This window comes from Euleptes europaea, chromosome 16 (assembly GCF_029931775.1).
Source record: "Euleptes europaea isolate rEulEur1 chromosome 16, rEulEur1.hap1, whole genome shotgun sequence".
Taxonomy (NCBI): Eukaryota; Metazoa; Chordata; class Lepidosauria; order Squamata; family Sphaerodactylidae; genus Euleptes; species Euleptes europaea.
In genome coordinates this window covers 41,604,321-41,734,512 of record NC_079327.1, presented here as the reverse complement: position 1 = coordinate 41,734,512, position 130,192 = coordinate 41,604,321, and the positions used below count along the sequence as shown (strand labels likewise).

Genomic DNA, 130,192 nt, shown 5'->3' with positions numbered 1-130,192 from the left:
GAGGCAGTAAACCCCTGAATTCCAGTACCAGGAGGCAATATTGGGAAAGGCCACAGCCTCTATACCCTGTTGTTGGCCCTCCAGAGAAACTTGTTGGCCACTGTGTGAGACAGGATGCTAACTAGATGGACCACTGGTCTGATCTAGCATGGTTCTTCTTATGTTCTTATACATGAAGTCGTCCATTTCCCACTGAAATAAATCCCTAATCCTCACAAACTGTCAGTGAGGAACACAGTCTGCAACCAGACTGGGCACGGGATCACATCAGTGAATTTTCACCACTAAAGAAAAGAACTCCTATATTACATAAAGTAGCATGTCAAGAGACTGCAAGGCTATAATTGTTATCCCTAATTTCTAATTTCTGTATGCAGGGATTTTTTTTTCCATATGGAGAAATAGATACCAAGGAACAAAACTTCAGAAACAAGTTTAGAATCCCAGTTTGTAGAGGCCGGTTGGCCTGGATGACCACCTTTGGACATCTGGCTCATTTGAATTTTATTGATATTTCCAAAACCAGCAAGTCTTCAGTCATGTTCAGTAAGTGAGCAAAGGAGAGAGCATGTGATAAGCCACATTCATGCATGTTATGGACAAAAAGATGTTTGTTAGGATAACTGAATGTGGCCAATGTCTTGCAATATCATTTTCAGAATATGTCGTGATAATCAAAGTATGTATTTAAATGCAATGTAGAAAAAAACCTCTGAATTTATATGATCTGAAAAGTGACCCAGCAGAAAATGTTGCTGAAATGTCAGCTGAAATGTCAACCTGACTAGAAACAACAGCAAGTTCTCTCAAGGTTGCTTTCTTTAACAAAATAATTTAATTTAATGTGGAAACATTATTTCATTGTGTATATAATTCGCTATGAGACAAAGATAGCTTAAACTCTTATCAGTAATTTAAAATCAATTACAAACTTCCCCATCAATCATTGTTAACATTAATTCTGCTAAGAGAAGGATTACTGTCAAACAAAAACATGCATCCTTTTTAAACAGACAGTTTCAGATTTTCCAAATAATGTCTGTGCTTCTTCTTCCAGACTATTTAAATGGCCTGGCTTTTTCTTTCTTTCAAGGATTACTCAAGATATATTGCTATCCTGATAAGAGGTTTTCACACCCTATTTCACTCCCATAGCACAAAGAATGTATGTTTTGCATTAGGCATTGTTCAAGACCAAAGCTTGTCATAACATGTCAAGTAACCACATTGCAATATCTATTTATTCAGATTTCTAAAACGTAACAATATAAATCCAGCATGTGGATCAACCAGTCTAGTCAGTAAAACCACTGCCATGACTCCTCAGGAACTTGGGAGTATAGGAGTTTGGCGTCTGGCTACTTCTGCTTCTTGTTCCCTTTTCTCCATTGCTCAACCAAAAAGAAAAAAGTTTGTTATTCCCAGTGAAGATTTTTTTTTTTTACTTGAATGAACCAAATGCATATTAGAATTCTTGAAAGGTTTTTTGTTGTTGAGAAAAAATGGCCACTTTCCCCCTGCTATAACTAATAGGAAAACCAGTAGGATATGGTGGATGGAACTTAGACTGGGAAAACAATACCAAAGTTACTGTGCCTCAAGCCTAGCCTACTTTAAAAAAGGTAAAGGTAAAGGTCCCTGTGCAAGCACCGGGTCGTTCCTGACCCATGGGGTGATGTCACATCCCGACGTTTCCAAGGCAGACTTTGTTTACGGGGTGGTTTGCCAGTGCCTTCCGCAGTCATCTTCCCTTTACCCCCAGCAAGCTGGGTCCTCATTTTACCGACCTCGGAAGGATGGAAGGTTGAGTCAACCTTGAGCCGGCTACCTGAAACCAACTTCCGTTGGGATCGAACTCAGGTCGTGAGCAGAGCTTAGACTGCAGTACTGCAGCTTCCCACTCTGCACCACGGGGCTCCTACTTTACATTATCACTATTTGGATAAAATCAGGCAAGGAAGAATGTTACAACAAATACAATAAAAATAAATTCATACAAATTGTGCAAATATGGGCAACGTCATGTGTGAGCTGACACATCTCTTAGGAGTTGACTTGGATGTGTGCAGACAACTGCAAAACAAACAAGTGGTGAGCAGTGTAATGTCCGAAGGTGCGTTCTTACATTACCTGAGCCGTATGGAGAGCCAGCATGATGTACTGTTCATTGTGCCAACCTAGGAACAGGGAGGCCTGGGTTTAAATCCCCGCTTGGCCGTAGAAGCTTACTAGGTGACCTTAGGCCTGTAAGGGATTGGGGTAAAGGCCCATATTGCGGTGGTGGCTGTGAGGCCGGCTGGGCTCATGTCCACTAGACCCGTCTGACCTCAGAAATGGGGTTGGGGGTAGGGTTGCCAGGTCCCTCTTTGCCACTGGCAGGAGGGTTTGGGGGCAGAGCCTGAGGAGGGGTGGGGTTTGGGGTTGGGAGGGACTTCAATGCCATAGAGTCCAGTTGCCAAAGCAGCCATTTTCTCCAGGTGAACTGATTTCTATTGGCTGGAGATCAGTTGTTAGAGCAGGAGATCTCTAGCTGGTACCTGGAGGTTGGCAACCCTAGTTGGGGGAGAAGGTTCACTCCACCCCTAACCTTCCCTGTCCCTCTGGGGTCTGCTCCACATTCCCTTTTCCTTCTCTGAGCAGTCCCATCAGCCAAGAGCATCCCTCAGCTGATCATTCTAAGCCTTGGACCCCTCTAGGTCCATCCCATCCTCACCCCCCTGATTTGCACCTGGCATGGCCCAATGACAAAGCCTTACCCTTCTCCCACCTTATCAGGGTGGGAAGGCGGGGGAAGTCTGCTGCATGCTTCAGGGATAGGGTTGCCAACCTCCAGGTAGTAGCAAAGCAAAGAACAGCACAACAAATGTATATAATAAACGTGAAAATCTATAATATAAAGGTGACAACAGGTGCAAAAGTAGATCAAACAGAAATACAAATAAACACACAATATGACAAAAAGGACAATATGTACAAATATGCACAAATATATAAAGCAATTGAAAGGAGTTTTCAGCCTGTATACAATGTAATCTGCAATGTATCCAACTTCACAACGATGTATAAGACTTCACAATAGAAATTCACCAAGTTGATCTTATGCAGTCTATGTTGGTAAAAATTTGTATTATCTCTTTTTTGCAGAAAAAAACCCCCACAGGTTTGAAAAAAATACTATAGTAGCTCCCTGCCATTAAAGTTAGATAAGAATGGGCCGCTAGAAGCTTATCCACAGGAAACACATTTGCCCTCTAGATCACGGGTGGGGAACGTCAGGCCCGGGGGCCGTTTAAGGTCCTTGAAATCATTTGGTTTGGCCCTTCGTGGGTCCTGGCAGATCTCTATTCAAGGTGGATATGAGTTTGTTTTGCTGAGAAAAGGAACCTTCCCCCCCCCCTTGCAGAAGAGTCGTTAGCTAAGGAGCTGCTAGGACCGCCCAAGAAACTGTATTAACCCTTTTCCACCCGGGCCATGGAGAAACTATTCCCTCTGTACTACAAGAGGGCTGGGGGTGGAAGTGGCGACAATGGAGGGGTTAAAGGAGGCAGGACCAGAATGCACGGGAGGGGGGCAAGTTCTTAGCCAGTGTGTCCTCATTTCATCCCTGGAGGCAGAGGTAGCAGGAGCCGGCTGTAGAATCCGGCCCCGACCATGCAGAGCAGGAGCAACTCCGGCATGAGGCTGGACGGCTATGCCCAGCTGGTGCAACAGACCATCCTGTGCCACCAGGTGGACGAGTGCGCCACTAGTTGGATGCCTGCCTGCCTGCCTGCCACTAGTTGGATGCCAGCGCAGGGGGGGGTCATCTGGGGCAGCTGCCTGCTTGGGGCTTCACCAGCTAATTTTTAAGTTGATTGTTTTGTATGGCCCGCGAATGATGTTATAAATATCCAAATGGCCATTGGCTGAAAAAAGGTTCCCCACCCCTGCTCTAGATTATGTATTATTTATTTATTTGTTACCTTTTTATCCCACCTTCCTCCCAGGAGCTCAGCATATATGGTTGTCTCCCTGTTTTATCCTCTCAACACCAAGTGAGGTGTGTTAGGCTGAGACAGACCAAGTAAATATCATGGCGGGTGGGGATTTGAATCCGGATCTGCCAGTTCTAGATAGTCCCAGTTTCATCCAGAAGCCACTACATCACAAACCAGAATAGCTACAAAATGTTCCTGCCAGACAAGATAATTCCAGTGGGCATATCTTTCTGTCAGTCATCGCCCTTTCTCAGGCATTTATGATTCTTTACACAAATTGTGTACATTTTATTACAACTGATCTCCAGCCGATAGAGATCAGTTCACCTGGGGAAAATGGCCCCTTTCGCCATTGGACTCTATGGCATTGAAGCCCCTCCCCTCCCCAAACGTCGCCCTCCTCAGGCTCCGCCCCAAAACTCTCCCGCCAGTGGCAAAGAGGGACCTGGCAAGTCTACTGATGGCCCTGGTGGGGCAGAAAGGTGAGATTCAAATTTTGTACATAGATATCCAGCCCCGTGGCATAGAGCGGTAAACTGCAGTACTGCAGTCAAAGCTCTGCTGACTACCTGAGTTCAATCTCGACGGAAGTCAGTTTCAGGTAGCTGGCTCCAGGTTAGGGTTGCCAGGTCCCTCTTCACCACCGGAGGGACGTTTTTTGGGGCGGAGCCTGAGAAGGGCGGGGTTTGAGGAAGGGAGGGACTTCAATGCCATTGAGCCCAATTGCCAAAGCGGCCGTTTTCTCCAGGTGAACTGATCTCTATCGGCTGGAGATAGGTTGTAATTCCAGGAGATCTTCTGCCACTACCTGGAGGTTGTCAAGAAAAAACCAGCACTACGCTCATATCTAAACACATATATTGTAAGGAGAGACCAAAATAACAACAGTACACGAAATTGTGTACAAAAAAATCTATGTCCAGGTTTCCCTCAGAGTCCAAAAAGACATTTCATTTGACTAAAAGTCGTTGTAGGGGCAGGTCCTCGAAGACAAGGGAAAAAATCTTCAGAGGTCTGTGACAATGAACAGATGCTTGAAACAGCAAGCCAAACGGTGGCTGCAGTGTTTTTCAAACAAGGAACCTGCTGGCATGAGCAATGGAAACATCTTCCAGGTAACTGACGCTTTCACCAATAATGGCTTCTTCAGCCTTAGCTTCTATGGCTGCATGGCAGTCTCCAACAATTACTAAACTTCTCTTGACAACCCACTTCATCGCATTAGTGAATTGTTTGCTACCTGGAGGTTGGCAACCCTACTCAAGGTTGACTCAGCCTTCCATCCTTCCGAGGTCGGTAAAACGAGTACCTGGCTTGCTGGGGGTAAAGGGTAGACAACTGGGGAAGGCAGTGGCAAACCATCCCATAAACACAGTCTGCCTAGTAAATGTCATGATGTGACATCATGGTGCTTGCAAAGGGGACTACCTTTACCTTTAAGTATTAGCTCTCTCTGATCAAAAATATCGATCCTGGATAAACAATGTGGATGTAGAACTTGTCTGTAGGCTATATGCTTTGTGTGTGTACTGAATTACATAAAGAAAATGAGATTTTAATTTCTGCAATTTATCTTTTAGATTATTCTCTCCAGTCAAATGTTCTTCCAGTGGTCTTAAAAAGTTTTATTTTACTATTCATTTATCTTACAAATAGTTACAAATGAGAAACAACTATGTAAGATCAGACTTACTCATTAACAGGTTCTCATTATGGGACATAATGAAACAATTCATGTTCTTATTTTCTGAGTGGTAAAATCTGTTTACAGTGACTACCATCTTATTTTGACGTGGAGAGAAATTTGGCAGAAAAACCCCTCGTATAAAAATATCCAGAAGTACCACATCAGAAAAAAGCCCTTCAAACTATCAGGGCTTGTGGTAATTTTAGCCTTTTATACATAGATTAGCTGCTTCATAGATACATCTCCTGATGTGAAAAAGAGGTTGTAAATCTATCACATGCTGACTTTATCACCTTAAAAAATGGTTTGACAGGGACTCAGACCTCATTCACACATGTCTGCTCTTCATCATAATCACTGCTTCAAAATGCAACTGCGTAGAGATGTTTCAAATGTAAGTCGTTCAAGTAGTTTTGGCAATAATAAAACTTTTTTTAAGGTGTATGGTTGCATGATGTAAATTGTTTCAGAGGTACCAATGAACTTCTTCAGTCACTTCTAAGGCAATGGCCAACTGGGGATCCTGTCTACCTATTTTATTTTTATCCATTTTCTAAGGAGCTGAGAATGGGGGGATTCCCTGCAATAACAATTCCCTGTGATGTAAAGCAAAGTGCTTGGTCCAAATTCCGAAGTCACCCAGTAGGGTCTATGGCTAAGCAGGGATTTGAACCTTGTTCTCCTGGTGAGAGGTATTTCTTGCACCCTTTTCAGCATGGCCATTTATGCATGGGAGGTTTTGCCTTGGACTTGCTGCTCTCTAGATGCACATTTGCCCCATCCAAATTCTCAAAACTCAAAAATATGCCCCCGTGCAGAGTTTTGAGAATTCGGATGAGGAAAATGTGCATCTGGACAGTAGCAAATCCGAGGCATAAATGGCCTACAACTTCCAACCCAGTTTTAGGATGAAAACTGCTTTGATTGTCCTGGTGGAAAACTTTTACTGCGAAATGGGCTGCACATATGAAACTCTGGTGATTCTCCTGAGCCTCTTGCCAATGGCGGTGCTGCTGTTTGACAATTCAGTCAATCAAGGATTAAGGAGTCAGCCTGTTCTAGTCACAGCTTGGGGATACTATTAGATTTGTGTCTCCTGATAGAAACCCAAGTCTTCTCTGAGGCATGCAGACCCTTCTGGTTTGTATGCCAAGTGCCCCCTTTCCTTGGGAAGCTAGATGTTGGCCACAGCACTCCATGCTCTGATCACATCCATGCTACTGTAATGTGCTCTACATGGAATTGTATTTGTTCAGAAAGTGTGGAACGTGGGAGTGAGACTGTCAAAGTTGTACAGTTATACAGATGGTAAAAGTTATACAGAACTTCCAGTATAAACCAATTGACTTTTCCTCCCATTTCATTTCTAGGTATAATTCAAGGTGATGGTCCTTAACTTTGAAGGCGTACATAGTGTGGAATCAGGGTACACAACGTACTGCTTACTTCTGTATGAGCCTGGTGCTGAAGTGGGTGTTTTCATTTTGATCTCCTATGGCGACATCTTCGCTTGCAGAATGTCCTTCCGCATTGGTTTCCCAACCTATCTACCCTATTTGGGCACAAGACAAAAAATTTTTTTTATTAATCCAAACACTGGATTGTTATGTGTTTTTAACATAACATAAAGCTATTCCCTGGCTGATTTTACTGCCCTTTTTTGGTTTTGATGCTGCTTTGGAAGTGTTTCCACTATTGTTTCATTATGTTGTTTTTATCATTCGTATTGGCTTTAAAGTAGATTCCTTTGAAATGTGGTGCTGGAGGAGAGTGTTACGGATACCCTGGACCGCCCAAAAAAAAAAAAAAAATCAGTGGGTTTTAGATCAAATCAAGCCTGAACTGACCCTAGAAGCTGAAATGACTAAACTGAGGTTGTTGTTCTTTGGACAAATGAGAAGACAAGAATCACTGGAAAATATAATCTTGCTAGGAAAAGTTGAAGGCAGCAGGAAAAGAGGAAGACCCAACAAGAGATGGATGGACTCCATAAAGGAAACCACGGCCCTCAGTTTGCAAGATGTGAGCAAGGCTGTAAAGGATAGGACCCTTTGGAGGACATTGATTCATAGGGTCGCCATGAGGCGGAAACGACTTGACGGCACTTAACACACACACACACACACACACACACACACACACACAGGCTTTAAAAATAGTTTTATGTGTTGTTCAGCCACCTTGAACCTTTTTAATGGAGATGCATAGTAGATGTTGTTATATAAATAATCCTAAATCTCCCAGCTTCAATCCCAACATTCTAACCCCTCTCTATGAATATAAATTCAGTAACAGCATTAGCAGTGAATTCTGCTTTCTGCCATCAAGAAGAGAGAAATTGTACCCTCCTTTGTGGACTCTTCCCATAGTTCTGGGTGAATATCAGTGCTGTCAGCAGGAAAACCAATTGTTTAGGCCTGGCCTTGGGATGAAGCACTCTCTCTTTGTCTTAGTGCAAAGATGGCCAACTTTGGTTTTTTTTGGGGGGTGGGGGCGCATTGTTCTGAAGACAGTGATCCAGGAGATTAACACCTGCATGAATGGCTTGGTGTCACAATAAAGTTGGTATCATCTAGTGGCGAAGTGTTTAAAGTTGTGAGGCACGTGCTCAGATATGTGACTACATAATACGTATACGTTCAATATTACATGATGTTCACTGCAAAGTCCAGAACAGAGGTACAAATTGAAGTGCAAAGTATTTCTATTTCTTGTCAGGTAGAAAAAGTTAACATGGGTAATGCTGTGTCCGATAGCTCTAGTGACAGGTTTCAATATTTGGCCGGAAGACTTCATCTGATCACAGATATGTCCAAATCAATTCTGGAATAAGAAAATATTTTCCTGCCACGTGAGATATTTTTTTATGACAGGATATACATGAATTAAATTAATACCATCTAAATTGCCTAAAGTCATTACTCTGCTGGGAATATCATTTTACTTAATGTATAACAAACTGACGTGTTTTTTTCCATTCCTTTCTTATTGCTCCACAGGGTAGGAATCATCATTTATGCTTTGTTTTTAAAAAAATACCCTACTGAACATCTGGAAATAATTTTTGTTCATAAGGAATCAAGAAGCCCCAACATGAAATTCTGTCTTTGTCAACTATACTTGCTCTTCTGCCAAAAAGCAGCTTGCTAAATAGGGATGGATTTTTAGTATAAGTAGTCGAATACATACTGTAAAAGTGACAAATCAGAAGAAATGCATGGGAAAAATATTAAAAGGATTATAGGGATCAATATTAGTTTTGTCTGGAATTGTTTCTAGAAACTGCAGGGATAAAAGCATATACAAATATCTTCTGCTGTCAGCACTTGCCAACTTGCATTACAACTTCTGATACACTGAAAAAAATCCCCTGTATCATTCTTCTTTGTCTCTTGAATTAAAATTTGAACTCATGCTCTGATCTTCTTCCCCTTTGACTACTGCACCCATCTTTGCTCTGGCCTTTCTCTTTCACAATTTACTTATCTCATGTACCAGATGCACCCAGGGACCCAATTACTATGTATGTAGATTTTAAGGAGAAACAGGGATAACGCCACACTCAATCCAAGCTAACATTTCAAGCATTGTTCAAGTATTTTGTGGTGAGGTGTTTACATCAAAGTGACAGCCAGCATGGTGTGGTGGTTCAATGGTTGGACAAGGACCTGGGACAACCAGGCTTTAATACTTGTTCTGCCAGGGCCGCTGACCCAGGGCTCCAAGGCCCATCCAATCTCTAAACCTAGTTTAGCTCACAAGGAGGTTGTTGTGGGAATAAAGCAGAGGAGGGAGCAATGTGACTTTGGGTCCCCACAAAGGAGATAATCAGGATACAAATGAAAACTAAAAGAAGCACATCCTGGAATGTAGTCATGTAAGGTTTGGGCCTGAGCATGTGAGGGAATAAAGGAAACTCTATCCAGAGGTGGCCTTAGTGATTCTGGGGTTCTGGGCAACATTTCAGTGATGGGGCCCCAGATTAACCAGGGAAACACAGCTAAAGCTGCTGCAAGGGGGGGCGCACACTCAGGGGCTGTTTCCTCCCCCCCCCTCCCCGGCCACCTAACAGCTTGGCTGCAGAGGAAAGCACATTCACTGGTTCTGTGCCCTGCCTCCTTGGCTTGGGTTGCATCTCTACAGCATTGTGCCAGTATGCAGTCCTGACTTTTGAGTACAAGCATCACGGTTGGAAAAACAGCACTGGCTGGTTTTCTGATTAATGAAATGAGCACAAAAAGATGGCCGATAGCTAGGGTTGCCAACCTTCAGGTGGTGGCTGGAGATCTCCCACTATCTCCAAGTGATAGAGATCAGTTCCCCTGGAGAAAATAGCTGCTTTGGCCATTGGATCCTATGGCAGTGAAGTCCCTCCCCTCTCCAAACTTCGCTCTCCTCAGGATCCAACCCCCAAATCTCCAGGTTGTTCCCTACCCGGAGCTGGTAACCCTACTGATAGCGCAATCTTAAGCACAGTCACACCCTTCTAAGTCCATTGACTTCAATGAAGGGGTGTAACTCCTTAGGATTTAAGTTTCAGGTTCTTAGAATTTTTGTGATCTGTATTTATGCCCCCCAACAAAAGAACTTGGATCCACACTAAGTGTGAGACATAGGCCATGTGTCATTTAAAAAAAAAAAAAAATCATTCGTTTCCTCATTGTAGTTAATATTTCAGAATTGTATTCCACTTTATTCTACTTTTTTTATTTGATTTATATCCTGTCCCTCCCGACAATGCTGGTCTCGGGATGGCTCACAACATGTTATACAATTTAAAACATACGTATTCCAGTTAAAATAATTCAACAGAATTCTAATGGTGCCCTTAATCGTTCCAGTGCCCAGGGGAGATCAAGGTTAGGGTAGGCAAAACTGATAATATAACTCGGAAAGGCAGAATAGGAGAGGAAAGGGAGGGGGAGAGATAAGTAAATTATTAGAGTTTTACCTAACTCTGACGCTAGCCAAGTGGACATGATTCCTGGAACAATATCTCAGGGAAAACATAAGTACTTGCTAATAAATATCCTTATTAGGTGCAGTTTACATACTTAAGGAGTGTTAACTGCACAGAAAAACTGGCAAATCTCTAGTAATGAATCACAGAAAACAAACAGGGTTAAAAAGCCTTCTTCTTTCTCTTCTTCCGTAGGAGAAATACATTGCTGCTTTTTCAGAAAACGTGTTTGAACACTTACATATCACATTAGTTTGTAGGCAGATTTTCTCTAATACTGGTTTAACTCGGATCCTAGCATTTGTTATTCAGTCAGTGATTGTTCAATGATACCAATATTTATACCTTTTTAATAACTATATTTAGAAGCAGACATTATCATTTATTTGATTCTCACTCCCTCTAGTGTTTCTTCCATAGCATAACATAAAATACGATAGCCCCAAAGGGAGGATTTTTCTAGTTAGTGGATGAATAAAACATTTTTATCATTTTAAAAATAACCTCTGAGTGTGTTGTTGAGTTGTGTTTGTGTTGCTGAGTAACCCATTTTCTGCATTAAAGTAGAACTGAAATTAGGATTCTTCACGGCCCTGTAGCAACAAACTGTAGCAATTCCAGACACAGGCTGTTACCGCACTGGTATTCCCAGCGATGTATTAAGAGTTTGAAAACGTTATAAAAAATACTGTTCGCACTTTGTTTGGCCCCTTTAGCTGTGAAGACATCTTCCAACCATTTATAAGCCGTGGTATCCAAAAATCCTTTTAAAGCGATGTTTTTATAACGTTTTCAAACTCTTAATACATCTTAATACATCGCTGGAAATACAAAGTGCGGTAACCCCCTAAATATCCCGTTTTGAACCAACCTCTCTACTTCCATCTTTAGGAGCCATTATCCTTTCTAAACTGCGGCTATCATATTTTGGTCACCCCATGAGACAACAAGAGTCACTGGAAAAGACAGTGATGCTAGGAAAAGTGGAGGGCAGCAGGAAAAGAGGAAGACCCAACAAGAGATGGATTGACTCAATAAACTAGGAAGCCGCAGCCTTCAATTTGCAAGATCTGAGCAGGGCTGTCCAAGATAGGCCATTTTGGAGGACTTTCATTCATAGGGTCGCCATGAGTCGGAAGTGACTTGACGGCACTTCACACACACCCTTTCTATCATGTATCAGGGTATCAGTTCCAAATAATTGGCATCTGCAGATTAGCCAGAAACACTGTAGTTATTACTGAGAATGTTTATGCCGCAGTATGGCAGGCTGCCCCGGCTGAGCCTCATGCGTGTCTCTTACTGGGTGCCTGAGGTGAGCTGGCTTTGCTCCTCACAGACTGTTATTCACAGTACCTTTACTTTTATTTCCAGGTTGTTCCCCTTATCAAGGCTGAGGTGAGATGTCTCAGGTAAGCCCTTTCTCCCAATGGAGAATGCTTTGTTTGGCATACCTCAAATAACTGCTGTGGTTATATTTTTTGTTTTGGTGTGTTTGTGTGTTTATGTTTTTGTTGAATTATTTGATACTTCCTTTTTTAAAATGTTGTTTTAGTATCTTGTCGAAGGCTTTCACGGTCAGAGTTCACTGGTTCTCGTAGGTTATCCGGGCTGTGTAAAAAAAATACCAAGACCACGGTTACACAGCCCGGATAACCTACGAGAACCAATGTTGTTTTAGTGTTGAAATCTTTTAATGTTTTGGTGTTCTTTGCCTTGGGGACATTATTTGGATGGAAAGGTGGCATAGGAATGTTTTACATGAACAAGCAAATATACTGCCATCCCTTCTGGCAGGGAAGGTAAGTAGTCCCAGGTAAGTGTCTGCCCTCCTCTGGCCCTGCCTGCTCCTCCTTCCCCCCTTCTGGCTAGCTCGGGCTTCTTTTGAGTTCCTTTGTCTTTTAGATATAGAGTTTCAATGGTTGCATCCTACTCAACCTTTTGTCTGCTCCTCAGCAATGTTGTGCCTTTTGAATAGAACAGACAGTATTCCCCATTATTTTTATAATTTGGATATACTTACTCTCCGTAGAGCTTCTCTCTTGCCAGGGTCAACGCCTTCCCATCTAGGCTACTGTATGGAAGGTTCCATCAAATCCCAATCCAAGAACGGACTTGCCCCTGTAATTCAAATTCCTTGGATACAATCGAACATATTCTATGTGATTGCCCTCTATACAAAACACCTCGTAGAAAATGGTTAAAAAACTGGTAACATCCCAAGTTTTACCTGTCTGATAAAGTTACATGTCAATTTCTAATGAATGATTCAGCTCCAGAGGTTACTGTGGATGTCGCCAATTTTTTAGAAGTGATAAATGTCCAAAGACTTACAACCTCTGATATCTGATGTTACTGGCTATGATTTTATCTTATCGGTTCCAAGATTTATGACCATTGTTCGTATCAATTGTAACAATTTATATGCCATTAAAGGTTTATGAATGAATGAATGAATGAATGAGTTCCTCTGAGTTGTGTGGATGCCTCTGAGTTGTGTGGATGTCACACCACTTCCAGCCCAGCCAAAAGAGATGACAGGCTGACACCCAAGGCTGTACCCCCACGTGCCCACAGCTTTCAAGTTCAAGGTTTTACAACAGGGACCCTCAGCTTTGTTGAGAATTTTCAAGATCTCTGCTACGATCGAAGTCTTCCTGCAAGCTGCAGTGAAGCCTCAGCCACTGCTATACCGATGGATAAGAAGCCAGGTTGCTTGAACCGTTTATGAAAGAAACAAAAAAGAAGTATTTAAGGTACACACATTTTCCTACAGCTGCAACGACTGTTAAATATGTCAAATGCTGCCCAACCAGCCTGCAGTTTTGGCAGAGGAACAGCAAAAGCTGAAATGTATGGTATGTGTAGTTTGGGATGAATTTACTCTGTCTCATAAGGCTGTGTAGGAACCTTTAGACTGCACATTGCAGGATTTGCAAAGAAACAGCAATTATGGGAGGAGTCACCGTTGTATTAACTGGGGGCTTCGGAAAACAATTCTTGTTATTCTGTGAGGAATTAAAGCTGATGAGTTACAGGCCTGCATCAAATCATCCTACATTTGGAGCAGTGTCCATAAATACTTGAGAAAAAGTATGCAGTTACAACTGTCTGGTTTCTTAATAATGCTAATTAAAATTTAAATGTGTATGTTTTACATTCTGATATTCCAGTTGATTTCTTTTAAAGTGCAGTTATTTGTTGTCAAACAAAATGTATTGAAAATGCTTGTCACTGCAGGAGAAAAATAGAACTTAATTCTGCTTTTAGTGTTAACCTGAAAGAGGTCATGGGGGCAGAGCCCCTATAAAATAATATTGCAAATGCAGCGAGCTATGGGATTGGCAAGTGGCATGAGCAGAGGCCCCCCTAGTAAATAACTAAAATGAATAAACAAATGGCACACTACTATTTTTAATAAAAATTAAAGCAGACACATTTAGACATGAGAGACTATAACAGTAAGTGAACAAAAAAGTTATTTTCCCCTTACAAATATTTATACAATTTTATTTAATACACTTACTAGAAATAACAAACATCTCAAGAGATCCTAAATGCTCATGTGTAATGTTTTTAAGAACACAGATGCATTTCATAGGATCAAACCCTTTATTTCATTATGACTATCTGTTTCAAGTACTAGATGCTTAAATTCATAGCAAGCAGGACCTCGCAAAGGAACATACTTTTCCACCTGAACTGCAACCCAGCTAAACTAAAGCTCTGTGATTTAAGGTAGTTTTAATCTCATTGGCTTCAATGGGATTCAATGACACATTTCATTTCTAGCAGTTTCCCTAGTTGTGGACAAAACTAGAATAGTCAGAACTAAACTTTGCATTTCTGTGCAATACAAGTTGCTTCTATTTATTTTTTCGCCTATCTGGTGCTTCATCTGCTGGAAGCCAAACATGGGAAGGGCTTGATCAAATTTGTTCCTAAATTTGCAGGGTCCTCTATAAACCCCCCAATCCTCCCCCCCCCCCAAAAAAAACCAAACAAACGCCAAGATGCCTTCCAAAGGTATTTCCTAGCAGTGGTATTTGTTTTGATCCCAATCTGGTTCAGTCTAGTGTAAACTTTGAATTGGACTCTGTCCCCTTTAAAAATAAGGAGCTCCCCAAATAGCCCTTAAGTCCTGGGCGTCAGAGTGTGCAACCCGCTGGTCTGGAATAGGTCCCATAGGGATCTGAAATGCCACTTCAGATTTTTTCCTTTTCCTATCCTTGCTGCTTTCACAAGAACGTTTGTAGTGGCCTGAGCTAGGAATCTTCAGGGAAGAACCGCAGCGGGAACAGAAGTCGGAGTCTTTTCCAATGGAGCTTTCAGAATCTGCTTCAGGACCCAAAGGGTGTGTTTTTTTGTGTAGCAACAAGCATTTATCACCAAGAAAAAGCAACCCACTCCCTATCTGTAAAATGCCAGAAACAAATCCAAGGTGAATTGCAGCGCCAACATGCTGGTGCTTTGGAGTAGAAGGCATATTAAACGATACTGGGAAATTAATATTCTCGTTGTTCAACACTGAAAACATATTCCAAACAACTGGAATTAAGACCACGATCCCTGACGTTAAGCTCAGAAAGCCTCCAATAGTAAAAAAAGTATAAGTAATTCCCCTTTTATTTGCATTCTTGATCATATTCCAGTAGGCAAGGAAGAAAAAAACCAATGCCACCGTCTCTACAACTGTACATAATGACATCAGGTCCTGAGCAACAAAAATTTCCTTGGGAAGGAAGAGATGCTGTGCCTCGAATGACTTACAGATTATGTCATAGTCATCAACATCAGGAGGGTTAGTGTCATAACAGACGTCCCAGATACCAATCCACATCACACCAGACTGGAATCTGGTGCTGTTTTCAATGTGCCATTGCCTCCAGTGTACAATTGATGTGGCAGAAATGCACAAACACCAGCCTATACCTGCAAGCAAAAATCCACATAACTGGACCAAAGAAGTATGGGCCAGGAAGCTCGCCAACTGGGAATCTTCACCAAATATGCCCATGTAGCCAACTGCAAGTTTACTGAAAGACAGAAAATATTTATGTAACGCACACACATACATATATGAACATCCTTTTTAAACAGAGATGGTATTGTATCGAAATAAAACTTGATTGATGGATATGAACATCCAACATAGGTTGAACAAGTAGCTTTGTTTTCATATGATGTTTGGGCTGGGTGTGGTTGGGGAGGGGAGATGGAATCTCTTTCTGAGGGACCACAAAGTCTCTCAGCTGCCCTAAGTCTCAGGGCTCAAAGCTAAAACCATATCATCAGCCTTCTTCTAGTTCATTGGCCACTGAGGAACATAATAACGGAAAGTCTGTTTTATTCCCAGTTACTAGTTCCAGGAAGAACTGGTCCTTAGCTCTGCCCAGCTTTGGAATGCCAACTCCCCTGAGGGACAGCAGCTTGGTTGCTTTCAGCAAATGTTCTCTTCAGTTGTGCAAGACCTACATTAGCGACGAGGTTCGTTTGAGTTCTCTGCTACCGTTTATTAGTATTTTTAGCATTAGTATTTTTAACATGACACAAATCATGAAAGGGAACTTAAAGACACATTAAGCATCACATGTTAAAATTCTTTTCATGAGAGAGACAGAAAGACAGAATAAACATGTGGTGCTCTTGGACAACAGCAGGACTATCCCTGTTTGTATAAACAGTGAATAAATACTGATGTTAAATATAAAGTTGGGATTTTTACAGTAAAGGGGCTGGCCACAGAATTACTATATACATTTATGGGATTACTATATATACTAGTGCCAAGAGGCGGGTTTCAGGACTTACACCCATGTTTTAAGACTTGTTAAAACGCATTTTCAGAAGGGAAGCTGTAGAAACTATTTTCAGCATCATACCCTGTATCTCTCCCCTCTGAAACAAATGTGGGGACATGCAATTGGCCTGGTTGAAACATTGCTTGCTGTGAGTCCTAATTGAGACTCCACATGGCTGAAAAATGCCTACATTGCCTTTCCAGTGGGAGTGTTGGATTGCATGGACATGTTTTTAATGGCTCGTTTTTAACATTGTGGTGCTTCTAGTTGTAAGCAGCCTCAAGCAGGACTCTGAAGCAGCAGCACAGAAATATCCTAAATAAATCAGATAAATACGCCACCTGTGCTCCATCTCCCTGAGTGCCAAGAAGACTACCTAGGGAAGTTTCCATGCCACTTGACAGATTCAGATGGCATCTAAGCATAAGGTAGTGGATCCCAAACCTTGCAGAAGGTTCAGTGTCAACCATGAGATTACCAGAATGTCTGAATTTTATTCTCCCAGCAATAGTGTGGGAGCAAGAGTGTAGTCCTGTCTTTCAAAAGATAGGGTAAATAGTTTGATAGACCTGAGAAGAGTGTCATCCTTTTTTTGAGGTCTTATCATATCCCAGGCATTGAGCTGCCCCGAAGCCTTATGCTGACTTAAAAGATTTTATCAATTCACCTTTACTATCCCTATCCTGATACTCCTTCTAGAACAGCCAAGAACCATCATGTCAATTTTTTTCTTCAAATCCCTCCTTTAAAAAAACAAAAACTCTTTCCTATGAAGTTGGCTTATTCTATAGGTCTTCATCCCCCGAAATAAAAAATGTAGGCAACTACATTTTCTTACATGCATCTCAGGCCCCACCCCAGCTACCCTATTAATTCCCCTCTCCATTTGCTACTTTTTTCCTTTTCCCCTCTTCACTGTCAAAATGTTGGGCATGATCCAGCCAAAGTTAAGCACTATCAAGTCCTATAGATTTCAATGCAAGAGTTAAGCAAGTAACAGAATTGGAGTACATGCTTATTTCCCCCCAGTGAAACTGAAAACAGTTTATCTTTGGGCCTTTAAAAGTATAAGTTTCTCAGGATAGCATCCTTTCCTTTTGCTTTATGTAATTCTTATACCATGCTACATACATACAGTAGATGGCACAATGAATGAACAAATGAACCAACTAGAAATCGGAAAGCAGAATAGTTGCACCTACACTACTGAGTTTTGCATGAGGGTTTAGGAATATCCTGGCTAAGGAAATCTGTGAAGGCATTATTGCACAAACATGTTGACTAAAACCATTTCCCCCAGGTCTGTTGCAGTCACAAAGGATCAGGCTATAGGCATAACTATAAGGGGATATAAGAACTCCAACAGAATTAGTAGCAGACTATCATCACTTGAGAATTGTCCATGATTATAACATATGAAGCCTGAGCCTGGCTTTGCCGGGGAGGGCGGGATATAAGAATGACTAATAAACAAATTAATAAGAGCCCCGTGGCGCAAAGTGGTAAGCTGCAGTACTGCAGTCCAAGCTCTGCTCACAACCTGAGTTCGATCCTGACGGAAGTTGGTTTCAGGTAGCCGGCTCAAGGTTGACTCAGCCTTCCATCCTTCCGAGGGCGATAAAATGAGTACCCAGCTTGCTGGGGGTAAAGGGAAAATGACTGGGGAAGGCACTGGCAAACCACCCCGTAGACAAAGTCTGCCTTGGAAACATCGAGATGTGACGTCACCCCATGGGTCAGGAATGACTCGGGGCTTGCACAGGGGACCTTTACCTTTAATAAATAAATAAATAAATAAATAAATATGGCTTTTACTATACTTACTTTAGCAATAACATGATGAATAAGCTCTTGCCTAATTTTTGTTCAAATGAGGCTGTTTAGCTGCAATTCAGCAGAGCTGATAAGGAAGACCCAGATTCAAGCCCCCCTCTGCCACAGAAACTCACTGGGTGTCCTTGGACATTTCACTCCTTGGGGAAACAGGGAATACTTATTAACATATACTTACACATAATAGACTATCAACCAGATTACAGCAAACAAAGGCTTCCTCAGATCTTCAAAATGTTTTGCTGATCTGAAAGAGGTCCTGTAGATGATCTGAGCTGGGTGCCATGGCAACTTCTACAGAGTTCTGAGCCAGTTAGAAACCTGCCAACAATCAAATGAAAGCGCCTAGAACCCTGTTGGGTGGATTCTACAAATTCCAGAACATTTAGATGAGATTCCATAGTAGGCACTGAAAAGAAAGTGGTAAAACGCTATCCCAGATCAGGACTGAGCCCCATTCCAGTGAAGTCAGTGCAGTGCTACTGAAAGATAATTTTGTTCGCCTAAAACGCACGTTCGCTTAACCTCCTTTATTCCCTGTTTCAGCCAGGACCGAACGCATCCATTTCGCCGAACGTGCGTTCAATCCTGGCTGAATCCTGGTTGAAATAGGGAATAAAGGAGGTTAAGCGAACATGCGTTTTAGGACTATAGTGCAAGTTGCTTTTCATTCACTCACATTGCTCCCCCCCATCTCTTATAGGGAGAGACTGTCCAGCTCAGAGACATTGAAAGCCTGTGTCTATTAGCCATGATGACAGTACATGGTTACAACCCACGCTTTGCTAGACCCTTAGCTGGTAGGTAGCAACCTGAAACTCCTTGTTTTTTTTCTGTTCCATTCAACAGCCTTTGGATTTTATGCCCAAGACTGAAGGAAGCAGATCTGTTCCAGGAATGTAATAGGTGGTCACCGTGGTGTCTTCTGGTGTCGTGTTGGAGATTACTTGGGTAATGTCTGAATACTTAGGGGATTTGTTTAAAAAAGGAAAATACAAAACAAGCTCCAAAAACACCTGAACACTAAATGCCCTCATACTGTCACAGAACTATAGCAATATGAGGGCAAAGCACACTCTAAAGAGGTCAGTATGCCAGACCGCCATTAGGATGAAGATAAAGAAAGCAGGTGATGCTTGTCTGCTATCAGCCTAGGGTCTAATAGACAAAGGGAAATTGTGATGGAGCATGCACCCTTCGACTGTGATTCCCCGCTTTCCAGGATTCCTTAATCTGGGGTTAAAATAGTTAAAATCTGTTTATATTACCTTTCCACCCAATTAAGAGTCTCCAAGGTGGTAAGCACGAAAACATTTGAACAATAAAACGGCATAATATATAAAACTATTCAACACAAACACAAACATACAACACCAAACCCTGCGAAGAGGGCCAATAACAGTTATTGGGGGTGGGGTGCCAAATGAAACAAAGTCTCTACCTATGGTGAAATACAGCAATAGAGACAGATGAATTTCTCTGGGACGGGAGTTCCAATGTTTTGGCACAATGACTAAGAAAGCCCTTTCCTGGGTTGCCACCCAAGCATGACCAGAGTGAATGCATAGGTTCATGTGGGAGAAGGCAGTTCTTAAGGTATATTGGCCTCAAGCTGTACAGGGCTTTAAAGATACCAGTACCTTGAATTGAGCCCAGAAGCAAATTGGGAGCAAGTGTAGATGGATCAAGACTGGAGTTATATGGTCCCTTTGACCACTCCAGTCAGCACTCTGGCCACAGCATTCTATACCAACTGTAGCTTCCGGATAGTCTTCAAGGGCCGCCCCACATCTAACACACTGCAGTAATCTAATCTAGATATTAGGAGCCCCGTGGCACAGAGTGGTAAGCTGCAGTACTGCAGTCCAAGCTCTGATCACGACCTGAGTTCAATCCCGACAGAAGTCGGTTTCAGGTAGCCGGCTCAAGGTTGACTCAGCCTTCCATCCTTCCGAGGTTGGTAAAATGAGTACCCAGCTTGCTGGGGGTAAAGGGAAGATGACTGGGGAAGGCACTGGCAAACCACCCCATAGTCTGCCTAGTAAACATCGGGATGTGACGTCACCCCATGGGTCAAGAATGCTTGCCCAGGGGACCTTTACCTTTTTAATCTAGATATTGCCAGGTCATCCCTTGCAATTTAGAAAGGTTCTTTCAGGAATTATTAATTGGGAGCAGAGTGAAAAGCTCTTCCTATAATCCAAATTACCCCCAAAAAAACATTTATGATGTGAAAGGCAGACCTCTCCCACCACAACAGCTAAAGGTATTATTAGATGCAGAAACCAGACAATTAGGCATGTATCAGCCAAGTTAATTTTACCGCAATTCTCCCATAGAATGTGGGGAGGGAATTAAATCCCTCTACAGCACCTCAAACGGTATGGAGAGGGTCAAGTTGTAAATCTGGAATCCTTAGCTGCATTTTTCCCAAGAATTGAGGAGAGGAGACAGGTGAGCATCAAAAACCTTTTTTTGTCTCTTGCCTTGAAAACCTTTTGGGGTCACCATACGTCGGTGGAAACTGGATGGCACTTTCTGTATGTGTGAAGTGCCGTCAAGTCGCAGCCGACTTATGGCGACCCCTTTTGGGTTTTTCATGGCAAGAGACTAACAGAGGTGGTTTGCCAGTGCCTTCCTCTGCACAACCACCCTGGTATTCCTTGGTGGTCTCCCATCCAAATACTAACCAGGGCTGACCCTGCTTAGCTTCTGAGATCTGATGAGATCAGGCTAGCCTGGGCCATCCAGGTCAGGGCTGGCACTTTCTACCACAACATAAATAATAAGATTCAAAGCTTCCACTTAGCAGAAGGACACTTTTCTAAATTTGCATCAGTTCTTCTATCATCTTGAGGGTTTTATGGCTCAGAACCTACTATTTCAAGTTTTCAGAATTTGCAAAGCAACTTCTTTTTCATTTTATAAAAGAAAATAAAAGACAGACTTACTGATGTGGATGTCTCAGTTCCCTGAAGCAGGGTCAATGGGATGAAATGGTGTTGCTGAAATCAAACATAGCCAGAAGTGTGTGTGTGGACTGCAGAATGGTTTCTGCTCATGAGGTCTGACATGTCTGACCAAGTACTTATCATTTCCTTGTTGCTGTTCCATTGAGTCAGTAGAACCATAATGAGGCAGCTAATCCCTACTATGTGTACAAAATGAGGTCACCTTTTAACAACAACTTTGGAAAACTTGCACCAATGCACATCATTGTGCAAGCATTAAAATGTGCAATATGCAATAATTAGATTTCATTCATGTAGAACTTTATGGGAGGTGATGCTCTATCTGAAGGCTGCTTCACACATTCTAGGTTAAAAGAACAACAAGATAGTCACAAAAGATGGAGGTATAACCTTGGTCATGTCCCCACTGCATGATTTGTTTTAATAGAATATATTTACGAAACCTCCCAAACGGCTTTTTACTTTTCTTGCTTTAGTCCAGCAACAAAGTTTGATAGTGAATCAAAATGTATCTGAAGAAGAAAAAGTTTTAACCTGTCACCAAAGCAGCATGCATCCCCTTTAAAAAAAGTAGATTATTCCATGTAGAGAGAAAGATTACACAGGTCATGATTTACAGATAAGTGGAAAATTAATAATCACTTGGTACACTGAAACACAATATGTATTCTTTTTATTTCCCTTGGTCAAGCAAGATAGTTTTATCAGTAGATCAGTATTTAAGCAACTAGTGAGAAGTAAATATATGCTTTTCCTCAAGGTTGCAGAGACAGATGAATCTCTCTGGGAAGGGAGGGGGGATCTGAAAATTATTTTCACTATACAAAATAAAAGTCTAAAAAACTGCAATGTCACATAAAGAAGAATTAAGAAATAAGCCATCATGTATGGATGCCAAAGGCAAGAAGTTAGCACCAGATTCTCTCTCTCACAAAGCAACAATAGAGGTATTTATAGAATTATATACAGGAAGAGGAAGAATCCATGTACTGGTCCCATCCAGTGAACCAATCGACAAATTATCTTTTTTTAAAAAGAGATAGCCAAAGAGGCAGGCAAGTCAAAGGCAGTGACTAATATCACATTATGAAAAGGATAACATGCAGTAATATATCACTCCCATATTGCTATCTTAATAAGAATTAATAGATCTTAACACAAAGCATTCTTTACACATATATTGAAATTATATTTGGAGTCCACAATCAGAACCACTAAAACAATCATTTCTTTTCTTTTTTAATGTCACAGGTAAAAGCTTACTGACAGAAATTAAAACACTTAGTTTAGCTTGGCCATATTTAAAATTAGTGAAAGAATTCCCAAACAAAATGAGCATCAGTTCAGAGAGATGTAGCAGCACCTGGTGATGGCAAGAGTCTTCTCAATAGAAAAAAACCCAGAACCGGGATATGAACAACTTTTAAAAGAATGACATTCATGTAAGCAAGTGGCGGAGGGTAGGGTGCATCACTCAACAGTGATCACTGGGGAGGAAGCCCCACTGAGGACTGCTGCTTGTGAAGTGTTTAATCAGAGAAGCCGATTATGCCAGGACTCTGCATAGCCAATAAATACCTTGTTTTTATTAGGAATGATGAGAGGAATAGAAAACAAAGCTTTGGGCCACTTTCAAGTCACAATGCAAGAGTTACAAGAAAGGGATTTCTCATTTTGCTGTAATGTTTAAATTAATCACATTTCTGGAAGAAAAGATTATGGCAGCTGGGTTCAAGAGTGAAGTTCAAAGTGAAAACAGCCCATAGGACTTCCATCTATCTAATGGAAATGTGGATAAGAGAGCAATACATACATACAGAACAGTTCGTTAGTATTTGTTATCATGTCTTCCTTATCTTCTATAAGAGAGCTGAATGGGACTTCTTACTGATGTTTGAGCACTATCCAATGGTAAGATTAGAACTATGTTCCATGTGATCCCAAGATATGAATCAAAGTCCCTTTAACAGTATAGAGGTTAGTATGAAAAATTGAAATACATCTCCCTCTCATATATTGTAATGTAAGATGCATGCAACTGTGACGTGATTAAATAAAAGATGGTATAATACGCTTATTGTGGAGGACAGAGAAAGATGGCAAAAACAGTAGCGGTGCAGCAAGTGAACTAGCCGCCCAAAATAATAATCTCTGTGAAAACAAGGGTGGGGATGAAAGAGGTGCAGCATGTTCTGGTAATAATTTAAAGTGTGTTCTGCTGATTCTCTGGCAAGCTGCACCTAGTGTGTTACAGAAGTCCTCCTACCTCATAGTTCAGATCCTGCACATGGGAAGTGGTCGGGACCCTAGTTACCACTTTCATGCAAGACAGCGAAAATGAATGACACTCTCCCCCAGCCACCCCCTCCCCATAAGCGAAGCAATTAGTGAAACAGTAATAATGTTTCCCCTCATCAGGACATTAAAAATAATAGCCACACAAATACACCATGTCTTAGCGTGTTTGACAAACTATGACAAATGGCTAAGAGGTTACTTGTAGAAATGATTCTGATAATTTCTGGAGAGACATTTTTTATGAAATATCTTTAAAATCATCAAATGTACATGAATGAAAATGTCACTACATCTTACCAATCTGAATGCAATATTATATAGCATGCAGAAAGTTATGTTCTCTGCTTGATATGGCTATATTAAAAGAAAGTCTCTTAAAACTCAACAGCCCTGAATGCTGCTTATTTTGGAGATTTGCAATGATCTGTACAGCATCTGAGGAGAACCACCCATGTGTTTCTTAGAAACAAACAAACAAAAACCAAGAACTGCTTTCATGCTGAACTGCAGCAGATTCCTCAGTGTACTGAACCTGAATTCTGGAATCTAACAGCTGCAGAATTTTCTAAAGACTGTATGACAGAAAAAGAGAGATTAACTGTGATTCCAGAGATGTAAATGCAGCCCAAACAGAAACAAACATCTGACATTATTGCTATTATGACATTTTCTTTTCGACTGCTCCCCTTAGTGGTCAGAGGTGCTGCATGCTTGGAACGCCATCCTAATTCATGTCATTTGGGCCTTTCAGGCTGGAGACTCTCGGTCAGACACTTGAGCTGCTCTTCCCCAAGCTTGATTTTGTCCTCTAGCTCTCGCTGCTCAATGATGAGGGCCGATTTCATTTTGACAAAGTGCTCATAATCTGCAAGGTTTTCATCACTCAGGTAGCTGGCCAAAATGTCAAAGACAATGCGTTCCCTTCGGTCCAGGTTCTCCTTCAGCTCCTTCGCATCTTCGTGCTGCCGTGTGAGTAGCTTCTGTTTCTCCACCAGGACTCGCTTGAGGGGAAGAAACCAAGACCATTAGTTCTGACAGGCAAGGCTACCTCTTAAGAGAAATTTTAATGTTTACATGAAAGTCAGCCTTCTCTCAAATGTGCACCCAGCAATCTGTTTGTTTCCTTTCCTTTATCCCTTAGAAGCTCCTTGGTCCATTGACCTTGAGCAGCATAGCTTTAAATCTAATGTGTGAGGGATGTAAGGACTGAGATAAATTTTGCCACTGCCAATGTAGCCTTGGGATCCCTATCACTTAATTAAAAAAGGCATTATATCAGACACAGAGGCATTGGATGTATGTATTAAAAGAGGAGAGAGAGATATCTTAGGTCCTCACAGAAATGACATTCCAAGAGCACATGAGCTAATGAGTCGATGAAGCCAGAAGAGCACAGACAAGTCCTTTCCGAGTATGGTAAATTCAAAATTCTGTCTTGCTTAACCATAGAAGGGTATATGTTTGTTTACCAAAGTTTTCTCCCCCTCCACAGTTTCCAAAGCCATGCTGTAAACCCCCCACCCAAAAGCTCCACTGCATACACACATTCCCTTATGGTTCCATCGGGGGATTCAGATCACAACTATTAATTAGACTTGATTAAGTAAACTATACTCAGTTTTAGCCTCAGTGAGCTAAAAGATAAATAATGACAGCGAAGAAAAAGCAGGAAGGGTAACAACGAACACTACCTCTCCCTCACCCTCCCCTAAAAAAAACATGGACAGAGAAAGGATGGGAAAAGGAAGGCCAGTGGATCAAACCATCCTTAAGAGAAATCCAACACGAGAAGGGGCAAGGGGACAAGTTAAGAACTCTACGGAAATGTAAGCATTTTCTAAAAAACAGACACTCTCACTGTTACACTAAAATGAATGGGCTCGGACTGGATTACACTGCAAGTCACATAGCCATTTAGCCTTCATTGTTTACAAGAAACAGTGCAGAAAAAATGTTAGAAAATCCAAGAGCACCTCAAGCAAAGACAGCAGCTTCCAGAGTCTCACGGTACTCATAATGCTGATGAAACATTAAGTCTAGGCATGATTTGTGTGTGAGCTATTCAAAAATTAGGGACCCACTGCCTGCTAGTTTTATCCCAGGGGTCTGCAACAATAACCAGTATGTGATGGGAGTAGCAGGCAAAGATTTTTATGGGACAATGGTTTCTTACACATGCTTTAAAGCAGGGGTGTCAAACATAAGGTCAGGGGCTGGATCCGGCCCCTTGAGAGCTGTTATCAGGACCGCAAGTCAGCTGAGGCAGCCACCCCCGCCAGTCCCAATCTGGACTGGCAAGGCATGGCCCAACCAAGTGTCATCCGGCCCTCGTAACAAATGAGTTCAACAACCCTGCTTTAAAGAAACAGAAATTACAAGTAGTTGACCTGCAAGTTGAGCTGTATCTCATTTTCCTCTCCCCCCCCAGTATTTCCTTTTTCCTTTCCCTGAAAGCCCCCACAGCCCCTCTCCTTCCCTTGCTTCCTTTTCTCCTTCCCACCCACCCCCAGCCAACCTATATTTATTTGCCCCCCCCATCTTCATCTTTAAAAGAAGCTTCCCTCCCCTTCCTTCCCTCTCCAGCAGCCTCTCTCCAGCAAAAGTCTGGCCCAGTTGTACGTGGGCAGCCTCTGGGATGGGCTGAGTTGCACAGTGGGAAATCTGCAAGGACTTTTAGGAGCACCTCAGTTTTTTCTGTATCCTCCTCCTCACACTGGCCTGCTGGTAGCCCCCATATCATTACCTTTCTCTGCTTCCTTATCTCCTTCCAACCCACTAACCAACCTAACTTTTATCTGCCCCCCCATCTTCAACTACATTTATTATTTACTTCATATACACCCCACCTTTCACCCCCATGGGGAACCAGAGCAGCTTACATAATTCTCCTCTCCTCAATTTCATCTTCACAACAAACCTGTGAGATAGGTTAGCCTAACAGGGTGTGATTGGCCCAAAGTTCCACAGTGAGCCTCCATGGCAGAGTGAGGACTGACTCCATGTTCTCCCTGATCCTAATTTGAAACTAACACTACACCACATTGGCTTTCATGGGGTGACTTCTATTGAGCAGTCAGGCCTGGGTAAGTCACCCAAATTGTGTGGTAGCAACTCACCCAGTGGTTACTGCCGGGCCTGACCCCAAGGAGTCCTTCTTCAAAGGTCAAGATAGCCCTGGAAAGGGTCCTGCCCCTCTCCCCTGCCTTTTACTGACAGAAACCAAGGCTTGAAGGCTGGCAGTACTGTCATGGTTGCCTAGCAATGGCCAATGAGAGCATTTGTTTCTTAAAGCTACAGGAACAGCTTCTATCATTTTGGAGGGAGTTAAACCCCCAATGTATTCTTTTAAGATTTCAGATTTTTCTGTAAACAGGGTTTTTTATTTCAAGCTCATCTGACCAAAGATCTTGAGCGCAACATACATAAGGGGTTTTTCCCCTCAGGTTTGTAGAAAGATGTGTCTTGTCTGTCCTTGCCCCCCATCTCTGGATTTAAGTATCCACATATGCACTGATAGAGGTGAACAGTTGCCAGCAATCCACATAAAAATGTATGCCAGTGCATTAAAATAAACTACCACATAGGGTGCTCTTGTGTACATTTGTTATTCACTGTGAGATCATGAGTGACACTTGCTAATAAAGTCCTTATACCAACCAGCGATTAGTCTGTGGAAGCTTTATGGATTACTAATTAACATGTCAACTATCAGTAATGTAAAGGTGTATATTTTCAGTTATTTTTTTATTTTTTAAATTTATAGCCCGCCCTCATCCCCAGCAAGTCAGGCTCAGGGCGGGTAACAGCGATTAAAAACATAAGATATATAAAATACATAAAATCATCAGCATCATTAAAACCACAATCTTAATAAATCACTTAATGTTGTCGAAGGCTTTCACTTAATGCTGATCGCTTGCTCTGAATTTTGATAGTTTGGCTCTTTAATTGTAAAAGGCTGCTCACCCCTGGTCTGGCTTTTAAGAGGTTCCCTTTATAGTTCTTGAAAACTTTTGATAACTATATTGTCGGTGATAATAAAATGAAAAGGGCATAACCCAAATAGTGGCTTTTCGAAACAGAACTACCATAGCACACTGTCTTACCCGTTCTTCAGGAGAAGCATTTTCATCCAAATTGTTCAAGGCATTTTCTACCCGGGCCAGCCGACCAGAGAGTGACAGCAGGAGGTTGACCACTTTGTCTAAGTCTCCAATGAACATCCGGAACTTGTCAAACTCATTTGATTTGCAGACCTCCTTCACAATTGCCTCCACTTCATCTCCAAGCAGATTGTTCGCTTGAATGTCTTCCAGGAGTGTCTCCCGAGCTTCTCGCAGCACCTGCAACTTTCGACTTATGCTATCTATAAGCTCTTGCTAAATTTACAAAGAAAAAAGGGGGAGGACAAATTATTATCTACAAATGATAGAACCACAACCTCGTCTGCATTTTCAAAATATTCTATAGTTTAGAAAGGAAAAGAGATAAGCATTCAGTCACTCTGAGCTGGGTATATATCCAAATATAAGTGAATATTCCACAAGAAACAGCATGTGGCGTGCCACCCCTGATTGTACAATGTGTGTGTGTGTGTTAAGTGCCGCCAAGTCGCTTCCGACACATGGCGACCCTATGAATGAAAGTCCTCCAAAATGTCCTGTCTTTGACAGCCTTGCTCAGATCTTGCAAATTGAAGGCTGTGGCTTCCTTTATTGAGTCAATCCATCTCTTGTTGGGTCTTCCTCTTTTCCTGCTGCCCTCAACTTTTCCTAGCATTGTACAATACCAGAGTATTGGTAGAATTTCACCCTTCCAAACCCATTGACTTCAATGGACCTAGAAGGGTATAATACTGCTTAAGATGACACTAAGAGGGGAGAGGGGAAATGAGGAAAGGCTGACCAGCCTGGCCTTCTGATGGGCTCTGTGCTAGGTCCAACTGATAGTGTATTTCAATGAAGACCAGAGTGGAATGCACAACAAAAGCAGAAGCTCTAGTATGCCAAGATCTAACACTGTTCTAAGGAAGAGTAAAAGCCAGAACCAGACTGAATGTATTTTCTTGTCAGTAAAGATTGCAATCTGTATTTCTCCTATTTGTGGATAAAATGTGCAGAATGAATGAACTTTTGAGTCTTTCTAAGGTGCCCTTTATATGAATGCAGCTATGCAGAAACAGCTTTTCTGAGAGGCCATCCAACTTAGCTGAATGGGTGGGTGAAGTAGCTCCAAGCCACATGGGGAAAATGGCTTCTACATGACTCCAGCACCACCAAAAAGATCACTCTTTTCACCCTGTCATCTTTGAGCAAAAATGTGCAAATATAGTTGAAACTTGCACCATATCTGCAGGTTACTCTTTAGCAGAAGTTAAAAGGGTGTAAATGCCAGCACGGGTTAGGAAGAGGACCACAGTTTTGTTTGCCAAATTTAGCTTTTGGATCTATGTACCTAAATAAACTTTAGCTTACACAAATCAGTTACTCTAGGAGAAAAATCCCTGAAGTCACTTCTGTGGCTCATTTGCCTATATGTAGAAATGCTGAATCACAGACTGAAGGGATCTGAGATTAGGACAACAAATCCTGGAAGGAAAATCAGGATTCTTCTATTAATTTCTCTAATAATTTATGATCAGGTATCACATGAGCAGAAAGCTGGGCTTAGACTGGAGTAACTCTGCATAGGATTGCACTGTAAAACATATGCAATAAGGGTACGTGGCTGAACCACCATGGTTGGCCCTCTGCATCCTGATTAAACAAACAGACTGAGATCCCCACAGCACCACTTCCAAAATGCTTAGTAAATAAACTTGGTAGTCAAAGACTACATCTCAAAATCCTGGCTAACTGTAGATTAGGTAGGGATTTTACAGAACAAGGTATAAAAGTCACCTTCAATTGACATTGTGCTGGTCTAACAACAGACAGCACTCTAAGTCGTGTCCCATCTTAGCTTTGGGCCAAGAAGAATGGGACTCTTCATTATAGTCTGATGTTTCATTGGTCAAATACTGAAGCCCTACAAAGGTCCTGGTATAACTATGTGTTGCCTACTCACATAGGCATACCTTCTATCACGAGGAATAGGTATTTTCTCCAACTCGCTCCCTCCCTCCATCCCTTACGCTGGCCCCGCTCCTGCTGGTGCGCAGTTGCGGGCCCCATCAGGGTGAGGGAGGATGGCTGCACTGGGAGAGTGGCACAGCCAAAGGTGCAGAGAGCTCAGTGCAGGCTTTTGGTATCCCCCGCCCCCAAGATCCAGCACAACCACTCAGTCATCTGTATTGTTGTGCTTGGCCTGTATATTCTCCCCTCTTGCATGTGCCAGTATGCCCACATGCTTGCACATAGTGCTGTGCCAATGCTGGCTTGGCCATATTTATGTGCAGCCAGCCTGGCGGTGAAAAAGAGAAAATGTGAAGGCAGGCTTACCTTTTTCTCAGACAAATCATGGTCTAGCTCGTCCTCGGAATCCTCTTCGCTTTGCTGCTGCTGTTGCTGCTGCTGCTGCATGTCCTTCATTTTGATCAGGAGTTCTGCTTTGGGTGCAGACGTGCTATAGTAAGTGGAATTGGTTGTCAGGGGGATGGCCAAAGGCAGAGGCTGCTCCTCTTTCCTAAGAGAAAATTTCAGAGTAAACACACCCATGTTTGATTACATTTGTGTACATGACAATAGTTAATACAATTTGTAACATGTCTGCAGTAGTTCTGAAATACTGTTTGCAGCCAGTAAATTGTAGGGTTAGGAGAGACATGCTCAACTATAGAGACTTTGCCAGCCCTGATGTCTTGAACGAAATAGCTATGCCACTCAGAACCTAGCAGTAGAGATGGGCAATTAAAAGACTCTATCCAAACACCCGTTTGAAAGTGCAGGTTTTGCCTCTTAATTGTTATTCTCTATATGTATGTTGATCACCACATGTACGTCTTGATTATACAGGTACCAGTCAAAAGGCAATGCTTAGGCTTTGGGGGGGGGGGCTTTCATCGGCTCTGACTACGTAATCCCATAAACATACCTTTGAGTGAAAAATACAGTTGTTTGGGTTTCTTCGTGTTTTAGTGCTAGTGCTTGTCAGCTCTTATTACTGAAGTCAGCCTTCTCTTAGCTTCAGGAAAAGCCATTGAACATTGAAATGTTAAGAAACGACAGGGAGGACATATAATAAAAGCAAAAGTACTAGCAATTATTTGACCATTAAGCATGACTGTGGTATTAGCTAATTTAAAGAGGTATAAAACTGGTAGCTGCCTATTGAGATGAGGTAATTTTTTTCTGCTTTTTACTAAAAGGTAAGTGTTTAAAACATATAAGGTTACTCATATAACTGCTATACCACTAGCACACTAACTGCTATGTCATGCTAACAGGCTGCACCATTATTGATATATAATTTTTATACATATACCTCCATGAGGAAAGGGTAGCACTCTTAAGGGGTGGGTATACTGTTCAACGTATGTCACAATAATGAATGAGCTCCAAGACTTCACTATCTCTAGACACACAGGTACCCAATCCTTTGTACATACAACCTGTGTGTGTGTGTGTGTGTGTTTGTAAAGTGCCTTCAAGTCGCAGCTGACTTATGGTGACCCCTTTTGGGGTTTTCATGGCAAGAGACTAACAGAGGTGGTTTGCCAGTGCCTTCCTCTGCACAGCAACCCTGGTATTCCTTGGTGGTCTCCCATCCAAATACTAACCAGGGCTGACCCTGTTTAGCTTCTGAGATCTGACGAGATCAGGCTAGCCTGGGCCATCCAGGTCAGGGCACATACAACCTAGGTAATTACAAATGAAATGGCTCAATTGCTTGTGTGCAGCAATCAATATGCTTTTAGACCATGTTATGAGTTAAAACAATATTCCAAAGCAAAATCCATGTAGCTTTGAACTATGTGTGGTTTTGTTTTCTGTTCTGTATATGTTCTCTACTATGCAATTTATAGTTAAACCAAATCACTTCTTTCTCTGCCTCCATGTACTACTAACTTAGAGAACTTAAAGTTAAAGAGTCTTGCCTTCTCTGAGATAACTTGCACATATTTTCCATGGCAATAACTTTGCATATGATCAAAGTCTCTGACATGGTTGACTATTACTCCTCATTTATATGTGTGTGTTCTGGCCTTTATAAAATAAGACAAAATTAATAGAAGCCAGGCTCCTAGTAGCCATCATAGTTAAACGGAACATCCATGTTCGGGAAGAGATATTTCTCAGTACCAGATGCTGGGCAAAGAGCCCTTCATGCTTTTGCTTAAGCTTTCTGGAGACATTTAGCTAGACAATGTTAGAAATATTATGTTGGACAGGATTGGCAACCTATCTGTATGTTCTGGTTTGTGCTTTAATTACAAGATTCTTTCAGCAGAAAAAGTTGAACATAAACAGATTTATGCATGAATAAGACAACATAAAAGGCATTACTACTGGTTTGCAGGAATGGAATCTCTACTTACTTGTCGTCTGTGGCTTTTGGTGAAGGAACTTTTAAAAGAAGCTTCCTGCGTTGCTGCGCTTCTTCCAAGAGATGTTCATCTTTTGGAAATATTCCCACCATCAGGTCCATTGTTGTTCTGATTTTCACATTAGGGTCTAAAATATCTGCTAATGATTTATCCTTGCCCACAATCTCTCTGGCTAACTCCTCTGACTTCCAATCATCAATTGTCTTTTCTTTGGCCCTCACATAGCTAACTGTATGGGCAGGAATATCACTGTCCTTCAGGTTGGTTCCAAGCGCTTCAGCAGGCTGCAAATAAGGCAATCTGGTTTTTTTCTCAGGCTCTGACTCCACACCTTGCCTTGTATAAGCACAGAAACGTGAGTAGGACTGTTCAGAAGTGCTGAGTGTCTTAATCTGATCTTTCTCCAACCCACTTGGCAAAGCAGGAGGCTCTATTGCGCTTGTGAGATTCTGCCTGCTTTCCTTCTCTGCGTGGCTCTCAGAATGTACAATCTTGATGGGAACCATTTTTACCATTGTGTTGTTATCCATCACTCTTTCGATTCTTGGAAAAAGAAAGCAACAATTAGTGCATAAGAGTGCATGAAATGTGCCAGCAAATTAGAATCCTGGTTTATGGGGGGGGGGGGGGAAGCAACTAAATGTGCCCAGGTCCCCACATTTAGACATCACAGCAAATGAGAATTAGAATGAAGTCTCGCCAAAGCTGGAAACTCTCACTCATAGTCTGCATGTCAGATAAGGATAGATGAAAGTGGGGGGGGGGGGGGGAGAGAGGCGTTACAATAAACTGCATGTGTGCCAGTTACAAACAGAGGTATCAACCACATTTTGTTCAAAGGGGCTTATAATTAAATAAGCACTCAAGGCCTTAGTAAGATTACTGTTGCCAAGAAGTTTTCAATGGAGAAAAATTATTTTAAAAGTAACCTATGTTTTCACTGCTGTTCAAAATAAGGAGAAAGTATACACAAAAAGAAGCGAAAAGGTTCATCCATAATATCTATACAGAAGGGAAAAAAGTTTTGTGTGTTTTTGTTGAGGTTTAATGAATTTGCCTTACACTCATAGAAGAGTATTCAAGAAGCCAAAGCTCTGCTACCACATGTTTCTAAGATTAGCAACCACTAAACAAAAGTAAAAAAGGAAGTATACTCCAGGGTTGCCAGACCCCTGCTGGGGGCAGAGGATCCCCTGCTTTGGGGGCCATCCCCTGGCACCATCCAGCTGGCCGGAGGGGGTCTTACTGGGCTTAAAATGAAGCCTAGACCTTGATATCGCTGGCACAATGATGTCACTTCCAGAAGTGACATCATCACGTTGGCAATGTCAAGGGAGACACTCTGGTATTTGGGCAAAACTCTATGGTAAAAACAGTATATAAGAAAGTATTTTTTATCCTAACTTGGATCCCTCTATACTTATGTATAATGACCTTAATTTGACACGTTGTTACCTGTTCATGTAACTGTTTTTAGAACTCTTCAGACAATGCTTGGATTTTTTTAAATCATTTTGAAAAATTGTCATCAACAAATGTGGCTAACTGGACTACTCACCCTCAAAGCCAGATGATTTTGGAATTAAATTAAATAGCACTCTAATCCCAGTACTTATCTGTGGGATGTTCCACTGCTTACCTCCTTCCACTGTAAAAAAAAAACCTCTTCATTTATTCCTACCCTCTACTTCCTTTTTTTTTGACTAGTTACTGATTTGTATCATAACCCATCCATGACCATTAAGTTGGTGAGGACTTTGTCAGCACCTTTTTGTTATATATCTATAAAACAACTGAGGAAATTATACTGAAAGCCGCCCTTCTCAATTTGATAAAAAGAACTAAGTTGATTGGGGAAAAAAAAGATTAACAGAGCAATCCTCAGGGGGGTTAGTTGGGGTGGGGACGGTGTAGCTGTGCCATTTCCTGGGTGGCTTACTGCCTCAGCACAGCAAGCTGAAAAAGCAATTTTCTGAAAACCCTGTTAAACTGCTCCATTCAGTTTCATGGGGCTACGCCACCCTTTCTGCAGGTGCAAGTTCGCGTCGGTAAAAGGGGGCATTCCTGGGGCGAAAGGGATCAGGGAGCTAAAGTCAGCCCTGCCCCTGAGAACTCCCCCTTTGGCATTGGCATGAGCTACTGTCGCAGCTGCACCAGCACACATGCGTGGTGCTGCTGCAGAGCTCCCTGGCGTGAGTGGCCTTGCATCGGCGTTAGTGCTAATTTAGCCAGTGCAAGTGGCACTAACGCCAGCGCAAGGGTCATGCCGGCTCCAAACCCCTTTCAGTCCCCCCCCCTCTTTTCAGGATTGTTCTGCCTGTTGTTCAGAGTTTACAGTTAGATGAATGATGTACTTATGGAATGAGAAGGCTCAATAGAACTTCCAAGTAGAATTCCAGTGTTCAGTTTTTGTTCCCCTTCATGCAAAAGCTAATTTTATACTGTTGCTATTTAATAAATTGCCCTGACCTGGATGGCCCAGGCTAGCCTGATCTCGTCAGATCTCAGAAGCTAAGCAGGGTCAGCCCTGGTTAGTATTTGGATGGGAGACCACCAAGGAAGACCAGGGTTGCTGTGCAGAGGAAGCCACTGGCAAACCACCTCTGTTAGTCTCTTGCCATGAAAACCCCAAAAAGGGGTCGCCATAAGTCGGCTGCGACTTGATGGCACTTTACACACACACACACACACATTTAATAAATTACAAGAAAAAATAAGCAAAAGGTTCTATGGAGTAATAGAATTGGCTGCAACCATCAGTGGTACTGAGTCCATATTGTAGCAGAGTAAGAAAATTATACCAGCCTATGAAATGTGCCACATCACTTCTAAATCACACTGGAAAATATTAGACAGACTGGGGGTAAGGGCAAATAATTAATCTAGCTTTAAACATATAAAGGCCTGGGGGAGCAGAACGGAAAAAATGGGGAAAACCTTTTTCTGGAGGCTTTTTGAGGACCTTTTGCTCCAAGTTTTCCAGTGGAAAAACTTGTTTTAAAAAGTCTTTCATTCATTCCAACTGTATAGCATAAAGCAATCTGAGGGAAAATTGAAAGAAATAAGAAATTTGGGGGAACACTGGGGGGAAAAAACTCCTATGATTTTTTGTTTGCTTTTGGAATTAGTGAAATGAAAGGTAAATGTGCAGTTTAATGTGCAGTATAAATGTTTTTAAGTAAGCCGGTCTACAACATTAGATAATGATGATTTCTCTGTATACTGTAGACATATACAACATTTTCAAGAATACATTTATGTTTAAATGTCAATAGCATTGGCAACAATTAATATGCTATAAGGTGTTTAATGATAATAAATTATTAAAGAGTTCAAAATTTTCAATGTTATAAAGTTTAACTTGATAACCAAAGATGCTGGTAGTCCTATGTATTGTGACCGATTGAGAGTGTTTCTGTCTAAATAATATATTTTCTTCTTTTTACTACAGAACTTGTTTTCTGCCTTCAATTTTTTCCCCCCTGCCTTCTCAGATGGCAAAAATTAAGATCCCTGTACTATGCTAGCATAAGGTGAAGCAGTTCGCAACTCTTTCTCAACTATAAGTATATTTGCAATTTTCTAATAGAAAATGAAGACATTTATACTTTTAATTTCCAAAAAATATGCCAAATAACACAACCTAATATGCTAATATGATGCATTTTAACTTGTTAAATCAGTAAAAGAAGTTTTGGTTTGATAGGAAGGTAAGTATTGCATATATTTAAATTTTCCCAATTTTTCCCTCTCCTGTGGCTTCAACATTTCCAGAAATGTTACATCTCTACTTCATATAGACAAATGTTAGTAATTTGAATGATGCCACAGTACCTTGTGGGATTCTCATCTTGGACAGCTACGGGAGGTTTGTCAGTTAACTTCTGTGGAGCAAATTGTGGTGAAGGGGACCTTGATGTTTCCATTCCAGGTTTTTGTAGGTAGCGGTATGTCGAAGACAGCAGCACAGGTTCAGATTTGAGATGTGTTTTTTCATCTAAGTGCTGACAAACATTCTCTATGGATACCAGCTGTGGAACCTCTGGCAGCTCAGTGCTTGCTAATTTTCCAGAAACCTTTGCAGTGTGAGAAGGAGAGAAGTGACTGGCAGACACACTGGAAGAAACAGGAGATACCGACTGAACTGGCCAACTGGTCGTTGTCAGTAAAGACTCTGAGGATGCAGCAACTGATGCAGAAGAATTGTCCTGCCATCTGTGTTTATTATCTCGTTTGGGTGGCGGAGGCCTCTGAGATACAGGACCATGCTTCTTATTCAGATGCCCCAGCTCTGCTTGCTGGCTTTCTTCTCCTTTGACTTGTGACTGACAGAGGTGTTTTTCATCTGTTACTTGTAGCTCAGAAACAAGTGGAGGCAGCACACTGTAATCTTTGTTTTTTTCATTCACATTTTCCTGTGAATACCTGTAATCACTGGGCAATGTCCCAGATCTACTTCGGCTCCCTTGAGGTAAAACAGAAGTCTGCCCTGTGTGCGGGGGCCTGATTGATGCCTTCCACTTAATCCCTACACCATAATCTGGTTGAGATGCTGTTCCTCCAGAAGGGCCTTCTGGATATCCTGCATCAACTGGCCTAGGAAAAGAAGGAAAATCACAGTATCATTAGGAAACGCTATCCCCGATTATATTATTCATCAAACTACGGTGGTCAGCATGAAGTACTTACACGATAGAAACAAGAAATATGCCTTGTATTTCTCAATTTGGATGAATCAAAACAGCATCAGGGTAGATTAAGATTATACAGTGCTATGTATTGTGACATTACCTTAAGCAAGGCTCCATACACAAATAAAAAACAGAACTGGCCTGTATCCTCCCACTCCAGCCTAAGGAACCTTCCTCCAACTTAAGTGGTTCTTCCATAGGAGGAAGAGCTACTTAAACTGGATGAAGGTTCCATAGGTTTAAGGAATTTCCTGCAGCCTCAGGTAGGAGGATACCACCCACTGCCTCTTGTGTGCAAATTAAGAGTGGATTGCTTGAATGAAATTCTTTACAAACTATGACGCTATAGAATATAATCAAACTATGCACAGATAATTCAAACAAATTATCCCCTTTGTCTTTCCTTAAGCACTACATAAGATCACTAAAACCTGTATTTAGGTGACAAGAAATGACTCAATAAAGGAAACCACAACCCTCAGTTTGCAAGACCCGAGCAAGGCTGTTAAGAATAGGACATTTTGGAGGTCATTAATTCATAGGGTTGCCATAAATTGGAAGCAACTTGACAGCACTTGACACACACACAAATACAGATGGCAAGATGAGGTTATATTCTGAGGTACAAGCCCACTACAGAGTAATACCAATACAAAATCTAGATTTCTTGGAGCCAAGAGAAGTGGATAGGATTAGACAAAAAAGATGTTTTGCACAAAAAAGCAAGATATGGAAACATTTTGGGTTGAGGCTGCTTTATCTCTGAACTGAATATGATTGTGGTTAACAGGAGACCAAAGCAGATCCAGAAACTCCAGAGTGTACTCTGGGCTCTAAGGCACACATCAGAGGAGGAAGAGCTATGGGAGCAAGGAAGTGGCCCACTCATGCATAGAACATTTTACTACACTGAAGTGTATGTGAAATCCCCATGGGGCTTGAGCTAGCACTGCAATTACCCTTATTTCTCCCTACTCCCAACTATTTCCTTCAGAAATTCTTACCTAGCGTTTCATGGAAACATGCAGGAAAGAGATCAAACAACTTTCCTATGAAAATCATTCTACTGTGATTTATAAGTAGGGTTAAGGGCACACTTTGTACTTAAAACAAAAATTAAGTACCACACAAATTCTATAGCATGAAAGGTAAATTTGGTGAACTGTATGCATTTTGCAAATTTTTACAGGTACCTGGTTTTGCATAATTTATTCTGGATTTGCTAGTAATAGAGAAGAGCAAGGAACTATTGGCCCAGTGCCACTGGAAAGCACATGCAGTCACACTCTAGCTTCTGAATTTCAGCGGACATTGCCACACATTCAAGAACATTACAACTGTCATGGTAAGAAATCTTAAAAATTAAAGCAGGGACAAGTGTATTATGTCCCCAGTTGGCATTTTGCATTGTCATAAAACTGCACTGGACAGTACAGCCCAACAATGGACCAAACCGTACGCTAAGCAAAACTTTCGTGACTAGTTAAAAAACTAGCTGATTGAAGATTGGGGATGGGTTGCTGGGGGGAGGGAGAGGACCTTTTCCTCTAATCCCTTTTCCATGCTTTATATAGCCCTTTTAAGCTACAGCTAGCTTTTCAGGAACAAAGTACAGGGCAAGTGTCCCAGTGTCAACACAGCACATTTGCATGTCTGTGTGGGCTCTGCCCCTGCACTCAGGAACATTAGAAAAGCAGCATTCCCAATCATGGGGACAGAGCCTGAGCGTGCACAAATACATGAAGGCGTGTAAAGTGGGGGTGGGGCAGCATTCTTGGTACTGCTTGGTACTGTTGTTAGAATCATAGAATCATAGGTCAGATGTATCATAGAGTTGGAAGGGACCACCAGGGTCATCCAGTCCAACCCCCTGCACAATGCAGGAAATTCACAACTACATCCCCCCCATAACCCTAGTGACCACAAGATGGCCAAGATGCCCTCCCTCTCATCATCTGCCTAAGGTCACAGAATCAGCATTGCTGACAGATGGCCATCTAACCTCTTCTTAAAATGCAACATCCCCCTGTACAGGGCTTATGAAAGAAACAGTAGAAAAATTAGACATATTTAAAGACATCTGGATAAGCTGATATGAATTAAACATAGGACATGCAACTGAAGAGAACACATAACTTGACAGAGCAAGAAAGAAACAGGAGTGAGAGAAACACCAAAATGGATTTGCAATTAAGAACACTGAAGGAAAGGATATAGGAACTTAAATATAGTCAACCAAGTAATTGGGAATTTTTCCATCTCTCTTTTAAAAATATTATTATTTAGTATCTATGCTTTTAAAGTATGAAAAAACTCATGCGACAGTTAACATTAAAAAGGGCTCGAGAAGGAAAAAATCCCCACAATACATAGCATGTTCAGATGGTATTTTTGTAAGAAAAGAATTAAAAGCAAGTAGAAGTACCTCTGAGACTCAGAAAGGAGGCAGGTTTGCTCTCTGCTTAGAGGAGGCTGAAGAGAAACTGTGAGCTTAGAAAAGAAGCTGAAATGGAAAAGCAAGAGTAATAGGAATTCTGCTTGATCCTTGATTACCGACAGGGCACACATAATAGATTAGACATTTTCTTAAGCTAGCTTCATTTGAGGAATTAAGCACTAGGGAGAGGATGAAGGCACCTATTTTGAAATTCCCTGTTCTCTGGTCTCTCCTGATGGTTCCCATGCACTCTTTCCTTCCTCTTTCCTTACATTTGCATTTGGGCTGGGTGGCAAAAAAATGCCCCAAATATTTGAAAAATGGCTTTTAGCAAGAAACCTGAATGGAATGACTCATCCCTTCCTTCCTGTGGGAAGGTATCCACAACAATGTCAGGAGCAGAGGACACACAGCTCCTCCTTGTTCCCAAAGCAACTGCAGCGATAAGCCAGCTGCCAGGCTGAGCAGGTTGCCAGCTTTCCAAGAACTTCCCTGTCTGGATCCCTAGTAGTGAATAGCTCCCTGGAGCCGCCTGCGAATGCTGGGAAGGGGAAAATTGGAAGGCTTCTTCCTCCTCCTCCTCCACGATCCTTGATGCTGCTTGGGTGGGTAGGAAGAAGAGAAGCAGAAAAAGGGGAAAGGATATAGGGGTGCCAAGAGAAGATGAATAGGAAATAATGTGGGGGAAATGAGGTGTCCCCCGAAAGTCTTTGCAACTAGGTCTGAGTCCAGCAGTTGGCACTGCACAAAACAGCCAATGTTTTCCCAGGGAAACTGAAGGGGGAGAGAAACTGAAGACAGGGGGCAGATAAAGGTAGTGTCCAGCTTGTATCCATCAATTACCTTAATAATTTTAATCAGCCTTAGAAGGCTTAGGCTGGCTGAAATCAATAGGCTTAAGGATGACACTGTTCATACTCAGACACAGTGCTGGTTCCAGGTTTTGGGAGGCTCTGAGCCAAGTATGCCCAGGGGCCTCCTCCTGCCCACCACCAGACCCCCTCATGCTTACCTTTCCAACCACCCACCTGCACGCCCCCCCACGACTGTGGATCCTTCCCCTGCTCACAAGCCCTCCCACCACATGTACTCACAGCTGTCAGCACCATGTCCTTTCCCCGACAGCACTGGCTGTTGTGCCCAGCTGGTAGAGTTGTAGTGCGTCTGCCATGAAGACTGCCACTCTGCAACACCTGCATGCCCTTGCCCATCAAAGTGGTGAAGCACTTGCAAATGAATGGGCAGGCAAGGGCCCAAGGATATGTGGCAGAGGAGGTGCACGAGTGGGGGGAGGGGTCAGTGATCGTAGGCCCTGGCACCTGCCCCACCTCAGGGTATGCTGGCACCAATCCTTTTACCATGCCTGCTGAAATTAATGTTGTTTTAACTTCAGATTGTGAAGACTGCCAAAATGCAAAGGGCGGTATTCCTCCAGCCTAAGAAGCCTTCCTCTTTTGTTGGAGAAAAAGCCACTTAAATTGAGAGGAAGAACCCTTCAGTTGAAGGAAGGCGTCAAATTTTCCAAGTAGACTGGGAGGACACTTTTTCTTCACGTTGTCTTTCTCAAAAACCTGCCACTAACAATAACAAAACCGAAGGACACTACGTTCTACGGATAACAGCCTGTTGGTGGTCTCAGGCCCTAGGAGTGCACGGCTGACCTCGACAAGAGCCAGGTTTTTTTGGGCCCTGGCTCCAGCCTGGCGGGATGCTCTGCCTAGCAACATCAGGGTCCTGCGGGACCTTAAAGAGTTCTGCAGGGCTAGTAAGACAGAGCTATTCCACCAGCCCTATAATTGAGGGCACCCACGGGAGTCATCAATGATGGCCTCCCTAATCCCCCCTTCTTATAATTATATTAGGGGGGGTTGACTGCCTGCTAGTTATGACGCAGCGGATACTATATTATTTTGTGTGCCATCTGTGGTTTTATTAGTTTATGAGATTGTATTTTTTATTGGTTTAAATGTTTTACATGGGTTTGTGTATATGTGATTTTACTGTTGTTACCTGCCCTGAACCTGGTCCTGGCCGTGGAGGGTGGGCTAGAAATTTAACTAATAAATAAAATATAAATTAATATTTACTAAGACTCTTCTTGAGCAGGATGCTAAACCAATATTTCTTTTGCCCCATTCTGAGTTTAATATATAATGAATTATACTCATTGTAGGGGGATCCAATCTAGCACAAGTGGAATGACACTTGGGGAAGTGAACTTCCCCTCCTCCTTCATCTCACTGTAGCCTACTACATCCCCAACCATTAGCGGACCCACGTGGGTTTCTGTGATGGGATGGGGAAAATCGGCAAGAACTGACCTCTTTTTTCCACTGGCAAGTATTTTCCATCAGTGTAAGGCATGTCTAGGAGCCACCCTTATAAAACTGAAATTTCAGAACTCTGATTATATTGTTTTTTCAGGCACTGCGAGAGCAGCACAAGTATCCAAGCAGGCAAGGCACCATTTTGCATTGCTATCAACAGCTGCAGATGTTGTTTTACAGAAAGGTATCATTTGTAGAATTAAAAACACAGATGTTATCTCTCTATCCAACCATCTGCCTCCAAGGAGCTTAGGATGGGCATATGGTTTTCCCTTCCCATTTTATTATCTGTGGTAAGTAAGGCTGAGAGAAAGGAAACGGCCCTGGGGCATCAAGTGACAGAAAGAGTAGAATGGTAGACTCAGCAGGTGTCACATTAGCATGTTGAGGATTTAGCTATGCTAGGCTAGTTTAACAAGATGCCGGGCCATGCACAGTCACATGGACAGGTTGCCAGACACTGTCACACTTAAATTAGATCACGTTGGGTAGCTGTGTTAGTCTGCCAATAGCACTAGAAAAGAGCAAGAGTCCAGTAGCACCTTAAAGACTAACAAAATTTTTGGAGAGGTACAAGCTTTCGTGAGCTACAGCTGTAGAACATGAAAGCTCACACCCTACCAGAAATTTTGTTAGTATTTCAAGAGCTACTGGACTCTTGCTCTTTTCTACACTTGAATTAGATCTCAGTCACACTATTGTGGAATGGAATGCTAGAACTGGCTATTATCACGCATCAGCTCCTGGTAGGGGAAAATCATGTCTCAGAGTTTCTTTAATATAACCAGTCATGCTAGAGACTGTGCCAAAGTTTAATACATTGGTTTACAGGAGCAAAGGCATTATGTGGTGGTATCCTGTGTACACAAACTTGGGTAACTCTCATGTACATATGATCTCCACATGCTGTTGCATCCAAGGACCAAAGGGATCATAATACTACTCATTCACACGCTCACACCCCAGTTTTAACAGAACTGAGGCCAAAACTCTTCCCGAACTTTTTTCTCTTGCGTTCAGCTTGCTGAATTAATCCCTTAATTGGGCAAACAGGCAGGTCTCAGAATAATAGTATTACAAACAAGCTTGCTCTGCTACTGCCCATGTTATTGCTTGCGTCTTAAAATGCAGTGTGAGTAGGAAGTTGAAGAATATAACAAAGGTGAGATTGGTGATAAGGGTTAACAACTCATTGTCTATGTATGCACTGATTAGTTTTTAAAAGCTGTTAACAAGCAATGTTATGCATTTCTTTAAAAGGCTCCAAGACAGGCAGATTATAACAGTCTAATGCATATCCGGATGCATGCTCATGCAAGGAAGATGAAAACAGTGAATTTGAGAACCATTTCAAACGACTGGAAAGAGAAATATTTTGGAGCTGAATTTGACATGCAAATCTGAGAAGGGCCTGTAAAGCAGCCAAAAGGACAAGGTGTACTATCAACAATGCATGCTTGAACAAGTGCTTCTGTCTCACCATCTCAAATACAATCTCGTTAAAGATCCTTCAACCAGTTGTCAGTGATTGTTAAGCAACAGAATGAATGCAATAATGTTACAACTCAGATAGTCTTAGGGTATCCTCTGCTTGGTAGCAAAAGGCTATACTTTCAGGAAAATTCACAGGGCCAACTCCCTTCTACAAAAATGATGAGCCCCTGTTACACTGACACACAAGATGGTTATAAGGAAAATGTGGCAGCATTTAACACTGAAGGTGTTTACATTCTGGGTGGTGAATTCTCATGCAACGCATGCCAATCATATTACCCCTGAAGAGACTGGATCTTACTGTTCAGAAAGGAGAAAAGAGAGCAAGCTTCAAGCACCAGAAGAACCCAGAGGCAAAACCTGTAAAGTGTTACAGCAGCATTAAATACCAAAAAGTCCACTTTGAGGCCTGCCATTTAGTTTAATGACTGTAGAATAAACTCATGCATTAAATATAATTCAGAATGATTCATGTTTGAAGTTACATCTACCCAACAGCCAATTCCCACAGAAAAAACCCTGTTCTTGGGGCAGACAAAGGATGCCTATATGTAATGTTTTAAACCATCAGGACACAGATATCAAGTATTATAATTATTTTCCCCTCCTTTCCCCTAATTTTCTTTCTGTACCCTTATTATTATTAATAATAAAAAAAGAAAAGAAAAAAAGTTCTTCATATATATTTTTTTAAAAACAGCCTTATCATAAAGAGAAAGTAAAATAAAGACGTGGGTTAACTCTGCAATTGTTATCTCTCATTACCATGACAACTGAGTTTATCATAATGTTATATGAGCATGCTCATGATACATGATCATGTTTTAGTGGCACTCCTACTTCCTGTATATATTTGAACAAGAGTCCTCTGGTTGTTTTCATCCAACGTACAAATCTGTCCTAGAAAAGAAATCACTTGTATTTTGACTTGCAGTAAATTCCTTTCCTTTTATCCCTTAGAAGCTCCTTGATCCATGGATCTTGAGCAGCATATATCTAATGTTTGAGGGATATAAGGACTGAAACAAATCTTGCCACTGACAATGTAGCCTTGGGATCCCTATCGCTTAGTAGAAAAGGCATTATGTCAGACACAGAGGCATTAGATTTGTAAGTTAAAAGGGGTGAAATATAATGTGATCAAAGTTCCTCGTAAAAGCGGCATTCCAAAAGGGCATGTGCAGTAAATTCAGGGTCCCTCTCTATGGCATGCTGGCCCTTCTTGCAATTAAGCTATAACTGTCTGATGTGGCTCTGCATCTTCTCCTTTCTTCTCAGAATTGCACAATAATGGGACACACGTGGTCTAACACCAACAAAGAGCGAATTTCACTATTTGCTGCTTGTAGGTGCTGGAAAACGTTAAATCGTTTCATGCCACACATTTTGATCCAGGGACAACTTCAGAGGTGTAAGGCCAGCTGGCCGTTTTGGAATACCTTCCCAGACATGTCCACTGCTTTTCTACTACCCAAACATCTAACCAGGAAATAAACAGTGGGATTCAAATTTCTTTCATTCATGCTTTTTCCCATATTTATTCTAGTACTGGGGAAAAACATATTGTTAACATGGCTTAAAAACCATGGCACACCCTTATTTGTACTGTTGTAAGCTACATCTTCAGAAATGCTTTGAAAAAATGCCCCCAATGCTGTACAACATGCAGTAAGAAGAACAGTTGGTTTTTATATGCCAACTTTCCCAATGTTTTAAGGAGAATCAAATCAGTTTGCTTCCTTCCCTTCCTCTCTCCACAACAGACACCTTGTGAGATAGGTTGGGCTGGGCGAGTTCAGAGAGAACTGTGACTAGCGCAAGGTCACCCACCTTGCTTCTTGTATAGGAGTGGGGAAACCAACATGGTTCACCAGATTAGAGGCCGCCGCTCATGTGGAGGAGTGGGGAATCAAATTCAGTTCTCCAGATTAGAGTCCACCGATCCTGATCACTACACCTTTACATGCATGCATCCATACTGTGCATTATTTTCTTGCCTGTCTTCTCCTCCCATTTCATTACAAGGATCGCTCTTTAGTATTCCATTGGACATCAGCTCTTTTCTGATTAACCCTATTGTTTGGCCACAACTACAACGTATTTCATTTATTTATGTTAATTATATCTAATGAGAGGTACACAAAGGTAAACCATTTTATGCTGCATAAAGAATAGAGACAGGTAACCTTTTCGGGCCAGGCGCCAAAGTTACCACATCTATCTGTGAGGATGCTCGTGTACCAGCAAAGAAAAAGGGGAAGAACAGAGGAGGCTGGTACATGGCCAGTCAAAACTGACAGGGCCCAGTAGCACTGCTAGTGCTACAGAGGTTCATCTTGGACCTGCCTGGCAGCAGCAGGGGAGAAGCTCTGACAGGCATAAAACCATGCCTGTTCCCTTCTGTCATGCAGCCCCAGCAGTGTGGCTAGCGAGCTTCAAGAGCTCACCTTGGCTGCTTGGGCACAGAACCAAAATGCTGCGTAAACTGGTATCGCATGTCATTATGGGGCACACATGCTGGGGGATCCCTACCCCGATACATCTTTGTATTTCACTTTGAATGAGTGTGGACTAACTCCACTAATGGTAAGTGTCTGAGTTGATGTGTGTGTGTGTGTGTAAAGTGCCGTCAAGTCGCAGCTGACTTATGGTGACCCCTTATGGGGTTTTCAAGGCAAGAGACTAACAGAGGTGGTTTGTCAGTGCCTTCCTCTGTATAGCAACCCTGGACTTCCTTGGTGGTCTCCCATCCAAATACTAACCATGGCTGACCCTGCTTAGCTTCTGAGATCTGACAAGATCAGGCTAGCCTGGGTCATCCAGGTCTGAGTTGATTCTGGGTGATAATTAAGCTGTCAGTGGTCAGCTAAAGTCATACAAGCAAGTAGTTTCCTGATGAATGTGTGAACCCTTTCACAGTATTTAAGATCCAACTCATTTACATCAGTGTAAGTGCTGGAACATAAAAAGCAAATCTATCACTGTTTTTCACCAACGGGTGAAGACTTCCTTCTTCCCCTTTGCCGTTCCCTCACTGATCCCTCCTTTTAGGTTTTTGTTTTAGGTGCTGACTCTATATGTCTACATAAGCATTTTAGTTTTTTTTTTAAATCTACTTTGTGATCTGTTTTCATAATGCTCTGTTTTAATTGTCAGTCACCTTGGTGGCCCTGATGGTGCAGAAAGGTGGGATATACATTTTGTAAATAAACATCTTTAAACTGTTCCCTCTGGTAGCGGCCTCTGCACCAAACCATGTGTGTGCGCGAATGCATGTGCAATGGTTTGTCATGCAGATCAGAGGGTTTTTTCCCCTCCTCCATGATCTGAGTGGAGAGGAAAGAGAATGGAAACCTACAAATCAAAGCAGCCCTTTTTGCACTAGCTTAGTTAACACAAATATTTCTCTACATTTGTAGTCTATATGTAGCATGAGACTAATCACTTGAAAACTCTTCCAATGGAAATGAAAGCAAGATGATGAACAGCTCACTGTCTGAACCTTGCAATGACGTAGTGCTTGTTAATAGGATATTTGTTGACGCACACAGATCCAAGGATTGCAATCTGAATGACTTCACATATGATCTTCGTTTTAAAGTCTACACAGTTGTTTTCATAGCAAAATCACACAATCAAATATAAAGCAGCAATATACATGGTAATTATGACAGCCAATGACCACATTTTGTTTCAAATTGCTTTTATGATGGCTGCAGCCACATAGAGAAACAGAAGCAGCATAGACAGCCTTTGAGTTCTGTGCCTGAATAACTGTTTTGGCACGTCAGCGGTCCCAGGGAAGACCTATGTATGCTCGCCTACATTTGCAATCACTCACGTACCTGAACACCGTACTTACTTTATTTATGAACATAAACCAGGATTTAACCATCACAGATTTCAAAGCAGTTCCAACAGCTGATACCCAGTTATTCGAATTATCTGTCAAATCGCCACAGTGAAAACAAATGCAACAGAAAAAAGAAGGGACTCTCGCCACATTCTTTAGCCATGCTGCAACCCCAATTGGACAGCTGAACTGATAAATTAACACTAAAGCAAATAAAACACTGGTTCAAGCAGTTAGTCTGGTCTCTCCCTGCCTATTCCTTTCCTTGCTGCTGTTACTCAGCTGCAGGAAAAGAAAGAAACCACCCTGGAGCTGGGTGCCCGGCACTGAAGCTTGCCATTTAAAGCACCAGGCTGTGCATTTCCGCTGCACGTGATTTAGAAAGGTCTCTGTGTAATGATACCATGCAAACTGTGGCATCACTTAATGCATCTTGGGCAATCCCCAGGACATCCAGTTAAACAACCTCAGAGTCAAACAAGAGGAAAGACTGGGGGTAATGTCTCAAGAGCTCCCAAACATTTTTTTTTCCTTCATAAACAGTAGCTTCATGAGGGGGCTCAAGTCAGGATGGGAGCGTATCGCATAGGGTGGGCATTTAACCCTCCTCCCCCCCCCACCACCATGGGCTGCTCTGTGCCCTTGTTGGGGCAAACACAGACACTCTTTATGGTGCCTCTATCCAAACAGGGGAAATAGCGTTTCTATAGGGCTGTTTCAGATTAGGAAGCCAGTGGAAGAGGGCAAGTTAATGTCCCTTTTCATGTAGGGCTCCCACATGGCTACTGATCACAAAGGAAAAAAAATGTGGGAACTCCCTGTATGTCAAGTAACTTGACCCTCAGACAGCAAGATCTGAGGCCTTGGAGACGCAGTACTCAACTATATGGCCCAAAGGTCTGATCCAGGAAAGGAAGTTTCATATGTTTTCATATGCAATGGACAGATTTATTATCACACATCTGTATGACCTCTGCAAGGAATCCTGGGATAGTCTACTAATACCTGATACTTCCTCACTTACTGAAAACAAAAGTGGAAGAAATAGGAAACCAAGAAAGCATACATCATTATGGCACAGTTGCTTTGAACCCCTAGGGTCGTGGGTTCAAATTCCATCCTTCCTCATGCCTTGAACATGTGCTCAGTGTAAGGCAATGCATAAAATCCTAGGTCATACTCTGGCAATTTCAATCAAAGGATCATAGGTGGTACAGCTGGGAAAATCCCATTTCTGAGACCTTGGAGATTCATTGTACGTCAAAACAATTAATGCTGGGATAGAGATGACAGTTATCTGAGTCAATATAAAGTAGTTCATATGCTTGTCTCTACACCTGGTGTCTTTAGTCTAGAGGAAATTTAAAAAAACACACACAAAAACCACACCAGACATGTGGTTCTCTCTATCTGACAGTAATGGGACAAAGCACGTGAGATGCCTCTGTTTATGTCTAGACACACAACTATCTAGTCTCCCTGGGAGGGGGGGGGACTTATTGAACCCAGCCTTGCTCACATGCTTTGAAAATCCTCTCCACAGAAATAAAAAGTACCATTTTGCAATTGTATGTGATAAGATGTAAACAGAAAGGACACTTTGGCCGCAAGTCTGAGGTTTCCCACTTCTGCTATTAAATTTTAGGCAAAACAATACAAACATAAATTGCCTTCAATTAATGCTATAATAATGCCTCTACTTACACCACACAGTAATCAGACCAGTAGACTTATCAGACTTTTCATATAAATATTGTCCTTCTATTGATAGTTCTTAGAGTGAAGCTGAGATTTTAGCTGGTGTTAACTGATGTAAAGGAGCCCCGTGGCGCAGAGTGTTAAGCTGCAGTACTGCAGTCCAAGCTCTGCTCACGACCTGAGTTCGATCCCAACAGAAGTTGGTTTCAGGTAGCCGGCTCAAGGTTGACTCAGCCTTCCATCCTTCTGAGGTCGGTGAAATGAGTACCCGGCTTGCTGGGGGTAAAGGGAAGATGAATGGGGAAGGCACTGGCAAACCACCCCATAAACAAAGTCTGCCTAGTAAACGTTGGGATGTGGAGTCGCCCGATGGGTCAGGAACGACCCGGTGCTTGCACAGGGGACCTTTACCTTTACAACTGATGTAAGCCACTTCAAGTCCGATCAACCGGCAGATAAATAGTCTGGGAAAAACCTTACAGGCTCAAATCCCCCCTCCCAAAGCTAGTAGACCATATATTGTGCAGCATTCTGTTCTCAATTATTCAATATTCAGCAGTTATGGAATCATCAGTCAAGCTTCATCTGTGCTGAGTTATAAGAACTGATCCACGGAGCACAGAAAATGAACCACTGCAAAGGCAGGGAGGCAGATTGAATAAGTCTCTCACAGGCATGTACTATCTCAGAAGAGTGAGTTGCCGGGAAGGCAGAGAGGTGTTGCTTTTGAAAGCAGCCTCATGCCATCACTTCCCTCCATATGGAGTGCTTATATGTCAGCTCATACCATTTCCCTTAGTCTGTTAGGCTTCCACATGAAAACTGAGTTGAGCTTGGACGTTTTTCCAACAGCCTGTTTGAATCAACACACTTTCCAAAAAATCAGTGATGCTCCAGGTGGGGCCTGGAAATCTCCTGGAATCACAATGGATCTCCCAACTAGAGATCAGTTTCCCCTTAGGGTTTCCAGCTCCAGGTTGGGAAATTCCTGGAGATCTGGGAGTGGGCCTTGGGAGGGTGAGGGAGCCAGTGTGGTGTAGTGGTTAAGAGCGATGGTTTGGAGCGGTGGACTCTGATCTGGAGAACCGGGTTTGATTCCCCACTCCTCCACATGAGTGGCGGACGCCAATCTGTGAACCGGGTTGGTTTCCCCACTTCTACGCATGAAGCCGGCTGGGTGACCTTGGGCAAGTCACAGCTCTCTTAGAACTCTCAGCCTCACCTACCTCACAGGGTGTCTGTTGTGTGGAGGGGAAGGGAAGGTGATTGTAAGCCGGTTTGATTCTCCCTTAAGTGGTAGAGAAAGTCGGCATCTAAAAACCAACTCTTCTTCTTCTTCCGTTGGGGAGGGAGGCAACCTCAGCAGGGTATAATGCCATACAGTTCACCCTCCAAAGCAGCCATTTTCTCCCAGGGAACTGATCTCTGTCATCTGGACAGCAGTTGTAATTCTGGGGGATCGCCAGCCCCCACCAGGAGGCTGGAAACCTAGTTCCCCTGGAAGAAATGGCTGCTTTCGAGGGTGGAGTCTATGGCATTATACCCCTCTGATGTGGCTCTCCTTCTCAAACCCCATCCTCGCTAGGCTCCACCTCCTAAATCTCCAGGAATTTCCTAAACTGGAGTTGGCAACCTATCTCATTTCCACCAAACAGCCAACCTACCTTTATCCGCCCTGCTGTCTTAAGCTTTACCTCCCCCCTTTACTTCCTCTACCTAAGAAAACTATAGCTCGGTTATGTGGTGTTGGCCAATGGGCCAGGCCCACTTGCATGGTAGGGAAACTTCAAGGACTTGTGGGAGGGGGCACCATGTTTCCCCCTGTATCCCCTCCCCTTCCCCTACCACCTCCTCTCCTTCCCAGCCATTCACCCACCTACCTTTTCTCCTCCTCCCATCTTCAGCTATATTTATTTTTTATTTATTTCATTTATACCCCACCTTTCTCCAAAGTAGGGACCAAAGCGGCTTACATCCTTCTCTCCTCCTCCTTTTTATTGTCACCACAACCCTGTGACGGAGATTAGGCTGAAAATATGTGACTGGTCCATAATAACCTAGTGAGCTTCCATAGCAACATGGGGATTCAAACCTGGTTCTCCCAGACTCTAGTCTGACGCTTTACCTGTTATACCACACTGGCTTTCATAGGGTTGCTGCTGTTGAACATTAGCAAGCAGCCAAGCCTAGCTGAGTCATGCAAGTCAGGTGGTGTCAAGTCACCCAGAGGTTGCTTGCAGGCGTAGGGTTGGCACCTGGGGATCTCCCAGAATTAGAACTAAACTGCAGACAACAAAGATCTGTTCCTCTGGAGAAAGTGACAGCTTTAGAGGGTGGAATCTATGGCATTATATTCGGCTGAGGCCTCTTCCCTCCCAAACCCTGCCCTCCTCAGACTCCACCACAAAATCTCCAGGAATTCCCCAACTTGGAGCTGACAACCCTAGTTAGGCCTGGCCCCAATGAGTGTTCCCTCAAAGGCCAAAAATTGGCCTGGAAAGGACCCTACTCTCTCCCCCTGCCTTTTTACTCATAGAAACCCAGACAGGAACACTGTGGTTGCCTAGTAACAGACACTGAAGGAATCTGTTGCTTAAAGCTACAGGTATTCCTTTGATCATTTTCAGGGTTTTAAACCCCACATATATATTTTTTAAGATTTCACTTTTTTTGTTGTTGCAAAACTGGTGCTCTGTTCAGGTTTGTAGAAATATGCGTCTTGCCTGTTCACAGCTCCAGTCACCAGATTCAAGTACTTTCAGATTTGGCCGCTATTAGTATAGAGCCGTGTTGGCGAACCTATGGCATACGTGCTGACTCCGGCACGCGTAGCCCTCTCTGCTGGCACGTGAGGCTCCCGCCCCCTTTGCTGCACTCCCCGCCGCCCAGCTGGGCGGCTGGGGCTTTGAACCGCGCCGAACCGTGCTGCACTGCTGCGCAGAGTGGTTCAAAATTCCCGCCCCCTTCCCTGCACTCCCCGCCACCCAGCTGGGTGGCTGGGGCTTTGAACCCCGACGAACTGTGCTGCGCTACTGCGCGAAGCGGTTCAAAACTCCCGCCCCCTTCCCTGCACTCCCCGCCGCCCAGCTGGGCGGCTGGGGCTTTGAACCGTGCCGCGCTGCTGCACGAAGCGGTTCAAAGCTCCCACCCCCTTCCCTGCACAAAGTGTTGGCACTTTCCAATAAATAAGTGGGGTTTGGGTTGCAGTTTGGGCACTCGGTCTGTAAAAGGTTCGCCATCACTGGTATAGAGACTAGTGGGGGACTGTGAAACTAGCGGGGGAGATGCCATGCCCCCACCACCACTCACCTTTGAGTCCAGCTGCAGCTGGATGGGCCTGTCAGCAGCCTCCCGGGCTCTGCCGCTGCAGCGGAGCCAACTTTCCCTCCCTCCCCCTATCTGCGACTTTCCAGGACTGCTCTCAGTGGGCACATCGAGTCCCCTGCTGGGATCTGCCTTTCTTTCTCTTTCCCTCTCTCTCGGTGGCTCACCCAGACTGTTCCAGGCAGGTGCACCAAGACCCCTACTGAGAGTTTCCTTTCTCTCTCTCTCAGTGGGAGCCACCGCCGCCAGCCTGAGGTAATTGTGTTCTCTGCACTTGCACAGAGAACACTTTTTTACTTGTGAGGTAATTTAAGCCCCTTCTTTGTTTTTGTTTTTTTACTTTCCAGATTTTTCTGCAGACCTGAGGGGTCCCCCAAGTCTGCAGAAACATCTGTTTGGGGTGAGTGTGCCCCCTTCTTTGGATTTAGCTAAATCCCCTTCTGTGGATTTAGGGGCGCACTTTGGAATTAGATACATAGATGAAGCAAGTTTATTCAACATCCAAATATATTTGAGGTTACAGGGTTGCTCCATAACTCCCTGAGTGGAGATTGCAAGAATGGGATGTAAAAACGGACTCTGCTTCTAGTTCCGAACAACATCATGACCATCTACCTTGCCTAAGAGAGATATAAGTGGTCTCCATGTCAAAGGCTTGCATGTACTTTGGGTGGAAAAGTCCAAAGATCATTGCCCCCTAATGCATTTACCAGCGGTGATGGTGCCAAAGCTTTCAACCCCATCTAACCAAGAATTTCCCCATCCTATCAAGCGAAGCTTATATATGGTTGCAACATCAATCAGGACACAGGGCTCTCTTCAGCCGCACAGCCCCAAGCTATACCGCACCCAAATGATCTGTCCATGGGGGGAATATGTTCAAGACGAGTTTGTACAGAGAACTCTTACAAGTCTAGTTAACTTCACCTATAATCATAATTCAGTTTATATTAAAACCCATGAATTAGGTGTGCTTATGAAGGTTTGCTTGAAACAACACAAACCTGAATGTGGATCTATAAAATGCTAGTACTTATCTGAGGTGGTGCGCTCGTGCACACACACACACGCACAGAAACCGCACAAGTGAATTTCATAGCTACAGTGAGACTACTTCATTATTATTATTTGAGGAGGCAGGCCTTAATGAATGGCATATTCACTTCAACACAAGGGACATCTTCTCCCCTGCCCTTGAAAACAGTGCCCTGAAGTCATCAGTTTCAAACTTACATAAACAGAGTCACCAACATATAAGTCGAGGACCCTCAAGAAACCTGTGGGGAGGGTGCATCCCTTCCTCCCTTTTGCTTCCTTCCCTCTCTCTCCTCTAACAGCCTACCCCTTCTTTCTCACCTCCTCCCCTTCTCTGTCAATCTTCCCCTTCTCCTTCTGACAATCTCCTCCCTTTGTTCTTGTAGGTTATCCGGGCTGTGTAACCGTGGTCTTGGTATTTTCTTTCCTGACGTTTCACCAGCAGCTGTGGCAGGCATCTTCAGAGGAGTCACACTGAAGGACAGTGTCTCTCAGTGTCGAGTGTGTAGGAAGAGTAATATATAGTCAGAAAGGGGTTGGGTTGAGCTGAATCATTGTCCTGCAAAAAGTATCAAAGGTAATGTGCTAATCATTGTCCTGTAAGTATCAAGATAATGTGCTAATGAGGGTGTGGTATGTTAATATGGAACCATTGTATCCTGAAGTGATCTGTTAATGTGTGAAATCCAAAGCTAATCTGCATGGCTATTGTTGACTGCAGTCTTTGTTAGTCTGGAAGTTTTCAGGACAGGAAGCCAAGCCTTATTCGTTCTTAAACTCTCTTCTTTTCTGTTAAAGTTGTGCTGATTAATGGACCGTGCAAGACGGATCTGTGAACCACAGTTTCTCAAGGAAGAAACTAATCATCTAAATCACGCACTGCTAGCAAACGGCTATTCCAGAAATGAAATCAGAAGGGCCATTAAACCAAACAAAAATCAGAAAACTCAGGAAAAACAGTCTCCCATAGGAAAAGTATTCTTGCCATTTATTAAAGGAGTCACTGATAGGATGGAGAAACGTTTGAAAAAACATAACCTACAGTGTTTAAACCCACCAAGAAAATACAACAGATGCTACGATCAGCAAAAGACAAAAGAGACCCCCTCACCTCTGCAGGAGTATATTGTATACCTTGCAGCTGTGGACAAGTTTACATTGGGACAACAAAACGCAGCATACAAACAAGGATAAAAGAACATGAAAGATACTGCAGACTTGGCCAACCTGAGAAATCAGCAGTGGCTGAACATGGACTGACACAAACAGGACACAGGGTCTTATTCCAAGACACTGAAAGACTGGACAATTCTACCAACTATTTTGTCAGATTGCACAGAGAAGCCATTGAAATTCATAAACATCAGCACAACTTTAACAGAAAAGAAGAGAGTTTAAGAATGAATAAGGCTTGGCTTCCTGTCCTGAAAACTTCCAGACTAACAAAGACTGCAGTCAACAATAGCCATGCAGATTAGCTTTGGATTTCACACATTAACAGATCACTTCAGGATACAATGGTTCCATATTAACATACCACACCCTCATTAGCACATTATCTTGATACTTACAGGACAATGATTAGCACATTACCTTTGATACTTTTTGAAGGACAATGGTTCAGCTCAACCCAACCCCTTTCTGACTATATATTACTCTCCCTACACACTTGACACTGAGAGACACTGTCCTTCAGTGTTACTCCTCCGAAGATGCCGGCCACAGCTGCTGGCGAAACGTCAGGAAAGAAAATACCAAGACCACGTTTACTCAGCCCGGATAACCGACAAGAACCAATGAACTCTGACCGTGAAAGCCTTCGACAATCTCCTCCCTCCTTCTCCCCCTCTCCTTATCTGTCAACATACCTCTCTTTCTTCACCCCTTCTCCGTCAATCTCCCTCAGCCTTTTTTTGAAGAAAAGTGGGTTAAAAGTGCTGTAAATAAGACATATACTGAATACCACTAAAAATCCAAGAAACAAATATCATGCCATCAAAAACAGCTTCTCAGACATCTAGTATTAAATGTGCTAAGAAAATGACTGTATAATTCAATAGGTCTTACTTAAAAGAATGAGTTTATTCTTGTTTGGAGGTTCTAGCAGGGGAGACTAGCTATCGTATACCCTTGACCGGTACACTTCTTCTATCTGGGATGGTCGTCCTCTTCCACCGAGCGCGCAGCTTCAGGAGGGACGCACATGGAGCGGTGAGGGAGGTAGGGGACACCCACCTAGCCAGCCAGATCAGCTGCATCAACCCTGGCGATCAATGGGGTGACGGATGTTGCAGCCAGATCGCCCTCACATCCCAAACTGTCAGTTTATTCTGACAGTGCATGGTAATGGGTTACTATATTATCACATCCCATCACAAGTGTGTGCAAGCTGCAATCCTATACAGACTGGTTAAGGAGAATGTCTCAGTAAACTCAAAGGGATTGCTTCCAAATAAGTGGCTGTTGGTAAAATCTCTTTCATTAAAACCTTTCACCAGTGATTCACTTGCACACCACCATATATGGCTGGCTATTATATCAATACTGAAAAGAATCAAAATGGGATTATTGTTTTTTTGCACGATGTGGGTCCTTTGATTTTTCAAAGAAAACCAAACTACAAACAAATACTATCTACGGACAATCTTCTCAAGGTTTTACTGTTACTCAGGGATAAAAATCAGCAATTATGACAAACCCTTTGTTTGCATTTCATTATCACATTTCTGCTTAAGGGGAGTATCCTACACACATGGTTGCCACAGGATTTTATGCCAGTGGAATAAGCTGAGATCATACAACGGCATGCTCTTTCAAAACCTGCAGCAAAAAATAAACTCACTTAAAGGAGTCCAGGGACACTATAAATGGCAACTGCTGTAAGGACAAAAGGAAGAAACACTTAGCGTTGCTGGCAATGGAATGTCATTCATAAGGAAAGTCTGGTCAGAAATGTCAATTACACTCCCACCCTTTGCTCCTTGTGTGCCAATCTCCAAACCCCAATCATTAAAAAAGACTGCATGCATTGCTTATTTGTGTCCCCCCCCCATTCTCAGAATCCAATAGCTCAGTTCACTAGCCTGCAATCATTACACATTAAAAAAAAAACTAAACAAGTGAATAATACAATAGAAAAGGGGGGAAATAAATATTTTTTATTAAAAGCTCCCCCCCACCACCATGCTGGAGACTATCAATCTGGAAGCAAGAAAAAAATTGTTCCGATTCCCTCTACCCCATGACCTAGTTTCATCAAACAAAAACAGCCACACCTCACAATATCAATTTTTCTTTCAGACTTAATTTTTCACTCACCGTTTGCTTCCAGCAACCCCAGCCAAAGCTTTGGCACGCCAATCCTCACAACTCCCGCTCTTCAGAAAAATAAATACAAATTTCCACCCGGACCCACACCCACAGTAACAATTCTGCTAGGAAAGCTGCAATTATTGGAAATCTCACATTACTGAACACCTAAGAACAGGCTTGCAGCAATGTGAATGAAGAGGAAAAACACGCTGCAGACTTCACACTGGCAAACAAAGGTTTTTGAAAAGAGCTGCCTTCTAATTCCGTGTGCATTAGGCTAACTGCGAAAACAAAAGCAGCCGAAAGCTGCACACACAGTCTAATGCATCTAACGGGAATAGAAGAGCTTTCCAATCATTATGTTTGTCGTCATCGTCCCCCCCCAAAAAACCCACGGAAAACCCTCAGGAACCAGAAGATCCATCTGAAATAAAGTACTATATCATACGATTCCTCACCCACTGTAATATTTTATAGCAGCTTCCGCAGGCAGGGACGTGCAAACACACCCTGCACGTACCGACAAGGGCTGCAATCCTGCCTGCAGTTAGCTCAAGGTACGTCCCATTGAGTTCAGCAGGATTTACCTGCATATAATTGCGGGCAGGACTGCAGCCTAAGAGAACAAAAGAAATACTGTATGAATAAACGCAGCAAAAAAAATAATAATCAGCTATGAACTTAAGAGGAATTAGAGTCAATGCACTATGTCTGCACTCCCAAAACTAACCAAGGTTTGAAACTTACCAGGATTTATCAACATTTGCTCATATTCTTTTGGGTTCAGGAAAGCTGCATCCTTGAAATGCACTGCCGGGAGTCAGAGGGAAAAGCACTCTTCTCCAGCCTGTTTCGTTCACTGTCATACAGATGGTTGTGAAAACCATGCCTCACAACAGCTGGCTTGTTTTGGCCTTCTCATGTGACTGACAAGTTCATACAAGCACTGTCAACTTTAACCTTGGTGACAGAAGGCCCAGTTTGTCCTATACATTATGTCACCAGAGATTCATGACCTTGGGGAGAAAAGGTTGTAGACTTCAAAGCCTTGGCTTCTTTTCTAACCTCCTCAAAAAAAAAAATTGTAAATGCATTGCTCAGCGCTTCAAAAGAAGCATCACGTGCCCGCTACTCTATCAGAAATCAGATTATATAGATTTTAAGCGAGCAGATCATATATTACTACATATCTTAGAAACTGGATGAAATAATTGTAGCTTTTGTTGTTCTGTTAGCTGCTTTGAGTTTGTGGGAGATACAGCAGAGTATAAAGAATACTAAGTTTTAAGGAAAGTACTTTCATAGTTACCTTCATGATCTAAAAGGCTGACTCATAATCTCCCCCCCTCCCTGCACATACATGCACAAACGCGTGTGGGTTCTGTCAAAAGAGACAAGGAATGTCATCTTGTTCACAGACATTCTCTTGGGCCCAAACAATGCGCAAGCATAAACAGACTTAGCGCAGTGCTGCTTGCACAAGATCTCGTGCAATACCTACTGCTTTCCTTCCTATAAATATTATAGTGCCTATAAACTGGTTGCACAAGATTGTGCACAAACGGAAATACAAGTGGGATATAATGGCTGATTTAGTATGAACAACCCACAGTCTTTTCACTGCATTTCCGCTTGTGCTGGATCCAACCCACAGTTCACTCGTCAAGGTAGCTGACCCCCGCCCCCGCCCCCGCGCTCCCGATGTGGGCTGGCGAGGCATGGCCCGACCCAGCCAAGTGACATTTATGTCATATCTGGCCCTCATAACAAATGAGTTTGACACTGCTGATTTAGAGGGTCCTCCTAATCTGTGACCCTAAACTACACTTTACTTAGTTTGTGCTGTGTGGGTAGTTTACAGTCTGTCTCTGAAGAGATAATGCATGCACTGGATGAATTTGTCTACCAAGTGTGTCCGTCACAGTCAAAATGATATACACAAAATGGCTGTTCACAAAAAAATAACTTCCAAGTGAGACTAAGAGCATTCCTGAGCTGTAAGGGCGAAAGCCCTGAGGAGTCTAGGAAGGTGCAGTGCCAACGTCCGGGGGCCCCGCGCCAGCATCCGGGCAGCTAACACCGGCGTTAGTGGCCCGAACAGCAGCAGGAAGGCCTGGACGCAGGTCGTGGGGCGCTGCTGCAGCTGTGCCACCCCTGGATGCCAACAGGGCCTTCTGCCGGCATCCGAACGCCGTCCAAGGCTGCGCCAGCATACCTGGGGTGTTCCGGCACCGGGCTGGGGTTGCCTTTAGGCAGCCTCCAAAGCCCTTTCAGCCTGGGAACGCCTCTTTTATTTTTGGCGTCGGGAGGAGGTTTTGGCAGGGCCGTTGCCTCCTAAGGCCGGCGCAGGCATTCCTCTCAGGAATGCACTGTAAGGGATCTCTGCACCCTGAAGTCCTAAAGCAATTCAATAGTATCAAATAGTATTCTGATCACATTTAGAGTTTGGATAGAAATAAACCAGAGATCCAAGCTTATTGTATATACATTTACAGTATTTTTGAACCAAAAAATTCCTTATACAGCATTGTACTTTGAAGTAACGGTACCTTTCATTTGATACCATACAAAACAATAAAACAAGTCATTTAATTGAATCACTGCTTGCCATTTTTAAAAAAAACTAAGTCCACTCTGCCAAGATCATGAGCTATCCACCATCAAAATTCATAATATGCTTATTTTCATTAACAAACTGACCACCCCCCATGTTTATATTAATAATGGTCTCACAGGGCCCATTTTTCTGAACTTGCTGAAAGTCTATTAGGACTGTTACCCAGAAGCCAGCATGGTGTAGTGGTTAAGAGCGGTGGTTTGGAGCGGTGGACTCTGATCTGGAGAACAGGGTTTGATTCCCCACTCCTCCACATGAGCGGCAGAGGCTAATGCGGTGAATTGGATTTGTTTTCCCACTCCTACACACGAAGCCAGCTGGGTGACCTTGGGGAAGTTACAGCTCTGTTAAAGCTCTCTCAACCCCACCTACCTCCCAGGGTGTCTGTTGTGGGGAGGGGAAGGAAAGGTGATTGTAAGCCGGTTTGAGTCTCCCTTAAGTGGTAGAGAAAGTCGGCATATAAAAACCAACTCTTCTTCATCAAATACTTTTGCAAACAAGAGTACCGTTGTTATATCTATATACAGACTGGTTTACACATCCTCCATGTGTCCACGATGGAAAATGTCTCTGATGCTTCTTGTGGTTTTGTAATAACTGGGTTCAGGTTAAAGCAGTGTACATTCAGATTACTTTCCCCACTCATACCTCAATGTAATTACAATCGCCTTTTGTAAGGAGAGAGAGAAATCCATCTATACTACCATCTTACTGAAGCTCAGGTGACAGTGTGGGATAAGAATGCCCAACAACTTAGGTTCTAGGTGGTTCCCAAAAGCTCCAACATTAGCCACAGTAGAAATCTAATAAACTGAGTAGCAACCTGCAGTGCTACTTCAGCTATTCCAGAGCTGTCATGGAATGCAAATCATAGTTTACTAATAATACTGTTATCATAAATATAAAATGCTCATTCTTTCAGACTTTCTTATAGCTCTGAAACTGCAAAGACACATATACTTTCAGCTCCCTTGTACTTTTCCAGATGACAGATAGCAAGCTATGATCCATTACTGAAGTACTGCTTCTCTAACGAGGAAATAGGAAAGTCTTTCCTTCTAAATTTGGATGACAAGTAAACAAGCTGTTGCTTTCAAACTTCATTCTTGTTGGCTTAGGCTTATCCCAGCAATATTCATTACATTGATACAAAGCTTAAATTCATCCTTGTACATACAACTCTCTTTTTTTTTAATTCCTCAGTCTAACTGGAACCTAAAATTTATCCACTATTTGGATGGGCATTAAATAGAATGATACAGAATCACCACAGCAAAAGTGGGAAACCAGTGATGCGGACCACAAACATGCTTCATTTTTGTGAAACAGGGATGTAAGGTTAGGATCTTTCAACAGTTAAGGCAATGCTAATGGTAAACACTGCGCAAGTTACCTGAAACCGACTTCCGTCAGGATTGAACTCGGGTCACGAGCAGAGCTTGGACTGCAGTACTGCAGCTTACCACTCTGCCCGATGGGGCTCCTAATGCAGAACTACTCTGTATTCAGTGAACCTCTGTGTTCACTCTTGCTTATAACTGTAGGACTCAAGGACCATCTAGACAAGATTTCTTTGCAAACATTCCCGGAAACATTTTGATAATAGCTGGTCACCCAGAAATGGTACAGTAACTCACTGAAGGACTGCCATCTACCTTTTGCCCATACCTGCATGGCATGGTGAGAACACCATGTAACAATATACCAGCAAAAAATGCTTTCCCTCACAAACATTTTTCTTAATGGCAAAGAACAAAAAATGCATTAATTAACCAATTACTATTGAAAGTTGTACACTGTGTTGGTTTAAAAAATAGGGGCATGACTTTATTGCAGACCAGGACTTTGGAGGGCAGTCTCTTTTCTAGATAAATCTTTCACTAATAATAATAACAGTTATGTATACTGCGTTATTTCTCTTCTGTCACCATTAAGGGCATATTTAAATTAGCAGCTGAACTCTGGAAAACTCACTGCTGTTCAGTGTGCACAGGTAAACATACATGCAAGAAATATTTCAGAATTGTTTCACTCCATTCCAGAAAACAGCCCTTTGGTAGCATTTATACATTCCAGAAACACAAATTTCACATTTAATTCTGAATTTTTCTTTGGGGGAAAAAAACAATTTCCAATTAAAAACATTTAAGCAAACTAGTTTAAAAGCTGCTTTCTCACTAAGTTTATCCCAACTATTGTTTTGCTAAACAACCAGAGCAGATGAAAACAGCCAACTGTAAAGGAGAACAGCACAAATTCTGAGCAAGTTGGATATAATCATGACTACTCTGGCTGGGCAAAATATTAGACTAATTTTTTCCCCTAAAGAGTATGCTGGTTGGCCAAGAATAAGATTGTTTACCTTGAGCTGCAGTTCCTTTCATCAGGTTTTGTTGGAGAAGACTTGTGCTCTTCAGCTTCCCTTGAATTTTCTGTTTGCCTCCTCGCTTCAGTGGATACTTTCTGCAAAAGGTTTTATAACATGGTAAAGTACCAAATCATCAAATTTCAGTCTTCAGAAAAATATATTATTACACACACCCTCATTTGTGGGTTTGCTGAAAGTCCATAATATATCTAGTCTTATGCTGATTTGGCTTAAAGCACTATATAGAATTCCACACAGTCTTGATGGCCTTGCAATTCTTGTGCTCAAGTTACTAATTCGTCTGACTGGTGTAAGAGGAAAGAACGCTAAGCATTTGCAATTTCTGTGTGGCAACAACCTCAGTTACTTGCAAGCAATTTAGGACTCTCCAGAACTGACTGAGTTTGCTTGTGGGTGTGAGAGAAAGCTTCCATATCTTTCAAAAACAGTTAAAGAGTTGGACCATGTAGGCTTTAGTTATCTTAAATCAACAACACCTAAAACCATGGGAACCTTGTCTATTGACTAAAGTCAAGGTAATACCATAGAGCTGCCCAGTAAAGGAGGAATGGCTTTTGAAGCCATGTTGAAACTATGGCTAAACTAAGAGTGTATATGTACGCCCCAAAAGCAAACAGAAAACTGATCCAAGAAGGAAATGGCTTCTAGTAGCACAATCTTAATAGGACACATACATTTTCATAACTTCCTATAAAGATTGATAGCTTTGTTCAGAAGCTTTTGTTGAAGAAATTTGGTCAAAAGAGTTTTGGAAGTCGGTGTACTTAATAGATAATTTCTTATTGACACTCCCACTGAATCCCAACAGATTGGTGAGGCAGGAATCATCACTCTTAAATAGTAACAGTATTTTTATGTTTACGCTATTGTAAAATTAAAATTAATAACCTATTGAAATAGAAAAAGGAAGTAGGGCTATACTGATTTTCAATTACTACAGAATTCCTGCAACCAAAAGGAAATTAAGGATGTGGGCTAGAGCCAACACACATCAACAAATTGGCATGGCACAAAGGTGGATTAAACAGCTCTGAACTGACCTATGCTTGTGACAAGATAACCCTGTGATCATTTCATTATGATTACAACATTGCCATTCTGCCCATATTTATCCCAAAACTGCAACAGCTTTGAGACAGAATGGCAAATGTGGAGTGAACTACAGATAGTGCCTATGGTGAAACAGTTAATATTTGCTACGCATACATGGTGAAGCAGTCACACATCTGCTTCTTGACAAGTGTAACTTTAATTGAATTCACAAATGCATTTCAATTAGTCTACAACTGCATCATCATGTGATGACTTCTACATGTGAATTCATCATCACAGGCCAAATACTAGAGAGGTTTCATACCCCCTCTAAACACTGCATAATCTAATGGAAGCTATTATCATATCCAGCACAAAGTTGTGCATGAATAAACCTTATATCCAAATCAACCAGTGTTCTTGTTACATAATACTAATTTACTGAATTATCATACGGAATGCTGGAAAGTGTACATCTTTGAAAAGGCATTCACTGCCCAGCAACAAAAGTATGAACTGTTCCCCTAATCAAGGGTCACCATCCAGGCTTAGTAGGAAGTAAACTAGGCCAGACTTGGTGGTGGAGAAACTACTAAGGTCTCAAAAGAATTGTGGAAGACCTGGCCAGTAGAACCCAGTACTGAGAAAATGCTTAGGATGAACCAAGATAGCTGTCAGTCAAGTAACAATGTTTGAATTAAGCTCTCCTTTGGTCTATGCCTTTTACACATATTTTCTAAGATTACTGGAGGTAGGAATAAATGCAGCTCTTACCTGTTTGTGGAAATCAGTAGAAGGGGAGGACCTGGACCGCTCATGTGTGTACTGCGGTTTCTCAAGCTGTTCATGGCCAGCATCAAGGATGTTGTCAGCTGAATGGTATCTTCCTGAACTCCTAGTCTCTAAAGGTTTCCTCTGCTCTTTCCATGAAGCTTGATACTCGGCAAAAGTTTCTAGCCTCTGAGGTTGTCCAGATTTTGTTTTGTGGCCAGTGTTAATGACACTGTCTTTGGATCTGTTATAAGCGCCAAGCATATTTTCAATTCCAAAAGAAGCTGCCCGCATTCTCCTTACATACCATGACCCCTCAGCTTCATGAGAATTTCTACGACGACTACTAGGCTGCCCTTCTGGTTGACCATAGACTATGTTTGTCTGAGAAGATTTTTGATAGGCAGGCTTACTTGTTTCTTCAAAGAACTTCCACCTATCTGCAAAAGTACCTAAAGCTTCCTCAGAGGTGGTCGGACGGCGCTGTGGGTGGTAATCATCATCCGATACTCCCACTTCATTCATCTTCTCAGGCTCAGAATAAGATTTCAGCTTTTGTTCTCCTGTGAACCTCTTTCTACCACCAATCCGAGAAATGTGGTGGTTGCTAGCAGGTGAACTCTGTTTAGAAGACTGTGTAGCCTCATGGATGCCAGATTCATCTTCAGAAACTAGAGCCAACAAAGTAGAGTTATAATTATTTGCCTTACGGTCTGGAAAATAATCTGTAGAACTGGGTTCCAAGTCTTTGCGTTGGAAAGAGGTAGCCCTCAACACTCTGGCCTGGGCCTCCTTAAGATTATCCTTGTACTCATTAGTAAAATAATTTTCTGATGAAGGGTTGACCTTCTCTGCAGAATCTGTTTTCCAGTTCTCAGTGAACTCTTCTGTCTCAGTTGATTCAGCTAAGGTAGCTGAGCTTTTACTTTTCTGCAGTTTTGCTCTCCTCATCTGGATCTCATTTCTTAGTGTGGTGGCAAAACGATCACTCCTTCGTGCATTTTTACTCAGATGAGCATCAAACATGGGCTGTCTGTTAAATCCAGTTTCAGCACCTTTATCAGGCTGGTTTTTCCCTTCCTGAGCTAAGGAATGCAACATTGGGGTCTTCTGAGGAGAAATTTTGTGCTTTTCTTCCTGACCCCATTTGAAATCTTTTGGGGCAGTTTTATCATCTGGCATTAGAGCACATTCCTGAGCATATTCTTGCTCATTGTAGCTATTATGGTTCTCAAAATTTTTAGTCTGTCCTGATTTTTCAGGGTAGCTAAACCTTTTGGAATCTTCCACCATAGCAGTCCTAACATCGTCTCCTTTATCGCCTAAAGAACGACTGCTTTTTTCACATGCATCCAGAGGAGGCTCAAGAGGTTGCTGAGGTAGATAATATTTTGGGCTTTGGGTCATCATGGCTACAGCAGGATTCTCGTGTGGTCTAGTGGAGGCCTGAGCACCTATTCCAGAATTCCAACATCCATCTTTGAGCTGTAGTGGTCTCGAATTTCCCTGAGCAGGCTGTTTCATTGCAACACAATAGTGACGACTTAGCCCAGTGCTATCCATTTTCTCCTCAGAACTTATGTCAGAAGCAGCAGTACCAAATGTCCTAAATGGGTTGGATTGGAGGTTGTGTTTGTCGGCAGGCCTTTCCTGAAGGCCGGCACAAGAGGAGAGGTACAACTGCTCTTTAGGCAATGCAGAGTTCTTTGAATTGTGAAAGAAAGTGCTTTCATCACTGTACTGGCGCTGGTGGTGATGACAGTGATGCCCATAAACAGACTGTGCAAATCGAATGTCAGTACTGGACAGGGACGAATGCAGCCTATTGGCATTCCCAATGTTATTGTTGACTCTGTCACCTGCACAAGGCAAACTATAATCCAGACTGAGATCAGACCTATACACTGGGTTGCAACTGTGCTTCCCATCTGAGGTCTTCTCGATTACCCTAGCGGCTCGCTTTTGTTGCTCTGCAGCTTCAGTACTCCAGTCATTCCTGGCTTGGGGTCTATGCAGGACTTCAAAGTGCTGAGTGCTCTGAACACCCTCTGAGTAAAGAGGAGCATGGGTTCTTTCATGACCTTTGGTGGCAGCAAAACTATCACTACGGAGAGGAGGCGGTGGGGGTGGAGGAGAGGGTGACTTTTTTTTCTCTGGGACATACCAAACAGGTCCAAAATTTGATCTTCCAGATCCAGAATACTTTGCGTCAGAATGATCTTCCAGTCGGGGACTCTTACTGTTGTTCTCATACTGTGGTGGAGGTGGGAAGCAGGCAGATTTCTCCTCTAATCCTCCATTATCACTTAGGAATGAGGCAGTCTTGCCATTCCCTTGTTTTGTGGTATCCCAGTGACTTGTTTTGTACAGCACATTCTCGGCAGAGGCAACATCTACATTGGATAGTGTGTGGTCAGGAGTACTGGAGCTGGTGGAAAAAGAGCCGTACGCTGAATCCCTTTTGCTGGGATTCCCTAGGTGATCGATGCTGCTGTTGGATTTTGCAGATGAAATCTGTCCGTACTGATATGTTTGGGGTGTCTGATCCCAGCTGTCCATGCTTCCGGCAGAGCTGAACTGATCTGAAGTGCGATGGAGATTTGATTGATCCCATGAGCTTGACAGATCATGGGAAGAGGAGCTGTGGCAAAAAACAACAAAAAGAAGAACTTTTATACTACATACACGTAAAACTCCTATTCGTTCAACAACCATATGAAGTTGAACCAGCAATATAAAACTGCCAGCATTACAAAACCAAAATACATTAGAATTTGCTTATGCTACCAACTATACAGCTACTTCTAAAAAAAGACAAGCAGGATCACTGTGGACAGCACACCATCAGCTGAGCCTGTAGTGACGGTCTCCTCAGCTGTTTGCTTGACTTATGAGATCAAAAGAATGTCCAGGAAGGCAAAAGCCAAGCTGGGAAATGTAACATGTCACCCAATATCCTCCTCTTTTTCTGAGGAACTTCATCGGTACTTCCAATTTTTCGCTCAAGCCAAAGGGAAAGAAACCTCCCATGCAGATTGGCTCTCAGTGCATAAAAAGCATTGACAAGTTTTCCTTTTTAAAATACGTTTCCATGAAGGCATTAGCTGACTAAATAGGAAAGCGTTCAACAACTGCAAAACAAGAAAAAAAAAGGACAAGAACCCATATGGCTCCCTTTACTCAGAGGGTATTCAGTGGTTCCTAGAGGTGGAGATAACGGGTGGGGTACCAATAAAACGTTTATGAGAGGATGATGGAAAGAGTTAAAAACAACACAGGGAGGAACTTTATTTTAAAGGTCAATGTCGTACTAAAGCTATTGGTAACGCAGGTGAGGAGGTTTTCATTTTAATGAGCGTAGAATGACCCGTCTAATATTTTCTTATCTAATAGCATCAAAAATGAAATAATCCTTTAATGCCATGGATGGGAAATACACTATGTATTTGCTAAGGGCTTTTTAAATTAGGATTTTTGCATGCTTTTGAACATATTTCACACACAACAGAAATCCAGATAATTTCAGAAAAACTGTGGATAAAGCGACAGCTTTTGAGATTACAACTAGATCATGGTATACTTGAACGAGAACAGAAAGGTTTTTTACAGCCTAAACCAGGCTAGCCTCATCTCGTCAGATCTCAGAAGCTCAGCAGGGTCAGTCCTGGTTAGTATTTGGATGGGAGACCACCAAGGAAGTCCAGGGTTGCTGTGCAGAGGAAGGCACTGGCAAACCACCTCTGTTAGTCTCTTGCCTTGAAAACCCCATAAGGGGTCGCCATGAGTCGGGTGCGACTTGAAGGCACTTTACACACACACACACACACACAAAGGTGCATTCTTTTTTTTTAAGTCTTGAAAGAGTCCTTACACAGGTAATAATTATTGAGGACAGTTCAATGATCGAAATGGCAATTACGTGCCCTACCCATATCTTATTAATTGCTACATAGCAAGCACAGACAATATTAGAGAAAGTAATTGTATAACAATTCCTCAGGTGTATACAGGAAAGAATATGCCTATATTACTACCAAGGACCTGCCTTGGAATAGATGTTTTAGTTTCTGCCTCCTTGGCTTTCTGTTACTGAAATAAAAAGTATATTTGTAGAAACATCCACCAAACTTGAAAAAGTTTTTATACTTGAAATCTAACACCAACAGACATGCCAAGAGCGAAAAGGAAAAATACCTGCTAGCAGAATCCACTGATACAATCATATTTGCATAACAGAGACTGCTGCATACTAATGACTGCCAGACACCTGATCGCTCTCATTATGCAAGTTACTTCACACATGAAAAACCAAAAAGGTATTGCACTGTTGGCAGTTTAAAGATAAGAGCAAAACAAGGCAAACTATTTTCTTACTGTTGGAACTATCAACAGGAACTCACCTTGCATGATACCGGGAGTGCCATGAAGCGCAGACATTGGTTGAGGGCAGCCGTGACGTGGCGGTCTCAGGCTGATTCTCAGTAAATTTGGTCGCGTGCCAGGAGTGGGGCCTGCAGGCTAGGTCATTTTTTCTGGAACAAGAAAAGCAAAGCATTTCTCCCATAAATTTCTAACCAACACCAAGCAAAAACAAATCAACTTCAGATGTTATCAACGGATGCAAGAAGAAGAATACAAAACTGTCTACATCACTCCAACAAACTACATTTTGGGGGAAAGATAACCATAAAAATCATTTTGAAATACAGACAATGAACTGAAACAACCAGACAAAGCTTGGAGTTCCTTTTTAACATAAAATAAATAATAATTAAAAAGGTTAACTTTTTTTGAAATCCCTGCAATATACTGAAAATTTATTTAAACAAAATTAGGCTTATACACATGCATGAAGGTGTGAAAATAGTGAACTCTGTGCCTGTATAGATATTATGACAGATCTCATTTTCAAATTGGGGTGGTGGTTCCGTGGCTAAAATATGACACTCTGACTCACCTGACCTTCTTCAGCTGAACTGAAAATCTAAGTTTGTCACTAAACAAAAAGCTAGCCAAGCAAACATTGGCTTAAGCCCATCACTCTCGTCACCCCAGGACTGTGCGCTGACTCACAAGAACCATCTCCTCCACCACTGGCTGGAGAAGACAACAAAGTTACCCACAGACAGGTGCCGGAGACGGATGTAGCACGGTCTCCTCAGGGCTCAGGTACCTGGCTATGGCTATACTGTGGATCTCCATAGTTGGAAAAGGAGGTAGCGGCAGCCGTTGTGAGCAGGAGACTGAGAAGGCCAGCAGGGAGGGCAAAACTGTTGGATCGCTAGGGTTGTTCAAATTCGTTTACAAAAGTGGGTTCAGGGCACTATGAATTCATCTCCAGCCTAGCTGACCCTTGGTCTGCAACATGCTAAAACAATGGCCTTCCATGTCTTCCACTCTTAAAACATGAGAACCGCTTTTATTTACAATATCAGCTTCCTCCCCCTTTTATTCTTTTTGCCAACTTTGTTTGAAAAGAGAATAGTGCCCTGACCTGGATGGCCCAGGCTAGCCTGATCTCATCAGATCTCAGAAGCTAAGCCGGGTCGGCCCTGGTTAGTATTTGGATGGGAGACCACCAAGGAATACCAGGGTTGCTGTGAAGAAAGGCACTGGCAAACCACCTCTGATAGTCTCTTGTCATGAAAACCCCAAAAAGGGTTGCCATAAGTCAACTGCGACTTGAAGGCACTTTACACACACACACACACACACACACACACACACACACACACACACACACACACACACACACACAACTGAAGTGCAATTCCTTCAACAGGTGAAGCTAGCTGAGGACCAATATGTTACAACGTGGTTTTCTTCATCTCTGCTTCCTAATTACTTTGTAAGATCTGAATCACTACGTAGACCGAAAGCTCTTCAGCAAGTTAATGTAAGGCTTCAAAGAAAAGGTTTCTGCAAACCAATTATGGCTACAACTTATGAATATAAGAAAACAACAACACCTTTTAGTTCTGCCCACTATTACCTTCTTGGACAGGTTCTAGCAACAGTTTTTTGTACAGACCTGGAGAAGTACCATATCTGATAACTGCGCTTTCTCATTTGAGAAGCCAGGCACTACTGTCAGTTTGATTTGGAGCAAGTTTTTAAAGTTCTTCAAAGGCCACAGTGTATAAACGTAGCTACTGTAGCCGGAAATAGTGGTATTACCAGGTTACAGAGCCAGTGTGGTGTAGCGTTTAAGAGCGGCGGACTCTGATCTGAAGAACGGGGTTCAATTCCTCAGTCCTCCACATGAAGCCTGCTGGGTGACCCTGGGTCAGTCACAGTTCTCTGAGAACTCTCTCAGCCCATGCGGAAGCAGGCAATAGCAAACCACATCTGAACACCTCTTGCCTTGGAAACTCTACGAGGTTGTCATAAGTCAGCTGTGACTTGACGGCACTTTCCTCCACCACACTGACAAGTTACACTGCAAGATCACTCCCATCGCCCCAAAATTCCCAAAGCCTACACAAATCATCTCCTGTGATGCTGCCCACTTCATGTTACAACAGACCACCTTCATGTGCTAGTTTAGTGTACACATGTTCGTAACCGTCTCCACAATCACCAGGTAGATTTGGTGATTGTCTAGTGTTAAAACTGGATAGTACAAACATTATCATTGATCTAGTTTCAATACCATTTTGTGTGGAATAATCAGTTGGTCTTAGTAAGTATATATGGTATAAACAGAGTAAACCACTGAATACATAAATAATACTATTGAAGCACAAGATTGGGAACCGCAAGATGACAGACAATCATCGTGAATAAATGAAGCTGCAAAGGAAGAACAGATTCCTGGTTTATTGACAAGAGGTATGAAGTTTTCATATCAGACGAAAAGAACAGAAAACTGTAAAACCAATGCCATACCTCATGGAGCTTCTCAAGATCTTCGTAAGATAGCTCCTGGCCACATGAACATCATTTTCAGATGGCATTTCCGGTGTTACAATATCCACCACCAAATTCATCTTCCTGAGCAGCCAAACAAGCAGAGGAACAGTACAGACCAGGAGTTCTTAGACTTTGCTATACTGAGTTCCCACCACAAGTCAGAAAAAAGAGTGATATGTGAACCCCCAACTGCAGATAGGATTACCAAAGCGAAAGGCAGGAAACATAACTTTGTCAGTTTTTAAGGAACGCTAGGATAGCTTAAAGCCAACAGAAAAAAGAAGAAATTACCATAGCATATTGGAAAGGACTGATTATATCAAGTCCAATCAAACACATAAGAATTCTGGTTGAGGAAGACATATTGGAGAATCCTCCTCTAGCAGTACTCCAATTTCTCCCTGGGGAGTCTTTGGTAAACAAATATTAGACATAAGCAAAACTGGTATTAGGCTTTTGCTTCTGTCTATGAATATATTTGGGGAAGGGTATTTTTTTAAAAAGACCCTCTGAAAATTTCTCAAATAATACATAAATTCAAAATACATTCAATTTTTGAATCACAGTATTATGGGTCATTATGTGGGAGAAGACTGGCTTGGTTTTATTGCATCATGCATACAAGGAATATGACTGTGGGCACTACAAAGAACACAATTTTTTTAATAGGGGGTTGTAAACAATATGACCCCCTGTGGTCATTATTTCATGTTTTTTTCATATCTGATGTCACTATAACAGATAAAAACTAAATAAAAACTAAATAAATCCAAAATCCTTTGATGCACACAGAAAAAGTCTGAAAAGAGACAAAAGCAAGAGGTTAAAAATCTCAGTGCAAGATGGAAATATTTTGCAGGCAAGCAAAGTTGTTACTATCTAGTAGAAGTCAGCTGTATTAGCTGTGACTGACAGAAGACGACGACTGGATTCTACAACACCTCTGTCAGTAGTGGCAAGAGTAATAACACAGTCTAAACAAAGCCTACTATTCCTAAAGAGCAAACAGAGTTGCTGGCATGGGAAATGGCAGGATGCAAACCAACATATTTTGATGTATGTTTTGCACTTTCAACTGAAACACCAGCATCTCACAGAAACAGGTTATTTTGGCTAATGTTTTCAATGTGAAATCAGCTTTGTTACTATTAGACAAATAGAAATGTGGCAAATGGAGAAGAAAGATAAAATTGCAGAACTGTTAAGTACCTTTAAATGACTACAACAGGTCAAATGCATCCAGATTACCCTCTGCCATGACCACTTTCTCAAAACTTGCAGCTTAAAGTTGCAAGCCTACAAGTCCAATTATCTGGAGGAAGAGTTGTATTTTTTTTTTTTATCACCAACAGTATATTGTGGTTTCAATGTTTAGAAATGGCAATTTGAAACAAAAATGCTTACTTGATCAAAGGATTCTGGACTGCCAAAAAACCAACAAGCAACAACTGTGAATCTGGTGAGATATAAACGGTTCACCCAAAAGATTTGTGTACCAGTGACTCATCGAAGTGAAAACCTAAACATGTTTTCACAATAGGAGAGATTTTACAAATGAACACAATTGTGCATACTTTTCTTACATATGGCAGAAGATAAACAACCTGAAACATTTTACTTACAGAATTTATGGGCTTTACTTAATGGTGTCTGAAAAGGTTTTGTTTTTGCATTAGGTTTTGTTGGCATGGGCCAACAAATGCAGGTCACTGTCTGCAGTGACATCTTATTCAAAAATGCAGCTTAAATTGCAAATCGTACAAATATTAAAAGAGCTTGTGTGCCAGAAAAAACAACAATAACCAAACATTGTAATGATTAATATTTATGTTATTTATAGTCTGTCTTTCTCACTAAGACCCAAGGCTGCAATTAAGGAAGCTATTTTAAGAGTATTTTTTTACACACACACACACACACACACACACACATTTATTATACATACCCACTGGGAATGCGACTTAGCAGTATGTAATAAGTCCTCTTTCCTTACAATGGGACTTTGCCACTATTAAATCTGAAATATGGTAGCTGAAAGTCACATTTTTGCTAGTCTCTTTGTTACTATTTCAATTGAATTTACTAAACTTGCAGGTGAAGTTTACTGTCTAACAGGACAGTAAGGCAATATACAAGGCATTAAGTTATCAATAGGAAATCTGATAAAATTAGAAAAGAGTTGACAAATGTTACAAAAAAGGAATATTTAGCCACCTTCCTTTTTATTCATAAAAAATGCTGCCATTCTCTTAACTACCAAAAATAACAGCACGAGTAGCTTAAACAGACATAATTAAAAAGTACATATATTTTTTGACATAAATGCCTACCAAACATATATTGCAAGTGCTAGTATACACAATACTATCCAATAATGTGTCAATACATCAATGATCAGAAGTCTATATGCATAACAGGAACATCTGAGAATCCAATAAATCAAAGTATTCACTCAAAGTCCAATATTGTTTAAGATGAGAACCATTCACGAACAGGAAATTTATCAGCAGGAGATGGGATATCTGGATTGATATTCAGCCGTTTCATCCAAGCAGACTTCCTTAGTCCTATGTAACTGTTGCCACTCCTAGCATTCAGTAATCACAAATGTGATTCTGCATTGCATTGACTTCAGAAATACATCTTTGATGCATTGACATATTATTGGATAGTATTGTGTATGCTAGCACTTGCAATATATGTTGGGTAGGCATTTATGTCAATATATATATAGATATAGATAGATATAGACTCTTTAATTATGTGCTGTTATTTTTGATACTTTATTGTATTCAGCATACGTTTTTGTTTTGTATTCTCTTAACTACAGCAGTTGCTTGCTATCATGATTTGATGTGAAATTCCTCCCTCTACTGGCCAGTTTAAAAATTATTTTCACCGTCTCTAAGAAGCGTAAGAAAATTATACACTTTAAGGAAATTGCAGTTATTTTAATAATTAACATATGGCATTCTGAAAGGTAGTGTATACATACACACATGACCACGTAACACACTGCAGCCACAAGACGGATAAACTCTAGTTAAGCCAGATGTAAAACTGAGTACAATGAGACCACACAGATCAGCAGAATTTTTGCACCATCAATTTTAATGCCACCAGGATGTACCCATAAAAGCAATATATTTCTTTCCAAAGCTTTGTTCAATTTTTGCAGCTTCATCTCGTTTGTCTTTGATTCAGCCTCCTTGTCCCAGTCTTCATCTCTCCAATTTTGTCCTTCCCTTGAAGCTTCCCTGCTTAAGCAATACTTACTGCCAGACAAGAGGAGAAGCCACTCACAGCCACAACCTGGTCTGGATAACTGTAACTAGTGGCACCAGTAAACAAAACAAGGTAAGATGGGGACAGGTCACAAAGGTAGCCAGAGTGGCATTTTTCCACCTTTGCCAGGCTAGGCAACTGGCGCCCTTCCTGTCTTGCCCTGACCTAGCCACAGTGATCCATGCAATGGTCAAGTCCAGATTAGGCTACAAACCCCAAAAGGGGTCGCCGTAAGTCGACTGCGACTTGAAGGCACTTCACACACACACACACACACACACACACACACACACACACACAACTCACTCTACACAGGCCTTCCCTTGACATTGCTCCGGAAACTACAACTGGACAGAATGTGGCGGCACGGATCCTTACAGGGACCCCATGGAGAGCACATATACAACCAGTGCTCCACCAGCTGCACTAACTCCAGGTTGCATACCAGATCAGGTTCAAGGTTTTGGTACGGATCTTTAAAGCCCTAAATGGTCTGGGACCATTATACTTGTGGGATCGCCTCTTCCGATACACCCCCTGAAGAGCATGACGCTCAGCTGGTAATAGCTTAATCGTCGTCCCTGGCCCTAGGAGCATCTGGCTGTTCTCAATCACAGCCAGAGCCTTTTTGGCTCTGGCCTCGGTCTGGTGGAATTAAAATTGATGGTGCAAAAATTCTGCTGATCTGTGTGGTCTCTATCAAATGAGAGCTGGGCCCTGCAGGACTTGGCTCAATTCCACAGGGCCATAAGACTGAGATGTTCTGCAGGGCCATGGTTAAGAAAAGTGATGGCTCCATCTTAGCTGGCCTCCCTACCCATCTACCCCATCCTTATTTACTTCTTATTCCCTATCTTTTCCTCACTTTTCCTCCATTTGTTCCTTTTCTCTTCTTCCTCTTTGATTGGTCTATTACTGTTATAAGGTTTTTAAGGGCATTATTGGAATTTAAACACAAACTGATGGTTTTAACTAATTAATATGTAATATATTATTTTTAAAATGTTGAATTTGGTTGTTAGCTGCCCTGAGCCTGACCTTGGTCATGAAAGGGTGGGATACAAATCGAAAAATAAATAAGTAAAATAAATCACCTGGTTCTGTTTTAATCACTGAAGTTCATGGAGAGAGGAAGAACTTAAAATAGCAAGTGTTCTCTGAAGCTGGAGACAACAATGCATGAAGAACGCTGGGCCAACACTGTTGCCAAACATTTGGCTAGGGCCTTTCAGCCCAAAGAATCAAATGCAAGCTAAATTAATTAAATTAAAATTAGAATTAATTACAGTTATCTTTGCCTGACAACGAATGCCACTGCTGTGGCTCAACAAGACTTACTAATGGCTCAAGGAAATGCGTCACAGGTCTGTCTAGAAATATTTCTAGTCTGAAACGTTTCCCTTGAAATACATTAATTCCGCTGTAATCTAAATCTGTATTTATGTTCAGAAGAGGACGTAACATTTCATAAATGCTTAGGTGACAGACAGGATTACGTTACGATGCCTACTCCTCCTCGGATAAATTCCATATTGACAGATCTTTTGCAGGCTACATTCATGCTATCACGTCATTGTCTTCTCAATATTAAAAATGTACTTGTTTGTCAAAATTAGAAATACTCAATTAGGCATACTGACAAGACTATTCTTCTTTGTCATCATGTTTTATAAGCCCAGCTGTTCAAAGAAAATAACATAACACTGTTTCCAAACCCATCAAAGGAAAATATGGTGAAATCCAAAACATACCCAGTACAAATGCATACACAAAGTACTTATCAAATGATTTATGTTCCTTACTGAGCTGGGAAGTTTAACCAGACACTTCCAAGGCAAATCTCACGCAGTAATGAAGCAAAATTCTTCATTCACATTAAAATAAACTTGTATTGTATAGCTACATGAAGTCTAGCAGCCTACCATAAAGTGATTGATTAAAATAAAAATAAAGGTAAATTCTGTGGGCCTTCCCAACTTGATTTTCTATTCTGAAGAAGGCTCTATCCAATCAGGATATATTGATCCCCAACCTATTCTGTTTTTCAGCTAGTTCTACAAAAACCAATGTTGCAAAAGCACTAGTCACAGAGTTTTAACACATCCATCTGCTAAATATCATCACAATATGTAACCAAACAGAACTCTTAGGGAAGCCCAAAAGATATCTTTTTCCTTGGCGGATGCAAGCTGGGGAAAATCAACCATTTAATTCAATGAAACTCAGCTGCAAACAATTATTTTAACTAATTTAATGGTAGATACTTGATCTGCAAATGCTCAGAGTTTCTTTCCTTCTTTGCTTAATTGAGTGCAAGGGCAACATGCAGTCAAGCTGTTACTGGTCCCCAAGGTACTTTTAACAGCGATGGAGATATAGCCTTACTGCACAATGTCTTTATATGGTAATAAAACACCTTGACAGATGGGTAGCCTACTGGTGCCTCATGTTTGTCTTCATGCGATATAGAAAATGAGATTCACGGCTGTGTTCAGCAGATCAGGCATAATGTTTGAGCAAACATCAAGTGTGGAAGAATATGCCAGTATTTTATAGTCAGGAAGTTTTTCTTCCTGTAAACTGAATTCAACCTGTCATTTAAATGGTTTAAATCTATGGAATTTCTTGAAGCTTTCCTTAGAAAATGAAGCTGTAGGCTCCCCTTGTCACTGATCTCTCAGCATCTACCTAAATGGTTTGGAAGCCAAAGCATGATGACAAGAGTTACTGCCCTGAAATGACTGTTTTTTTGAGCCTCCTGTGAGGCTTATATTTTAACAGGGTACCAACTTTTGTATGATAAAAAAATCTCACAGAGTACTAAAACATATCACAGGCTTGTACTCTCTTCTCAAGCTCTGATTAAATAATTTGTTTAAATATTTATTTCAGAAAAGTGTGGCCTAGACATAAAATTGTTTTTTTTTTAATTTCAGTTATTCTAAGGCTAAAAGGTCACTACATTAATGCTGTGAATGAAATAATCAGACCACTTTGCCCCAGTCATTTGCAAGTCCAGGACTAAAGGGAATTGTCTCTCTTCCAACTATGCTAATATGGTTAGGGATTGGCACCACACATAAAGCTGAAGGAGAAGGCGAGGGCAGATGAATGATTTCAACAGACAAAAATGAATGCGTGAAGCAACCGGGAAGAGAGTTGTGGCTTGAATTATGGGAAAGCAGTACTTGAACAGCCAGTTCAAATTAAAGGAAATATTCATGGAAATAAGCGTACAAAAACCCTGTACCCAGAATGTAGTACAGTAAAATGTGAGTAGGAGCCCCATGGCGCAGAGTGGTAAGCTGCAGTACTGTAGTCCAAGCTCTGTTCACGACCTGAGTTCGATCCTGACAGAAGTCAGTTTCAGGTAGCCGGCTCAAGGTTGACTCAGCCGTTCATCCTTCCGAGGTCGGTAAAAGGAGTACCCAGCTTGCTGGGGGTAAAGGGAAGATGACTGGGGAAGGCACTGGCACACCACCCCGTAAACAAAGTCTGCCTAGGAAACGTCGGGATGTGATGTCACCCCATGGGTCAGGAATGACCTGGTGCTTGCACAGGGGACTTTACCTTTTAAAAATGTGAGTAGATAAAGGCACAAAAGGAGGAACGAAAAAAACTCTTCCACCCATTATGCCAGCAGACAACAACTGCAAAGGCCATCCCACTTTGAGATGCAGTAGTATCACCTGAGATCCAATGATCTTCCAAACAGAAGATTACTGTAATATTTTCAATTTTTTAAAAAAACTTTTCTCACTATTAAAACACAATGCAAATTATTAAAGTGTCAGAAAATAAAATCTGTTGAAACAAATGTTTGATAACACTGGCAGCCATTCCCTTCCAGCCACTAGCACATGTACAGCGATAACCAGGTGTGTCATGTCTTTCTCCTGGTACATGGTGGAGTGGGCATCCCACACATCTTGGCCACAATCCCACCACTGAAGTTATCGTGTAGCAAGAGGGAGGACCAATGACCAAAATGCAGCAATGCTGAATACTGCGTGCATGCAAGTGCACGTGCACCCGATGGCCTATGCACATTGCACTGCACAGGAGCTATAGTGGACAAGGAAGATAAGTAGGACCAGTAATTTGGAGACCACCCATACTCTCTGCACTGCTTTTCCTAATTGTCTGGTGGACAGCTGGTACACCCAGGTCTGTGCAGATGTGGGTCTTATGCACAGCTTTCCTACTGCAGGACCCCCGCTTCAGAAATTTTCAAATTCGCCCATTTGTGCCTGTATGAACCAGCCATTCTTCAGAAAACTTCTAATAGTTTCCTGATAAGTATATCAGTCTGCAATGTTCAAGAGAAAAGTATGTCTCACAACTTGTTTGATGGTCTCACTAGAAAAGATCTATTTAGGCTCACTCATAAAGAATACTGATGATTGATGCTTAGCTTTACAGAGAGAATGTATTAACAGCAACTATTAATACACATTCCTGATTCACAGCAATGCCAGGGAACTTCTGTAGTAACACAAAACCATGAAGCTCCACGCTATGTTGTCATGTGTGATGACTGCAAATGTATGTGTATTTCTGAGTATGGGTGGATGCAGGGAAACAGGTGTGTTAAATCATGGTTTTCTTTACACCAGTGGTTCCCAACCTTTTTTTGACCAGGGACCACTAGGACTTTTTTGTTCGGTGCAGGGACCCCAAGGTTCAAAATAAAAATTCTGAGAATTTGAAAATAAACTTTAATCATAACTGTTAGTTAAACATTAAACTTAGAATAATATTTGAATATATATTTTTATAATAGAGAACTTTTAATTGAAAATATTAATTTATTATGGGTTTATAACTTTGTTTCGTGGACCGTAATTTAGTTCTCACAGACCCCTGGGGGTCCATGGACCCCTAGTTGGGAACCAGTAATTTACACCAAAGCATGGAATATCTGCAGTGGCTCACATACACTATGTTCTAGCATAAAAGGAAATGGTAGTAATAGCAGTTAGAGAGCAACATCACTCATACCTAGCCTTTGACCCTGCCATTAACAAGTTTAATACCAATTATAATTGTTACTTATATTTTTTTATCCAGTTACAATCATAACTCGCACTTTGCCATTCTATGCTATCATGATTTCTCACAGCTGTAGATCTTTAGATATAAAATTAAGGGAGAGACAGACTTTAAAAACCCCGTTAATTCCTGGTTTAAATTACACTGGTAATGCAGCAATTAGCTGTAACCTCCTGCTAGCTCCCCAGCTTATTGTTTTGTTTTAATCCCCCTGAGTCACTGTATAACGCTTAGATTCTACTAGACTCATGTCAATGAATAGTACACCATACAAAAACACTCCTTTCTTGAATGACTTTCTATCAAGATGGGGGTGGGGAGAGTGGCCTAATTCGGGGACTCTGACATTCTGATTTCATAACTTGATCATTCTTCCCTTTTTCTCAGGAAGCAGCTGAAACGTTATGCTGAACACACTAAGAGAATAGCAGCAGGCATCCTAGAAAGCTAACTATGGGGTGCTTCTTCTGAACTCAACATGCTTCAAACACATCAAGTGCTCATTCCCTTTGCTACAAGAGTCGTAACAGCCCAAATGTCAATAAGATGAGAAGCATTTTTGCAAGCAAGAAAGATTCTACACTCCTGATGTTGATTCATTTGCAAGGAAATATCTGGTGTTGCAGCAGACATTACACAAAAGGCATTTTAAAATATCAAACAGAAAGGACAACTCCCCTGTATTACAAAATAGGTTTAGGAATACATGCCACCTGCTTAGAAAATACTGCACAATTTGTAAAAGTTTTGTGTCTATGGAAATCATTTAAATTTCTTTAGCTCTTATTACTTTCCACAATAAAAACTTCAATCGATATCACAACTACAGATACATACCTTCCATCAGTACCAAGATCAGCCCATCTAAGGTTGCTTAAATGAAAACAGATGTCACATTGGAGGCATTTCCCTGAATTTGCTTGTAAATATGAAATACTTTGGCTAAGGATTTAACCGGGCTCTCTCAAACATCTGCGCTAATCATCGGTGCTGGCTTGGTGACTACCTTGTCAATGGACTATTCCAAAAGGGATCAATCTGGAGGGGAGCAGACATATAGAAGCCCGATGCTTAACTAAACAGCAGTCATTATAGAAACCAAGGAGACTGAAAAAAATCAAATATGTATAGTTTTCATAGCTTGAACCATGATGGCAAATAGTGTAGTGATACTGAACTTTGATTTGCATAGTAGCAAAAAGAGGCTGCAACCTAGCAGAAGAGAACAAAATCCCTGCTGTTCTCTAAACACAGCATGCCCTCTCCCATTTAAGCTGTGTGAAGCCTGCAAGTTAGCTTAGAGGATATAATTAGACTCACACATAAGTCTTATGGGTGCATTAATGTAAAGGGGCAGCAATGATACTGCTTCTGCTGAGCAGGCACTTTGTAAATGGCTCCTGCAGCATTCAGACAAGGATACTGGCAGGACTGGAAAACGGGATTCAAAAATGCTCTATGGTCAGTAGGGATCTCACACCTCCATCAGTTGACAGAATGTGCAAAACATAAATGTTCAGGCGAGTATTTTTGCAAAGGGACTAGAACTGTAACACCACGGAATAGCCCAGCAAGGTGTCTTTATAAAGGAACAAGCAGAGGACCCCCCAAACCTTTGCTTGGCATTCGGGGGGGGGGGTCAAATCCTTTTATCTTACTTCTCCTGGCCCTCCCCTCCCTTTTCACCCTCTGAACCTGAGAGAGAGAGGTGGCGAGGGTGGTAGGCACTCACAGGTGGGGTATAAATGAAATAAATAATAAATACAGCTGAAGATGGGAGGCAGATAAAGGCAGGTTGGCTGTTGGGTGGGGAGGGGAGAAGGAAGCAGGAAAAGGGGAGAGGTGATAAGGGCTTTCAGGAAAGGGAAAGAGGAAATAGTGGGGGAGATGAGATGCTCCCCACAAGTCCTTGCGGTTCCCACTTGTAAAATAAAATAAAATAAATATGAAAGTGTACCTCACTAAAATTGACATTGATGCAAAGATACCTCACTGAAGTGTACTTCACCAAAACTGACATTGATGCCAACCCCTAGCATTATCTTTTAAACTGAACATACGTATTCTGGAAAATAAAAGAGGTAACTGTAATAAGGAACAGTTTCCTTCTTTCCTACCTCATTTCTTTCTCTGCACTCCTAATCTAATCCAAGCACCATATAGTGCCAGATGGGAAACCTATATTTCTTTGGCTGTTGTCCGGTAATGGTTGCAAGGTCAGTTCTTTTGTGAAAATTACATTTTGTATTAAAAAAAATTTATAGCAGAAGGCTATACAAGTTAATTATTTTTTAATAAACTGTATGGCAGAATCAGCAATATGCAGTACCTTTGATACTTTTCACAGGGAAAAGGCTAACAAGCAAAATGTTCTATTAGTCTAGGTACATCTCTCTCCCTAGGTACATCTTGCCCAGTCGCCCACAGTCTACCCATTGTTCCCCTCTCGTACAGTTGCTTACACAGGTGCTATGTAGTGTGGGCACATTACACAGTATAAGAGGTACGCTGGGGAGTGGGCAGGTAAAATTGTATTGCATTGCATGTCATTGCAGGTATGAAATTTTGGGAAACCTTACTAGACATGCAAGATTCGCCATGCTGTGCTTCATTGGAGAACAATGAGGAAAAGAGCACTGGTTACTCCAGCTCCCGGGGGGGGGGAGTTGTCAAGGCCCAGCTTCCCACCACCACTCCAAAGCAGTAGTAGGAAAAAGGTAAAAAAGGCTCTTGGGTTGACGGTGTGATGTCACTTCCACAGATAACCTGGAAGTGAGTCAGTCCTCGACAGAAACTCTATGGCAAAACCTAAGTAAGGAGCAGCCAGAGGCAGGGAAAATGCAAAGACAGAAGAGGCAACAATAAGCTAGTGATGGCTGTCAAGTACTGTCCCACTTGCCTCAATACAGAAGCGGCTCTTGACATCTGAATGTAGCCTTAGAACTTCCCACACTGTAGACCATTTCTTGTCTGTCTGATGGAGCGGTAAGATTGCCCTGTCTGTGCAGAGGCAGGTGTGACAGGCTCCTATAAATCAACCATCTCTTAAGATATCCTAAAGATATGTTATTTATTTATTTTAAAATAAGATATTTATTTTAAAATAAAAGCTTCCCTTCAGTTATAAGTTGGGCTGGTGGCTATCATGACATTGGGTTTGTTACTATGAGGTTAAGTCTTCTGGTGAACTAGAAGAACACTTTGATCACTGAGGCAGGTATTGTATAGAAGAAATGCAGAATATTTATTTATGTACAGGATGTTTTTAAGCAACAGTTCAGCAGCACATGTCTCTGGACAGTCACAGGAGAAGACAGGATGAGACACATAAAGCTAATTATGGCTTCAGGTTGTGATTTGAATACCCTTTAACACTTGTGGTTACAAACAATCTTTCACTGCCTATCCACCAGGTTGGATACCATCACACACATATACAGGATTTCACCCACACCAGCCTGCCCTTTCCCAAGAGTCAGACTAAAAGGTACAAGGTCTGCTCATCACCAGAGACAGGCCTAACAACTAGGTACTCTGACCTCTCCCGGTGGTAGAGTTAAACCATTCTTCTATGCTACCAGGCAGAGCTACCCTTTAAATTATCTGCTCTCCCGGCTGAAGCCTCAAACTGACTGCTGCTGTGTTCCCCTCCAACATGCTGGAGCAGCACTCCCACCGGATCAGGTGCAAAACAGCTGTTTCACCTTTCAGGGGCAGGACAACCTCCAGACCATTACAGGAGGCACTGTTTGTAATACATTGCTGCAAGAGTACTACTTCACCAGTCTCTAAATCAAGCCCTCTTTTCACTTGTACAGAAAAGAAGTTCTGCTGATAAACCCATAATAGTTTCTTTAAAAACTTTGCACCTGTGTCCAAAATTGGGTACCTGAGTCCAAAATTGAATACACAACTCCAATCAAGAGACACTCATGGCAAAATTCCCATGTACAGCAAAGCTTTATTTATTCTTTACCTTCACAAATTGGTGGGGAAATTGTTTTGTAAAGATAGAGGACTGGCACATTCATTCTCCAAATAATTTCTGCTGATATTCACACTGCCCAGAAATTATTCAATAAAGAGATTGTGTGAAGGCCCAGGCCATCGTACAAATATCCTTGTTCTGATCTATTGCTCTATCTTATATCTATCTATCTATCTATCTATCTATCTATCTATCTATCTATCTATCTATCTATCTATCTCTTATTCAAGAATAATATCTCTTATCTTATTCAAGAATGCTACCATGATGTTTTCTAATTAAATACAGTACATTTAGAGGCAACATTATTTCTCTATCAATTTGGCACAAAATTTAAAGCATCATCATCTGGGTCAGCAGAAAAAAATATGTGATTTCCAAGGCAGGATTTATCGTCCATCTAAATATAACAGAGCTAATACAAGGTATTTTCACAAGTGACATTAACTCTTGGCCAAACAGGTATACTTTATTAAGTCCATGTGGGGTTGAATATATGATGATAATGATTTCTATGACTGACTAAATTAACAACCCCCTTGGAAGATTGCAATGATCAGGACACCAGCTGCAAAGAAGAAAAAATGTAATTTTTTTATTAAGTATTTCCCCTGTTGAAAGTAAAGGAATGGAACAGCAGCAAAGACAACAGGGAGAACTTTTTAAAAACTCAAAAAAAATAATTTTGCAAGTTTCACTGATAAATTCAGTTACCCTGTCATTGGTTAAAATTTACTCGCATATTATGGTATATATTCTGCTTTGCAAAAGAAAACCACAAGGTGGAACAGATAAAATCCCTCAAGCCAACCTTAATTAGATATTAAGGTTGATGAATTTGCGAAGTATGAAGCTGATTTTGGAGTCATCCATTTGACTCCAATATTTGGTTAACAGCAAAAATATTCTTTGCTTTTTCATCTGTAACACATCACTTGGCAACTTATGTGGTTTACAAAGAATAGAAGTATTTTAATATTAAACAAATGCAGAAAAGTGTGCCGTGGGAAAGTGCAAAATGGATAAACCAGAAGCAAATGTGGGTATGAAACCTTTTCTAGTAAGAAACCTTTTCTATAATCATTATTATTATTTGAGGGGTAATTCCTGTGATGCCCTGACCTGGATGGGCCAGGCTAGCCTCATCAAATCTCAGAAGCTAAGCAGGGTCAGCCCTGGTTAGTATTTGGATGGGAGACCATCAAGGAATACCAGCCTTCCTCGGCACAGCAACCCTGGGCTTCCTTGGTGGTCTCCCATCCAAATACTAACCAGGGCTGACCCTGCTTAGCTTCTGAGATCTGACGAGATCAGGCTAGCCTGGGCCATCCAGGTCAGGGCTACTTGCCTATGAACCATGGTTTATAGTGGAAAATCTTGGAGAAATGGAGACCAGCTAGCAGTAAGGTAAGTTGGGGTTGCTTTGGGGGAATAAAGGGGAGAAAGAAAACATACCAACGTGATACTGAACAGAAATGATGGGCAAGAGTCCAGTCTGGAGGCAGGTGACAAAAAGTAAGTCTGGGGATGAAATTCCAGGGTGCAAAGGAGAGGAAAGCTCAGTGATTTCAGCCAGAGTAGGAGTCCAGGATGTTAACCAACCAAATAGTTGGGGAAGCAGGCTTGACTCCAAAGCCAGCTATCAAGGAAGGGGGTCTAGAAGGTGATTTTTATACACCATTAATTATAATAAATTATATGGTTCAGCCTGCTGGGACAGGATTGGATTTAGGGCTGAAATTTGAATTCTTATTGGAGAGTATGAAAATAATTGCTACAGTTGTCCCGCACAGGATTGGAATATACATGATTACAACAGAGAGAGCACGTGACAAATGCTGGATCTCTACCTTGCAGGGTAATGAAGTTACATATTGTCATTAGGCAGGGAGTCTTTTGATTACATTAGGCTAGCGGCTGAGAGTCTCTGACAGGGTGAGCTTTTAGTTGTCCTGCAAAAACCTGCGCGATGAAGTCATTCCTGATTTGGATGGAACTCAAATTGAGGCTCAATTAAATGACACAGGCAGTTGGGCTGCTCTGATTAAGAGTGCCCTGGGGATACCTGATGTTCTTCTCAGGGACTACAGGTATGCTATCAAGATAGGATCTTTAATTTAAGCTCCTGGAGTTATACATATCAGAATGCTGGGGTTCACAGACGTGAAGGTCCCTGGTGTGTGTGTGTGTGTGGGTAGAATAACCATGCAACACTATCCCAAACAGCATTTCAGGGGGCATTTTGAGCAGCAGCAGGGAGAAAGTGAAAAAAAACTGCACTATGTAGAAAGATCCATCCATGGGAACACTCCAATGGATCCAATGCTCTGATACCAAACGTAAGAGAAAAGTGAACATAACATGTCTTTATAGTGCTTCAAACCAGGCATCGTACCTCAAAAGATGTTCTTCCTCTTTTCTCTTCCTCAGCAATTCCAACTCATAGTTTGACTGGTATGCCTAACCATAAATTATGAGTTCGTGACTAAAGCAGATGTTACCTATTTATTATTTACCAAACATGCTTTTTCTTCAATACTAAGCAGTACAATATTTTAAACTATCAGACAAAAAGCTAATAAAGAGAACTGGCTGAAATTCTCAAAGTACTTCAACATGGGTCCCAGAATTGGGAAATCCATCTTCACCCTCCTTTCTCAGAACAATGGCTCTCAAACATCTTGCTTACAATTTTGTGTGCTAGCTTTGCATGTCTTTCAAAAAAAGTTGGTGAATTCCTTTTTCAAAGCTAATTTGCTTCAGTTACCCAAGCACACCCTCTGTATTGAAGATAATATTGAATGCAATGGAAGCAAACAGAAAAAGAAAAAGCCCATTAGGAATCTACAATAATGCATACAAATGTGTGTTTCCAAGGATTAAACTACACTTCTATCCCAAATCTGCCTCTAGGCACCCGTTCAATGCTCGACATAGTAGTAAACATATGCTATCACAAGGTCTTTTTGGAGGTCATCTGTTGAGGCCCACAGTTTCCAATCATAACCACAGTTGCAAGACTGCAGTAATTTTTTTTCTCAAGAAAAAATAATTGTTTTCCCCACATAACTTTCAAAAATAATAACAGTAACAACAGCAATTGTTGTAATAACAATGCAGCTGATATTCTTTTAGAATAAAATTGCTCAGAGGGCTAATGTTCTAAATGCATCCACAATTATGAAGAGCATGGGCATAAGAATACAATATACTGCCAAACTCTGCTAACTCTGGCTCAAGTATTTAACAGATGACATGATTAAAAGCATATTCCTCATGGTTGTTGAGATTTCTGTCACCCAGCTGAAACACGGAACTATGTTGAAGTGGAAACACTGTGTTTATTAGTATGGAAACTTAATGGCTAATTGGGCACATCAGAGGTGCAAGAACATAAAAATGACTGAACCAACCATGCAAACACCTGATTTTGGATTTAAATAGCACCTGTACAACATACCCAGCAACTATACTGTTTCACCCATGGCCCTTCCTTAATTGTATGTGATTCTTAACCTTGTACTACCGTGGCTTTAGTTGCAGCATAATCCCTTCATACACTGTGATGTACAATTTTTGCATATGCCCCAGTCTTTCAGATCAAAAAGCAGTACAGCAGACTTTTCCATATCTGCTATATTTTTCAGACTTACTAGGGCCTGAAAAAGCTGGCAAAGCCAGGAACCTAACAGCTTACACCCTAACCACTGCTACAAAGAGAGAGAGAGCTCCTCTCCAGATTAGATGGTTATCAAAGAAGGCGATCCTACTCTAGCCAGTCCAGTAACCCCAAGAAACCAACTCATATGTGGTCTTCTGGTTGCTTCAATCAGAAAAAAAGGGCAAGACACAGGAATAATTCATGTGAAAGCCAAACCATGAGGGGACAGTGTCAAACAACCTCATTAATTTGACTCTGAGATATGTCAAAATAGATATCAAGATTCACCAAGCCGTGACAATCATCATACTCATTTGGGCACTTCTGTTCACGGACATTTTTGTTGATTCCCCCTTCCCTCTGCAGACTTTCATGTCACACTTGTTCTACTCTGGAGAAACCTGTTATTTATAGGGTTCCTTGATGATCAGGAAGCACAGGGGACTGAAAAGAGATTAATGGGATCAATCCTTTCTGCAAGTGGAATTCTATTCACATATCTTTGGATCCAGCCCACTGAAACTAAGGCACAGCTGGAGGTGTCCTGTACTATGGGGCACTGTATAGAAGTCCTCTAGTTAATAGCAGCTGTCTGAGTAAGGCTCCTTGCTAGGTGCACATTCTAATGCAGGAACCCTGAATTATTCCTCATCAACTCATTTCCAGATTTCTTTCCAATTGTTCAAACACTGGCATTGCCATGTTTTTGGTTACAGACGTTCTGGGCACTGCCTTCTATTGGAGAATTTTCTACCAGGACTTGTATTCTTCAGGTACATCTCTAGTATGATTATGAAACACTTGGAACAGCAAGACTACATGTATTTTTTCTTCCAACAGAATGGAATGCAACTGGAGTTTATTGGAATTAGTAGAATTAACTGCATCATTTCAGAATAACTACAAAACACAAATAAGTTTTTTCCTAAAGTGTCAAAAAGGTGATATAATAAATATCACAGGCCCTTTGCACACTGTTCTCCCTATTTAAACACCCGATCCTTGTGCTTTCCTGACATTGAGATATTACCTACTCACAACCTCTTCACACCCTCAAAATCTGTTCATGACGGAAAACAATCAAGGAGAAACTAGAATTAGGCTGATGTCATGTCTGCTGACCTTCTCGCTAACATCCTTTTCACAACCTTTTACATGACTTATCCAAAGTGCCTTTCATCATGATACGCTTCCCACTTCAATAAAACAATGAGCTGCTAACACACAAAATGAATAATTTGCCATACAGGCTTTGAAACATATGCTACCTTGCTAAGAGGGTTGAATGCCTGTGCAGTACTCAAGTGTTGTTCAGGTACAAGGACCAGGCCTTGCCTTATCAAACAGCACAACCATGTCCTCTACAGTGGAAAGTCTTCAACACACACTCGCTTCACGCCATGTGTGGTCCCTGTCCTAAACAGCTAGAAGTAAAAATTTCGATCTGAATCCGTTAAAAGATTGGCAAGATTTTTTTTTAATGGGGGAATGGGGCTAAAGCAGAAGTATTGTTAATGAATAATTACTTCTGCATTATGTTGTGTGTCCTGTTTCAAGCTACTTATTAATATAAAATAGACAAAAGTCCTTTTAATAGAAAGATATGAGAAGACAAGAAAATATATATAATATTTCCAAACTTACAACCGAGATTAATTTTTTTGCAGCCAGGCACAAATTTTATTTGCTTCAGGTATACCTTGACTTTCTACTGTGGGGACACCTTTCATATGTGGGACCGCCTGACCCAGACCTGCTTACCGTATATACTCGCGTATAAGCCGAGTTTTTCAGCCCAAAAAAAGGGCTGAAAAAGCCGAACTCGGCTTATACGCGGGTCAATACGGTAGAGGGGGGAGGGAGGAGGGAGGAGGGAGGAGGAAGGGGGGAACTTACCTCCGCCGTCTTTTCCTGGCTGGGAGCGGCCTCCAGAGGCGCCCTGCGGCCGCGGGGAGGCCGCCCAGCCGCCCCCGCCGCCTTTTCCAGGCCGGGAGCGGCCTTTAAAGGCGCCCTGCAGTCGCGGGGAGGCCACCCAGCCACCCCCGCCGCCTTCTCCTGGCCGGGAGCGGCCTCTTAAGGCGCCCTGCGGCCGCGGGGAGGCCGCCCAGCCGCCCCCGCCGCCTTCTCCCGGCCGGGAGCGGCCTTTAAAGGTGCCCTGCGGCCGCGGGGAGGCCGCCCAGCCGGCCCTGCCGCCTTCTCCCGGCCGGGAGTGGCCTTTAAAGGTGCCCTGCGGCCGCGAGGCCGCTCAGCCGCCCCCGCCGCCTTCTCCCGGCCGGGAGCGGCCTTTAGAGGCGCCCTGCGGCCGCGGGGAGGCCGCCCAGCCGCCCCTGCCGCCTTCTCCCGGCCGGGAGTGGCCTTTAAAGGTGCCCTGCGGCCGTGAGGCCGCTCAGCCGCCCCCGCCGCCTTCTCCCGGCCGGGAGCGGCCTTTAGAGGCGCCCTGCGGCTGCGGGGAGGCCGCCCAGCCACCCCCGCCGCCTTTTCCAGGCCGGAAGCAGCCTCCAGAGGCCCCCTGCGGCTGCAGGGAGGCCGCTACGCCGGGCCCGCCGCCAGGAGCCCAGAAGGAACGGTAAGCCTGCGCGCGCGGGGGGGGAGGGGTTATAAGCCGACCCTCAGCTTATACGCGGGTGCCTAATTTTTCCCCATTTTTGGGGAGAAATTAGGCACCTCGGCTTATACGCGGGTCGGCTTATACATGGGTATATACGGTAGCATCAGCAGAAGTGATGCTTTACAGGCATTCAGATCACATCCTGGGACTTAATTTGTCTTTTTTTTTTTTTTTCAAATGAAAAAGTGACTATTAATTGGTGTGATTGTAACTGGCCAAAATTAGCAGCACACTGCAATTTACATCACAGGTTAGCATAGCTAAACAGAATGTTAAATATTTCACAGACAGCCTTTTACCATAAAGCAAGGTACTGGCCCCATTAGTTCATTCTCATACTTTTTGCTAACTATAAAAATGCACTATTTAGCAATAGCAAGCGTAAGTAGTAGGGCTCTATAGGAGCCTCGTTTCTGAGAAATTTGATTCTGGGACATAAAATTGCGAGATCTCCTCTCAGATAAAACGGAAACTCTCCGCAGCTGCCTCACCATTGATTTTGCCTTTGTATCTTTGTTTAACTTCCCTAGAGCTGCTACAATTGTGATTCACTACCTGTACTTATTTGATGAGTCTTGTATTCATACTCATGAAAATAAACAGGGTGGGCAAAGGTCGGTGGCGGCAGCAGGGAAGGATGATTAAGAAAAACAGGAAGAAGCAGGCATGTTGGACTTTGGACACCCGTTCCCAGCCTCCAAAAGCACATCCCTGGGCACATGGACAATCCTTGCCAGCTTGCGCAGCCCTAGAAAGCAAAGAAACCAAACAAACCCAAAAATGACCCATTTCCTACCATGAGTAACTGGGAAGAACTCTTCCCGCCCATTTAATTTCAGACTACAAAAGCCCTTTCTCTCTCTAGTTCAACCAGGATCCAGTCCACCCAAACGTACCTATTAAATTAGCCCTTTAAAACAGCCTCCAATTATCCAGATTATTTTGGGTGACCTCAGCTTCCTTTGGTATAACTATAAACAAAAAGCACAGAATGTTCACTCCAAATATGAAAAGGACCAAAATATGAAAGAAAATAAATATGTATTACGTGTGCACAAATAATGTGTTTGGTCCAGTGAATGTAAAAGCATTTGCATTTGTAAAAAAAAAAAAAAAAAGCCCAACTGGACCACCCAAATGAAATAAAAACGTGTATTTGTTTTTCAAACATATTGCTCTTCCATCAGGATCACAACGAAAAGGAAAAGGAAGCTCGACCCCACATGAAACTTTTGTTTTAGAAAGATGTATGCATATATTTAAGTCAAAGTCAACAACCCTCAAAAGGGAAGCTTTTGAAAGTAAGCACATCAATGGACTCTGAAAGGACACAACAGTGGGGTAGATACAACTCCAGCAAAGCAAAAGACCTTAAATCCCAGACTTATGGGTAGAGTTGCCAGGTCCACCCAGTGGGAGACCGGGGGGGGGGGGGGAGGCATCAGCGACAACCCTGGAAGTGATATCGTGCCTATATAGGCATCACAGCAAACACTATGATAAAATCATAGAGTAGTGATTCCTATGCAGGACTGACAACACTTCTAGAGAAAACCTGGAAGTGACATCCCGTCATAGGTCTGACTGCCATTTTTTTTACTTCTTTCCCACCAATGCTCTGACCAGTGATGAGAAACAGGATCTTGTGGATTCCCTGCTCCCACTGGGAGACTGATAATCCTACCTACAAGGGTGTTGGTGCATGCAAGACATAGAGAATGAAATAACACTGGTGATATAGTACCAGTCATGTTCATTCCCATGGGAAGGGCATCCAAGACAAAAGCACCGCAACAGTTATTAATGGAAGGCAATAGTACTCCAGAATAGGGAAAGCCTATCCCATAAACAAATTGCTCGTATAATATGTAGCAACAATCAATTATTTGGGATACTCTGTAGCCATCATTATGATTTGCAGAAATCCACAACTTCAGCATCCACAACTTCTACGTAGCCTTACTAGTTATTTCATAGTCAGACAGTAGGTATTCCATTCATATGAAGGACATAAACCATAAGCCTATTCAAATATCAGTTCAGACACAAGTCTAGTGAGTAGATACAAGCAAACTTCATTGCCATACCACCACTGCACTATTAAAAATACTGGTCCGCCTTAGATGGTTAAGGATCTGTGATGTAATGTAGGTGAAGGAATTTGGCCTCCAAGGAAAAGAGGTATCTAGAAGTTTTCAGTTAGCAATAACTGCACCTCAAATTAAGCTCACTATGCGAAGATATGAATGCAATCCTAAGTATACTTACTAGATTAAAAATTTTCATTGAACTGTTCAATAAGAATGCTAGCATAATAGCTCCCAGAGGTAATATATTTGAACAAAGGAAGAGAGACCACTGGTGCTATTCCTTTGCCAGTTAAATTTACCAGTTTGAGCTTATCTGAGCTCAGCTGGAAATGAATCTGAAGTAGTTACTAAAATGTTTATCATGTAAGTTCAGCACACTTCAAATCATTCAGATTCTTCCTCCAAGAATTTTCTACACCTTTTTATTCCATACAGGGATGAATTCAGATTTATTTTTTAAATTAAAGACAACAATTTTGTGAATTAAAAAGGGTTTGCCATAAATCCTTTAAAAAGACAATGGGTCAAATGTTGGCTGAAAACCATCAGATTTTTTTTTCTTCGTTAGTGCTCAAGGTAGCATTTCAATGTGTGTGAAACCACAGAGTTTTCTCTCTATGGAAATACATGATCCAGCCCAGACTTGTGTCTGCTTTTCATTATCTAGTTTTAAGGGGGGTGGAAATCAGAGGAGGATACTGGGAGACTTTATAAGAGTATTTAAAATATGGCATTATTTAAAAATGAGAAAAAATATAAGAAGATTCTAAACCAGTAGAACAATATTCCTGATACTAAGTAGAATAACACCAAGATTGCACAAGCAAAGACATTCATGGACAGGGGAAGGCAACACAGATCAGTTCTGATACATTGCTCCATAGATCTATAGCACTGCAGCACGGAGGCAGAGACACATGACATTGGTTCTCTCAGGATAGTCTAGGCCCCTATGAAGACTTCTGTCAAAAAAACGAATGTCTCTACTCCTTCCACTTACAAGCTAAAGGGCAAAGCACAGAAGCGTCCTGTTGTTCTACCCATTGAATCAACCAGCGCAGAGGGCTGGCATGAATAATAAGCAGTTCAAACACAATTCTTAGGTTTGAATAAAATTTGATATTGTTTTATTGAAATTAAACGAAAAGCACAGACTACTTGAACTTCAGTTGTTATTTTGCACTTGCATGTAATGCTGCTAGCAGACCCATGTTTAGGGTCCAGTATACCTGACTGTCTCTGGACAGGTTTTTTTGCTTTTTTGGACTGCTGCTTTTTTGCTTTTTAACAAAACGTGGAAGCGAGCAAGCAGATGCCTTGGGCAAAAAATTAAAAACATAAGAAGACCCACGCTGGATCAGACCAAAGGCCCATCTAGTCCAGCATTTTGTTCACACAGTGGCTGATCAGCTGCCTCTAAGAAGCCCACAAGCAGGATGACTGCAACAGCATCCTCCTAACAGGACATTTCCATATTAACTACTGTGAGCTTCAAGACTCAGCTGGAGCCTGAAAGCATGAGAACACACAGTCCACGTGCAACTAATAAGCCTTTTCCACATCTAGCCCTTTTCATAACAAAAAATATTCAGGGGAGTTTGAATCCAGTCCCTCAAGTTCTTGATTCCTTTTTTCCACCTTATGCAGTTTAAGAACCCTCATTCCAAATTTCTGCCTACGGGACATTATGAATCATACTAGAAAGAAACTTGTAGTTTAACTGACATTTCCGCAGAACACTGTAGTAGCCCTAGCATAAGAAAGGACAGTTTATGTTGGAGGCACCTGGATATCTTTTTGATAACTACTTCAATGCAAGAGGAAGGTACTTCCTCAAATAGTGATTTTATATATAAATACCAAATTACTTAGGATCTCGATTACTGTGTCTGTTTGTATAGGTTATTATTAACGTTGTCAACCAACTAATCTTTGTTTTTAGATGACTATTTTTTGCTTATTCAACTATTCCTTAATTAAATGTAAATGTTCCTTGCTTTTTAACAAAAGATCTGCACCTTCTCATAATACGCCAAGCAAATAATGTAAAGGCTTGGGAAAGCTTTACTAAAATCATTTTAATAAATTGAACTTAATTTATTTTCCCCTTCACAGAAGGTGACATCAGCATTGGACAGCTTGCCTAAGTACATATTTTATTTGTGGAAGCTGTCTCAAATATTGTGGATGAAGAGAACTATAAATAGTAATGATATCTATATATCTAATTCTGAAGTGTGCCCCTTGCCTGTGGATACTTAAATCTGCTGACAGTGGGCACACTCACCCTAAAGAGATATTTCTGTAGGCTTGGGGGACCCCTAGGTCTGCAGAAAAATATATAATTTAAAAAAGGGAGGGTAAAATCCCCCCAATATTATAACAGTGTTCTCTGGGTGAGCCGCCAAGAGAGCAGGGCTGGACAGGGAGGCCTTGCTCAACCTGCCCAGAGAGACTCCTGGCAAGCTGGTGAAAGAGCAGGCTGGGTGAGGAGAAAGCCTTGAGCTGCAACATGGGGGAGATGAGATTCCCCCCATGAGTTTGACGGGGCCCCACTTGTCTTATATTCTAATAGTGAAGCTGGCCAAACCTTTGGACACTTAAATCCAGTGACTAGAACTGTGAACAGGCAAGACAGATCTTTCTACAAACCTGAACAATGCCCCAGGTTTGCAGGAAATTGTGAAATATTAAAAAGAATACATTGGGGGGGGGTATAATGGATATAATGCCATACAGTCCACCCTCCAAAGCAGTTGTTTTCTCCATGGGGACAGATCTCTGTCATCTGGAGTTTAGTTCTAATTCTGGGACATCTCCAGATCCCACCTGGAGGTTGGTAACTCTTGGCCTGGAAGCAACCTCTGGGTGTCTTGATCTTGTATGACTCAACTATGTATGACGCAACTAGACCCATCTTGTATGACTCAACTAGGCCTGGCTGCTTGCTACTGTTCAACAGCACCCACTCTATGAAAGTCAGTGTGGAATAGCAGCTAGGGCTTCAGAGTAGGGTATGGGTAGGTTCGAATCCCCATGTTGCTGTGGAAGCTCACTGGGTGATTTTGGGCCAGTCACATACTTTCAACATCACCTATCTCACAGAGTTGTTCTGTGAATATAAAGGAGAAGAGGAGAATAACGGAAGCTGCTTTGGTTCCCACTGTGGAGAAAGGCAGGGCATAAATGAAGTAAGCAAATAATAAATATAGCTGAAGATGGGAGGAAGATAAAAGGTAGGCTGGTGAATGGCTATGGAGAGAATGAGGCAGGGGAAGGGGAAAGGGCTGGCAGGAGGAGGGAAAGAGGAAATGGTGTGGGGAGGGGGATACAGTAAGGTTGCCAGGTCCCTCTTCACCACTGGCGGGAGGTTTTTGGGGCAGAGCCTGAGAAGGGCAGGGTTTGGAGTAGGGAGGGATTTCAATGCCAATTGCCAAAGTGGCCATTTTCTCCAGGTGAACTGATCTCTATCAGCTGGAGATCAGTTGTAATAGCAGGAGATCTCCAGCTAGTACCGGGAGGCTGGCATCCCTAGGATACAGGGGAAAGTGAGGTGCCCCCCCCCCAAAAAAGTCCTTGAAGATTTCCTACCATGCAAGTGGGCCTGGTCCACACAACTGTGCCATAGTTTTCCTCGGTAAAGGCTGCTGTTGAGGGGGAAAGAAAGCTGAAGACAGAGAGACAGACAAAGGTAGGTTTGCTGTTTGGAGGGAAGGAGAGAAGGAGAGAAGGAAACAGGAAAAGAGCAGAGGCTATGGGGCATTCAGGGAAGGGAAGAGGAAATAGTGGGAGAGGGGACAATGAGATGCCCCCACATGTCCTTGTGGGTTCGAACTATCTATTTGAAACAACAAATGATTATTTTAGTAATTTAACCCCACTTAATATTTCCACGCCTTCAAAATAATACCAGTGAATGCTACTTAAAGCCTGCAGCACACATAGAAATCTGACATTCCTGCTTAATGTTAATGCCATCTTTTGATTTATGATGTTCTATCCGCTTTTTGATTTAAAAATATAAAACTAACGTCTGTAACTATTTTTTATCATTACAAATAAATCAAATAAAGGGACACAATACAAAAAGCATTCCATTTGCATTAGCCAGATACCAGGATTTAATGATTTTTAAAACTAGCTCTGGCAAAAGCTCATATTATCTAGGTAAAGTTCTACATTTCTGCCATCAAGAGACACTCTGGATATTAAAGCAGATATTTGATTTTGCTCCCTCTTCCCCTGCTTCAAAGTCCGAACAAATAGATTACAAAACAGTGCAATTCTAAAGTTGTATCTGAAGTCCACTGAAGTCAATAGTCTTAGGGCTTTTCCTCATGCTCAACTTACTCCTGATTTTCTTGCCACAAGCATTAGAATAGGTTTGGGCAGGATTCTTCTGCAAGTCTGCCCTCTCTCTGAGGAGTCAGTTTATTTTCTTCCGTACATGCCTTCAATAATCAGGATTTTCAAGGGTGTGTGTATGCAGTAATCATTGATAGTGTCACAACACCCCACTTTGTATTTTTTTAAGCATGCTTATATTGATATTTCAATATCCTGGCTGCATTTAAAAAAAATGGCAGTAAGATATCAACACACCATTGTAATGACACGTTAAGCAGGTTCTCTGAATTCTCAGCTGTCACTAAAAAATAAATAAAAGTAAGTCTCCCTCATGGAGATATGCCTTTTCCCTTATAGTTCAATGAGGAAAGGGGTTAGATACTTACTTTTTAAAAATGAAAGCTGGTAACCGGCTTAACCTATTATTACAATGGTACAATTGTACACCAATATGTAGATCTGAGCAAGGCTGGAGGAGCTCTGAAATACAGTTCCTGATTTACACACACACACACACACTGACAAAACAAAAAAAACTGGGCCAGGAAGAAAAGATGGGAAAAAATATTTGCACATATAGGGCTCTTTCTAAAGCATGTTATTTAACAATGTAAAGGCTTAAACTCTCTACAAGTTCAGAAAAAACACAAAACTTCATACAATCCTGGCTTATTATCTCAGTATGGTTCAAACTGATTTCCCAGATAAGCTACAGAACTATGGATTACATCAGCTCAATTAAGAGAATTGCAAGAAGAAAAACAACAGCTCAGCATCTCAGAATTTTCAAAGAACATCTGGTTACTAAAAAAAATGTAGTATCCATCATGAGCAAGGCTGTTAAGGATAGGACACTTTGAAGGAGATTGATTCGTAGGGTCGCCATGAGTCGGAAATGACGACAGCACTTAACACCCCCCCCCAAATATCAATATTTACTGCCTTTTTAAAAAATCAAAACAAAATTATTCATCTTCAGGGCAGGGAAGTGGAGAGGGAGTGGTTTGACTTCCACTTCCCTGCTCTAAAGATGAGTAATTTGATCAAACCACCCAGTGCAATCAGCCCCAAAAGTGGACTGGAAGGGGTTGTGAGTGGGTGGGACAAAGAAAACCAACAGAAACATTATGCATGAGGGAAAAGGTGACCAGAAAAAAGATTAGGGTAAAAATGGTCTCAAAAGAACTGCAAACTCCCTCTCTGGAGGGGGAACAATACAAAAAAAAAAGCAAAAACTAACGGCACAGAGATGCATGCAGAGATCAGGGAATAAACCAAAGGAGTATGGGGCCAGAACCAATGAAAAACACACACACGGAAAAGCCCTTAGAAGGGTGTATCTCTTCTGAAAATTGCACTAAAAACAGGTACAACAAAGTTAGGAAACATTGGAACTTTCTGTAGCACATGATTTTCATATTTGCTATTTGAAGCCCTTCTACGCAACCTTGCTAGAACTCCAACATGTAGGGTTGCCAGATGCTCCCTGTTGACCGGCGGGGGAGGAGGGGGCCTTACCAGGCACAAAATGAGGCCTAGGCCTCGACTCTCTCGGCGTGTTGATGCCACTTCTGAAAATGACGTCATCATGTCGCCAATGACGTGGGGGATGCTGTAGTATTTGGGCAAAAAATCTCTGGTAGAAGCTGTTTTTAAATAGTTTTGCCCGAATACCAGAATATCCCCACGTCGTCAGTGACATGATGATGTCACTTCCTGAAGTCATGTCAACATGCCAACTCCATCAAGGCCACTGCCTCATTTTGTGCCTGGTCAGACCCTCACCAGCTGGCTGAACAGCATCAGGGGAGGGGGCCCAAAGCAGAGGATCTCCTGCCCCTGGCAAGGGTCTGCCAACCCTACCAACATGTACAATTCCCAATATCCCAAATAAGGATGTGAAATTCTGAACATATCACAAGATTGCCCTTAGAAAGTGTGCTTTCTCTGTGGTGTAGAGCAGTGTAATGGTTGACACTAACCAGGTTCTCTTTCATTATAGCCAGATGCTAAGAAAGAGAAGCAGAAGGCTGGATAAGAGTGCAAGATCATAAGCATTCTGCCAAGGTTGCATTGGGCCCTACTGGCATTCTGTGCCATCATATACTTTATGGCAGCATAATAATATTTGCAGAGATAGGGGAAGCATGTTTGCAGCACAGCACTGCTATATGGGGGAAGAAAAAAATTATTTAGTTTCTTAAAACTCTGTGAGGCTTTATACTATCAATCATATATGAACCACTAAAACCCAAGCCTTGAGATCGACGGATGGGGCCTTCCTGAAGAAACCTGCATTTTATCTGAAGTTAGGCTAGCAGGGGCTCACAGTGAAGCGGGTCGTGCTGTTAAAGGGACAGGCTCTTAGAAACATATCACCTGAGAAGTGATATGTTATCTTATTCAGCCAGTCACCTACTAAGCAGGACTCAACGACTTTACTTACTTTTAAAAAGCAAGGATTTTTATTGATGTACTTACAGTAAAAATGTGTATATATGTGTAAATGCAAGTTTCAACATTCAGTTACAATGTATGCAGTGACAATGTATGTTACAATGTATGCAATAAAGCAAGCAAGTCTGACATACTATTCAGTTTTAAAATCCAACTTCAAATTATAACAGTCAAATAAGTCTGATTTAGTATAAAGTATCTAATTCACATTCTAGAATAATAATTCAAAGCCATACATACCAACACCATCTTTGAGACACTCTGATTGAGGTCTGAAATTCTAGCCTTACTGGCCCTGTATTTATACTGATTCAAACCCCTCAATAATGCTGATTCAGAGCAAAAGTCCTTCTCCATTGCCTAATATGGGCTTCCTTTCCTTTTAGTCTACTCTACTAAACTGTAAACAATCAGTTTTTGAGCTCTGTGATAACTTTATATACTCAATTTTAACACCATTCTCATCTCCAGCACAATACGCATTCATTACATTCATTTATGAATCAATAGTATCATGGTTACATGTTTAAATCAAAAAACACAATTACATTGCTTATATTGCATTAGTTAGCATTGAATAACCTTGTAGTGTGGAGGGTAGAAAGCATCTCCATTCATGATGTCATTGGAAGGGCAGGAAGACAGTCTATAGTTAAAAACATATGAAAAGGGCTCTGCTCTCCTCCACTAAAAGAGTGGAGGAGCCTCTGACCCTACTATATTTGTCAGTAGTTGTCAGAAACATAAGCCTTTGGTTTAATATTTCCAGGCTTTCTATTCTTCTTAAAAGTAACTAAACCTTTAGTTATATAGTAGTTTAGTTGTTTGTATGTGTAGTTTTAGTTTTATAGTGAATAATTCTGCACATGTACAACAGAATACCATAAATCATGTGCTGTAAGATGTCAGAGACTGTGACAACAGGAGATACTTTTCAACGCACAGCTGTCCCTCAGTTAGGGAACTTCCTCTCCAGAAGGCAAGATCCTCTCTCTTCAGGTCTTCCAGAAAAAGACATTTATTCTGCAATTTGACTGCTGCTTTAGGATATGTTTTTGCAATTTATTTTTAAATATATTTGATCATTAATCAACTTGGTTTCCCTAGTGAGCAGAAATGGGGTTATATAAATGATCTACATGAATTCTGTACCATCTGTGATTAGAAATATACCTTACAAATGGAAAACAAGCAAATAAGAGAGAAAGGTTAAATCAGACTTCCTCTCCAGACCAAGGAATATTACACTGACTTACACTGTGAACTTATGGCTGCAATCCTGAGGGGGCGGGGGGGAAGCTCCTTGGGAGCCGGCATGACCCCATGCCGGCGTATGTGCCACTTTACCACGGCACAAAGTGGCCTCCGCCACCAGTGCAGCCACGCCAACAAGGAAATCCCAGAAGGGAAAGCCCGCGCCAGCATGGGGGGACATTCCTGGGGCATTCCCAGGGGCGGAGTTGACGTTAGTCAGCTTCCAGGGCCCTTTGGTCCTGGGAACGCCCCGTTGCATTGCAGTGTTGATACGTCACCAAAATAGGTGGCGTAGTGCTGTTAAATGCTATGGGGCGTTTTCAGGGTTTTTCCTTTCTCTTTTGTATTTAATTTTTATTTTGCAGCTGGGAAGCCTCTGTGGCAGCGGTGTGGCTGTGCTGCTCCCGGCCGCCATCTATCTATCTCCCCTTTGGATTGCGCTGCCCATTTGCAGGCCAAATTTGTGGTATATTTACTGTGATATATGTGTATAATGGCACAGTCAGCTCCTCCCCCATTATCTATGGGAGTTAGTTAGGTTCCACAGGGTGGAGCTCTTGTTACTGGGTTCTAGTTCTTAGTTGACGTTGCTGTGGGCTACAGCTGGGGCTTCTTGGAGTTGTTGCTGTACAAATAAAAGCTGCTGTTTGTAGCTGGCTCTTCCCTGCTGAATGGACCTAAGAGTGAACCCAAAAGTGAGTACTCTTGCCTGATGCTGGATGCCATAAAAGGGGAACATTACAAACTTACAGCCCATTCCTGAGCTGGCGGCGTACGGGGACGGCGAGGAAGAGGCTCAGCGGCGCCTCTTCCTAAGCCGATTCCCATATGCCGGAGAACAAAAAAAAAGACATTTCACAGCTTTTTGTTTTTGTTTTACCAGGGCCTTTCGCCCCAAAGGAAACAGCGAGGCTGCGCCTGCTCAAAAGCAGGAACAGCACTGCCGTTCCCAGCGCTGGCATAACTGGCAGAACCGGGATAGGGAGCCACCTAACCGGCGGCTCCTCCCCCCGGCCCCCCACCGGAACGCCCCCTGCGCAGGTGCGGCCTCTCTACACCGTGGCCTGCGCCACAGAAAGGCCGCACTGGCAGAGGGGTGAGGAGCGGTCCCATGGAGCTCGGCCGCCGGCGGGACTGGCATCGCTGGCGGCGGGGTCACACCGCCTCTTAAGAGGTTTCACAGAGAAACCTCAGGAATGGGCTGTTAACCATTGCTTTGTCATAAGACTGGTTCAGGAGCAAATATTTCTAACTGGTATTTATAAATCATTAGTTCCTCAAGTAACAGCGTTTTCCAGAAGCATATGGGAACGTTTTCAAAAATCTGTAATATGTTTGAATGTATCACATATATTTAAAGCCTGGCAGTGATTTTTAAGATTTCAGGAATTTAACCGAAATTGCTGGGGGGGGGGGAGTTTTACTATAGTTGACTGACAATATTGTCCCTAGGCAGCTACATGAGAACTGTTAACACCACATTATTAAGTGCCCATTGTGATGGAGAATATATCACACTTCTGTCTTCATTACAAGTAATAAAAGCAGGTTCACACATAACTATTTAGAATACAGCATCAACTGATGCCTTGGTAAACCAGCTATCATAAATCAAACACCACAGAGCTGTCTTATCACTCTCCAAAACATTCAAAATACAAAATTTCAACTGTGAGTCACTGAGCAATGCACTAAAGACTGATAAAGAGGTACATGTGTGATTTGGATATATTGGGTTGGACCGTACATAGATTTCCATGGGTTCATGGAGGGGTAGCAATATTCGCTGACCCACAGCAGTCCAAATCACCCTCCAAAATAGTGGAGTGGGTCCAACTGTCACTAACGCAGTGTTCCAGCTTTTCAAGGGAGGAAAGGCCCCCTTTGATCACCCCCCAAAAATTATGCTGGGGATCAGAAGGCATCCATGGACAAAAGCCATGTGGTAAGGAGAGGAATTGGACAAGACTTAGTGAAAAAGTTGGTGGGATACACTCCACTATTCCTGGGGACAGATGAGCCCCGAGGAATAGCTTAGGGGGGAACTGGAGGAGGACAGGCAAGAACTGTCCCCTTCCTTGAACTCTTCCTTGAACTTGCAGACATCTAAGGGGAGTCCAACCCAACATTTAGCACGAATTTGCTATGGCAACAAGTGAAGAATACTACAGTGTCAACATGAAAACTAATACAGGATTTTCTTCAAATATGAATAGAAGTCTACTGAGACAATTTAAAGTTTTTGTCCAAATAAAAGTGCAATAAAAGCAGTAGACGTTTATTTTTCTCATTAGCCCGAGAGATACAAACAGACTAGCTACATGCCATCCACTGAGTATACCGATTTGAACTCATGTCTCAGGGTCTAGCTATTACACACCCCTGTTTCATAATAAAATTAATGCAGCTATTTTAACTAATTATTAGAACAATTAAATATACTTTATTTGAACCTTATAGTGCAGGAACAATGGCCCCTTCCAACACTCACGTAGAGGGCATAACAAATGGAAGTGGGCAACTACACAACTATTGATGCCCAACTACACAAACTCCTTGCTGTGGTCTCTTGTCCGGTTTCTGAAGTCCTCATAGATATCACTAGTCCAGTGTGCCATAAAGCTGTGCTCTGCAGCAAAATGTGCTTCTTGAAGGCATATTTGGAGATCAGCTTCATACTGTTTTTACACATCTGTAATTCTAAACCTACTTAAGCTCTAGGATGTATGGAACGGCCTTCTATTTTAGCTAGCCAGCCTACTTCAAAACTGGTTGGGTATACGGAGGTAAATAGTATCCTTTTATATGTAAAAACCATTAAAATAACAAATCCAGCCTGCAGGCTCACATATATCAAGACGCTGAGGTATTTCAGGCGAATCATGAAAAACTGCCAGTGGAGATGACGCCTAGAATACTTTCCTACTAAGAAATTTCTACACATACCAAATGGAGATTTATGTAAATGTCTAAAGGTGATCAATATTCACAGTGTGTGAAAGATGCAGATAGAGGAAAGCTTGCCTTATAACAAAAGGTTACCCAGCAATGAGTTATGATGTTATGGAATATCTAAATCTAAAGGGCTGTAAATAAGCAGGTCATGAAGATTTTTCCATTATTTAGAACATTAATGGATACATTAAATCTTTTTTTTTCCAAAGCAGAAGCCAGGACAGCATCAAATGGTATGAATTAAAATGTAATCCAGATGTGTTCTGTGTTATAATTTATTGGTTCTTCTGCCATATAACTTTTGGTAGAACTCACTGAAGCTATTGATAATATGTTTTTTGGTGCCAAGTGTTTGGGTAATCCGCTTTTTTAATTAATCCTATTTACATAAAACAATTTTTTAAACTTTATATTCCCTCTAAAAATTAAGAGAAGTTACAATCTTCAGTACCCTGAAGCAAGCATGATACATCAACTGAGCACAACTGATACCCAACAAGTGGTTTTGGAAGTGATATACAGGGCCCTCACTTAGACCTCAAGTATCTTTTTCCTAAATGAGGAATTGAGGGTGCCCAGAAATTACTGTCCCATTATCAATAATCTGTTAAAAACATTCAGGTGGGTGTATAGCTTAATAGCCACCATTTTCTGTATGATGCAGTGTTGACACATACCAGGACTAGGTACAATCATTTAAAAATATTGAATAGTGCCTTCCCTGTGGACTAACAGCATGCCAACTTCACAGACTTAATCCAATATTCAGTCACTTTAGAACTCAAGGCCCAGTGATCCTCTTCCTACTTCCACTGGCATCCTAACTGAGGCTCATTTTCACAGGCTGTATTTTTAGCAATAGATCTAAAGTGGATCAGGAGGTTTCTTTTGGTGGTATATAGCCTGATAACAGCTGTGAGTTGACAACAGTTGCTGGAACATGTTGTAAGGCCCCTGTCCACTCCTTAGTTGAGGCAACCAATTTGATTCCCAATCTCCTCTTAGTTGTATTGAAGGGCACCCCCTTGAAAGCCTAAGTGCAATGGGGATCTCTGGGAACATGGGGTCCCATGCCGAGCTATGGAATTTCCCCCCATAAAAGGACTAGCCCAGGTCAGTGAAAAGTGTACCAGGTTCTCCCACTACCTGGATACTCCACTTCGGAGGCTCCCCTTTTTCACCTCGATGTTTTGCCACCTTGGACTTCTGCTGCACAGTGCAATAGTCCGTGTGATTCTCAAGCCTCTCACACACCTTGGATCAGGTAGTATCACCCTTACTTCCCTCTCTATCCTTGCCCCTTCCCCTCATCCTCACCCCATTCTCAGTTTTGTCTGAATATATATTTATTAGGAGGGAGAGGATGGTTTTATTCTTGGTTTTAAAGGTTTGTAGTTTTGGTCTTCCACTCGTTGTGTCTGCTAGTAAACAAATATTTCATGTAGTTTGAATCGGTTGGTCTCTGTTACTTTTTCGCTTGGAAATACTGAGCAGGAATAAAACCTCTGTATACACTGACAAAAGATCCTTTATCTATCTGGCTGGAGACCCTGTAATAAGCTAATTTCCCTCTCTCTGGATCCAGTTTGGGTAACAATGTCTATAATCATGTCTACAGTCTCCACAGCTTGTCATAGCAATTGGAAAAGGTTTTCCGTGCAAACATGAAGACTGTCTACACACTCTGTGATACACAGAGACAAAAATCAGCCTTTGCTGACTTCCAGATAAAGTAAGTGTTGAGGATTCTACACAGGATTCAGGATGAGATGCAATTTCATATACAACTGCATTCAAACCACCTTTAGAGGGTGGCGGTGTGACCAAAGCCAACACACGCATAAGGCATGAGGGGCCTGCCACGAGGAAGGGGAACTGGGTGAAATCAGTCCTCCTCCAGAAAAATTACTGGGCTTGCCCCATGGGCAGAAGAAGGAGTGGTGATTTCATCTTATTTCCCCTCCACAATGCAGCCCTCTATGCTTATTGGATTTTTTCTGTGAGGTTTCCCTGACCCTTAAACACTGGATTTTCGGGAGGTCTTAGGGGACCAGTGAAGGGGATGACAAGGAAACAAAATACACCTCCATAAGCACCTTTTACTCATGCTTGCAGGTTCCAAACCAATGTTAGATTTTTTTCCCTGAGAAATAATGTTAGAATTTTTCTGAGAAATTAAAAAAAAAATCAGCAAGGAAAAGAAGAGACAAATCTGATTTTCATAACCGGCAACACTCAACTATATTTAGTACCTCAACCACAGGCCTATTTCAGTATAGTTCATTGTGATTCGTATGACCTTACCTTTTCACTACAAGCTTCAGCATTTTGTGTGAACCTTTTACTAGGCAGATCGCCTCTTGCCTGAACCCGGAGAGACCCACATCGTTGATGCTGACGATTTCATCACCAGCCAGCAACTTGTCTACAGCTGCAGCTCTGCTGCCTTCTTCAATCTAAGAAACAAAAATAAATTTGAAAAGGTTAATGTTTATCTTATTCTATTACATACTTGTTCCAGGTACCTAAGATATGAGAGGTATGTTTTTAGTCCAGATATGTAGCCTCTCCTGCCGCCTACCTCAGTTACAGGAAAGCATTCACCCTTGCTAGATGCCAAGCTCTTCCCTCGGCAGTTTTGGATGGGAGTTATAGAAAGGTTCACTTGGAGGATAGGGTATGTCCCTGTGCATTAAAGGAAATTGAAACTACGGAGCACATTCTACTGTGCTGTCCACTATATCAAGAGGTTCGTTCTAAGTTTATCTCCCCCTGGCTTAGTAGGCATCCCAGCCATTCAGGTCCAGAGTATACTAAAATGTTGCTTGTAGATGAAAATCCACAGGTTACAGCAGGAACGGCAAAGTTTTGAGCAGCTGCCTGTAGAATCCATCAGATGCTACTCAGAATATTGATATGCCAATAATTTTAATGGGTAGTGTAAACAGTTTGTAATAATTGTGCCAACAACTATTTTACAATTTGTATAAACCTGTGGGTAGAGTATCATACTAAGGGTTTCAGTGGTAAATTGTGAAGAGCTGTGCTGGTCTATGACTTTTTAATAAAGATTGACAGGAGCTATGTTTTTAGGTGTACCCCTAAGATTTTTTTCAGAGTTACCAGTGCTCTCTTATTCTAATTGTGTAGTAGGTTGTACAGCCAAAAAGGTGCAAGTAGCTATTAATATCTGTTTGGAAGATATTTAGGGCAATACACTTAAGCTGTGAATTGCTGTAGCAAGAAAGAACCTTAAGCTAACAAAGACTGAAAAAGGGATATTTATTTCTTCAAACAAATACTTAAATGAATCTGGATAACGTCTTAACAGTTCTGAAGCATTGGGCTGTGATCTATGATAAAATGTAAGCAACATTAATGAAAAGCAGCCCTGATACATAGAAGTTGTGAGTAAAAGCTTCCAAAGACTTTAAAAATACAAAAAAGGATTTATACCCCACTTTTCTTCTCTAATGAAAACCCAAAGCAGATCAAAACACCATCCTCCTCTCCTCTATTTTCTCCTCATAACCACCACCCTGTGAGGTAGGTTACGCTGAGAGTAACAGATCCAAGATCATTCAGTAAGCTTCCAGGGCAATACAAACCATGGCTCTCCCAGATCCAGCCTGACACTCTAAACCCTACATCACAGCATGCTGCTTTATGATTAAGTCCTCCCAAAATATCTTGACTCTCTTATCAGATCCTCAGTATGTGTAGCTGCAAGGGCTAGGCAAAACATATCAGCAGGCTACCATTTCCGAAATCAAACCTTCAAAGACTTTGGACAGTGTTGGTTCAAGAGACTTTCTCCTAGGATTTCAAAGAATGTTCATTGTTACCCCTGAGATTACTTTTTTTTTCCTCCCTTCCAGGTTGGAAATGTGTTGGCCACAGAGCAGAGAGCATTCAGTTACCCCCTGTGAGGGTCTTACACGGGGTGGGGGCACGTTGCACATAGCACTCACTTCCCAAAGAGACCGATTACAGCCATCCAAAACCGTTCTGAGCACAACTGGATGAAATAGCCAAGCCTGCAGGAAACCCAAGAGCACTTTTCCATCCCGCATGGAATTAATAAATACAGATGACACAGTGACACCCCCATAAAAAGGAAAGGAAAGGGATAAAAAAAGGCTGTATTGTAGAGGAATATTGTGTTTTCTTAAAGGCTGCAATTGGAGCTGGATATTCCAAATGCAACTGTGTAGATAAAAATGCAATCCACTCAACTACAAAAGTAATCTCTACAGAAATCTTCACAGCAAGCAAAGAATGCAAGGAAGATAATACAGATTTATTACATGTTTCTACTGAATCTGGTGTTTTTTCTCCTGCGGGCATACACACATACGCTCTGCTATGTCAGATTACTGTTTATAAGTACACACTTTGCCCAAGAGGAAGGGGGGGGGGAACACATCTTGCTTTCTATTGTCAAACACCCTCATGAAAGTTATTGCCACACTGCTTTCAGGGTACTGAAAAGAAAACAAAATTCAGAAGAAGAAAAATATTTTCCTGCATCTTAGTATTTACTAAAAACACTCACTGAAAGAAAAGAAGGAAAAAGTGGTGGGGTGGGGTGGGGAGGACAGCCAGGTCACAGCAGAAACTGCTTTTGATTTTTGCAGAGAGCAGAATGTGGAGTTTCTGTTAGAAAGCTGTCTGGTTACAGGCAAACTAACTAACTTATTGTTAGTGGGGGGGGGGGGGAAGATCCATCATGAAGAAATCAGTTTCCTCCCATTCATTTTAGCTGTTCCATCAGAATTTCCCCACAATGCCCGTGATCCAGACAGAGGGTCAGCTCACCCATTGTGAAACTTATCTGACTTGAACTACAGCTCACACATATGGCCTTTGCTTGTGTGTGCAGGAACATGGAAGCACATCCAGAGAAGACCAAAGATCGAGCTGAGGGTCACTGTTCACATCACATCATTAGAACAAAGCAAGTTTCAGTCTGATCAGGAAGTTGACCGGAGACCCAAACCACTGCAGGCCTTCTGAAGGAAAATATACAGTACTGTATAAATAAAAATGAAAGCCAACTTCTATGAGCAGGACAATGCGGATGTGCAAGTAAGACCTTAGTTGGAGAAGAATATGCTTATGCAACAAATTGGTACTGGGTGGATCAACTCTAAATGGGGCTGAAGGAAACGAAACCATCATTTCTATGCCTGTTCAGAAGCTGTTCTTACTGGCATCTGCTTCTTAAATTTGCTTCTATGCACATCTTTTAGAAGTGTTTATTAGGGGCTTGTGTCTGTGTGTGTGAGAGACTTTGCATATACAGATACAAACATACATACACAGTGCTAAAAATCTGAATTATGATGTTTGGCTGTCTTTGAGAATCGAACAGCACTGGAAGTGTTAAAGGTTTAGCTTACGTGCGCGATTAAGTGCTGAAATATTAATCCTTATTAGTACCATCTAGTATCACAGATAACGCTAACCCACAGATCTAGCAATATTAAATCTAAGTCAAGAGTCCTTCAGATGTTCCCCAAATGGTCCAAAGCACCCCATCATACTCCACATGCATTATTGGTCTTTAAAATTACAAAGCTAACGATGCTTTCCCTTAATAGAGAAATAGGGGCTGTTACTACAGTCTTTGCCCTGACCTGGATGGCCCCGGCTAGCCTGATCTCGTCAGATCTCAGAAGCTAAGCAGGGTCAGCCCTGGTTAGTATTTGGATGGGAGACCATCAAGGAATACCAGTATTGCTGTGCAGAGGAAGGCACTGGCAAACCACCTCTGTTAGTCTCTTGCCATGAAAACCCCAAAAGGGTTTGCCATAAGTCGGCTGCGACTTGACGGCTCTTTACACACACACACACACACACACACACTCTCTACAGTCTTTTATCCCCTGCCCTCTACATATCAGTAGAGTTGACAGTAACAGTGCAATCCTATGAAGAGTTACTCCAGTCTTAGCTCATTAATTTCAACAGGCTTAGACTGTAGTAACTCTTCACAGGATTGCACAGTAAGTGCAGCGAAAACAGCAAAACCACATCAGTGATTCAGGAAAGGAATCCTAGTTTTTCAAGCTTTAGTATTTAATGACAGTGGAATTAATTATGTGATATCCTATTTCAAATTTGGGTAAAAAATATGATGTAACTGCTGAGTGTAATTATGGCACATTCTGTTCTCCAGCCCATTTGGCATTCATGATTTGGTTTCACTGATTTTCCATACACAGTACATGGTGCACTTGCAACACACGATAAACCTACTCAGGCTATGGAAAAATGGATCATTCCCCCAGAACTTCTGTTCCAGCTTCTTATTTTTTAACAGCACAGAAGTTCTTCCTTCTGTTAAACCTAAGCCTATTTTCCATATTTTATAATTACGGTATTCTCTTCTGACCTCAATGGACAGGCTCAACAATGGTTTTTACCTTCTCTATTAAATATACCGCATATACTCATGTATAAGCCGACCCGCGTATAAGCCGAGGTGCCTAATTTTACCCCAAAAATGGGGAAAAATTAGGCACCCGTGTATAAGCCGAGGGTCGGCTTACACAATGCCCCTGCCCCAGGTCGCCCTCCCGCCCGGCCTCCCGGGCCCTCCAGACCCACCCCGACCCCAGTGCCACCCCCTCCCGGGCCCTCCACACCCACCCTGACCCCAGCGCCACCCTAGGGGGGAGGGAGAAGAGTCCCTGAACCCCTTACTCACCGGGAGGACGAGGCCCGCTGATCAGCTGGAGGTGGCGGCAGGGAAGGCACGCAGGCCGGAGGCGGCAGCGGGGCCCTGCCTGAGCGCAGGCAGGCCCTGCAGGCCTCTCCCAGGCCGCAGAGAAGGCGCTGGGGGGGGGGGGCGGCGGGGGGGCGGGGCCTGCCTGCACTCAGGCAGGCCCTGCAGGCCTCTCCCAGGCCGCAAAGAAGGCGCGGGGGGTCGGCGGGGGGTCGGCGGGGGGGCGGGGCCTGTCTGCACTCAGACAGGCCCTGCAGGCCTCTCCCAGGCCGCAAAGAAGGCGCGGGGGGTCGGCGGGGGGTCGGCGGGGGGGCGGGGCCTGTCTGCACTCAGACAGGCCCTGCAGGCCTCTCCCAGGCCGCAAAGAAGGCGCGGGGGGTCGGCGGGGGGTCGGCGGGGGGGCGGGGCCTGTCTGCACTCAGACAGGCCCTGCAGGCCTCTCCCAGGCCGCAAAGAAGGCGCGGGGGGGGGGCGGCGGGGGGGGCCTGCCTGCACTCAGGCAGGCCCTGCAGGCCTCTCCCAGGCTGCAAAGAAGGCGCGGGGGGTCGGCGGGGGGTCGGGGCCTGCCTGCACTCAGGCAGGCCCTGCAGGCCTCTCCCAGGCCGCAGAGAAGGCGCGGGGGGTCGGCGGGGGGTCGGCGGGGGGGCGGGGCCTGCCTGCACTCAGGCAGGCCCTGCAGGCCTCTCCCAGGCCGCAGAGAAGGCGCGGGGGGGGGGGCGGCGGGGGGGGCCTGCCTGCACTCAGGCAGGCCCTGCAGGCCTCTCCCAGGCCGCAAAGAAGGCGCAGGGGGTCGGCGGGGGGTCGGCGGGGGGTCGGGGCCTGCCTGCACTCAGGCAGGCCCTGCAGGCCTCTCCCAGGCCGCAGAGAAGGCGCGGGGGGGGGCGGCGGGGGGGGCCTGCCTGCACTCAGGCAGGCCCTGCAGGCCTCTCCCAGGCCGCAAAGAAGGCGCAGGGGGTCGGCGGGGGGTCGGCGGGGGGGCGGGGCCTGCCTGCACTCAGGCAGGCCCTGCAGGCCTCTCCCAGGCCGCAAAGAAGGCGCGGGGGGTCGGCGGGGGGTCGGCGGGGGGGCGGGGCCTGCCTGCACTCAGGCAGGCCCTGCAGGCCTCTCCCAGGCCGCAGAGAAGGCGCGGGGGGGGGGCGGCGGGGGGGGCCTGCCTGCACTCAGGCAGGCCCTGCAGGCCTCTCCCAGGCCGCAAAGAAGGCGCGGGGGGTCGGCGGGGGGTCGGCGGGGGGCGGGGCCTGCCTGCACTCAGGCAGGCCCTGCAGGCCTCTCCCAGGCCGCAGAGAAGGCGCGGGGGGGGGGGGGCGGCGGGGGGGGCCTGCCTGCACTCAGGCAGGCCCTGCAGGCCTCTCCCAGGCCGCAAAGAAGGCGCGGGGGGTCGGCGGGGGGTCGGCGGGGGGCGGGGCCTGCCTGCACTCAGGCAGGCCCTGCAGGCCTCTCCCAGGCCGCAGAGAAGGCGCGGGGGGTCGGCGGGGGGTCGGCGGGGGGTCGGGGCCTGCCTGCACTCAGGCAGGCCCTGCAGGCCTCTCCCAGGCCGCAGAGAAGGCGCGGGGGGGGGGGGGGCGGGGGGGCGGGGCCTGCCTGCACTCAGGCAGGCCCTGCAGGCCTCTCCCAGGCCGCAAAGAAGGCGCGGGGGGTCGGCGGGGGGTCGGCGGGGGGTCGGGGCCTGCCTGCACTCAGGCAGGCCCTGCAGGCCTCTCCCAGGCCGCAGAGAAGGCGCGGGGGGTCGGCGGGGGGTCGGCGGGGGGTCGGGGCCTGCCTGCACTCAGGCAGGCCCTGCAGGCCTCTCCCAGGCCGCAGAGAAGGCGCGGGGGGGGGGGGCGGGGGGGCGGGGCCTGCCTGCACTCAGGCAGGCCCTGCAGGCCTCTCCCAGGCCGCAAAGAAGGCGCGGGGGGTCGGCGGGGGGTCGGGGCCTGCCTGCACTCAGGCAGGCCCTGCAGGCCTCTCCCAGGCCGCAGAGAAGGCGCGGGGGGGGGGGGCGGGGGGGCGGGGCCTGCCTGCACTCAGGCAGGCCCTGCAGGCCTCTCCCAGGCCGCAAAGAAGGCGCGGGGGGTCGGCGGGGGGTCGGCGGGGGGCGGGGCCTGCCTGCACTCAGGCAGGCCCTGCAGGCCTCTCCCAGGCCGCAGAGAAGGCGCGGGGGGTCGGCGGGGGGTCGGCGGGGGGTCGGGGCCTGCCTGCACTCAGGCAGGCCCTGCAGGCCTCTCCCAGGCCGCAGAGAAGGCGCGGGGGGGGGGGCGGGGGGGCGGGGCCTGCCTGCACTCAGGCAGGCCCTGCAGGCCTCTCCCAGGCCGCAAAGAAGGCGCGGGGGGGTCGGCGGGGGGTCGGCGGGGGGTCGGGGCCTGCCTGCACTCAGGCAGGCCCTGCAGGCCTCTCCCAGGCCGCAGAGAAGGCGCGGGGGGTCGGCGGGGGGTCGGCGGGGGGTCGGGGCCTGCCTGCACTCAGGCAGGCCCTGCAGGCCTCTCCCAGGCCGCAGAGAAGGCGCGGGGGGGGGGGCGGGGGGGCGGGGCCTGCCTGCACTCAGGCAGGCCCTGCAGGCCTCTCCCAGGCCGCAAAGAAGGCGCGGGGGGTCGGCGGGGGGTCGGGGCCTGCCTGCACTCAGGCAGGCCCTGCAGGCCTCTCCCAGGCCGCAAAGAAGGCGCGGGGGGTCGGCGGGGGGTCGGCGGGGGGGCGGGGCCTGCCTGCACTCAGGCAGGCCCTGCAGGCCTCTCCCAGGCCGCAGAGAAGGCGTGCGGGATGGCGGCGGCAGCGGCGGTAAGTTCCCCCTCCCTCTATCCCTCCTCCCTCCTCCCCCCTCCCCTCGCCTACCGTATTGACCCGCGTATAAGCCGAGTTGGCTTTTTTCAGCCATTTTTTTGGGCTGAAAAACTCGGCTTATACGCGAGTATATACGGTATATATATATATTGACAGCTGTATCTCCTAATATTATTTTACAAACTAATTATACTCAGTGTCTTTAATGCATCCTCATAGGATTGGCCTTCTAGACATTGTATTTGCTTCAATATTCTTCTCCAAATTCTTTCCAACTTACTAATATTGTGCCTTAAACTGTGTTCTCTACCTTTTTTTATATAGGTTAGAAGAGAAAGTGGGGGAAAGCACTCAATACATAAGGTAAGCAGCAAGATTTTAGTCCAGTAGCACTTAAAGACCAAGAAGATTTCCAGGGTATAAACCTTTGAGAGTCAAAGCTCCCTTTGTTCCTGGAAATCTTGTTGGTTTTTAAAGGTACTACTGACCTTGATTCTTGCTCTTCCACTGCAGACCAACATGGCTTCCCACCTGAAACTATCTTCACAGGGTAAACAATATACCTTTTTGGCTTGCCACAGAAAGGTAAGTCTTTTTAAATTTGATAGTAAAATAAACATCACTGTTCTATGAAAGAACTGCCACTTACCAGTATTAAAAAGAAAACCAACAGTTTAACTATTGCTGCTTAATAGATTGTCCCTGATGTACAGATGAAAGTCAAGCATGGTCAAATTTCAACATCATATACAGACCAACTATGCATGAGCAGTATTCTGGGGAAGGACCACACACAGAGTGGACAAGAAGAATAGATTGCTGGAAGCAATGTTGAGTTCAAAGATTATTTCTTTTCATCATTGTCTGACAAAAGGAAACAGTTGTTCTTGGACACAGAAACCCCTGGTTTAAATATCCACTTGTCCATAGCTATACTGAAGCCCTGTTCACAACTCACACAGAATGCATGTACACTTCATTTCATTTCAATTCATTTTTCTTGATACATGTGTTGAATATTTCTCATGTTACGTTCAATGCATGTACAGCTGATCTTGTCATAGAAACAGCATATTTATCCAGGCATTAGTCCCCAGTTTCATTCGCAAAGTGAAAACAGACCAGTTGATTCTCCCATACAAACAGATGTAGACATGTACATGCAGAGTAGAGTGTATGGGTGCTCAATGTAACATGTGAACAGTGCTTGAGAGATTTCAGGACACGGGATCACTACTGTCCTAATTTTGTTTAATGTGAACAGAGATATCAGTCCAAGGCCTATAGTTGAGACAAATTAATACCAGCTTACCTGCAGAAAATACCAATCAGAATGATGTACGAGGGACCTCAAAGTAGCTGCTGCTTACCTTCTATTCATAAATAAAACTGAAGGACATAACATTTGACCAAGTGCCAAGACACGCTCAGTTTCTAAACTCATTCTTTTATACAAGCTGAACTGGCAAATTATACACTTCCCTTGTTAAAGAAGCTTTTGTTTCTGAAAGTCATGAGTTAAACACTATTTTCATCACATGCTGAACTCAGTCTATTAAATGTTGTAGCTTGAGTAGGTATCAAGACTTCAAAGTTACCATTACAATTTAGTATAAGTGAAAATTGTCATTAATCTAAAGATTAATGTGTATGCAATGTGGCTTGAAAGCTTCATCTGCTGCATGCCGCAAAAGCACTAAATATTTTATATGGCCAAAGGAAAAAGCTGCTCTACATAAAAGGGAGAATAGCTTAATACAAAAGTGGTGGCACAGCACATTCCAAGAATAGTTACAAGCCTATTTTCTAGGGCTGATAACACACAGCGGACTGGGGTAAAGGGGATCATGTCTGCAGATTTAAAGAGATGACGGTTGATAGAGATACAGAAGTATCAAAGAGAGAGAGAGAGAGAGAGAAAGAAAGATAGAGAAAGCCATTAGCTTATCAGCTTTCATTGGGTAAGCCCAAATCCCAGCATTCTTCTATAGGCACCTGTATAAACAACCAGGGGGCTGGGTGCGAAACAGCTATGTCACAGACTATCTGGTTTCACAAAGTCTTTGTATCAGGCTCTTGTCCTTGGAGATTTTACTTTTTGTTTCTTTTAATTATACAGGAAAAAAATAGTTTTTGTTATCAGCAGTTCTTTGTTATCAGCTATGACCTCACACAAAACAAAATAGAATCTTTCAGCAGCCAAAAATAGATGCAGGACATCTGGCCTGCACAAATTTGCAGAAGTAAAACCATTTGATGGACACAGGTAACCTCTGTATTATCACTCTGTATTTGCTTGAATGGGTAACTTACACACTTTAATGCCTACTTTACTTACACGTAATGCCCACCTCTGCCAAGGTTCGCAGCGCAGAATAAGTGTAACCATCTTGTTGTCTTTCTAGAAGCTGTTCTGTAATTAAGAGTGGAGCAGCAGGACTTTAACATTGTGGCTGATGCTAGCAACGGAAACAGACTGCACTGTGGATCTGTCAGGGCTGGATCTGCTGAGCCCTCACTAAAGGAGGACACTACGGTGGCTGATTGCCTGGAAGCTGACTCTAGCAGACCTGTGGTTCCCGGGCCCTCTGACTCCCAGGGGCCATCAAGGGAAGCACAACCAGTTGGGGCTACCAGATCAGAAGCCCAGGTGGCCTATGAGCAGAAGTCAAAGGTAGAGTCTGGGGCTATTAAGGAAACCACTGAAAGGAGATACCTGTCACTAAGATCACCACAGGAGCTCCAGGAATGGAGAAGGCGGAAAGCATGGACGGAAGCTCAGCTCAGGTTGACAAGTGAACACCTAGCCTCTCAGGGCTTCCCCTCTGGAAGCAAAGTGTTAGGAGACCAAGCTCCACCATGAGGTTTTGCAGAATGCCGGTCCCGCTTGTTGTAAGTTCTTCCAGACCCCTGGCTACTGCTACAGCTAAAGGCACTAGATCCTATAAATAGCCTCAGTTCCTTGCTGACTGCACTGGGCCCAATAGCTCTGTGAGCAAGTGCTTGTTATCCCAGTGCACCTTGACTCCTGCCTGTGTGCCCACGCCTGCCCAAGGCCAAACGACTGGCAAAATGTAGAAATAACCCTATTATATCATGCCACAGATATTACTTCCTTTCCCCTCACCTGTCGACTTACCAATCTGTCAAGTGACAAAGTTGGATGGTGCTTATAAATTAAGAGAAAAATCATAATTACCAGAACCGAAGTACTATGCATCCCTGTGCCCAACCAAGGCACTGGGATCCAAAGAGAGATATCAAAAAGCTCAGAGATGTCCACTGGGGTATTTATTTATTTATTAAACTTCTATCCCGTTCTTTTTATTATTTTATTATTTTATTTATTAGACTTCTATCCCATTCCCCTTTGAAATGTGGTGTTGGAGGAGAGTGGAGGCCAAAAAACCAAAACAGTGGGTTATAGATCAAATCAAGCCTGAACTGACCCTAGAAGCTAAAATGACTAAACTGAGGCTGTCGTACTTTGGACATATTATGAGAAGACAAGAGTCACTGGAAAAGACAGTCATGCCAGGAAAAGTTGAGGGCAGCAGGAAAAGAGGAAGACCCAACAAGAGATAGATTGACTCTATAAAGGAAGCCACAGCCCTCAATTTGCAAGACCTGAGCAAGGCTCAGGGACGTGGTCTGATCCAGCGTGGTTTTTCTTATGTTCTTATGTGATGTTGAGGGTTGGGGAGGTGTGCAGCTGAAAAGCGACACAATACCGTTGGTTGCATTGAAGAGGTGGAAAGTGAGTGAAGTTGCCCCTCCCTGCTTCTTTGGACAGGGGAGTTCCAAAAGCGCTGCTGGCAGAACAGGCAGGAGAGACGCCTTTTCTTGCTTTCTTCTCTTCAGTGCATGGCTTTTCAATTCAGATGGCTGCAATCAACGCTGCCTTTTTGAAGGAAGAAGAAGAAGAAGAAAAGGAAGAGGAAGAAAGTTGCTTTTTATATGCCGACTTTCTCTACCACTTAAGGGAGAATCAAACCGGCTTACAATCACCTTCCCTTCCCCTCCCCACAATAGACACCCTGTGAAGTAGGTGGGGCTGAGAGTGTGACTAGCCCAAGGTCACCAAGCTGGCTTCATGTGTAGGAGTGGGGAAACAAATCCAGTTCACCAGATTACCCTCCACCGCTCATGTGGAGGAGTGGGGAATCAAACCCGTTCTCCAGATCAGAGTCCACAGCTCCAAACCACCACTCTTAACCACTATACCACGCTGGCTCTCACACCGCGCTTGCTCTCGGTGCTTGTTGGAGGAAAGAGGATGTGAAAAATCTTTCTCTCCTCAGAGTCCTCTGTTAGTGTTGCAAAGAATCCAGTCCCCTAAGTCTAGCAACTATATGGAAGAATCTCAGCGGCTCCAACAATACAATGTGGTACAATAAAATCTAGAATTAAGCTTTGGTTAACTGCCTAGAAGTCTGGAAAGAAGAATTTATATCCCAATTAGTTGCAAGCAAAACATGTATGAATTAAGCAACACTAACCATAATAGTTTCTGCTAAGCTTTTTATAGTTCCTGCGAAAGCCAACATCCAATTTGGTTTCTGAAACTAGAGATAACAATGAAGTTTGCAAACAAGTTCCTTATACTTATATATATAAGTATATATAAGCAAACAAGTTCCTTATACTTAAAACTTAGGCTCCCTTACTATGAAGTCATTATTTCATTCACAAGTAATAAGTGATTATTTCATTCATAAGTAATATGAAGCTGTCTTACTTGGATTCAGATTAACTCAGCAATGTCTACTTTGACAGGCAGTGACCTCTGACAGAGAAATGTGTTTTCCAACGCCCACAGTAACAATAACAATGAAAACCTTTTATTTGTACCCCGCCCGGACTCAGAGTGACTACAAGCATAGTTAAAATACATAAACATTCAATTACAAAACTCAAATTTGAAACCTGAACATTAAAACATCCCAACACGCTGAGATTTGAATTCCCTATCTTTGGCACCCAATTAAATCCCAATAGGAAGAGATGTTAATATGGTGACTGGAGGTTGGTTTAATACTATATCTCATGTCTCAAGGGGCCATAGACCAAACTAGCAGCTTAGGCAGTTGGAAGATAGGGACAAAATCGGAGAAAGACCAATAAGATGAAGAGGGAAAAGGAAAGAAGAGGAAAGTGAAGGAAGGGATGGTAGGAAAGGAGAGGCCAGTATCTCAGTCATAACCGCCACTGTCCTCAGCCATAAGCCTGGAGGAACATCTCTGTTTTACAGGCCCTGTGGAACATAGCTAGATCCTGCAGGGCCCGGGTCTCACTAGAAAGAGTTCACCAGGGTGGGGCCACGGCCAAAAAGGCCCTGGCTGAGGACAGCCGGACACTCTTAGGCCAGGGATCACTAGTAGCTTGTTATTGGCCGATCGTAGGGCCCTCTGGGGGTTATATAGGGAGAGGCAGTCCCAAAGATACAGTGGTCCCAGACCGTTCAGGGTTTTAAAGGTTAAAACCAGCACTTTGAACTTTATCTGGAGTTCAATATGGAACCAGTGCAGATGGTGAAGCACTGATTGAATATGTGCAGTCCACTCACACAGCCACATTCTGGATCAGCTGTAGTCTCTGGAGCAACCTCTAGGGCAGCCCTATGTAGAGCGAATTACAGTAGTCTAGCCTACAGATAACAGTTGCGTGGATCACTGTGGGTAGGTCAATGCAAGACAGGTAGGGGGCTAGCTGCCAGTCCTGGTGAAGATGGAAAAATGCCTTTTTGGCAGTCTGTGTAATTTGGGCCTCCTTATATAAGGAGATGTCCAAGCTTATCCCCAAACTCTTGACCAGTGCTGGATTTAGATGAAGAGAGCCCCTAGGCTCTCTTGTGAGGCCCCTCCCAATTCCCCAATCCCCCACCCACACAGAGGAAGATGGAAGAGTGTTTTAAACAAAATTCAGTGAAGCCGAGGATAATGACGGGTGTTTAAAATTCCACAATTCCTCCTCTAAAGGACATAAGAAGTTATTGTTAAATACGTCATGATTGGGGGGAAAAGCATAAATGTTAAAATTAATACTGTGAAAAGCTTTTGCAATAACCGAACTTTGTAAACATTTCATGGAATAAGCAGGAATTTTTAAGAAAATGAAATTGTAAGTTTACTGTTACGTTCTTTAAATATATATATATATTCTTTTAAAATACATATTAAGAAATAACAAAACTACAATAATCAAATACACTGACTAAAAAAGTTTTTTCTAACCTTTCTCATAGCAAAATTATCCAAAAGTTCATCAAAATTTGTTGGTCTACATTCGTCACTTTCAATGCACATAAATGCTCAGTGTGGACAACCTCTCTTGAGACATTGTGGCCCTTAATTAGTTTTTAATTCTTTTGAGACTTGAAAAAGACCATTAAGCTAAGAAATAGCCACAAGATTGCTTCCACGTTAGGGAAGGCCATCTGATTTTTTTCCTTGTATATAATTTGATAAAGGTTTGTATGAGACAGGGACTGATCTTCTGTGGGCCGATGGCTTTGTCTCACGTGTAAGTGTAAATTTCAGGTCAACATCCTCTGGGTATGCTTCCATCAACAATTCAACACCTTGCTGAATTTCTTGCTGAGATGCTGTCAGATTAGCAAGAAAGGAAAACATTTGTGCAACATCACTGTACACAGTAGTACTTCTTAAATTGGCTTCAAGTGCATCTAGTATAGCAATGAAAGATCTTATCCTAAACTTATCTCTTAAAGAGATTTCATCAAAGTCATCAGGACCAGGTGCACACGCGTCATTTCCTTGCCGTGTCCTTACTCTTTGGGCGAAAACGCATGGTCACTTTAGCCTCCTTTATTCCCTGTTTCAGTCAGGATTCAGCCAGGATCGAACACACGTTCGACAAAACGCATGCATTCAATCCTGGCTGAATCCTGGTTGAAACAGGGAATAAAGGAGGCTAAAGCAACCGTGCGTTTCTGCCCTTCTGTAGTTAACATTTGGCAAGGTGGCTTTTGCTTGTTGCTCAAGCTCATCAAAATCATCTCTAATTTTGCTTAAAAAATCCTGAAGTGAACTGAACAAACATGCACAAGTACTCAATAACAGTTCTGATTTCTGAATGGCTTTGCCATTCGGATCCAAAAATGCAGCATAAACACAAATTCCAGTTCTTCAATTTTCTGCAAAAGATTGTTAGCTTGAAGCCTGGTATCACCTTTCTTATTAACATCAGAGTACCAATGACTGCGGGCCTCAGTGATAGCACTGCAACTTTCCAAAATAGCTTCTGGGGCTTTTGCATGTTCCTCCCACCAAATGTCTGACAAATATTTAGGCACTTTTGACGGCCATTTAAAAAATGATTTCAGAACTGTCAATTTCTTTGTGGATGAAGGTATAAATTTCTTTAATGCCAAAACAGTTCACTGCATCAACATCTGAAAGCCTCACTAAATTTAATCTTGCAAATTTGGAATAAATCTTGCAAATTTGTTTTTTCAATGATTTTTTATTGGCTTAAGACAGTATTTTTTTCTGAAATGGAGTGCAAGGAACATTTCAGACTACAGTGTGTTGTGACAGCATGTGTAAGAAAGGTCTATGACAGTATCAAAAATATTATATACCTTGGCCAGAGGCCCCTTAGATTTTGAGGCCCTAGGCTTCAGCCTTCCAAGCCTATAGGTAAATCTGGCACTGCTCTTGATTGAGGCTGATGGTTTTAGCTGCACCCTGTCACAAGTGGCAAGATGGAAATTCTCATCCATGCACACACACCCCGACCTAGCCACAGAACCTCTGTGAGATCCTTATGGTCAAGGCTGATTAAACCTGGAACCTTCTGCATGTAAAGCATGCGATCTACTCTACCACTGAACCAGTCCCTCCAATTAGGCTATTTCAAGCCGCATGACTGCTCTTTGTGCCTTCCTGGTGGCATTCATTAGACCAGGTAGCTAAAGTTGGTAGGCTGCTGGTGGTGCATGGCTTGGCCTTCATGAGAAACTGCCCCACCTTCTCAACAGCTGGAAGTAACCGGAATTTTTAAAAAGCCACTGAACAGTTATCCAATTTCATCTGCAGTCAAGTAATTTATCTTCATTACAGTAGCCAGGAAAAGCCTCATGTAAATATGATAATTGTAGAGGCTGGTAGGATGGAAAGGGTTTTCTTGGGGGGGGGATTTTCTTATGAACAAGCCAGCCACATTCTAGTAGCCAGTCCGAAGCCAGAACATCACAACACATGATATTACAGAGAAGGAAAAGGGAATGTTAGGACGGTTCCTTGGGTAACAGGCTGCTCCCTGCATGGCCCTGCTCTACAAATTCCCAAGCAGCACTTCAAGAATACACATGTGCAACAACAAATCAATTCAGAACTCTCTGAAAAAGCATCCTTTTTTTCCCAAATCATATCCAGTGGAAGCCTGTAATCAGCAAACCAAATCTGAGACAAGTATGGGAGAGGCTTGCCCATTACTAGATCTAGGCAACATACCACATTCCTTGCCTCTTCGCATACCTCAGCTGACCCTGCCTTGAAATTAGTTAAACCACACTGCAATATATTTTATGGGGATAAACACTGTTTGCACTTTGCAGAGACTCTTCAAGAGGGCCAAATTACTCTTGGGAGAACAGCTACACTTACTATCTTCCTACGTATACAACTTAGAAACTGGATCCAAATTTAGAGCCAAATATATTCAGATTCTATTCTTATGAAAACCATGTCCATGAGAAGAGACGGGTAGGGCTTGGCAAACAAAGCTGAGGGGGGGGGGGGAAATGAATTTTTGGCATTTTTAAAAAATGTAATGGGTCTCAAAGGCAAGGAAAATGCAAAGCTAACTACTTCCTAGGGCTGGTACCTGCAGATCCATTCTGCTAACAGGAGCACTCTCCTTCAGGATTAGAGCCCTCTACTGATGAAAGAAGCTTGGATGCAACAAACTGACTTCTGGGATCCAAGTCCAAGCTTTGATGATAAGCAGTAGCCTAAAGTCCATGCAGTGACATAACATCATGGTACAGAATCAATTGTTGCCTTTCTATATTAGCTAGTTGAATTTTAGTAAATGCTGTTTATTACCCTTCTATGGTTTTTCTTGTTTGTGTCTGCTCGGAATATTGTTCCGCTTGCTTTCTCACTTGCTTAATTTCTCAGAATCTCGGTCTATGTTGCAATGCAGAGCCAGCTATCATATTATAACCATTGAGGGAAAATAAAGTTAAATATTTCCAGATGATATATGCTAACGTATAAGTAGTGGTATATGACACTGGATAACTAAGTCTGCCTAGCAAATGTAATGATGGGTCAGCAATGACCCGGTACTTGCACAGGGGACTACCCTTACCTTTAATGGTGTCAAAGGAAACATTCTTGCCCTACACTCATTCATCAACCATTCCCCCACAAAGCCCCTTTTGCACTTTATCCTTTGCACTTTATCCTTTTACTCCTAACTACTACTCTCCAGTATAAAGGGTTGCCATGTGCCCGGTGGTGGCGGGCAAACCCCCGGTAATTTACCCCTGAGGGTGTACACACCACGCGCATGGCACTTCCAGTTTTACCACTCAAACTAAGAGGAAAAGGCCCCTCGCGAGGCGGCACTTCCAGTTGTAAACTAGATGTGACGTGCGCGTGCAATCCCGACCTCAGTCCCATAGCCTCCTGCCAGAGGAGAGGGGGGACCTGGCAGCCCTACCAGTATACTTGGCTCCATGCATGTGACCCAACACTACCTTCTGCAGCAGCACTGAACTACTCAAATAAACTTTGTTCCACTTGGAATATACCTATCATGAATAATGGTAGCTTGAAAGCTAGAAAAAGCAAACCGAAATTGTGAGCCCTTTCTTGAGGTTCAGCATATAGCTATATGCTGAATTTATATGCTGAACTTGAAGAAAGGGCTCCCAGTTTCAATTTGTTTTTTCTAGCTTTCAAGCTACTATCATTCATTTACCTTTTTGAGGCTGGCCTGAAGGCAGTAACTTTAGAAGGGGGGAAGCTAAATATAGAAACCATTACAATTTTAAATATGCTTCCATATGTCCAATATTACCAGTGTGACTTTTGCTCTGAGAGACTAAGCATTAATTCTTTACGAATTCATTCTTCAGCCATTTATGGTTTAATTGAACCTTCTGAGGAATCACCATTGCCTCTTTTGAACCGACGATTTTTCGGATCCTCCCACATTTTAAAGAATGTCAATTAAACATGCTTCCAACAAACATTAGAATACTTCTAGTAAGAGATCAAATTTGCCACCCAAGTTGTAAAATCCCATAGCTTTTGAAAATCCTTTTATGATGTCCTGTATTTAGTTTAGTTTCCACCACTCCTTCTAGCTCTTGAGCTGGAAAACACTGGGCCAAACGTCATTTATTATTGTGGTTAAAATCTGAGATTTGTACAAGCAAGCATTTTAACCACAGCATTTTAACTTGTGTTAAATTCATATATCATGGCGATTTGTGTTCATTCCAACCCACCACAGGAAAACCACGGTAACCTTACAACAAGGGTTAAATAAAGTTAACAGATGCTACTGATAAAAAATGTATTATATAAATAGGTGAAGTGGTTTGGCTCACATGAATTAGGTTTCTACAGGAATTTGTTAGAAACTTGTAAAAAGAAAGGAACCTTACAAGGTTATAAAACAGGGGTTGTCAAGTTGAGCATCTCTGTAAAATGTCCCAGAGAGTCCCAGCCTCTATGACGGACACTCATTAACCTACCCAAGAGACAGGGATTTTTTTCAGTGCTCTTTAGAAGCAAACATGTTTTTAACAAGAGGCTAGATGGCCACCTGTCAGCAATGCTGATTCTATGAACTTAAGCAGTTCATGAGAGGGAGGACAACTTGGCCATCTTCTGGGCATGGAGTAGGGGTCACTGGGTGTGTGGGGGGGGGAGGTAGTTGTGAAATTCTTGCATTGTGAGGGGGTTGGACTAGATGACCCTGGTGGTCCCTTCCAACTTCATGATTCTAACTTCATGATTCTATGTAACTCTTCTTTACAGTCTTGGCTAGTACAAACAGCTTCTTCAGGGCCTTAGCAATACAATGCTATGCCAAGAGAATTGGTTTAGACAAATTTATAATCCTGTTTGCAAATACAGTACTTCTAACACACTGGTTCCCAACCGGGGGTCCATGGACCCCCAGGGGTCCGCGAGAACTAAATTAAGGTCCACGAAACAAAGTTATAAACCCATAATAAATTAATATTTTCAATTAAAAGTTCTCTATTATAAAAAAAACATATTCAAATATTATTCTAAGTTTAATGTTTAACTAACAGTTATGATTAAAGTTTATTTTCAAATTCTCTGAATTTTTATTTTGAACCTTGGGGTCCCTGCACCGAACAAAAGTCCTAGTGGTCCTTGGTCAAAAAAAGGTTGGGAACCACTGTTCTAACAGGACTTGTGCAAACATTGTAACTGCTGCTATTTCTTCAACTTTAACTGTTCTTACTAATCCGATTTTCTATACTCTGGTGCTATATGAGCTTATTATAAGTCCCAACCCTACTTTTAAAAGGTCTTAAAACTCCTTTATCTTAACAGATAAAGGAGCTGATATTCCTAGTCAATTCACCCACTCCATCTCCTTCCTCCTAAAGCCATTGTAAAAATGGGATTTATATTTTACTGGGGTATTCAACATTACAAGAATTAATGACTGCATTTACAGTGCTATCCTAAACAGAGTTTCACCCTTCTAAATCCATTCAAGTCAATGGGCTTAGAACAGAGAAGCCCTGCAGTGTTGGGAAAAGGGAGGGTATTGTTACCGCTGTTTGTTGATCTTCCAACACATGTAATACATGCTGAAACAATCTTTTTATACTTGTGTCTTTAACTTCTGTTTTGGGGAACATTGATTCATAGGGTCAACTTGAGTCAGAAGCAATCTGACGGCACTTTATACACACACACACACACACAAAAGAGAAGGAGGAGGAAGAGGAGGGTTGGTTTTTATATGCCGACTTTCTCTACCACTTAAGGAAGAATTAAACCGGCTTACAATCACCTTCCCCCCTCCACAACAGGCACCCTGTGAGGTAGGTGAGGCTGAGAGTGTGTGACTAGCCCAAGGTCACCCAGCTGGCTTCGTGGGTAGGAGTGGGGAAACAAATCCAGTTCACCAGATTAGCCTTGGCTGCTCATGTGGAGGAGTGGGGAATCAAACCCGGTTCTCCAGATCAGAGGCCACCGTTCCCAACCACTGCTCTTAACCACTACACAACTTTTAAAAAGAAAGAAATGGAGAAAGCCTGGTTTGCTTTTTTAAAAAAAACTTGAAATCTATTTAGGAGCATCCAGCTAATTTGTTAAGGGGAAGGGGCATCTGACAGCAGCTATGTGTATGAATCACTCAATGCAGAATTTCTAAAATGATAAAACCTTTCTGGTATTTTCATCCAGAATTATCCAGGAGCGTGTAATATTTCATTATACATCAAACTACGATCAAACAGTCATCCTTCAAGATTAGTAATTCCCAAGCTGGGTGCAGTAAACAACCAATTCAGTAACTGAAAACGTCTGTGAAACCACAGTACCCGCCATCCCCAAGAACAGCAGCTGCCCATTAAATTTCCCGTGTAACACACTGTCCTGGCCTGCCTTCCTCCAGCCTGGAGGCACATTTCCAAAAGTCAACACTGCACAAACACCGAGGGTAGAATCCTCTGAAGGGAACATATCTAAATTTATTTATCTTAAAAGTAAAGCTTTTGGAAAGTTACAAGTGAAGCATTCCTCCAATTTAAGTCTGAAAATGAGTATGCTTAAGGTATCAGAAGCGTTGGGAACAAGGCTTTTGTTAGTGGTACGGTACAGAATAGGTGGAGGCAGCTACACAAACCTCCAGGCGATTCAGCTTCAAAGCATTACATTATTCTGAATTGTACGTCCTGCAACAGAGTCGTGATGACTACGGTGGGGTACCCATCTTGTAAAAAGCTAGCAGCCATATTTTTAGAAAGCATTCACGTGTTATCTGCCAGGGTGAATCCCCATAGCCAATCTACCCTTAACATATAACCATCCGAAGGAAGGCAAGAATGCTTGCTCAAATACTTGTGCTTTTCTGTATCTTAAAAAAATTAATCAGGAAGCTTGTTTTTTGGAATCTTGCCGTTGCTATTAGAGAAGTCTTAAATTTTAAAATATTGTCCATTTTTTTTATGAGTAATAGAGATTTTTTTTAAAAAAAAACTTATTGGGCAAACATGATTGAAGCTGAGCAAACTCTGTGGGTAATTTAAAAACTGCGAAGTATCCATATGCTATCCTTCCTTGAATAATAATGACAGTGTCCAATTCAGACTTAAGAACACAAGCTCCAAATACTTCAATCCATAGGCCAAGCAATAGATTTGTGAGAGAAATCACAAATGCCCCTAGTCAAGGACTACAAGTGTGACCACCTTGTTCAAGGCTGGGAGTCGGCAGACACAACATGTGGGCCACTCATTATATTGCATTACATGGGTTTGCTGGAGCTTGCATGCGTATCTAGCAGAAGGAAGTAGCTCTTTACAACTCACACCTCAGGCTCTATGGTTCTCTCAGTGGCATGAAAACATTCAGCTTTCTGTAGCTGCTTGCACTCTTGATGACACTTCCCAAAAAATTTTTTGCATATATGGATAAAATAAACAGCTGGAGTCCAAGTTATTACCCAAAACTCAACTTCCAAACAAATGGTTACAGAATGCTATGTGCAATTGCTCCGTTTATCAGTAAATGCCACAACTGTTCAGTAGAGATGAATCAAATATACTCAGAATTCATATCCACTAGATAGTTCAAATGATGGTTTCATGAGTTCTTCAAAGATCCTAATAATGTTTTCTGCTTATAAAAGTCTAGCCAGAAAAGGGAGAACAATTTTTGTGAATTCTTCTCCTACTGTGGATCACCACTTTACAACTTGCCTTTCAGCCCAAAAGCAGCTTGCCAGTCCTGCTGCAGAATGAATGGCCTTCTCACTTCTAACAGGACACCCATAGGCAGGGATGAGCAGTGGAAAAGAAGTGCCAGATCTGCCAAACTAGCCAGCAATGGGCAGCTGAAGTCAGAGGGGCGAGATAGGGGAAGGGCACCAGTGAAAGAGCTCTGGACCAGAGAATGGGTTAGATCAGGGATGTCGAACTCATTTGTTACGAGGGCCGGATATGACACAAATGTCACTTGGTCGGGCCGGGGAATACCTTGCTAGCCCAGATCGGGACTGGGAGGATGGTTGCCTCGCGGGCCGGATAAGAGCGCTCAAGGGGCTGGATCCAGGCACCGGACCTTATGTTTGACACTCCTGGGTTAGATCTTGCAGTCCAGGCCACATGCTCATGCATGTGATGACAGAGAAAAGGTGTTAAGGTTTCTTTCTTATGTGATTAAATCTTTGAGATGTTTCCCACTTGTTTAATTTGTTGCCCAAATAATGTCTGCAGGTGACCAATTGTATTATGCAGCTTTCTTGAATTTTCTGCTTTGCGTAAAGATTATTATTTGCGGCACATTGCCAGAATATACAAAAAATAATCATCAGTCGTCTAAAATCCCATCAGCATTGAAACCAAAAATTCCAAATATACTATGCACTGGAGACTACATAAAATTCTAAGTGGACACTACTATGTACATAGATAATAAGACAGGTCATCCCAACAATTTGCGTCTAATTTTGGAAGCGGCGGCACAAAATTTAGCAGTATCAGCAGAAATCCTTGGATTTTCATCTGAGAGCAGCTTCCTTGCCCTCTCTGACTCCAAGATATCTGACAGCCTGTTAGTCCAAGGGCGAATAAATTTACCATGTATCTCTTCGTAGTAAGGGCAGCAGATAAGAATATGCTCCATGGTTTCTATGTTCCCTATACCACACTGGCATAATCTCTCTGAGATGGGGATTTTTTTTTATATCTGGCTTGTGAGAAGGCTCTTCTGTGGCTATTTCCAGAGCGAAAAGATATGTGGCAACAATAATTCTGGATTTCACCAGAATTTTTGTGAAGAACTGACAGCTCTGCTTTGAAGCAGCTTGTTAAGCAGTACAGATTAGTGTAATGGGGGGGGGGGCAAAGATCTCTGAAGCCCTACTATATGCACTAGCAGTGCATACTTGGGGAGCAGCAGGTGCAAAATAGGGGTGGAAATTGATGTCAAGTTGATGCCACGGTGTCACTGCCAGAAACCTCAGAGTTTTGGGTGAATCCTAGAGTATCACCCCGATTCAGTAATCTTAGTTCTGGGTTCACACAAGAAGTGATGTTGGAGTATTGGCATGACTCTGAACATCCAGATTCTGCCACCCCCTGTATCTCCCAGGGTTTGCAAGCACTGGGCTGGCAAACCTAATATGCAAACGTGCTGTCAATATCTACCGAAGTAAAACTGAAGGATTTTAATAATTTCCTGGAAGGAAGACGAAGAGTGCTTTTAAACTTAAATATGTAGCAAAATAGAATGTAACATTAAGAAGCTTATCTAGTCAAGGTGATCTTTTGGGAACCAATTTTTGTCAAGATCTACAAAGCATGAGACCCAGCCTTTCAGTTATACCTCCCGTATGAACACAAGATTCTTTCTTCTGTTGGGTTATTAACTGGTAACGCTAATCCTTAATGCTAGCATAAGGTTACACTTGAACCTTTTATTCTTCTCCTGCAGGAAACTGGATACTTTCTTCTTTAGGACAATTAACTAGATTAGAAACAAATCGACTAAGCACTTCAATTATATATGAAGTCAACAGCACATTAATTTAGGCTGCTGGTGGATTTGTCCAATACAGAGTCAGAAGACTCACTGATTCAGCCAGTATTATGCATCTTGAAGAGTACCAAATAAGCCTACCCCATTGATGAAAAGCCTGCAATAAAAACCACACAACACCTCTGCACCATACCTCTACACAACACCTCTACACCTTTCAAAACTATACAATTTCAAGAAGTACATACCCTATTTGATCTGATACTACTCTTTCCCACAAAAGTATTGTTTCTGTACAAGATGCTTTTAAAATATGTATGTGCAGTTTGCTTAGCTCTCTAACATATTTTGCTAACGCACTCACACAACCCATACTATATGCCTGAGAAGCTGATCAACTGACAGCAACTTCACCCATTCACTTAATATGCCAAAAGAATGATGCTCTTCCCCACCACTTCTAATGTGTATACACAAAGTGTTTTTCACCCCTAGAAGCTTCTTCAGAATAACATACTAATGAAAAGCCAACCTATGGTCAAAAGACCACTTGTGCCAAAAAGAACAGATTTCATTGTGCTGTTTGTGGCACATTTTGAATGCTGCTTTCCTAGAAATCATACAACTGCACACATATGAAGCACCTTTAAAAACAGCTGTGGAAGATGGAAAACCCAGATCAGGAGAATGTAGATGTGAGGGTCCTTCTTCCCTTTTGGACCCTCACAAATTTTTCTGCCGTTACCAATAACTGTGGGTTTTAGTATTTCTTAAACCCCACACCTTGTCACCTTTGTTTGTGTGACGAGAAAGCTTCCCTTTCCTCCCCCCAGGTGAAATTGAGAGGCTTAGAGGCTGTAACTGATTTTATAATAATTAATATAAATTGAAGTTTATTATTTACAGAGAGGTAGTTAGATTCCTTTGAAATGTGGTGTTGGAGGAGAGTGTTACGGATACCATGAACTGCCAAAAAAAAAAAGAAAGAAAGAAATCAGTGGGTTGTAGATCAAATAAAGCCTGAACTGACCCTAGAAGCTCAAATGACTAAACTGAGGCTATCGTATTTTGGTCACGTCATGAGACGACAAGAGTCACTGGAAAAGACAGTCATGCTAGGAAAAGTTGAGGGCAGCAGGAAAAGAGGAAGACCCAACAAGAGATGGATGGACTCAATAAAGGAAGCCACAGCCCTCAATTTGCAAGATCTGAGCAAGGCTGTCAAAGATAGGACATTTTGGAGGACACTGATTCATAGGGTCGCCATGAGTCGGAAACGACTTGACAGCACTTCACACACACACACACACACACACACACACACACACACACAGTTAGATTGATTGTTTTTCTTCAAGAGAGGGACAAAGCATAGTTGGTTATGAGCAGTTCAAATCTTAAATGGTTACAGGCACAGTACTTAGTTCTCAGTACAGTTTCTTCAGGTTATTCAGCAAAATACTCAGATGTTGTTCAATATACTCAATATACTCAGTGGGGACTCAGTTAACCTGAGCACACAGAATAGCAGAGAGTGGAGGTTTATCCACAACCTTTCACACTCCTTAGATTTGCCCACCTCCTGTGAAAAACAAATATTTCCCTCCAAACCACTGAATCAGGAGTCTCCCTATTTCAGGAACCACCTTCCACTTAGGGAACGCATGGTCGCTTTAGCCTCCTTTATTCCCTGTTTCAGCCAGGATCGAATGCATGCATTTCGCCAAACCTGCGTTCGATCCTGGCTGAATCCTGGCTGAAACAGGGAATAAAGGAGGCTAAAGCGACCATGCGTTTTTGCCCTTATTAGTGACTGAAGAAAGGGTTCTCTCGACCACATTCTTCCCCTTGTCACCACTCAGGTGTGGTTTATACACGCTGTGTAATATATGAACACACAGGTACTTAAAGTCTCAACACACAACCGCACAGTTCAGGAGCTCAGAGCTAAAAGATCAAGAACTTCTCTCTTCCTCTGCCTGCTGGCGGTGGCTGACACAACTCCTTAGTCTCGGTGATTACGTTTAACCCGGATCTGTCACAGTAGACACAAAAAATAGTTATCCCTAATCAAATGCAGAGCCCCGAGGCGCAGAGTGGTAAAGCTGCAGTACTGCAGTCCAAGCTCTGCTCACGACCTGAGTTCGATCCCAGCGGAAGTTGGTTTCAGGTAGCCGGCTCAAGGTTGACTCAGCCTTCCATCCTTCCGAGGTCGGTAAAATGAGAACCCATCTTGCTGGGGGTAAAGGGAAGATGACTGGGGAAGGCACTGGCAAACCACCCCGTAAACAAAGTCTGCCTAGGAAACGTCGGGATGTGACGTCGCCCCAGAGGTCAGGAATGACCCGGTGCTTGCACAGGGGACCTTTACCTTTTAATCAAATGCAGCACAACTTGCATTGCTTTAAGACCCTAACCAGCCAGCATAAACTATGTATTTTCTTTTTAAATAAAAACATGTCCATTTGAAGTAACTTAAAGTGGTACTCCAAAGTGCACTAAATACGGGGGGGGGGGATGTGTACAGCAGAAATAGGTAGGATGCCTTGAAGCAGAAAAACAGTATTATGCAATTTCTGCAAAACAAAGACTAAGGAAGTAGCACAAAAGTGCTACAGAGGAGGATTTTATGCCAAAGGCTAATGTAATGCAAATATTTGGTTTGGCACAGCCACTATAAAGCGTTTGTTTAATGCACTAAAACATCCTCCACCCCCATATTGGCTATAAAACCAGTAATTTTTACAAAATGTAAAAACAAGAGCAGGCTTTCTCCCCCCCCCCCCCATTAGAAACAGCTGAAAGTTAATGACACATCAGGCATCTCCTTATGAAAACGAACTTGTCAGACTCAAGGAGCGGCTGCAGCAAACTTCGCTCACTTGGCAGAAATGACCTTTCATGTGTAATAACAGCGTGCTGAAGGTGGTTAAGGAATGTCCTCTGCTCACAAGAGCTGAAGGCTTGATTCGAAACGTCAGTAGCAGACATCATTACATTGGTAAGTTTGCAAATTGCAATGGGGAATGTCAGCCCAATTAGGTTTTTGTTGTAACTGACCTTCTAAGGGCTCACATTCACCAACATGCACCAAGGGTATGCTCTAAGGCTAGATACTGTGAGAGAAGTAATGGTAATGGACACAGTGAATTTCAGAGATGTGTAGCTGAATTACTGATTTTCTCATGGTAAAACACATAAGGAATCACAGGATTGCCTGGTGCACAATCTGAAATCCACTGGCGTAAGGCTATTTTGAAAGCTGTTGGGGGATCCTGAACTTAGCACTGTAGCAATACTACAACACTAGTTCTGACCAAGTTCATGTCTGGTAAGAACAGGAAAAAAGCAATCCAAGAGTCCACTTTGCTCAGC

The 130,192-nt window shown here is 42.8% G+C and overlaps 1 protein-coding gene across 1 annotated transcript; it reads right to left on the bottom strand.

The window, feature by feature from the left end:
• Positions 1-24,257: 24,257 nt before the first annotated feature.
• On the bottom strand, positions 24,258-125,962 carry SHROOM2 (shroom family member 2). The gene is made up of 13 exons (XM_056861789.1): positions 125,772-125,962; positions 117,607-117,878; positions 113,425-113,499; positions 104,184-104,287; positions 103,907-104,058; positions 67,394-67,525; positions 62,997-65,634; positions 61,164-61,264; positions 35,848-36,609; positions 32,005-32,556; positions 29,969-30,152; positions 27,635-27,907; positions 24,258-24,529 (listed from the first exon to the last, which is right to left on the bottom strand). Exons 1-13 carry the CDS (start codon positions 125,960-125,962, stop codon positions 24,263-24,265), a joined length of 5,703 nt encoding a protein of 1,900 aa, XP_056717767.1. The 3' UTR covers positions 24,258-24,262.
• Between the last annotated feature and the right edge of the window lie 4,230 nt (positions 125,963-130,192).

What these genes read in the sequence shown, in the direction of transcription:
- SHROOM2 (XM_056861789.1), bottom strand. Translation starts at nt 125,962, where the DNA reads ATGGAGCATATTCTTATCTGCTGCCCTTACTACGAAGAGATACATGGT. An exon ending in ATGATTTGTCTGAGAAAAAG is followed by an intron (nt 27,908 to 29,968) that starts GTAAGCCTGCCT and finishes TTGTAAATTTAG; the next exon opens with CAAGAGCTTATAGATAGCAT. An exon ending in ATGCTTCTCCTGAAGAACGG is followed by an intron (nt 24,530 to 27,634) that starts GTAAGACAGTGT and finishes CTTCCCCTCAAG; the next exon opens with CGAGTCCTGGTGGAGAAACA.